Source organism: Halichoerus grypus, chromosome 8 (genome assembly GCF_964656455.1).
Source record: "Halichoerus grypus chromosome 8, mHalGry1.hap1.1, whole genome shotgun sequence".
NCBI classification, from domain to species: domain Eukaryota; kingdom Metazoa; phylum Chordata; class Mammalia; order Carnivora; family Phocidae; genus Halichoerus; species Halichoerus grypus.
This window is the reverse complement of record NC_135719.1, coordinates 14,778,266-14,922,444: the sequence shown is the minus strand read 5'-3', so window position 1 is coordinate 14,922,444 and position 144,179 is coordinate 14,778,266.

Here is a 144,179-nt window from a genome sequence, read left to right as displayed (position 1 = left end):
AGCTCACGCCACATTATGACCATGTCCTACTGCGCCCGGCACCTGGAGAACAGGTGTAGTGGGGGAGAACAAGGTTTGGAGAGTACAGGGCCAGAAATCAATGTGTGGAAAGCCTTCCAATGATCGAATATATACAATTGATGATAGAAGATGGAATTCTCATTGGTATTTAGTCAAAATGGAAGTTCTCCCCTCTCAAGAATCAACTCGAGAATGCAGTGTTATACCAATACAAAGGCATCATGGATTTTTTCTTTTTGGGAATTGAGTGAAGTGTTGTTTTTCAGATTTCCTATTTGAAAGGTTTTAAAATGAATGTGTTGGTGTCTGAATTCGTATGTGTGATACATCCCAATTATCAAGAACAAAACAATTTTTGATCAACTCTACTAAAGGAAAGGATAACTTTTCTTGTTATTTTCTCTATGGAAAATATACAATTGCAATTATGTAGTGAGGTGATCAAAGAATATGAAGCCAAAAAATGTAGGAAAATAAAAACACTACTACAGACATGTATTAAGCGGTCATTTCATAAAAAATATTATGCCATCTTTCTGGATTAGGGGGATAGTTGAGATATTTGTCAACATATTAAATTTTTTTTCTGTTGTGATTTCTTTTCACACTTTGGACAAATACTCACTTTTGTACCAAATTTTGTGTTTATGTTTGCATTTTTCATAAAAGGTCTTTTAATAAATAAAATTACATGAATTTATTCCTCAGCCCTGGATCTTTCTCTGAAAGAAATGTATAAAAATCCTACAAGAACAGATAGGAGTCTATATGCATTTAAAGTGGTGGGGTCCTTAGGCAATGTGGAATCCTATAAAGCATAAAAAAAAAGATAAGCAAATTTCACTCTATAAATAGCATGGTAAAAGATGACTTCAGTAAAGTCAATAGAAAATTATAAATTTTGAAAAATACGTTTGCAACCCAGATAGCACAGAGTGTTAATATCGAAACTGTATAAGGAGATCTTAAAACCAATAAGAAGAGAATGCACAAACCATTTGAGAAAAAATAACATAAGATGTGAAGAGGCAGCATTTCTTTTAAGCACATGTATTAGGCCAGAAAGCACATTGTAGCAGTTAATTTAGGTTTAATATTACACAGACCCAGAAGTCTGATAACAATTAAGTCAGAGAATGGGAGCATAATAACCAGAAGAACCCATTCACATGGGAACATGAAACACATCTAAATAACTCATGGGCCAAAGAATCCATCATGGAAATTAAGCAATTCTTGAGAATTGGACAATAGTAAGAATACCTCATATCAAAATTTGTGGGCGGGGCGGGGGGGGCTCCTGGGTGGTTCAGTTGGTTAACCCTCTGACTCTTGGTTTTGGCTCGGGTCATGATCTCAGGATCCTGGGAAAAGTTGTGGGAATGTCCCTAAAGCTAGAGCCTTAAATCTTTATGTTGGGAAAGAAGGTTAAATGAGCTAAGTGTCCACCTCCAAGAAAATTCTTAATAAGGATACGGTACCCGAAGAGGTCAGAAGGAAGAAAAAATACAGAAGCACAAGTTAATAAAATAGAACACAAAGAAAATCACTCAAAAAAAAAAAAAGGAAAATGCTTCCTTTGCTTTAATTAATAAAATGGAAAATTCTGATGTGGTTGAGCAAGAAAAGAAAGAAAAGGCTTTAATAAATATTAGGAACTAAAAGGATCACGATTGGAGATACAGTGTAGATAATGGTAAAAGAAAATCATGAATGAATTTACACCAACTAATTAAAAACTGAGATATATGGATCATTTTCTAGAAATTATTTAGTTCTGATTATATTTATCTAATTTTCTAATTGCACAAGTAACTTAACAAAAATTGTATTTCAAGAAGAACCAGAAACCAGAATTGATGTTTAACCATTACAATATTTTTTAAAATCAGTAAATGACAGTCTATTTCCTGAATTGACTCTGGGTCAGATGTTTTAGGAGCTAATTTTTGCAAAAATGAAGAAATACATTATCTGCATTTATACATAATATTTCAGAAAGTAGAAGAAATGAAGTGAGCCTCCTTAACTCCCTTTCTGAAGTTAATAATGACTTTGACACCAGACTGAAAAAGAACAGCACAAAATGTATTATGCAATCTCTCTCATGAAAGTAAACTCAAAAATCCTGAATAAATAGTAGCAAACAGAAGTTACCACTTGATTATTTTTAAAACCATTATGATCAAGGTTGATTTATCATGAGACTTCCTGGATGATTTAAGACGAGAAAAAACGATAAATGCAATTCATCACACAAACTAATTTAAAGGATAAGAACTTTCTAAAGTACCCAAATGGACATAAAACAAGAATTTATTAAAATCCAGTATCCATCTAAGATTTGCATATACACATATGCACACACAAAGCATAGAAAGCTAAACCTTAACTTATAAATATTATCTCATTCAACACTACAAACTACTTTATGTTTAATAGTGAAATGTAGAGCCATTATTTTGCAAGTCAGGAACAATCAAAGATGAGTCCAGTGCAGTAGGAAAAGGTAGAAACAGCTCTAAAAAAGGATGAGCTAGCTTCTATGGAGGGAAAACAGATTTTATTGAATGATGCAGAGTAAAGAAATTAAGCAAGCTCTTGGATTGGAAGACATGCTTTCATAAAGATGCCAATTATTTTCAAATTAGTATATAAATTTCATGCAATTCTAATCAAAATCCAATGGGTTTTTGGTAGAACTAAAATGCTCATTCTACAATCTGTATGGGAAACATAAGGCAAAAAAAAACCCCTGGGAACAAACAAACAAAAAAACCCCACATAATTCTGAATTAGAACAAGGTAAAGAGACTCACCCTACCAGATATTCATATTTATTATAAAGTAATACCAATTAAGAGAGTGTGTATCAGTGCATGGTAGAAAAAAAGCAAGTTCAGGAAAGATAATGTACCTGACACTATTTATGTCAAGCGCCAAACATACAAAAATAATATGATTTATGCACATGGAAGAAAATGTGCAATGAAAACATAAAAATATTAATAAAAGTGTAAGTTATCAGAGGCACCTGGGTGGCTCAGTCAGTTAAGCTTCTGACTTCAGTTCAAATAATGATCTCAGGATCCTGGGATCAATGGAGCCCTGTGTTGGGCTCCCTGCTCAGCGGCGAGTCTGCTTCTCTCTCTCCCTCTGCCTCTCCCCCCGCTTGTGTGTGCTCGCACTCTCTCTCTCTCTCAAATGGATAAATAAAATCTTTTTAAAAAAAGAAAGTGTCAATTTTCAAATTTCAGATTTGTAGTTCCTTTAAATGGGAAGAGAGAGGTACAAACCCACAGAGGCTATAGGTACAATTGTAATGTTTTATTTAAAAAAAAAAATTTCTAAAGCAGAGATTCCCAATTTTCTTGGTTCATAGCACCTTTATTATCTCCATTCTTTTGTGATGCTACCCAAGCTGAAAGAAACATCTAAAGGTTCCCTTTATTAAGTATTTAGAGTCCAAAAATTTTGATAGTAATGGTTGTGAGGTGTCCAATGTCCCCATGTGTCCCTTGAAAACTAAAAACATACGATGGCATTCCTACGAGTTCCCTGTGGCACACAGTTTGGGAACCACAGATTTTTAAAACAGATCTTGAAAATAATCTAAATTCAACCAAGCTAGTTGATAGATCCATGAAAGTTTGTTGTATTTTCTCTCTACTTTGATGAATTGGGCTGAGTGCTTTGCACAAGTCATTCCATTTTGTCCTCACAAAGGATCCTGTGTTCTCTTCCTGTGTGAGAAGAAACAGAGGTTTAATAAGTTGGAGAGAATTCGCTGTCACACACTTGTAAGTGCTGAGGCCTAGACTGAAGCCAGTCCTCTCAGATTGAAGGCCACCGAGTCATGCGTTAATGGGACAGACCACTACTGAACATATGTTTCAGGTACTAAACCCTGTCAGCCAAGGGAGAGTGGACATAGCCATTGTCCTTGCACATGTGGTGGGAGACAAACAGGGAAGGAGTGTAAGCACCGGGGAAAACGTGTGCTCAACCCAGTAGTGAGCAGTCAGAAGTCAGGAGGGGCTTGGGGTTGAGTTTGTGCTGAGGCTTGCAAGATAAATACACATTTGTTTATGGGGATCCACCAAAGTACAAAGACAGAGAGATAAGGAACCCTGTGGTCATTTTAAAAAGCAATGGGTTATGCCCCAATGACCAGGGCAAATATTAAATTATTTGTAAGGACTGCACCGTGATCTTACCCCCCTCCCTTGGCCCCCAAATTGTTAGTGACTTTGACTACTCAGAGTCCAATTCCATTTTATTTCTATCACATCTTCCCATTCCTCCCAAACAACATAAAAGCTTTACACTAAAGATACATCTTTTACATGTCGAGTGTCAGCTTACTCATTTCTGTATTTCCTAAGACCTCAGCCTATGTCCTGAATATGTTCTAAAGGAAATAGCAATTTTGAATATTTTTTGAAATCTGGATTGTTTGGGCTCACAAGTATTAAGCTGAAGGAAAAAGGAAAGGCTCAGTGGGTTTTCATATATGCTCTAGCTGTCCTATGAATCCCCTGGGTCTTAGGAATTTACAGAAAGTTACAAGAGTCCCTGCCATCTTGATGTCAACTTCTAATGTTCCAATTGCAAAAGCAAGTGAATGTTCTGAGCAGTCCTGGCTTCAGAGGTCCCTGGGAAATAGAATTCCATTTACACAGCAAGGCTCTGGGTCAAAAATCTGCCTGGGTTAAGTGGTGACTTTCTCTCCTTTGAAATTCATTTGAGTTCTGTTTCCTGCCTGTGTACTCCTCCCCTTCTTGTGATGACAAACCTTGGCTTACCTTTAGTCTGGGTTTTCTAGGTCTCAACACCAAACTTTAAACTGCTTGTGTTGGGGTGCCTGGGTGACTCAGTCGTTAAGCGTCTGCCTTCTGCTCAGGTCATGATCCCAGGGTCCTGGGATCGAGCCCCGCATCGGGCTCCCTGCTCGGCGGGAAGCCTGCTTCTCCTCTCCCTCTCCCCCTCCTTGTGTTCCCTCCCTCGCTGTGTCTCTCTCTGTCAAATAAATAAATAAAATCTTTAAAAAATGATAGAGATTATTCCATCTAAAGAACATTTCTCAGGTAGGTCTTCTATCTCTCGATGTAGCTAGTGATCAAACCCAGTTGTATCACTCTCCTCCCAGAATCTTGAAACACTTCCCCTGATTCTAGACAACTTCTCCCACCTCCTTGCATACCACCTAACCAGGCTCCAGCTCCCTGAGAACACCTGTGAACACATCCTGTGTCCACTCCCAGTCCCAGACCTCTCGCCAAAATCTTCTTCCCCTCAGTCTCTGCCCATAAAAAAGGCTCATTCTTCAAAACTAAGTTCAGAGTTCCTTAATGAAGTCTTTGCTCACTTAAACCTCATTGCCCTCCACCTATAGCTTTTTTTTTTTTTTTAAGATTTTATTTATTTATTTGACAGAGAGAGAAAGAACACAGGCAGAAGGAGAAGCCCCAACATGGGGCTTGATCCCAAGGCCCCGGGATCATGATGGGAGCCGCAGGCAGTTGCTTAACCAACTGAGCCACCCAGGTGCCCCCACTTACAGCTCTTAACAGCTCTCTGTAAATATGTTCATTGGTATGCCAGTCACCTCATGAGTTATCAATGTGGCAGTCTTCCTCTGTCCGTCCGATTTCTATCCATATCCCTAGCACCTCGAACAGAGCCCAGGTTATAGTAGATACTCGACTGATATTTATTGAATGAATGAATAATTGAATGATTCTTTTCTAAAATATACCAGAACGGACAGGGAAATTATTTTTAACTTTTGCACATTAAAAGCTTTTAAAACTCCTGACGTCCAGACTCCACCCAGAACCAGTGAAATCAGAACTTCTCAACTGATGTTTGGGTTGAGCCCAGGCATGGGTATTTTGTAAAGCTCCCCAGGTGATCTCAAGGTACAACCAAGGTTGAGAATCACCTCCATGGCAATGGTTCTCAAAGTGTGGTCCCAGGACCAGCATTAGAATATTACTATCCTCTTATTTGAAATGAAAATTCCTAGGACCCACCCTATACTGTAGAATCAGAAATGGCAGGGCTGGGGGGATGGAGGGAGTTGACAACAATCTGTGTTTTAACAAGGCCTCCCATGATACAAAGTCAAGTTTGAGAAGGACTGTCTTAGTGGTTTACTTTAAATAAGTTATAGAGACTGTGTGTGAAGGAATCCCTCCCACCTTTTTCTTCTAATTTGATTCTGGCCCCTATTTCTTGCATATGGCTGTGCTTGCAGACAAACAACAAGCCCCTTTTAGTTGAAGATTTTTTTTTTCCAATCTAGTTTTGTCTTACGATCAACATCAACTTATGTTAAAATAGCTTACCTATTTTATGTGGTTTTTTTTTTTTTTCAATCCTTAAAAAAACCAGAGAAGTATTCTCATGGCTATTTTTTTAAATCCTGGAACAGAAATGAACAAAACCCAACATACATGGAACTTGTCCCATATGCCAGGCATGGTGCTGAAGTGCCCCATCATCTTACAATAAATCTAAGACATCCATCCCACAGAGGCGGAAAGAAAGGCTGGAAAAAATAGGATGAGTCCACAGGGACACAGCAGAGATGTGAACGCAGATCTGTCCTACCATCCAGTCGTTCTCAGGATTCTGATGACCCCCATTTTGTTATTTTGCCCATAATCCCATAGTTTTCTTTCTTTTTTTTTTTTTAAAGATTTTATTTATTTTTGACAGAGAGAGAGAGTGTACAAGCAGGGGAAGAAACAGGCAGAGGGAGAGGGAGAAGCAGGCTCTCCGCCGAGCAGGGAGCCCGATGCGGGGCTCGATCCCAGGACTCTGGGATCACGACCTGAGCCGAAGACAGACGCTTAACCATCTGAGCCACCCAGGTGCCCCAATCCCATAGTTTTCATGAGGAAAATCGGCTGCTCTCAAGAATCCCTGGCTAGCTCTCAAACAGAGGTGGTCACTTTGAGCACATTAAGTACTCACGCTGTTTCCTGCTCATTTGCAGTGGAATACACTCAGGGCTTTCTTTTTCTCTAAGACCTTGGAAAGAAACATGGTTTCACAATGCATCTAGGGTTAAAAGGACAGTTTTCTTCTAAAATGTCTACTTCTCTGAAACTCATACGCTTTGTTCCAAATCTGTGGTCTGAATTCTTGGATTCATTATTCACATGGTTCCTTTTTGAATCGTGAACCTTAGTACAGTTGTACAGGCTCTGTGCTAGGCTCTGTGGGGGACCAGCAGTGAAAAAGACAGACAAACCCCACTTGCTCACCTTCAAGAAGAACCGCATACATAAAACTAACCAATGAAGACACTAAGTCTAGATGTTATGACTGTATTATCCAGGGCAATAAGATAAGAGGACCTCTATGAGTTCAATTCTATAGTGCCTTGTGTGTACGTCTGAAGAGGTCTTTTGAACAGAAAGATCTTTGAACCTATGCTTCTCTATTTTAGTTTTTTGGGGAACCGGTATGGATGGTGTTTATTTTGGGAAATAGAGTAAATATTCCCAAGTTTGGAAGAGTCAGCCTATCAGAAGATGCAAACCCAACATTCCATTTCTAAAACAGGACACCTCAATCATCAGACCTCTTTCTCTGGGGAATGGCCAGCCAGCGTCTTCAGCAATTATACCAGTCAGAGGAGAAATTTCCGTGACTTCCGTGAGCCATAAAAATCTGATACCGTCAGCAAACTGGAAGGCATTTCCAGTGAAGGTGGCTTCATATACAAAAGCAGCAGAACTGAGTACCACAAGCTCATGGCAAACCGCCAGGCCTGTTCCAGGACCCAGCCCTGCTCAGTGATGCTTATTCATCTGGGAGACTAATCCTAAATCTCAAATCCAAGCTGTGGGGCAAATAAGGCACCCAGGGGAGACTTTCTGTGCACCTGAGCACTCAGAGACACGCTCCACTTGCAAACACGTGAAAGAACCTGAAAAAGTAATCTTTTTTTAAGTCTTTAAAACATGAGAGAGTTGACCAAGACAGGGAGGAATTGCTAAGCCAATATGACAGAGAAACTGCTTACGTGGATAGGTACATCAACTGGGAAGAAAGGTTTGCCCTAAGGGTACTTGTCAAGCCCAGAAATTTTTAGATTTCCTACTGACAGCCTAAGGGGGCAAAGAGGATAGAAATGACAGGTTTGGCAAGGTCTTTTTTTTTACAGTAATGGAACTGTTCTAAAATAAGCTTATTGTGATGGTTATATAATTCTTTATATATGCTAAAAATTCGTGGACTTGTACACTTAAAATGGATGAATTGTATGATATGTGAATTGTATCTCAATAAAGGTTGGGGGGGAACTCAGTGAAGTGAGATCACTTTCTATTTGAGGGCAAAGTTAGGGGGAAACTGTCTTCTAGAAGCTGGCTGGCCTCCCCCTTCCCCACCCCAACTGATCTGCTCTGTTGCCAGGCACATGTTTACCTTAGAGACAGAGCACCCCCCCCCAAGGGTTCTGAGCCTCAGTTGAGACCCATAGAACACTGGCCCTTGGAGGCAGAGCTGTGGAGCCCTACACAGCCATGGAGGGCCTGCTGCCTGCCATCAGATCCACTTTCCAGTTGGTCCTAGAGCCCCTGTGGGGTGCCCTGCTGGTGATTTCTGAAAGCTGGAGACATGTTGCAGTTCTCCATGAGTTTCCCTGGGACATGCTGGCATATAATGTAATACTGGTTTTGACAGCGAAGAAACGACACATTTGGAGAAGTGTGAAGGTGCTAGGCAAAAGGTGTTTGGCCCACGCTAAAGTCTGTGGAAAAGGTAGTGGGAATATGGGACCAATGACACAAGCTGATGATGCCCTAGGGCTGCCCGGGGTGGAGGCCAGTCTTCCCACATTACAAACCTTATGCTTCTCAGCAGTAAGTACTAACCGCTGTAGGCTGGCACTTCAGAACACCATCGACTTTCTGAAAATGGCGCAGAAGACCCAGCCTCCTAAACTTTCCCAAGTGACTGGTGATAGACCCATCTTAAGAATGTCAGAGAAGAATGGAAAACAACTTTGGAAGAAAATAATGGATGATTTGAATGGAAACACTCACGTTCTAGAGAGTCCAGAACTGCTCGCCCAAGAAATCGCGAGATGGAAGCAGAGACTCCAGGAAACGGAGCAGGAGAAAGAAAGGCTAGAGCAGTCGAACGCAGGAATGCAGCGGGCTCTGAAAGATAAAGTCAGCCAGTTAATACCACTGGGTGAAAACCTTCTGAAGGCCATCCCCTGGCCTTGTCTCCTTGGAGATCTCTTGGGTCACGTCAACTGGGAAGTCAAGCAAAAGAGGGAAGCAGAAAATGACAATCAGCCGATCCATCGGTCAGAGGGTGATCTGAAGGGTGTCACTGACGATGCTGATTCCAATGTGTCCCTTCAAAGTGCTGAAGAGAAAAATGAGGAACTAGCCAGACAACTGTGGGAAGAAAAGCGAATCAATGATGAGCTTATGGGACAAATAACAGATCTTCGAGCCAAGGAAGCCTCTTTGCAGACGGAAAATTCACAGCTTCAAAGTGAGATTCAGCAGTTGAAACGGAAGCTTCAACTTCTGCCTCAATTATATCAAGAATACACCAGGGAACTTGAGAGAAAATCATTGGAGAAGGAAGCGCAGTGCTCAGACATTGAGAAGAGTCTTTCCTACACGTGTGGAAACATCGAGTCCGCAACTCAGATTCGCAACTTCTACAAGAAGATGGCCGAAGACACCCGCAGAGAACTGGAGGAGAACACCTCGCACTGTCTAAAGGACATCCTCTTCTATGCAAATAAAGTCCAGGAGAGCTGGATGGCAGCTGTGCTCACCGAGCGAAAAGTCAAGGAGCTAAGGAAAGAAAATGATCCCATCAGGCAAATGTTGGCCAAAGCGGAGTTCAACTTCCCGCCTTTCCCAAGTGGCCGTTTTGCTCCTGCTCCCCCACAGGCAGCCCACGGAGGCCCAGAAGTGTCAGGGGACCCCCTGGATCCTCAGCACCCCCAGGAAGGAGAAGAGCCATGCCGCGAGGGCTCACGCATCCAGGGACACCCGCAGGTTTGACTGAGCTCACTGCAACCCGGTCCTGAACGCCCACAACCACGGCATAACATCTGCATGTGTTTTCTGTCTTTGAAGTAGTTTTCACTTATCTCTTTTTGGTTTAGATACTGCTATTTAATTGATATTACAATTGCTTTTATTTAAGTAGATTTAGCATTATAGTTTTCAGATAGTATTTCTCCAGTAAAGTGTCATTTCCTGTAATTCTTACAAATATATTGTTTTCACATCATCAGACCCTCTAGAATTAGATAATATTAAGTATTGTATTTTGATTTAAATTAAAGATCCACAATTATTTTAACAACTATTGAAATTTGGCATGGATACAAACATTTAAAATAACATTTTTCTATGGCATGAGCATTTTTGTAGGCCATTTTGAAACTCACGAGCATGTATTAGAAGTCTGTACAAGTAATTTAATATATATCTGAATAAATTTTGATTTAAAAAAATTGGAAAAAAAAATCCACTATTCCAACTTCATAATATTTTGATTAGACTAGCTTTAAATTCATAAATTAACTTATCGTAGTTTAAGGTTTACAATTTTTTTCTCCTCTTGTTAACTTTTTTAAACGTTTTTCTTTTGTTTAAGATATTGTTTGCTCTTTAGACATTTCTAAATTTTATGCAGTGAAAATGAAGGTTTTCCCTTGATGGCAAGCAAACACACACACACACAGCCCACCATGCCGATTCCAAGGCACCCTGAGTCGGTATGGCAGGAACCGAGGATAATAGAACAGTAAAGAAAGCTGCAAAATTGTAAAAAAATTTTAAAGAGAGAAAGAAAGAAACCATGCTCCCACAATTTGTATAATATACCTAACTCATATACACACAAAAGGAGAGTTGCCCAGAAAGTGAGGAAAAAGCAGGGGGAGACTCCCAGATGCTAACAACAGGGGAAGCTCTTCCCAGCCCTGGGACTGCCTGGAGGGAGAAGGGGGGTGCAAGTGGGGGGCTGTCCTCAAGGAAGACAAAGATTTGCTGCAGGTACACATGACAGCCACCAGAGGGCATGGGAGCGCAGGCCAGGGGAGTGCACAGCAATAACTTGGAGAAGGACCAGCACACTTGGGTCTATACAATCTAAAGTGTGTGTGTGTGTGTGTTACTGCATTAATTCATATCCGTTTATTTAGTACAGGCAGATCTCAGAGATCGTGCAGATTTAGTTCCAGGCCACCACAATAATGCAAATGCCACCATAAAGGAAATAATTCAATAATTAATATTTTTCTGGAAGTCATTTTTTTTCTGGTTTCCCAGTGCACACAAAAGTTATGTTTATTACACTACACTGTCATCTAGTAAGTGCACAATAGCATTATCTCTAAAAAAATAAAAATTAAACCATGTTGAATTAAAAAATATTTTCTTGCTAATAAATGCTAACCGTCGTCTGAGCTTTTAGCACGTTGTAATCTTTTAGCTGATGGAAGGGTCTTGCTTCAGTATTTGCTGACTGATCAGGGTGGTGGTTGATAGAAAGCTGTGGCAATTTCTTAAAAGAAGACAACTACGAAGGTTGCCGCCTCAGCTGACCCTTCTTGTCACAAAAGACTTCGCTGTATCGGGCAGCGCTGTGGAGGGATGTGAAGAAATTGGAGCGCTGTTGGGTGGGAATGTGAAACACCATAGCTGCTGTGGAAAACAGAGTGGAGGCTCCTCCAAAAATTAAAAAGAGAGATACCATATGATCCGGTAATCCCACTTCTGAATATGTATCGCCCAAAACTGAAATCAGGATCTGAAAGGGGTACCTGCACTTCTAGTTTCATAGAGCACTATTCTTCGTAGCCCACGAGAGAAAGCCATCCAAATGTCCACCAACGGATGGATGGATGGGCTCAGAGAATATGGTATGAATGAGTAAAGAAAACGTAACATTATTCTTAAAAGAGAAGGAAATTCGGTCACACGCTACAATATGGATGAACCTTAAGGATAGTATCCTACGTAAAATAAGCCAGTCTTACACACACACACACACACACACACACACACACACACACACACCAGATATTGTCTGATACCTCTTATAGGAGATCTCTAAAGTTGGTGAAAAATAAAATAAAAAATAAAGCAGTCCAACTCCTACAAACAGAAAGTGGACCCGTGGCTGCCACGGGCTGAGGAGTGAAAGGAATGGGTGGTTATTGCCTGGGTATAGAGTTTCAGATTTGCAAGATTAAAATTTCTAGCAATCTCCTGCTCAACTTTGTGAATTTAGATAATAATACAAAACTACCAAACTTAAAAAGAATTAAAAGGGTAGATTTCATGTCATGTGTTTTTTACCACAATTTGAAAAAAAAAAAAGAAAAGGAAATGTGAGATTTGGGATTTGAGTGGTGGGGAATTAGACTTGAGCTCTGTCTCCAACCAATGACTTCACCTCTCTACGTTTCGGTTGAAGGAGTTGATCTAAATAATTTTTAAAGGTTCTACCCAGTTCTAAAATCTAATTGCTTTATAATTATAAAGAGAATATCTTAGCCATTGACTCTAAGACAAAGACCTCTATAGTACAAAATGTTGACCTCCTTATCTTCCAAAAAATCCCTCCACTACACCTTGTCAGTCGTATCAGACAATCAATTCACATTGGATGCTCAGTGATCAGCATCTCACTAAAGTAATTCATGCTGAAAACAACATGATGATAACTTGAAAAAGGACGTTTACCTCAAGCCGAAGGAGGACCAAATTTTAAATATTCATATTATGCTCATTATATTTTTGATCACTAATCTTTACTGGATGGGTATGAGAAAGATGAGAGCAAAGGTCATTAGAAGAAAGAAAACTATCTCTGAAATGACCCTGATATCAGGTGAAGATCATCTGAATGCAGGAAGTACTAGAGGGATGGAAAGGAAGGAGCAGAATTACGACAGGTTGAGGATGGAACTTGGTGGGTATTAGACAGCAAAGGATCAGAGGATTTTCTAAGGTTTCAGTCTGGAGGGATGGGGGTAACAATGAAACAAGCAATGTTTGTAGAAAGGAAGGTGCCTATGTCGAAACACACAGGAGAGAGATTGGGTCCTGGGATGAAGAGGCATCCTGGGGAGACTGCATGGGTACTTCTACATAGTGTTTGAAGAGAGACAAGAGCAGCAAGGCCTGGACCGATCCTTGGGGCACAGCGGCAGTTAAGCCAAAATCCTCAAACTTGCAGCAAGTGTCTTAGGTGTTACAGAGTGTAATGAATAAGAAAGCTTATGAACGAGGAAGAAGAGGCCCTGGCAGGGGTGTAAACAGGGAGAAGGAAGAAACCAAGACAGAGAAATGAAGCCAAAGGGGCCAAGGGTGAGACAAAAGAGCGCCCTGCAGCAGAAGTCAGAGGAAGGGGCTGGTGGGGAGGTGTTGGTTAGTGTATCTTTGCTGCCAGAAACGTATGGGAAGGAGGACATCCAAAGTGAGAAAATTCCTGAAAAGGCAGGAAGGGAAAGATTTCCAGGCTCAGACAAGAGAATCAAGTTTGGAAATCAAGGAGGGAACGGTGGAAGGATGCGTGTAGAAAGAAAGGTTATTTGTTGGAATGTATGGCCACAAGCCACAGCAAAAGAACTTTGCTAGCTCAAGGAGAAAGGAATTTATTTGGAAGGCTTTGGGGCAACTCCCAAAATGCATGGGAAGACCAGATAACCAGACTCGGCAAGAGGGCTGAACCAAGGGAGACTGGGCCTAAAAAAGACAGGTGAGCTCCAAGCACAGCATGAGCTTGGGTTAGGCCCCATCACTGGTACTAGACACATACCAAGAACACAGGTGTCATCTGGTCTCCTCTACGGTCACCTCAAAGCTCTGAAATCCCCAACTGTCCTCCCAAGATTCAAAAGCCCGGTGCCAAGTGTCTTCTTAGCTAACCCTCCATTATCTGCCCACTCTCCCCCCGCCATGACTTCTAAGAGCACCTGACTATTCCGCTTTCTGAGACATACTTGATGTCCCACCAGATACCCAGGGCAGACATTCTTTACAAAAATAAGGCTCTTACAAAAACAAAATAAAACAAATGAACCAAAAGCCTCAAAGAGTCAAAAGTAGTCAAAACAAGAGACACTTGTCTACCACTTCCCACCTCGCCAATTCCCAGACCTGCATTTCAAAACCAAAAGCAAAACAACGTATATGATGCAAAAGTCTTCTGCCTCACGTAAAAACAGTCTGCCTTCGTACCGCCGAAAACACTCTACTTCCCAGAGCAAGCCATTAAAATCTCTCCACTCTATCCAAGCTCCAGCCCCAAGACCCCCGACTGACACCCTTTCCTTTGGTTTGCATTCTCTAGCAAGCTTGTTCTGGTATTTTGCAAACCACAAAGCAGTGACAAAGTCAGACAACACTAATGCATGTGTAAACTTGGTGGAAAGAGATTGAAAAGGAAGTTAAAACACTGAGATGATACAATAAGGCACGAAACTCTGGGTAATGGCTTTAGTTCTCTTCTCTGTGGCAGGTCTCCGCTGTGGGTAACATCAACGGCTTCCCTACGCCAGAGCCCCCTCCACGTCTACTTTGCCTTCAGCCAGCACTTTTGCAGCTGGGGACACTTAATCCTCGGGGTGAGCCTGTGACCCTCAATGTCACACATGAAGATGTCGGCTCTGGGTCATCCTGGGTGTATAGGATTACAACAGCCTTTCAGAACTGCCTTTCACTAACTTTTTCTTTCTTTTTAAAACATCCTTTGGTTTTATATTGGGCAAGAGCAAAAATAAGATTACTTGATAGTAAATCGCCCCTACCGTACAATTACAAAATGCTGCTCTTTACCACATTGTAAGATTTCAATACGCAGCCAGCCTATTTCTGATTTCTTCATGGGGACTAATGTGATATAATAACAAAGATGGCTGTATCCTCACCAGGTAATTCAAATCCCCACTTAAATCCTCCACAAGTGGCCCCAACTTTTCTCTTGTCAAAATAAAGACTAAGACGCAAGATGGTTTAGGAACAAATGAAAACTCCATCGCCTTCAACCGAACTCTAGCTCTATCTGTGCAAATAGTAAGCAGTATTTCCCTCTGATTAAACCATCTTTCATTTAAAGAACTATTTCACACTTGAAATTCTCACGCCATATGCAACTGTTATGGGATAAACTGCGTTCCTCCAAAATTGATGTTGATGTCCTAACCCCAGGTAACTCAGAATGTGAATGTATTTGAAGATAGGGCCTTTTAAAGAGTGATTAAGCTAAAAGGAGACAATTAGGGTGAGCCTAATCCAATCTGACTGATGTCCCAATACGAAAAGGAAATTTGGACACACAAAGGGACACCAGGAACATATACACAGAGAAAGAAGGCAGCCATTTGTAAGCCAAGGAGCAAAGCCCCAGAAGAAACCAAAGCTACCTCTACCTTGATCTTGGATTTCCAGGCTCCAGACTGTAGGAAAATACGTTTCTGTTGTTTAGCCCCCAGTCTGTGGTACTTTGTTATGGCAGTCCTAGGAAACTCATACAGCAACCCGTACAAAGAGACCAACTGAATTATTAGTAAAGAAAACAATGTATGAATTGCCATCTACTTTCATTGGTGTTTTAAATATTTTTCCCATGTCATGAGTGGATGGATTTTGTAATTCCCAGTAGGAAAACATACCTGAAAAGCCTAATGGCAAATCAGTTGTAAAATGTTTTTGCTGTGTCGGGGCAGGCAGTAAGGACTGTCTTCGAAGTCCCCCGACTTACTTTATTAGAAGGCCAGATACATGCTGGCTGCTTGCATGACTGTGTCCCTCGTTAAGTGATCTGTGTTGTTTTTCTTTCAGCAAAGGCTTTATTTGTTTAAAAGACATGAGTCTTGACTTCCAAATTCAAGTGACCATTTGCAGATAAGATTCGTAAGTGTCCTAGGTCCACTGCCCCCACCTCAGACTCTCAGACAGGGAGTGTTGTACAGGTGACTTATGAATGAAGTAATCCCAAAGGCAAATTAAGTCAGAAGATCAGGAAAATAAAAAGGAGGAAGCCAAATAAGGACATGTCTTCAAGCAACGTTTTACAGATAATCACTTCAGGTTTATCCCACGATGAGGATCACTGGATCATGAGAGTGTAATTTGCACCTCAGCCCTGTCCTGACCCAAGGCAACAGCCATGGAACTTTCCAACTCCCAAATCCATCAGTCACTGGCTTAGGGGAGAGGAAATTGCCAGACTCTACCAGGCCAATCCTTTGGGGGGAAAAAAAAGAGCTTCAGAGGCTGTCTATTGGGACCAAAAGTGCCTCAAAGTCCTGGGGCCCCAAAAATAAAATAAAAGGGACTTGAGGAGGTCTGGTGGGAATACCAGCATTATACATCACAGTAAACACTGAATCATTCTTTTTCTTCAGCTCATCTGGAAGATTATGGGTCATATTCTGGAAAGTCACCTAGACTTTTGGGGTCTGCATTGCTTTAAGAACTTCAGCATCACTCAGATTTTTATTAGGTCCAGATATTCCTATCATTTCTACCATGCCCCGCCTCCTATTCCAGGCCTTCCTTCCTCAGGGAAACCAGCTGAAATGAGCTACCTGAGCTATAGAGTCTCTGTGTTCCCTCTTCCTCTGCCCCGCGCCCCACCTTCTTCTCAAACCTTCTTCACCCGGCCCATCCTCTTTCTGAGGGTCTCTCTCTCTCTCTCTCTCATCACATCCTTCACTCCTACTCTCTGATGTTCTACATTTTTCTGGACTCTTGGTTGGATTTCTTTCAGCACTGTGCTGGCATCCTTATTGTAATCTGGTTGACAAACAAGAACAGTATCATGGGCTGACTTTCCGCAGGGTCTTAGAAGACTGCGTGCTTTCTCCCGCCACCCCGGGCTGGGTTGAATTAGGACTTACATTCAGGTCTCTGTCATGGCCTCCAGTGGGAGCATACACGTTTTGCAGTCTGAAAAGTCCCTTGATTTCTTGGCCTTTATATTGACTAATTGAGAATTTGGCTTAATAGGATACAGCAAAAGTAGGCATAAGAGAAATGTGAGTCATATGCTGATACAATTTATCTGTGCCTGTGGAGCCTGCTCAGGCCTAATCTTTACATAGTGCTTGGATAGGGTGACGCTTTGCTGAATGGAATAGATACACAGGTCATAATGGGTAACTCGGGGCCTAGGGTCACCTGGTTTTCCATAACCAGGAGTTCAGTTTTTATCAAGGCCCAATATCAACCCCAAAGCTCTTTCTGTAGAAGAGAAGAAATTCCTGCTAAAAAGTAACCTGACTAAATCCTCAGTGGTCTGAGATTCTCCTCTTGGGGTTTGTCATTGTCTCCTCCAGTATCTTGATATACTTCCAAAACTTTAAGTGCCATTTATTGGATCTGCTTAGACTGCAATCTGGACCGTCTAGGGAAAATTGTTCTGGATCCCATTCCAATTGGGACACTGTATTAATTTTCTAGGGCTGTTCTGTTGTAACAAATTACCACAAACTCAGTGGCTTCAAACAGCAGGAATTTATTCTCGCACTGTTCTGGAGGCCAAAAGTTAAGCATCAAAGAGTTGGCAAGGTTGGTTTCTGCTAGAGGCTCTGACGAGAATCTGCTCCATGCTCCTCTCCTAGATGTTGGTGCCTGTGGCAATCTTTGGCGTTCTTGGCTTCTAGGTGAATCACTCCAATCTCTGCCTCTGTCTTCCCATTGGCCTCCCCTCTGGGTCTGTTTGTATCTTTCCCTTTTCTTATAAAGATATTTATCATTGGATTTAGGGTACATGTGTTTATAAGGGTGATCTAAATCTAGGATGGTTTCCTCTAAGATCCTTGACTTAATTATGTCTGCAAAGACTCCTTTTCCAAATAAGATAACATTTACGGGTCTTGGGATTTAGGACGTGGATATATATTTCAACACACCATAGAATTATTTCTGATTACTCAGTTATTAGCTTTAAATATCCATCCAAATCTAACATATATTCTTACTAGTCCACAATACAAGGTGGAGGAAACAAAGGAAACCTGTCTTTTACTTTGGAAAAAAATACCCCAACATCTCTAAGACTATGAGGTAGTAGGGTTTTCACAGAATTTATGTCCCTTTCCATGACATACATAAGTTTTACTAAGGCCAAAGAATTTTCTTGTATTCATATTCTAGCAGCTCATGTCACCAGTATATTTGGCCCATGTAATATGTTATGAATGAGTGAGACAGTCATGCCTCTGTAGACTAAATTGTGGCATGGAGCCGAACAGTTGAAATAATTCTGAGGTAAGATGGTTATGACATGCTGTTAGATATCTACCTACGTAAAATAAACTATCCCAGTGGATCAACAGGAGCACTTTTATTGCTTTGCTCCTCGAAAGAGATCACCTCCAAATAATAAATGCAATTGGAGTTGCCACCTGCTAAGCTTTAACAATTCATTTTCATTCTCCAAGACCAATCCAAGATCAGTTGACCTGGCCAAACCTGAGAGTTAAGTAAAAACAAAATAGAAATCACCATCCTCACATCTTGAGCCTTACTTAATGCCCATCACCCAGTGTGATGAGCACTGGGTCTTACACACAACCGATAAATTATTGAACACTATGTCTGAAACTAATGATGTACTATATATGTTGGCTAATTGAATTTAAATAAAAATTAAAAAAAAAACATCATCCTCATATTTTCCCAGGAAAAAATTTTTTGGGGGTAGCATTAAATTTAGACATTTCTCCATAGAAATTGTAGTATCTTTGCTTTATTAGTTTGATAGCTAAAGGGAGCTCCATAGGCTTCAACTTGGCTCTTCTTACCTTAATAGCTCTTGTATCAAAATCTGGAAAGCCAGTTCTTCCAGGATAGAGGGTATACATAGCAACTACATGCTCACCAACCAGATAATTGATTTTGTATCAGATAAAAGGGTTTGTGATCTACTAAAAGTATGAGAAGCATTTGTGAATCAAAACTCCATTTGTTTCTTGACCCTTGTAAGACTCTATTATGACCAGTGCAAAGCAATGGTACACTGAGATCCCAAGAACTGATGTTACATATAGCCAGTGTCCAGTGACCCTCGGAAGATTTGAGTAGCTCATTCTCTTTAGGGGGAAAAACAAAAAAACCTGCTACATAGCTGAAGGGAAGTTAAATAAAAGATTTAATCTGTGTATTTCTGACTTTTTTTTTTCAAAACCTCAAAGGTACTCAGTTTGAGAATCAGGCAGTGAGGTATGACATTTTGATCCAAATTCTATTCTCTCCAGACCAGGAGCTACTTTTCAATTATAAGAACCACGAGAAAGGGGATTTCCACTTTGGAGAAGATGGACTCTTCCCAATATTTTTCAATATGGACTCTTCTCAGTATTTTTCTCTGTTCCTCTTACTAAGTACAATTAAAAATCCTGGATGTCTTCTCTATTTAAAGGAGAAACAGAAAAATCCACAAATACAGTTGGAGACTTCAACACCCCTGTCAACACTTGATGAAACAACTCAACAGAAAATCAGCAAGTATAGAGAATACAAGATACCCTCAACCAATAGGATCTAAATGACATTTATACAATATTCCACCCAGCAACTGCAGAACACACATTATTTAATTGCCTGTGAGACACATACCAAGATAGACCATGTTCTGGGCCATAAAACAAACCTCAACAAGTTTAGAAGAACTGCAGTGATACAGAGTGTGTTGTCTGACCACAGCAGCATGCAACTAGACATCACTCATGGAAAGAAAACAGGAAAATCTTCAAACACTGAGAAACTAAAAACACACTTCTAAATAATACATGGATCAAAGAGGATGTCTCAAGGGGGAAAAAAAAAATTAACCTGCATGAAATTATGTAAACCCCTCATTCCTTCTTTTCAGCTCTCTGGGGTATGAGGGCAGCTGTCTCATTCTATCTTTCTGGAAGATTCCATGCCCAGTGAGCCTTCTAATGATAGAGACACCATGGCCCCAATACTGACTCTCAGTGGGCACTTTTTTCCATATTACCACATGCAATAATTACATCAGTTATTTAAATATTTAAATGTGGCTTTCAGAATCCTGTTTCTTAAGAGAAAAGAAATTTTATTACCTTCAGCCACACCTCAGCCAGATAGACAACCCCAGATAGCCACTGCTGTTCTATCCCCTTAGATTATACTGCCTTCAAGACACTCCTGGATCCCACACTGTAGATCACTGGGTGTAAGGACACTTGGTTTCATACAGTGGAGCCCAACTCTGCCTATGGAGACTTGGTAACTTCCAGAACTGATGGGAAGCTGGGTAACCAGGCTTTGAAACTCAGCTGGGATGAGGAGAGACCAGACAACAGTGAGTATAAGCATCTTCTTCCACAGAACTATCCTTTTAGGACATCTCCACCAGCGACACTATCACTAGACCTCAACATCATCATTGCAGGACTCCTGATGCTTCCATAGCGCCCCCCCACCCCCGAATAATGTTCCAACTCTCTCTACAGGACACGACCACTCATTTAGGAATAAACGTCCCAGACAAGAACATCCATCTGGCCCCCATGCCACCAAGTCAGGATTCACAACTGCATTTCCTTGCTTTCACCCTAATAATTATGCTGTCTTGTTTCCCAAGGATGGCCTTTAAGATCTCGGTAAATTAGAAGTGTGGAGGTAAATGATGGGTGGATAGAGGAGATGAAATTGATGGGCTAAAGAAGGTGGATTAAAAATAATCTATTATTAAATTCTTTATTTGCCTCTACCCATTGATTGGCAGAAGGGATGGAATGCCCAGGCCAAATTTTATGGTGAAATTTACTGTATTACCTTACTGAAAAGACCAGGAGTAGATCTGACTTTAATTGATAATTAATCCAGAGTTCAACGGTCCAGACCTTGGTTTTTGTCTGCTTCTCAGAATCCATCCCCTCACCTACGCCTCAAACTCAGTCTTCTACTCCACATGGTGACAAGAAACCTGCTGCTTCCCTGGGGTCCTGGTCCTCTCAGCTTTAAGCCAAGTAATAATAAGAAGAAGGGTCTCAAGGGTCTCTTTCATTTGAGTTCAGCAAACCCTCAGTGTTTCTCACTATGTTAGCCCCGAACACATTCCCTAAACCCTAACCTGTCACCACAGTCAATATGATGTTCTGCATTGATTGGCCAGGCTGGTCCAATTCCTAACTTTTGGAGGGGTCTAGAGCAAGATTATAAGTAGAGGCCCCTATAATATATGTCAAATTATTTTAAAATTATAAATCAAATGACATGTTAAATAAAATATATTCTACCCTCTTAACAATATACTTTAACAATAACCTGGGAGGAAGGTCTGCATTTAGAATTCTTAGACTCCTTAGAGGCCTGCTCTGGAATATGGGCATCATGGAAAAGGGTAGCCCAAAGCCTGATGAATTCTCTTTCCTTTCTTGCCTCTGGCCTATGGCCTGATGAATTATCTTTCTTTTCTTGGCTCTAGCCTGTAGCCATATGTACACATGTGGTCACTCTGGCATGCACATCCATACTTGGTCCACAATGCCACAAACAGCTAGCTATTAACCACCCCGGTGAGCACATACCAGCTGCCTTGTCTGCTCTCAGGAGAGGGAAGAGGCCACCATGTGACTTGGAAGCAGGTAGAGATGTTTAGGCAGGTCATTCTGGGATCCTGGTTACTTAGATCTAGAACATGGACAAAAATGGGAAGTGGGGGGTCCTGTTGGGCATATCAACTGGGCTCAGTGTATTCTCCACAGTGCAGAAGAATATGATGCAGGAAGGCTGAAGCAGGACCCAAGATAGGGTCCTACTTGCACAGATCTGGGGGCAGTGCTGAGCAGAGGGTCAGCTTCTTGTCCTTCCTTATAGCCAGGAGTGAAATCAACACCATAGGAAGCACAGGGCCATTGAATGAAGATCTAGGAGTGGTCCTCCAGAAAGAAATTAGAGATCGCCCTCAGACTTTGGATAAATGGATATCGGGTGGCCAGGAAATAGCAAACGCCAACTGCACGCGTGACTTTAAATATGCTTTAAAATTGGACAGGTGTTTTTGGCTCCCACTTTGTTGCTCTTCTGGGTCCACTGTGGGTCAGTTTGGTTTCCTTCCAATTTAAATTTCACTGCTTGCCTCCATTAGCCCCGTGCCTTTCTCTGCTGCGCTAGTGATCCCGGGCTCTGACCCAGGCAGAGATTCCACTGGACTCTCTCATGGAACATCACCCCAGCCACAGCCCATTGCCTCTCATCCAGACGATCGTAACTGCCTCCTTGTGGGTCCGGTTCTCTGAATCCTGTTTTTTCCCTCACCCTTACAGCCGACACTCTACCCCTCACTGCTGCTGCCTTCTATCAACAGACATTTTCCGTTCTGTAGTCAGAGCAAGAATCTTTTAAAAATAATTTGTAAAAACCTAAATGTTGCACCTGCTATGAAGACCCCTAGCCCTCAGGACAATGCTGCCCCTCAGTGTGGTTGGCAAAGCCTGCATGGTCTGGTCCAGGTTACCCCTCCTCAAACACCTCTCTCCGCTCTGCCCCACGGGCCCTCCCTCCCCAGTTGTGGGGGATTTCTTTCACTTCTTTGGATCTCTCTCTCTCTCTGTCTGTCTCTCTCCCTCCTTGTCTTGACTCTCTTATCTCCATAGTTTCACAAAGTATTTTCCCTCTCCTAAATCCATTTACATCTCCTTCTTTTTACTTTATTTTTTTTAAATTTTTTTATTGTTATGTTAATCCCCATACATTACCTCATTAGTTTTAGATATAGTGTTCCATGATTCATTGTTTGTGCATAACACCCAGTGCTCCATGCAGAACGTGCCCTCCTCAATACCCATCACCCGGCTAACCCATCCTCCCACCCCCCTCTCCTCTAGAACCCTCAGTTTGATTTTCAGAGTCCATCGTCTCTCATGGTTCTTCTCCCACTCCGATTTCCCCCCCTTCATTCTTCCCCTCCTGCTACATTCTTCTTCTTCTTTTTTTCTTTCTTAACATATATTGCATTATTTGTTTCAGAGGTACAGATCTGAGATTCAACAGTCTTGCACAATTCACAGCACTTACCAGAACACATACCCTCCCCAGTGTCCATCTCCCAGTCACCCCATCCCTCCCATCCCACCCCCCACTCCAGCAAGCCTCAGTTTGTTTCCTGAGATTAAGAATTCCTCATATCAGTGAGGTCATATGATACATGTCTTTCTCTGTTTGACTTATTTCGCTCAGCATAATACCCTCCAGTTCCATCCACGTCGTTGCAAATGGCAAGATCTCATTCCTTTTGATGGCTGCATAATATTCCATTGTATATATATACCACATCTTCTTTATCCATTCATCTGTTGATGGACATCTTGGCTCTTTCCACAGTTTGGCTATTGTGGACATTGCTGCTATAAACATCGGGGTGCACGTACCCTTTCGGGTCCCTACTTTTCTATCTTTGGGGTAAATACCCAGGAGTGCAATTGCTGGATCATATGGTAGCTCTATTTTCAACTTTTTGAGGAACCTCCATACTGTTTTCCAGAGTGGCTGCACCAGCTTGCATTCCCACCAACAGTGTAGGAGGGTTCCCCTTTCTCCGCATCCCCGCCAACATCTGTCATTTCCTGACTTGTTAATTTTAGCCATTCTGACTGGTGTGAGGTGGTATCTCATTGAGGTTTTGATTTGGATTTCCCTGATGCCGAGTGATGTTAAGCACCTTTTCATGTGTCTGTTGGCCATTTGGATGTCTTCTTTGGAAAAATGTCTGTTCATATCTTCTGCCCATTTCTTGATTGGATTCTTTGTTCTTTTGGTGTTGAGTTTGATGAGTTCTTTATAGATTTTGGATACGAGCCCTTTATCTGATATGTCATTTGCAAATATCTTCTCCCATTCTGTCAGTTGTCTTTTGGTTTTGTTGACTGTTTCCTTTGCTTTGCAAAAGCTTTTTATCTTGATGAAGTCCCAATAGTTCATTTTTGCCCTTGCTTCCCTTGCCTTTGGCAATGTTTCTAGGAAGAAGTTGCTGCGGCTGAGGTCGAAGAGGTTGCTGCCTGTGTTCTCCTTTAGGATTTTGATGAACTCCTGTCTCACATTGAGGTCTTTCAACCATTTGGAGTCTATTTTTGTGTGTGGTGTAAGGAAATGGTCCAGTTTCACTCTTCTGCATGTGGTTGTCCAATTTTCCCAACACCATTTGTTGAAGAGACTGTCTTTTTTCCATTGGACATTCTTTCCTGCTTTGTCAAAGATGAGTTGACCATAGAGTTGAGGGTCCATTTCTGGGCTCTCTATTCTGTTCCATTGATCTATGTGTCTGTTTTTGTGCCAGTACCATACTGTCTTGATGATGACAGCTTTGTAGTAGAGCTGGAAGTCCGGAATTGTGATGCCGCCAGCTTTGCTTTTCTTTTTCAACATTCCTCTGGCTATGCGGGGTCTTTTCTGGTTCCATACAAATTTTAGGATTATTTGTTCCATTTCTGTGAAAAAAGTGGATGGTATTTTGATGGGGATTGCATTGAATGTGTAGATTGCTTTAGGTAGGATTGACATCTTCACAATATTTGTTCTTCCAATCCATGAGCATGGAACGTTTTTCCATTTCTTTGTGTCTTCCTCAATTTCTTTCATGAGTATTTTATAGTTTTCTGAGTACAGATCCTTTGTCTCTTTGGTTAGATTTATTCCTAGGTATCTTATGGTTTTGGGTGCAATTGTAAATGGGATCGACTCCTTAATTTCTCTTTCTTCTGACTTGTTGTTGGTGTATAGGAATGCCACTGACTTCTGTGCATTGATTTTATATCCTGCCACTTGACTGAATTCCTGTATGAGTTCTAGCAGTTTTGGGGTGGAGTCTTTGGGATTTTCCACATAAAGTATCATATCATCTGCAAAGAGTGAGAGTTTGACTTCTTCTTTGCCAATTTGGATGCCTTTGATTTCTTTTTGTTGTCTGATTGCTGTGGCTAGGACTTCCAATACTATGTTGAATAGCAGTGGTGATAGTGGACATCCCTGCCGCGTTCCTGACCTTAGGGGGAAAGCTCTCAGTTTTTCCCCATTGAGAATGATATTCGCTGTAGGTTTTTCATAGATGGCTTTTATGATATTGAGGTATGTACCCTCTATCCCTATACTCTGAAGAGTTTTGATCAAGAAAGGATGCTGTACTTTGTCAAATGCTTTTTCTGCATCTATTGAGAGGATCATATGATTCTTGTTGTTTCTTTCGTTAATGTATTGTATCACGTTGATTGATTTGCGGATGTTGAACCAACCTTGCAACCCAGGGATAAATCCCACTTGGTCGTGGTGAATAATCCTTTTAATGTACTGTTGGATCCTATTGGCTAGTATTTTGGTGAGAATTTTTGCATCCATGTTCATCAGGGATATTGGTCTGTAATTCTCCTTTTTGATGGGGTCTTTGTCTGGTTTGGGGATCAAGGTAATGCTGGCCTCATAAAATGAGTTTGGAAGTTTTCCTTCCATTTCTATTTTTTGGTACAGTTTCAGAAGGATAGGTATTAATTCTTCTTGAAATGTTTGGTAGAATTCCCCTGGGAAGCCATCTGGCCCTGGGCTTTTGTGTTTTGGGAGATTTTTGATGACTGCTTCTATTTCCTTAGTGGTTATAGGTCTGTTCAGGTGTTCTATTTCTTCCTGGTTCAGTTTTGGTAGTTGATACATCTCTAGGAATGCATCCATTACTTCCAGGTTATCTAATTTGCTGGCATAGAGTTGCTCATAATATGTTCTTATAATTGTTTGTATTTCTTTGGTGTTGGTTGTGATTTCTCCTCTTTCATTCATGATTTTGTTGATTTGGGTCATTTCTCTTTTCTTTTTGATAAGTCTGGCCAGGGGCTTATCAGTCTTGTTAACTCTTTCAAAGAACCAGCTCCTAGTTTCGTTGATCTGTTCTACTGTTCTTTTGGTTTCTATTTCATTGATTTCTGCTCTGATCTTGATTATTTCTCTTCTCCTGCTGGGTTTAGGCTTTATTTGCTGTTCTTTCTCCAGCTCCTTTAGGTGTAGGGTTAGGTTGTGTACTTGAGACCTTTCTTGTTTCTTGAGAAAGGCTTGTATTGCTATATACTTTCCTCTTAGGACTGCCTTTGCTGTATCCCAAAGATTTTGAATAGTTGTGTTTTCATTTTCATTGGTTTCCATGAATTTTTTTAATTCTTCTTTAATTTCCTGGTTGACCCGTTCATTCTTCAGTAGGATGCTCTTTAGAGTCCATGTATTTGAGTTCTTTCCGACTTTCCTCTTGTGATTGAGTTCTAGTTTCAAAGCATTGTGGTCTGAAAATATGCAGGGGATGATCCCAATCTTCTGGTACCGGTTGAGACCTGATTTATGACCTAGGATGTGATCTATTCTGGAGAATGTTCCATGGGCACTAGAGAAGAATGTGTATTCCGTTGCTTTGGGATGGAATGTTCTGAATATGTCTGTGAAGTCCATTTGGTCCAGTGTGTCATTTAAAGTCTTTATTTCCTTGTTGAGCTTTTGCTTAGACGATCTGTCCATTTCAGTGAGGGGGGTGTTAAGGTCCCCCACTATTATTGTATTGTTGTTGATGTGTTTCTTTGCTTTTGTTATTAATTGCCTTATATAATTGGCTGCTCCCATGTTAGGGGCATAGATATTTACAATTGTAGATCTTCTTGTTGGATAGACCCTTTAAGTATGATATAGTGTCCTTCCTCATCTCTTATTACAGTCTTTGGTTTAAAATCTAATTTGTCTGATATAAGGATTGCCACCCCAGCTTTCTTTTGGTGTCCATTAGCATGGTAAATGGTTTTCCACCCCCTCACTTTCAATCTGGGGGTGTCTTTGGGTCTAAAATGAGTCTCTTGCAGACAGCATATCGATGGGTCTTGTTTTTTAATCCAATCTGATAGCCTGTGTCTTTTGATTGGGGCATTTAGCCCATTTACATTCAGGGTAACTATTGAAAGATAGGAATTTAGTGCCATTGTATTGCCTGTAAAGTGACTGTTACTGTATATTGTTTGTGTTCCTTTCTGGTCTATGTTGCTTTTAGGCTCTCTCTTTGCTTAGAGCACCCCTTTCAATATTTTTTTTGTAGGGCTGGTTTTTTATTTGCAAATTCCTTTAGTTTTTGTTTGTCCTGGAAGCTTTTTATCTCTCCTTCAATTTTCAATGACAGCCTAGCTGGATATAGTATTCTTGGCTGCATATTTTTCTCATTTAGTGCTCTGAATATGTCCTGCCAGTCCTTTCTGGCCTGCCAGGTCTCTGTGGATAAGTCTGTTGCCAATCTAATGTTTCTACCATTGTAGGTTACATATCTCTTCTCCCGAGCTGCTTTCAGGATTTTCTCTTTGTCTCTGAGACTTGTAAGTTTTACTATTAGATGTCAGGGTGTTGACCTATTTTTAGTGATTTTGAGAGGGGTTCTCTGTGCTTCCTGGATTTTGATGCCTGTTTCCTTCCCCAAATTAGGGAAGTTCTCTGCTATAATTTGCTCTATTATACCTTCTGCCCCTCTCTCTCTTTCTTCTTCTTCTGGGATCCCAATTATTCTAATGTTGTTTCGTCTTATGGTATCGTTTATCTCTCGAATTCTGCCCTCGTGATCCAGTAGTTGTTTATCTCTCTTTTTCTCAGCTTCTTTATTTTCCATCATCTGGTCTTCTATCTCACTGATTCTTTCTTCTGCCTCATTTATCCTAGCAGTTAGTGCCCCCATATTTGATTGCACCTCATTAATAGCCTTTTTGATTTCTACTTGGTTCGATTTTAGTTCTTTTACTTCTCCAGAAAGGGTTTGTCTAATAACTTCCATGCTTTTTTCAAGCCCAGCTAGTATCTTTAAAGTGATGGTTCTGAACTCTAGATCTGACATCGTACTAATGTCCGTATTGAGTAGGTCCCTGGCAGTCGGTACTACCTCTTGTTCTTTTTGTTGAGGTGATTTTTTCCGTCTTGTCATTTTGTGCAGAGGAGAATAGATTAATGAGAGAACAAAATGCTAGCAGGGTAACAACGTCCCCAGAAAATATACTCTAAACAACTCAGAAAAGACCTGAAGTAGTGGGAAAAGAAAGGGAAAGAGAGAAAAAAGAAAAAGAAAGAAAAAAAGAAAAAAGAAAAAGATAAAGATAATAACAAACAAAAGCAGAACAAAACAAAACAAAACAAAAACAGAATGTGATCAAATATGATCAGGCTGGTTTATAGATCAGTGCCACACACTAGATTTTGGGTGTATTTTGGTCTGTTAAAAGAAAGTGCCTCCCAAAATTTTAAAGAAAGAAAAACTTATATATGTACAATAATAAGGGTTGATATGATGAAGGGATGGAATATGACTGTAAGATGGAAATTATAAAAAATTTTAAAAAAGGATTTGATAAGTTGTTTGAAAAAAGAAAGAAGAGGATTAAAAAAAAAAGAAAGAAAGAAAAAAGGGAGAGAATGTGATCAGCCAGGGGAGTAGAAAAAAACCATACACTAGAGATTTAGAGTATATTTTGATCTGTTAGAAGAAACTATCTCAAGATTTTAAAGAGAGAACAACTTATATATATATGCCAAAAATACGGGTAACTACTATGAAGGGATAGAATATGACTTTAAAAATGAAAAATAAAAATGTTTTTTTTTTTTTTTAAAGGGATTGATAAGATGTTGGTTGAAAAAGGGAAAAAGAAAAATTCAAAAAAAAAAAGAAAAAAAGAAAAAAGAAAAAAAGACAGTTAAAAAAAATAATTAACTTTGAAAGACTGAAGAATCATGGTAAAAAAGCCATGAATTCTACGTGCAGTATTCCCCTAGCGCTGGAGTTCTGCCGTTCTCATTGATCGGTAAACTTGGTCTTGGCTGGCTGTTCTCCCTGATCTTCTGGGGGGGGGGGCTGTTGCCGTGGTTCCCAAATGTCTTTGCCGGAGGCAAAATTGCCCCGCCCTTGCCGGTCCGGGCTAAGTAATCTGCTCAGGTTTGCTCTCCGGAGCTTTTGTTCCCTGCAAGCTTTCCGTACAGCTTTGGAGGCGGAGAGTGAAAATGGCGGCCTCCCAGTCTCCGCCCCGGAGGAGCCGAGAACTCGGGGTCCCGCTTCTCAGCAAGCCCCCAGGAAAAGCAGTCAGTTACTCCCATCTCCCCGATCTCCGGCCACACTCCACGCTCACCCGGCCTGTGACCGCGCCTTTCTATCTGGCACCCGACCCGGCGTGGAGTCTCCAAACCCAGCAGATCCCCGCGGTGCGCTCCCGCACCTCTCCTCCCGGGGGAAGAAGGTGAGTCTCCCCGGATCTGCCGCTTGTTGGGTCCCTGCTGGAGGAGCAGTGGCCCGACTGTGCCGCGGATCACGGTTTATAGCAACCCCGAGCTGAGAGCCCGCGCCTGGGCTCTGTCTCTGCAGCTGGCTTCCCTGCTCCGATACCTGGGAGCTCTGCCGCACTCAGGCACCCCCGGTCTTTCTGTGACCCCGAGGGTCCTGAGACCACACTGTCCCGCGAGGGTTCCACCCCCCACTTCACCACCAGAGTGACGTCCCTCAGCGGAGCAGACTTCTAAAAGTTCCGATTTTGTGCTCCGTGGCTCTATCACTTGCCAGAAGCGGCCGACGGAGGCCCCTCCCCCACCGTCTATCCTCCCGAATAACGCCTCGGATTCACTTCTCCGCACGTCCTACCTTCCAGAAAGTGGTCGCTTTTCTGTTCAGAGAGTTGTTGCTATTCTTTTCTTCGATCTCCTGTTGAGTTTGTAGGTGTTCAGAATGGTTTGATCCCTATCCAGCTGAATTCCTGAGAGGAGACGAAATGCAGGTCTCCTACTCCTCCGCCATCTTGCTCCGCCCATCTCCTTCCTTTTACTTTAATTAAATAAATACTCATCATCCTTTAGCTTTTAACATAAAAGTAATAACTTCTGGGATACCATCCCTGACTCACCAATACAGGGTGTGTTCCCCAAATACAGAACCCCACAGAGGATGCAGCCTCATGGCAAGTCAGACCATATGTATAAAGACACATTCCTAAATTAGGCAAATTCATGAGGAATGTCACCTTCAGTTCTCAACAGAACTCTATGGGGTGCTTGGTTTTATTACTGCGTGAAAGATGGGGACTCTGAAGCCTAAGGACTTAGGGACTTCTCCAAGGCCAAGGCTACATAGGTAGCAATGGGAGGTGCCAATTTTCTCTCCAAATACCATGAACATCAACCTATTATTTGCATCCCTGGTGTGTCCCAGCCTTCCCGACAGTAGAGAGATCATGGTTTCCGTAATTCCTAACACATCCTCCTTAAAAGCCCAGGCTGGAGCTGGCTGAAGCTGCCAAGAAAACAGCCAATTAGTGCTCTGTTTGGGGTTCCTTTTCCTCTGTATTACTGCACTCCTTGAAGACTCCTTCCTTTGTTTATCCACTGAAGTTCAGCAGACCCCCTGGGGCTTGCTCTAACATGGAATCATCATAATTATCCAAAACGACAATTCTATTATACTTTCACTTTTATCTCCGGAGATGCCCAGACACCTTGCCAACACTCAGTCTGTACTTTTGTCTGAAGATGGGACCAACTGTGGGAGGAACTGGGAAGTCCCCTTATGGAAGCAAATGTTGTAAAAGAAAATTGGTATCTGGTTCCTGTCCCTTCTGCATGTGTAATATGTGGGGGTTAACAGAATGCACTTGTAATTTATAACTCTATGCTGACAGATATAAGCTCGGCAAAGGCAATTTTAGGGTGGGGAGAGGGATGACTGTTATATCTGGAGTGCTCTATGTCTCAGAATTTGACTGTAAGTCAACTTATTCATGGCAATCAACTTGGAATGAAGGGTTTCATGGGATGTAGGACTTCCGGTGATAAAGCTGGGACAGTGCAGAGCAAAATAAGATGCGCTGGTTGCTTTCCCTAACACAGATACCAGCTACGTACCAAGGTTTGGCAAATGACCTGCCACCTATTTTTGTAAATGAAGTTTTATTGGGATACAGCCATGCCCATCTACTTATGAATGGTCTATGGGTGATGTCCCACTATGCTAGCAGAGCCCAATAGGTGTTTAGAGGGAGACCATATGGGCCACAGCGCTGAGCATACTTACTACCTAGCACTGCACAGAAAAAGTTTGTCACATCCTGATCTATATTTCACTTAGAAAAGATCTTGAAGACGATGTATGCAATGATGTCTAAAGATTTTGGGGCACCTGGGTGGCTCAGTCAGTTAAGGGTCTTACTCTTGATTTCGGCTCAGGTCATGATCTTAGGGTGGTGAGATCAAGCCCCGGGTCAGACTCCACGGTCAGTGGGGAGTCTGCTTCTCTCCTTCTCCCTCTCTCTCTGCCACTTCCCCCACTTGTGTGTTCTCTCTCTCTCAGATAAATCAATCACTCAATCAATCACTCAATCAATCTTAAAAAAAAAAAGATGTCTAAAGTATTCATCAGAGATAACCAAACCCACATTCTTTCACTTTATGATCAACCACCATAAAATGGCTTTATATAGTGAAGTTCTGATACAGACATCCAATTACTCCTTAATAAGAAGGAATGCTAACCTTTCACCAGAAAGACCAAGAGAACAGTTGCTATTTTATCTAAAATGTTCTTTTTTGTCTAGATTCTCTTTTTCCTGGGATTTAGCTTCCTGCTGTTCAGGTTAGTTTGTAGATCTATAAATCTCTCAATGCTCAAAGTTGGGTTTTTTTTCCTTAATTTTATTAAGTTTTTAAATTTTAATTCCAGTAAAATCATCATACAGTGTTTATTAGTTTCAGGTGTACAATACAATGCTTCAAATATTCTATACATTACTCAGAGCTCAACATGATAAGTGCACTCCTTAATCCCCATCACCTGTATCTCCCAACCCCCACCCACCTCCCCTCTGGTAACCATCAGTTTGTTCTCTATAGTTAAGAGGCTGTTTCTTGGTTTGTCTCTCTCTCTCTCTCTTTTTTCTTTGTTCATTTTTTTCCTTAAATTCCACGTATGAGTGAAATCATATGGTATTTGTCTTTATTTCGCATAGCATAATACCCTTCAGCTTCATCCGTGTCATTGCAAATGGCAAGATTTCATTTTTTTAAAGATTTTATTTATTTATTTGTCAGTGAGAGAGAGCACAAGCGGGGGTGTGGCAGGCAGAGGGAGAAGCAGGCTCCCCACTGAGCAAGGAGCCCAATGGGGGACTCGATCCCAGGACCCAGGGATCATGACCTGAGCCCAAGGCAGATGCTTAATCGACTGAGCTACCCAGGCATCCCAAGATTTCAATCTTTTTATGGCTGAATAATTTTCCATTGTATATGTATACCACATCTGCTTTATCCATTCATCTCTTGATAGGCAATTGGGCTATTGTAGATAATGCTGCAATAAACACAGGGGTGCATCTATCCTTTCGAATTAGTGTTTTTGTATTTTTGGGGTAAATACCCAGTAGTGTCATCACTGGATCATAGGATAGTTAGAGTTTTAAATTTTTGAGTAAATTTCATACTGCTTTTTACAGTGGCTACACCAGTTTTCATTCCCACCAACAGAGCACGAGAGTTCCTTTTTCTCTACATCCTTGTCAACATTTGTTGTTTCTTGTGTTTTTAATTTCTCAATGCTCAAAATTTTAGGATTTTTTTTTTAAGTAGTCTCCACGCCCAGCCTGGAGCTCAATGTGCGGCTCCAACTCATGAGATCAAGACCTGGGCTGAGATCAAATCAGATGCTTAAACAACTGAGCAACCCAGGTGCCCCAAAGTTCTAAATATCAAGTTTTTTTTTTTTTTTAAAGATTTTATTTTTTTATTTGAGAGAGAGAGAATGAGAGAGAGCACATGAGAGGGGGGAGCGTGAGAGGGAGAAGCAGATTCCCCGCCGAGCAGGGAGCCTGATGCGGGACTCGATCCAGGGACTCCAGGATCATGACCTGAGCCGAAGGCAGTCGCCCAACCAACTGAGCCACCCAGGCGCCCTAAATATCAAGTTTTTAATGTATAAATTTCTATAGATGATTGTCTCCCAAAGCTATTCCTGCTATGATGTTGACTGCTTGCTTTGTATATAAAAATGGACTCTAGAGGGCACCTGGGTGGCTCAGTTGGTTAAGCGACTGCCTTCAGCTCAGGTCATGATCCTGGAGTCCTGGGATGGAGTCCCACATCGGGCTCCCAGCTCAGCGGCGAGCCTGCTTCTCCCTCTGACCTTCTCCCCTCTCATGGTGTTTCTCTCTCTCTCGCTCTATAATACATAAATAAATAAAATCTTAAAAAAAAAAATGGACTCTAGAATTGGACTCTGGTTCAAAGTATAGCTTAGCCACTCACTGGTGAGTGGTCTTGAGTAGGTTCAACTCCTTGGGACCTCAATTTTCTCATCTGCTTAGTACAAATACTATTATGGTATGTTCAAAGAATTAATGTAGCCAGAGTACTAAGCACCAAAGTATACACTCTAAGCATTCAATACATTTAACCTACTGTTTATTAATATCACCATTATTAACAACTCCTTAAATCATTACTTGGTCTATTATTCTGAAGTTATAAACTTTAACTTCCTTCTTGGTGCCTGTATTAGTCAAGGTTCTCCAGAGAAACAAAACCAATAGGAGATAGATAGATAGATAGAAAGAAAGATAGATAGATAGATAGATAATGATTTATTGTAAGGAATTGGCTCATGGAATAGTTCAAAGGCCTGAGTGTTGGTGGTATAGATTCTGGGTCAGGTGTGAAGGTCTGAGAACCAGGAGCACTGAGGGCAGGAAGATATCTCAGCTTCAACTGTCAGACAGAGAGAGATTCAGACATTTAAGAGTTTGGGTTGAATGATGCCTACCCACACTGCACAGGGCCATTTGCTTTAGTCAGTTCACCTTTTCAAATGTTAATCTCTTCTGGAAACATCTTCACAGGCACACCCAGAAATAATGTTTAATCAAACATCAAACACACCCAGAAATAATGTTGAATCCTGTGGCCCGTCAAGGTCACTCATAAACTTAACCATCACAGCGTCCAAACTAGAACACATCCCCTTCTGGACAAACAACTGAACACAGTGGTAATACCTTCTCGCACAGATCTTCCCGAGTAGCACTTGCTCAGAGACATTTGTGTTGAACGTCTCGGGACCCACTCTGCGGGCTGCATGTACACATGGGCCCCTTGATGCATGCCATTTCCTTCATCTCTACAGCTCAGTGAGAAGCAGAACCGTCCCTTCTCCTGACCTCAACTGAGCACGTCCATGTCACACAGTTAGGGAGCAGTGATCTAGATCCCAAGGCCTGTCCTTTTCCTCCAAGTCCAGCGCTTTTTTTTATTGTCTCCGGTGTCTTTTGAGATAATCCCTAGCGCCACCGTTAAACAAAAAGCAGTGGGCAGTCTTAAACATTGAAATGTTGCTCAAAACCTCCTTAGTAGGGACAAAATAATCTATTCCTGAAGGAAGAAAGTTGAAATTCAATGTATTCAGGTTGAACTTGCTGCATCCTAGAACATTAAGCCTGGATGGTTCAGGTGATTAAGCATCCGACTCTTGATTTTCAGGTCATGATCTCAGGGTCATGAGATTGAGCCCCTGCATGGGGAGTCTTCCCTCAGCGTGGAGTCGGCTTGTCCCTCTACCTGTGTCCCTCCCCCCACTTGTGTGCTGGCTCTCTCTCTCTCTCTCAAAAAAATAAATAAATAAAATCTTAAAAAAAAAAAAAAGAACATTAAGTCTCTGGCATTGTTCTCTCAGACCTTCTGAAACCTCAGAGAGATTAGAGGGCATTTTGAGATTAAGCATACGGGTCAGAGAATGAGGATAGGAAGGCCTCTTGAAACTCCACTACAGATATTGACTTTAAGCATAATAGTCCTTTAAGGAGAATGTTTAACTGACAACATAGACTTTTTTTTTTTTTTTCTTTCTTCAGATACCTCTTGTGAAACCTATTTTGACCCAGAATGTTTATTTGGTGATGATGATCAGTGAATTTTTACGTTGAAGGGGACTTCAGGGGTGACGCTGAACAATGCATTTTGTGGCCAGCGACAACTGAGGCTCAGGAAAGCTGAGTGACATGCCCAACGTCACACCCCAAGGAAGGAGAAGCACCACTGATAGGACCTAGATCTCTTGATTCTTAGTTAAGGGTCTCTTCAGCTGTGAGCCTTTCCCTGTAGATCCCTTGTTACATTTTTCTACCAGCTACAAATGTCCTCCCAAGTGTAGCTTTCTCGGAGAGCCATGAGCCTGGAGCGTTAAGGATATGCCATGTGGAAGTCAGCCAAATCTTAAACCTTTCTCTCTGGCCTGTCTGGTCTTAGCCTTGTTTGTGACCTGGGTTCTAGCTTCCATTCGGACTCCCTATTTTTCCTCCTCTCCTCTGTGCATTTTTTTTTTTTTTTTGGATTTTAGTAGGATTGATAAAGTTTGCTTTTGTCTGCACTCAGGATATTACTTAATAAAATACAAGGTCACTTGTGTGAATGAGAGTCAACATATGGTAGTGATTACGTGGTAAAGGAACAAAAGCCCAGCGAGGGAACACAAAAGCACATTTTCTGCTGCCAACTAGCAGCACTCACTGAGGGAAGCAAATAGTCTGCCTGTAATTCTGTCAACAAGCCTGAGGCACAGACTCTTGAAAATCCCAGAAGTGAATCTGTGAGTGAGGGGAAAAGCCCTAATGAAAGAAAATAGAGAAATGAGCTCTGTGCTGAGCAGAGTCACTCCCTGTGGCATTGTGATTGGGGCGCAGGCATCCATCCACATACACTTGGGCTGAAGTCCCTGTCTCCCACCCTTGTGAACTTTACGTTGTTGGTCACATGGCACAACCTCTTTGAGACATAGTTTATTTTCAACAACAACAAAAAGGGGAATACTAATAATACATATTTTGCTGAGTTATTGTACAGGTTGCAAATAGTGTCTGATACTAGGCATGAGAACTCAAGACTGTTAGCTATTATTATTATTATTATTATTATTATTATTATTACTAGCACCTTCCGTCATTATCATCTTAGTCTAAGGCATCATGATTGATCTTACCTGGCAAAGATCAGTAGTTCATAAGAACTTCCCGACGAGTTATACATACAAACTATTTATATTTAATATATGTGTGTTTGTGGATACAGTTACACAATCTTTTATCCAAAATCACAGGTCATACACACTTTAGAGAAAAAAAAAAGAAATCAGAACTTTGGAAATATTAGATAAGTTATACAGGACACATAGCGTATGCTATGTAACAATCCCAGTGAATTCCTGAGTAGTGCCCTACAATCAGTCACATTCACTTCATTGTCAGGGGTTCCCAAGACCATCCCCAGACCTGATGATTTGCTAGAAGGACTCGCAGAAGTCAGTATATAGTCATGCTCATAGCTATGAGTTATTATAACAAAAGGACACAAAGCAGAATCAGCAAAGATAAAAAACTCAAGGGACAAAGTCCAGAGGAAACCAGGCATAAGCTTCCAGAGCCTTCTCCCAGGGGGATCACACAGGATGCACTTGATCTCTCCAGCTACATATGTGACAACACATGTGACATGGCATCTACCACGGAAGCTCATTGGACATTCAGCGCCCAGGGTTTTTATTGGGGACTCGACACATAAACACCCTTCACCTTGCACAGACCAAAATTCAAGACTCCCATAAGGAGAAATAGGTTTTCAACATAAGCCACATTGTTTCTATGAACAGCTGAGCATAGTAAGCCGCTCTTATGAGTCAGGGATGGTGGCAACCCTCCCAAAATGCAAGTTTCCAGATGCCAGTCAGGAGCCAATCATGCAGAGGCCTTTTTAAGGGGGAGCAGTCTCAGGCCTGCTGCGCTCACTCTTCCCACGCAGCTTTCTGTAGCAAAATCTGTGAATAATTACACGAAGAGTCATGAAGACTCCAAGCAGCCTCATGCCACTTTGGGTCAGGCTTTGCCACCAAATCAATTCAGATTAGGTCAGGTATTGCTGTAAAACATGTCATGAAAGCCTCTGGTTTTCAGAACTTCTTGGGTTTTGGAATTGCCATGAAGAGATTAAAGCTGTTTTGTTCTCTCTCTCTCTTTCTGCCTTTTCTTTCTTCCTTCCGTTTTTCCTTTATTCCCTTCTCTTCTCCCTTTCTCTCTCTCTCTCTCTTTCTTTCTTCTTAACTTTGCCTTTGCTCAATCTAATTATTAAGGAAAATGTATACAGTTGCACAAAAGTCAGGAGGTGAGAAATGCAAGCGTTTCATACCATTACAGGCTTTATACCCTACATGGTGGTATGATGTCCCTTGAAGGGAGATTGTGATAAATGTAGGGCAAACCCTAAAGCAATGACTAAAATAACCAAACAAGTGGTTCAGCTAATGAGCCAAAAAGGAGATAAAATGGAATCCCAAAATTATATTTAATTAATTCCAAACAAGATAGAACAACAGAAAAAGGGAACAAAAAACAAATGAGACAAATAGGGAACAAACAACAAGAAAACAGAGTTAAACCTAATGATATCATTGATTACATTAAAAGTAAAGAGCCCAAACATTCCAATTAAGAAGCAAAATGTCAGATTGGATAAAAAAGCAATACCGATATTCTTGTTGCCTAGCAGAAATGATCTCTATAACAATGCAAATAGATTAAAAATAAGGATGAAAAAATATGCTATGTTAACACTAAAACACAAAACAAAACAAAAAAACAGAAAAACCAAGCAGAGTGGGTATATCAGTATCCCACAAAGTAAATTTCCAAGAATATTAGAAGAGATAAATAAGGTAATTTTATGGTGGTAAAAATGTCCTTTAAGAAGACAAAACAACCAAAAATGTTCATGACCTAAGAGAGTTTTAAAATTCACAAAGCTAAAATCCACTGAAAGTGCAAAAACAAACAAATTCACAAAGAGAATCAGAGATTTGTATCCCCCTCCCTCAATAATTGATAGAGTGAGCAGACATAAAATTCAGGCAGGATATAGAAAAATTGAACAAAATTATCAACAAACCTGACTTATGTTACATATATAGAACAATCCACTCCAAAACATCAGACTACACGTTCTTCTCAACCACACATGGAACATTTTTATAAAGTTATAATTTGGACCAGAAAACAAATCTCAATAAATTTTGAAAGATTCAATTCATGCAAAATATGTTCTAGGATAAAGTTAGAATTTAATTACAATTTAAAACCAGAAAGATTGCTTGAAAACTTATGAAGTACAGAAACTAAGTAACATATATTTAGGCAATCCATTTATCAAAGAAGCAATCAAAAAGGAGAATTAGGAAATATGTTGAATGGAAAAAGAAAATAAAAACACAGCATGTTAAAATTGGTTGAATACTGTAAAATAACACCAGGGTGATACTTGTACCACGAAACAATTCTATTAAACAGAACACATGTTTTACGTTAATGGCCTATGTTTCTACCTTAAGAATCTAGAAAATAAAAGGAAAGGCACATTTGATCCAAAGAAGAAGAAAGCAAATAGAAATGGAAATCAATGAAACAGAAAACCAAAAAAAAATATTACTAGAGATAATAAATGAAACTAAAATTATTTGAGAAGACTGATAATATGTAATATTGACAAACTAGCCAGGCTTGATGTGAAGGAAAGAAAAGAAGACCCAAATTGCTAATGGGACAGATTACATTAAAGCTGATTCTATAGCTATTAGTGAACCTCAAGGGAATTTTGTGGACTTTTTTCTTTTTCTTTTTTTTAGATTTGATTTATTTGAAAGAGAGAGAAAGAGAGAGAGTGGGGGGAGGGGCAGAGGGCGAGAGAAAATCCCAAGCAAACTCCGCACTGAGCACGGAGCCTGACGTGGGGCTCAATCTCGTGACCCTGATATCATGACCCGAGCCAAAATCAACATCCATCTCTTAACAGACTGACCAATTGAGGCACCCCCAAGGTAATTTTCTAAATAACTTCATGTCAATAGATTTAACAATGTAAACTTTGAATTAGGCAAAAAAAAAATTGTTTTAGATCCAACTTCAAAGCATAGTTATAATCAAATATTTTTTTAAAATATACTTCAACACTTTTTAAATGTCTGCTCTTCAAACAACACTGTTGGGTGGATAAAAATATAATCCATAGACTAGGAGAATATTTGCAAAGTTTAGCTCCGATAAAGGATTGGAATCTAGGATAGGTAAAGAATACTCAAAACTCAACAAGAAACAGCACAATTTTAAAAATGAGCAGAAAGTCTGATCAAATATTTTACCATAGCAGATATATTGATGGCAAATTAGTACATACAAACATGCTAGATTTTGACAAGTCATTTAAAAATGCCAGTTAAAACCACAAGGAGATATCACTACATACCTTTTAGAATGGCTAAAATTAAAAACCATACAAAGTACTGGCAAGTGGGTGGAGAAATTGGAACCCTCATATACTGCTATTGGAAATGTAAAATGGTACATCCACTTTGGAAAATCATTGGAAGTGACTTTAAAAATTAAACATCCATGTACCATATGATCCATTCTACTCCTAGCTATTTACTCAAGAGAAAAGAAAGCCTATGTTCTTTCAAATACTTGTATACAAATATTCACAGCAGCCTTATTTATAATTGCTATAAATTGGAAAGAATCCAATTGTTCATCACCAAGTGAATATATAAACACATTATGGTATATCCACACAATGGAAACAACTCAGCAATATAACTGAATGAGCTGTTGGTATACACTACAACATAGCGTATGAATTGAGAACTAATTATCCTGAGTGAAAGAAGCCAGATAAACATAGAATATCTTCTGTAGACTTCATTTATATAAACTCTAGAAAATGTGAGTTAATCTACAGTCATAGAAAGCAAGGAAGGGATTGCCAAGGGGCACATGGAAACTTTGGAAGATGGATATGTTCACTGTCTTGATTGTGGTGATGGTTTCGTGGATGTATAAATAATTCAAAACTTTAATAACAGTATACGTTAACACGTACATTTTATTATAGGTCAACAATTAAATAAGAACATTGTACAAATATGTCAAAAATTATTAAATTGCATAATTTAATATGTAAATGTTATTAAAGGTCACCTATACCTCGATATTTAACCCCAGATGAGAGATTGTGCCATATCCACCCAACAAAGCTTAAAAACAACCCTCAAGAGAATCAAACTATTTCCAAGCAAACTTAATCCGCATTCCAGAAAAAAAAAAAAAAAGCCCCCAGATACTTAAAGGAATATTCATTTAAAAAATTCAGCACTAAGCAACATAAAATTCACACTGCATGGCATTTAATCGAGATTGACAAGGCAGGCAGGGAAACAGGAAAAAAGACCCATGGCAAGTAGAAAAAATTCATAAATAGAAAAAAACCCGGAAGCAAAACAAATGATAAAAATTAGTAGACAAGAAAGATAAACAGTATTATCAATATACTCTCTACTTTTAACAAAGTGGAAGAGAGAATGAGCAGATAGGAAAAATAAAAGATATACAAAGAACCAAAATCAAAATTTTAAAATGAAAAATAAAATGTCTGTTGAAAAACACATTGGATAGGATTAAGAGCAGGTAAGATATTGCAGGGAAAAATTAATTAACCTAGCCATATAGAATGAAACACACAGAAAATGGAAGCCTAAAGATGGAGAAAAAATGAGCAGAGCATTTGTGAGCTCTGGGACAACATTAAGTGGCCTCACATATATATGTGTGTGTATTATTATATACGTGTATTATATATGAGTATATTAAGTGTATATACATACAGTTGTCAAAATGAAAAAAATGGGGTCATAAAATATTTGAAGAAAGGATGTTTGAAATTTTTTTTTATCATAACCAAATTCAATGAGAACCATAAACTCACAGGTTCAAGAATCCTAAACAGATTATTCATCACACACTTATTGTGTGTGGTAATTAGGCATGGTAAGAGGTCTCTAAGTTTATAATCCTGGCCTCCTGGTGTTCATGTTCTTGTGTCATACCCTCTCCCTGCATATGTGATGAATTTATTGGTTTGCATCCAATAAAAGAGAATATGGCAGAAGTGATCAGATGTCATTGCCAAGATGAAGTCACAAAAAGATGGTGGCTCCATCTTGGTCTCTTTCTTTCTCTCTTTGATCACCAGTGGCCATGACATGGGGACCCATAGGCCACCTATGGAATAGCCCATATGGTGAGGAATGATGGTCTGCCAACAACTGTTTGAGTGAGTTTTGAAGCAGATTCTCCAGCCCCATTTGAGCCTTGAGATGACTGCAACGTCATGAGAGATGTTAAGCCAGAAACATCCATCCTAGCCACACCAGGATTCCTGCCCCATAGAATCTCTGAGATCGTAAATGCTTGTTGCTTTGAGCCATTCAGTTTTTAAGTAATTTGTCACCTATCAATAGGTAATTAACATGTTGAGTATGCATGAATCTAAAATCAAAAATCTTACATTCTAGAGTCTATCCTTGAATGGAGAAGGTTTTCCAGAAACATTTGCAAAACAAATGAATGTATGAAAGATAAGACAGGTACCCCAAATAACTGTTACCATAAAGATGAAAGCAATTGTTCTTCATTAAAGCTTTATAAGATTGGCAAGGATATTGCTATGAGAGTTCTTGGGAGGAGGCATTGTTTCTGGTTGAGAAAAGAGGGGCTTCTTTCAGGAGGAGACAGTATTTTGGGCCTTGAAGGGATAGAATTTGACTACATTTTGCTGACAATGAATCTAGGCACTTGGAGTGAAAGAATTAGTCAGAAGACTGATGGGAAACTAAAGGGCACGTATAGGAAACCGTGAGCAGAATGTAGCATGAGAAAACAAGAGAAAAGATAATGATGGAATAAATACTACTCTTCTAGGCAGATCACCATAACTTCTGTTTTGGACTCATGTTATAGAGATACTGCATATTAACACAAAACATTAGTTCTTACAAATAACTCTTTTTTCATTATAATTTCCTTAGTCACATTGAGCATGTGGTATCTACCTGCGTTAAATTTAAAGGCATGAGATAATTAGCTTTCTTATTCTCAGAGAATAATAGTCAGATAGAGCGCAATGGTAGACTCTTCATTAGGCAGAGTACTTCTGTATTTCAAAAAGCTGCAATGACAGGTACACCTCGAGAGAGGTGTGATCACAAAGAAGAAAAATCCATTTTCTCATCTGACTTACATTACACCTACACATAGTATGAACTTTGATTATATTGCGCCCCTTTGACTTATTGTCTATATTATTTATCTTCACACTTTGATTTTCTTTCCCTGATGGTTTCTAGTAGTTTTTCCTTGCCAGTTTAAATTCTAGCTTGCTTCTCCATACTGTTCATTGATCACTCGCTTTCTCATTTTTAATTTCCGCCCTTTAGAGTCCAATAACACTTTTCATGGTGCTGCTAATTCCGTCCTTTTTTCCGCTGCCATGTTTCATCATTAAGTGACCGTGGAAGTTTCCAGCTTGTTGGGGACACAAGCCTCCTTGAGCACACCTTGCTCAAATGTGCACTTCAGAGCTGTACAAAACATGAGCAGGAAACAGCACAATGACCCTACATGAATTTTAAAGATTTTATTTATTTATTTTACTTGAGAGAGAGAGCGTGCACACAAGTGGGGGGGAGGCGCAGAGGGCGAGGGAGAGAGAGAATCTCAAGCAGACTGCGTTGAGCAGGGACCCCGACTTGGGCTCGATCTCCCAATCCTGAGATCATGACCTGAGCCAAAACCAAGAGTCAGATGCTTAACCCACCCAGCCACCCAGGCCCCGCATTTTAAATGCTGGTCCTCTGAGCCTACTCCTTCTGACTCAATTTGCAATTCTCTTTCATTTAACAAAATTGACATTTATGCCATATACTAAAATACAGTTTCTTCAGGTGAAATAACATGATGTTAGGCTTTGCTTGGTTCTTAAGAGAAGTGATTAGTTTTTATTGCTGGGGAAGAAAGAGCCTGTATGAAATGAGACATTATGGACACAAAACTTAACCAAGGCCCAGAATGTTTTCATCTACTGTGTGGGCATATAGCTTGGATTCCTGCCTTAGTTTTACGGAATTCCTGAACATATTTTACCCCTGAATGTGTGTGGTAAAGCATACTCAGTTCGATATCTAAGGCTGGGATTTTCAAATGAGAGTTACTAAAGCGAAATTCCATTTTGCAAATTCATCAAGTCGGGTCCAGTTTCACCAAAATCCATCAAGAATAAGGAGATAGGTCACAAACTCATTTGGAGGGTGGGTGCAAAGGTCATTATAAAAGTTCAAAACTACAACCAAATTTGTCTGACATTGAGAGAATCAGCTGTGAAACTCTCTTTCCTTTATGATCTAAAATACATTTTGCATTTCACTGAATTGGTTTTTATCCTTCCCATTCTTCATTTTAAAATAAGCCTAATAGGAAGTTCAAACTACCAAGCCAACTTATTTTTTTAAAGAATAAGCCCTTAACAGAATGTATAAAATTTTAAACATAGAAAAAAAAAAGAGCACATTTATACTGGAAATTAAGGAATTCATTTAGTATTAATGTGAAATTTATTATTATTCTTTAAAAAGATTTTATTTATTTATTTCCACAGAGATAAGAGCACAAGCAGGGGGAGTGGCAGGCAGAGGGAGAAGCAGACTCCCCACTGAGCAAGGAGCCCAATGTGGAACTTGATCTCAGGTCCCCAGGGTCATGACCTGAGCCAAAGGAAGACGCTCAACCGACTGAGCCACCCAGGCATCCCAGATTTCTTACTATTTTATTCTCTATTTTGGGCCCAGAGTCTCTCAGGAAGATACAACAATAGTCATTATAAATATGAACCTAAAAAATCAGTAATGCAGGTCATCGTTTACCAAGTCAGCTTGAAAATATTATTATGCACTTAATAAAGCCCCATGTATTTCCTGACTACTTTTCAATCCATTAAGTAGTGATTCTGTATTTTCTTTGTAGGTCATCATTCCAGCCAGTAATTGGAGGCTCGATGAGTGAAAACTTATTCAAATTATATGTCCCAGCACTCACAAATATAGGCTGGAGACGTCAAGTCCAAAACTGGTTAATGTCCTCGAGTAAGTGTTATTTCTTTCCATGTATCTATATTTTAATTTTCTGATTACTCGAGTAAACAATCACGGAAATATTGCTAGACGGGTCTGGCTTCATTTTCTGAATTGATCTCCTGCTGGTTGAGTGTGTGTTCCTTGCAGTGGTGTGCGCTAAGACTCAATCCTGAGGATCTCCTCTCTCAGCAGTTGGGGTTGCACGGAGTCATTGTGTTTGCTAATTCCCTTGTATATTTTCTACCTGGAATCCTGCACCTGACTCTGTACTTTACTTGCTGGACCCTGCAGGTGCTCCTACTACTTCTGACATGCTATTGTGCTCATTTGTTTCCATGTTTTCCCCCTTCAACAAACTGTGAAGCCCCTGGGGGGCAGGAGCCTCATATCTTATTTATGTATAGCCATAGTGTATACTTTAGGGCTTGACACATTGTTGGCCAGGGGGTAGGAATAGCCACCTGACTTCTAGCCACCTGCCTTATCCGGCCAGCACAGAGTTAATAAATGAATTCCTTTAGGTGGGCAGTTTGTGGGAGTCTCTGTTTCTTTGTTTGTGGCCAGTCACACATTTATTTTACCAGCCTGGCCCCTATAGGCATGCTAGTCTGTGGCCCTCATCGTAGCTACTCAATATATGTTGTAGTTATGTGGGTGAATGTGTCAATGAATGCCCGTCTAATTGCACAGAAAATTATTATTCCAATATTCCAGTCCTGAAAATTCTTTCAGTGTCATCTCAGATTTACAACAGTAAAGGTAGAAAAATATAACTTTGTTATACAATGTACAAAAAAGCACTGCAGAGGTAGACCTCTCTGAGCATTCTAGTAGTCAAATTAGGAAAACCAGTTCACTTGTGCTCTCTATAGAATTCAGGGGATGCCAACAAACCAATCATGTGGAAAAGCCTAGGTTTGCATACCCGTCATGACCGACAACTTCTACCTTGGATCATCTTAAAACAAGCGCGAGGATTTTAAGAACAATAACCCTGGCCAACATTCCAAGTGCAATTTCAACAACACATTTCTCAAGACTGATTCCAAGATGCTCCAAACTAGGGCCAATGGCAGCACGCAAGAGAACAATGCAACGAAGTGATTCCGTGTGGGGCCACGGCAGTGCTGTACCGTATGGAATGCTCTCTTGGTCTGGTTTAATCTGGGGGGGAAGCTTAAGCAACAAGCTCATTGGATGGAATTCACATCAGCAGACATCAAAATACCGATGATGACGAAGTATTCTTGAGAAAGGTAAAGCTTCACCTAAAAAAGTAAATTTGGGTCTGCTTTAATTAACTGATAAATGGGGGACTGAGGCTCTAAGATTTACCCTACCATTTCTCCAACAATTTTAACTTTTTAAAAGCAACTCTTACCAGATGTTCATTTTGTCCATAAAAATTCTCACCCTTGAAAACTATAATATTTATGAAAATGTAACTATGAGCAACTTACTACCTGGGAACATATCCAGCTAATTAGCTTGTGTTAAATACATGTGTGGGTATTTGAAATAATGTTACATAGGCTTATTATTAATAAGACAGTTAAATGTTGGTTTTGGTTTCCAAAGAAAGATTTTATAATAGGTCTTCCTTCTGAGCTATTAGAATGTAGACTCCTTTTCTGTTGGGGCCACTCCCTTGTTCAAGGAACTGAAACCCCACCAACCACTGTCTTTTTTTTCTTTGTTTTTTTTTTCTTTTCTTACCAACTGCAGGAAAACATGTAGTTAGTTAAGTGGCAGGGCTAGGAGTAGGTCACTAAGTGTGGTCTCTCTACACAAGCCACTATAAAAAGGGGATATGTTTTCTGTAAACTATCATGACAATTATATGATAGGAAGAAACCGAACTGAGCAAATTAATAACAAAGATGATTTGCACGAACAGTAAAAGGAATGCCATTTTCTCAAGGCCATGCAGCAAAGTGCATATGCTTCCTTATGGCACACACTAAACATCGGCCACTTGGATGGTGGATTAAATTTTACCTTAACCATGATGTGGATTTCACCTCCTGGAAGGTCTAGATCTATATATTTACATCTCAATTGTTTTCCCACTTCAGTTTTTTTTTTTTGGCCCAGAAATTAAAAGAAGCACCAATGAAGGAAAATGTGAGGGATGCTCATTGTCAAGTTTTTATGTCACCGTTAGCAGATCTCACAAACTTTTCCTTGGGCATTCAAGGGGTTCGTACCCCCAGGATGAGCTTTGAGTCCTCCAAACAGAGCTGGACTGGACTGACCACGTGACCAGCTCTGGAGGGAGGGCACAAGGAGTCCTGTTGTGATTCCCTAGGAGCAGAGAAGAGTTGGAGCTTTTGATCCTCTGCATTTACAGACAGCGAAAACTCCTTTAACTCCATGGGCCGAGATCCCAGGTGACTGTAGCCACTGAACTTGTCCTATTTAAATTACTCTTGCTCGTTCAGACAGACACAGCGACATTGCTAACATACCTCCACCGCAGTGCTTCTGAAATACGCCATTCAACATGGAAAAGAACCGGTGAAATTATTACATCGCCCTGCAACCCAGCATATGCTGTCCAGCATCTAAGAGCGATTGTATCTGGTAGGACTCTAATCTAAATGTGGGCAGTGAGAAATCCCCACCTCGAAGATCATATTCACAACGGAGTTGTTTCTTCAGAGGCTACACATTTTGATGTTCATGTGGATTAAGAAGGCAAGACCGAGAAGAGCGGAGATTTTCAAGTATGTTTTCCTACTGGGAATTACAAAATCCATCCCCTCATGACATGGGAAAAGTATTTAAAACACCGATGAAAGTAGATGGCAATTCATACATTGTTTTCTTTACTAATAATCCAGTTGGTCTCTTTGAACGGGTTGCTGTATGAGTTTGCTAGGACTGCCATAACAAAGTACCACAGACTGGGGGCTAAACAACAGAAATGTATTTTCCTACAGTTCTGGAGCCTGGAAATCCAAGATCAAGGTAGAGGTAGCTTTGGTTTCTTCTGGGGCTTTGCTCCTTGGCGTACAAATGGCTGCCTTCTTTCTCTGTGTATATGTCCCTGGTGTCCCTTTGTGGTCCAAATTTCCTTTTCGTATTGGGACATCAGTCAGATTGGATTAGGCTCACCCTAATTGTCTCCTTTTAGCTTAATCACTCTTTAAAAGGCCCTATCTTCAAATACATTCACATTCTGAGTTACCTGGGGTTAGCACATCAACATAAATTTTGGAGGAACGCAGTTTATCCCATAACAGTTGCATATGGCCTAAGAATTTCAAGTGTGAAATAGTTCTTTAAATGAAAGATGGTTTAATCAGAGGGAAATACTGCTTACTATTTACACAGATAGAGCTAGAGTTCAGTTGAAGGCGATGGAGTTTTCATTTGTTCTTAAACCATCTTGCGTCTTAGTCTTTATTTGGACAAGAGAAAAGTTGGGGCCACTTGTGGAGGATTTAAGTGGGGATTTGAATTACCTGGTGGGGATACAGCCATCTTTATTATTATATCACATTAGTCCCCATGAAGAAATCAGAAATAGGCTGGCTGCGTATTGAAATCTTACAATGTGGTAAAGAGCAGCATTTTGTAATTGTACGGTAGGGGCGATTTACTATCAAGTAATCTTATTTTTGCTCTTGCCCAGTATAAAACCAAAGGATGTTTTAAAAAGAAAGAAAAAGTTAGTGAAAGGCAGTTCTGAAAGGCTGTTGTAACCCTATACACGCAGGATGACCCAGAGCCGACATCTCCATGTGTGACATTGAGGGTCACAGGCTCACCCCAAGGATTAAGTGTCCCCAGCTGCAAAAGTGCTGGCTGAAGGCAAAGTAGACGTGGAGGGGGCTCTGGCGTAGGGAAGCCGTTGATGTTACCCACAGCGGAGACCTGCCACAGAGAAGAGAACTAAAGCCATTACCCAGAGTTTCCTTCCTTATTGTATCATGTCAGTGTTTTAACATCCTTTTAAATCTCTTTCCACCAAGTTTACACATGCATTAGTGTTGTCTGACTTTGTCACTGCTTTGTGGTTTGCAAAATACCAGAACAAGCTTGCTAGAGAATGCAAACCAAAGGAAAGGGTGTCAGTCGGGGGTCTTGGGGCTGGAGCTTGGATAGAGTGGAGAGATTTTAATGGCTTGCTCTGGGAAGTAGAGTGTTTTCGGCAGTACGAAGGCAGACTGTTTTTATGTGAGGCAGAAGACTTTTGCATCATATATGTTGTTTTGCTTTTGGATTTGAAATGCAGGTCTGGGAATTGGCGAGGTGGGAAGTGGTAGACAAGTGTCTCTTGTTTTGGCTGCTTTTGACTGTATGAGGCTTTTGGTTCATTTGTTTAATTTTGTTTTTGTAAGAGCCTTATTTTTGGAAAGAATGTCTGCCCTGGGTATCTGGTGGGACATCAATTATGTCTCAGAAAGCGGAATAGTCAGGTGCTCTTAGAAGTCATGGCGGGGGGAGAGTGGGCAGATAATGGAGGGTTAGCTAAGAAGACACTTGGCACCGGACTTTTGAATCTTGGGAGGACAGTTGGGGATTTCAGAGCTTTGAGGTGACAGTAGAGGAGACCAGATGACACCTGTGTCCTTGGTACGTGTCTAGTACCAGTGATGGGGCCTAACCCAAGCTCATGCTGTGCTTGGAGCTCACCTGTCTTTTTTACGCCCAGTCTCCCTTGGTTCAGCCCTGCCGAGTCTGGTTATCTGGCCTTCGTATGCAGTTTGGGAGTTGCCCCAAAGCCTTCCAAATGAATTCCTTTCTACTTGAGCTAGCAAAGTTCTTTTGCTGTGGCTTGTGGCCATACATTCCAGCAAATAACCTTTCTTTCTACACTCATCCTTCCACCGTTCCCGCCTCAATTTCCAAACTTGATTCTTTCATCTGAGCCTGGAAATCTTTCCCTTCCTGCCTTTTCAGGAATTTTCTCACTTTGGATGTCCTCCTTCCCATACGTTTCTGGCAGCAAAGATACACTAACCAACACCTCCCCACCAGCCCCTTCCTCTGACTTCTGCTGCAGGGCGCTCTTTTGACTCACCCTTGGCCCCTTTGGCTTCATTTCTCTGTCTTGGTTACTTCCTCCTCCCTGTTTACACCCCTGCCAGGGCCTCTTCTTCCTCGTTCATAAGCTTTCTTATTCATTAATCTCTGTAACACCTAAGACACCTGCTGCAAGTGTGAGGATTTTGGCTTAACTGCCGCTGTGCCCCAAGGATCGGTCCAGGCCTTGCTGCTCTTGTCTCTCTTCAAACACTATGTAAAAGTACCCATGCAGTCTCCCCAGGATGCCTCTTCATCCCAGGACCCAATCTCTCTCCTGTGTGTTTCGACATAGGTACCTTCCTTTCTACAAACATTGCTTGTTTCATTGTTACCCCCATCCCTCCAGACTGAAACCTTAGAAAATCCTCTGATCCTTTGCTGTCTAATACCCACCAAGTTCCATCCTCAACCTGTCGTAATTCTGCTCCTTCCTTTCCATCCCTCTAGTACTTCCTGCATTCAGATGATCTTCACCTGATATCAGGGTCATTTCAGAGATAATTTTCTTTCTTCTAATGACCTTTGCTCTCATCTTTCTCATACACATCCAGTAAAGATTAGTGATCAAAAATATAATGAGCATAATATGAATATTTAAAATTTGGTCCTCCTTCGGCTTGAGGTAAACATTGTCCTTTTTCAAGTTATCATCATGTTGTTTTCAGCATGAATTACTTTAGTGAGATGCTGATCACTGAGCATCCAATGTGAATTGATTGTCTGTCTGATACGACTGACAAGGTGTAGTGGAGGGATTTTTTGGAAGATAAGGAGGTCAACATTTTGTACTATAGAGGACTTTGTCTTAGAGTCAATGGCTAAGATATTCTCTTTATAATTATAAAGCAATTAGATTTTAGAACTGGGTAGAACCTTTAAAAATTATTTAGATCAACTCCTTCAACCGAAACGTAGACAGGTGAAGTCATTGGTTGGAGACAGAGCTCAAGTCTAATTCCCCACCACTCAAATCCCAAATCTCACATTTCCTTTTCTTTTTTTTTTTTTCAAATTGTGGTAAAAAACACATGACATGAAATCTACCCTTTCAATTCTTTTTAAGTTTGGTAGTTTTGTATTATTAACTAAATTCACAAAGTTGAGCAGGAGATTGCTAGAAATTTTAATCTTGCAAATCTGAAACTCTATACCCAGGCAATAACCACCCATTCCTTTCACTCCTCAGCCCGTGGCAGCCACAGGTCCACTTTCTGTTTGTAGGAGTTGGACTGCTTTATTTTTTATTTTATTTTTCACCAACTTTAGAGATCTCATATAAGAGGTATCAGACAATATCTGGTGTGTGTGTGTGTGTGTGTGTGTGTGTGTGTGTGTGTGTATGACTGGCTTATTTTACATAGGATACTATCCTTAAGGTTCATCCATATTGTAGCGTGTGACCGAATTTCCTTCTCTTTTAAGAATAATGTTACGTTTTCTTTACTCATTCATACCATATTCTCTGAGCCCATCCATCCATCCGTTGGTGGACATTTGGATGGCTTTCTCTCGTGGGCTACTAAGAATAGTGCTCTATGAAACTAGAAGTGCAGGTACCCCCTTCAGATCCTGATTTCAGTTTTGGGCAACACATATTCAGAAGTGGGATTACCGGATCATATGGTATCTCTCTTTTTAATTTTTGGAGGAGCCTCCACTCTGTTTTCCACAGCAGCTATGGTGTTTCACATTCCCACCCAACAGCGCTCCAATTTCTTCACATCCCTCCACAGCGCTGCCCGATACAGCGAAGTCTTTTGTGACAAGAAGGGTCAGCTGAGGCGGCAACCTTCGTAGTTGTCTTCTTTGAAGAAATTGCCACAGCTTTCTATCAACCACCACCCTGATCAGTCAGCAAATACTGAAGCAAGACCCTTCCATCAGCTAAAAGATTACAACGTGCTAAAAGCTCAGACGACGGTTAGCATTTATTAGCAAGAAAATATTTTTTAATTCAACATGGTTTAATTTTTATTTTTTTTGAGATAATGCTATTGTACACTTACTAGATGACAGTGTAGTGTAATAAACATAACTTTTGTGTGCACTGGGAAACCAGAAAAAAAATGACTTCCAGAAAAATTTTAATTATTGAATTGTTTGCTTTATGGTGGCATTTGCATTATTGTGGTGGCCTGGAACTAAATCTGCACGATCTCTGAGATCTGCCTGTACTAAATAAACGGATATGAATTAATGCAGTAACACACACACACACACTTTAGATTGTATAGACCCAAGTGTGCTGGTCCTTCTCCAAGTTATTGCCGTGCACTCCCCTGGCCTGCGCTCCCTCGCCCTCTGGTGGCTGTCATGTGTACCTGCAGCAAATCTTTGTCTTCCTTGAGGACAGCCCCCCACTTGCACCCCCCTTCTCCCTCCAGGCAGCCCCAGGGCTGGGAAGAGCTTCCCCTGTTGTTAGCATCTGGGAGTCTCCCCCTGCTTTTTCCTCACTTTCTGGGCAACTCTCCTTTTGTGTGTATATGAGTTAGGTATATTATACAAATTGTGTGAGCATGGTTTCTTTCTTTCTTTCTTTAAAATTTTTTTACAATTTTGCAGCTTTCTTTCCTGTTATATTATCCTCTGTTCCTGACATACCTACTCAGGGAGCCTTGGAATCGGCATGGTGGGCTGTGTGTGTGTGTGTTTGCTTGCCATCAAGGGAAAACCTTCATTTTCACTGCATAAAATTTAGAAACGTCTAAAGAGCAAACAATATCTTAAACAAAAGAAAAACGTTTAAAAAAGTTAACAAGAGGAGAAAAAAATTGTAAACCTTAAACTACGATAAGTTAATTTATGAATTTAAAGCTAGTCTAATCAAAATATTATGAAGTTGGAATAGTGGATTTTTTTTTCCAATTTTTTTAAATCAAAATTTATTCAGATATATATTAAATTACTTGTACAGACTTCTAATACATGCTCGTGAGTATCAAAATGGCATACAAAAATGATCATGCCATAGAAAAATGTTATTTTAAATGTTTGTATCCATGCCAAATTTCAATAGTTGTTAAAGTAATTGTGGATCTTTAATTTAAATCAAAATACAATACTTAATATTATCTAATTCTAGAGGGTCTGATGATGTGAAAACAATATATTTGTAAGAATTATAGGAAATGACACTTTACTGGAGAAATACTATCTGAAAACTATAATGCTAAATCTACTTAAATAAAAGCAATTGTAATATCAATTAAATAGCAGTATCTAAACCAAAAAGAGATAAGTGAAAACTACTTCAAAGACAGAAAACACATGCAGATGTTATGCCGTGGTTGTGGGCGTTCAGGACCGGGTTGCAGTGAGCTCAGTCAAACCTGCGGGTGTCCCTGGATGCGTGAGCCCTCGCGGCCTGGCTCTTCTCCTTCCTGGGGGTGCTGAGGATCCAGGGGGTCCCCTGACACTTCTGGGCCTCCGTGGGCTGCCTGTGGGGGAGCAGGAGCAAAACGGCCACTCGGGAAAGGCGGGAAGTTGAACTCCGCTTTGGCCAACATTTGCCTGATGTGATCATTTTCTTTCCTTAGCTCCTTGACTTTTCGCTCTGTGAGCACAGCTGCCATCCAGCTCTCCTGGACTTTATTCGCATAGAAGAGGATGTCCTTTAGATAGTGCGAGGTGCTCTCCTCCAGTTCTCTGCGGGTGTCTTCGGCCATCTTCTTGTAGAAGTTGCGAATCTGAGTTGCGGACTCGATGTTTCCACACGTGTAGGAAAGACTCTTCTCAATGTCTGAGCACTGCGCTTCCTTCTCCAATGATTTTCTCTCAAGTTCCCTGGTGTATTCTTGATATAATTGAGGCAGAAGTTGAAGCTTCCGTTTCAACTGCTGAATCTCACTTTGAAGCTGTGAATTTTCCGTCTGCAAAGAGGCTTCCTTGGCTCGAAGATCTGTTATTTGTCCCATAAGCTCATCATTGATTCGCTTTTCTTCCCACAGTTGTCTGGCTAGTTCCTCATTTTTCTCTTCAGCACTTTGAAGGGACACATTGGAATCAGCATCGTCAGTGACACCCTTCAGATCACCCTCTGACCGATGGATGGGCTGATTGTCCTTTTCTGCTTCCCTCTTTTGCTTAACTTCCCAGTTGACGTGACCCAAGAGATCTCCAAGGAGACAAGGCCAGGGGATGGCCTTCAGAAGGTTTTCACCCAGTGGTATTAACTGGCTGACTTTCTCTTTCAGAGCCCGCTGCATTCCTGCGTTCGACTGCTCTAGCCTTTCTTTCTCCTGCTCCGTTTCCTGGAGTCTCTGCTTCCATCTCGCGATTTCTTGGGCGAGCAGTTCTGGACTCTCTAGAACGTCAGTGTTTCCATTCAAATCGTCCATTATTTTCTTCCAAAGTTGTTTTCCATTCTTCTCTGACATTCTTAAGATGGGTCTATCACCAGTCACTTGGGAAAGTTTAGGAGGCTGGGTCTTCTGCGCCATTTTCAGAAAGTCGATGGTGTTCTGAAGTGCCAGCCTACAGCGGTTAGTACTTACTGCTGAGAAGCATAAGGTTTGTAATGTGGGAAGACTGGCCTCCACCCCGGGCAGCCCTAGGGCATCATCAGCTTGTGTCATTGGTCCCATATTCCCACTACCTTTTCCACAGACTTTAGCGTGGGCCAAACACCTTTTGCCTAGCACCTTCACACTTCTCCAAATGTGTCGTTTCTTCGCTGTCAAAACCAGTATTACAATATATGCCAGCATGTCCCAGGGAAACTCATGGAGAACTGAAACATGTCTCCAGCTTTCAGAAATCACCAGCAGGGCACCCCACAGGGGCTCTAGGACCAACTGGAAAGTGGATCTGATGGCAGGCAGCAGGCCCTCCATGGCTGTGTAGGGCTCCACAGCTCTGCCTCCAAGGGCCAGTGTTCTATGGGTCTCAACTGAGGCTCAGAACCCGGGGCGGGGGTGTGCTCTGTCTCTAAGGTAAACATGTGCCTGGCAACAGAGCAGATCAGTTGGGGTGGGGAAGGGGGAGGCCAGCCAGCTTCTAGAAGACAGTTTCCCCCTAACTTTGCCCTTAAATAGAAAGTGATCTCACTTCACTGAGTTCCCCCCCCAACCTTTATTGAGATACAATTCACATATCATACAAATCATCCATTTTAAGTGTACAAGTCCACGAATTTTTAGCATATATAAAGAATTATATAACCATCACAATAAGCTTATTTTAGAACAGTTCCATTACTGTAAAAAAAAGACCTTGCCAAACCTGTCATTTCTATCCTCTTTGCCCCCTTAGGCTGTCAGTAGGAAATCTAAAAATTTCTGGGCTTGACAAGTACCCTTAGGGCAAACCTTTCTTCCCAGTTGATGTACCTATCCACGTAAGCAGTTTCTCTGTCATATTGGCTTAGCAATTCCTCCCTGTCTTGATAAGCTCTCTCATGTTTTAAAGACTTAAAAAAAGATTACTTTTTCAGGTTCTTTCACGTGTTTGCAAGTGGAGCGTGTCTCTGAGTGCTCAGGTGCACAGAAAGTCTCCCCTGGGTGCCTTATTTGCCCCATAGCTTGGATTTGAGATTTAGGATTAGTCTCCCAGATGAATAAGCATCACTGAGCAGGGCTGGGTCCTGGAACAGGCCTGGCGGTTTGCCATGAGCTTGTGGTACTCAGTTCTGCTGCTTTTGTATATGAAGCCACCTTCACTGGAAATGCCTTCCAGTTTGCTGACGGTATCAGATTTTTATGGCCCACGGAAGTCACGGAAATTTCTCCTCTGACTGGTATAATTGCTGAAGACGCTGGCTGGCCATTCCCCAGAGAAAGAGGTCTGATGATTGAGGTGTCCTGTTTTAGAAATGGAATGTTGGGTTTGCATCTTCTGATAGGCTGACTCTTCCAAACTTGGGAATATTTACTCTATTTCCCAAAATAAACACCATCCATACCGGTTCCCCAAAAAACTAAAATAGAGAAGCATAGGTTCAAAGATCTTTCTGTTCAAAAGACCTCTTAAGACGTACACACAAGACACTATAGAATTGAACTCATAGAGGTCCTGTTATCTTATTGCCCTGGATAATACAGTCATAACATCTAGACTTAGTGTCTTCATTGGTTAGTTTTATGTATGCGGTTCTTCTTGAAGGTAAGTAAGTGGGGTTTGTCTGTCTTTTTCACTGCTGGTCCCCCACAGAGCCTAGCACAGAGCCCGTACAACTTTACTAAGGTTCACGATTCAAAAAGGAACCATGTGAATAATGAATCCAAGAATTCAGACCACAGATTTGGAACAAAGCGTATGAGTTTCAGAGAAGTAGACATTTTAGAAGAAAACTGTCCTTTTAACCCTAGATGCATTGTGAAACCATGTTTCTTTCCAAGGTCTTAGAGAAAAAGAAAGCCCTGAGTGTATTCCACTGCAAATGAGCAGGAAACAGCGTGAGTACTTAATGTGCTCAAAGTGACCACCTCTGTTTGAGAGCTAGCCAGGGATTCTTGAGAGCAGCCGATTTTCCTCATGAAAACTATGGGATTGGGGCACCTGGGTGGCTCAGATGGTTAAGCGTCTGTCTTCGGCTCGGGTCGTGATCCCAGAGTCCTGGGATCGAGCCCCGCATCGGGCTCCCTGCTCGGCGGAGAGCCTGCTTCTCCCTCTCCCTCTGCCTGCTTCTTCCCCTGCTTGTACACTCTCTCTCTCTGTCAAAAATAAATAAAATCTTTAAAAAAAAAAAAGAAAGAAAACTATGGGATTATGGGCAAAATAACAAAATGGGGGTCATCAGAATCCTGAGAACGACTGGATGGTAGGACAGATCTGCGTTCACATCTCTGCTGTGTCCCTGTGGACTCATCCTATTTTTTCCAGCCTTTCTTTCCGCCTCTGTGGGATGGATGTCTTAGATTTATTGTAAGATGATGGGGCACTTCAGCACCATGCCTGGCATATGGGACAAGTTCCATGTATGTTGGGTTTTGTTCATTTCTGTTCCAGGATTTGAAAAAATAGCCATGAGAATACTTCTCTGGTTTTTTTAAGGATTGAAAAAAAAAAAAAAAACCACATAAAATAGGTAAGCTATTTTACCATAAGTTGATGTTGATCGTAAGACAAAACTAGATTGGAAAAAAAAAATCTTCAACTAAAAGGGGCTTGTTGTTTGTCTGCAAGCACAGCCATATGCAAGAAATAGGGGCCAGAATCAAATTAGAAGAAAAAGGTGGGAGGGATTCCTTCACACACAGTCTCTATAACTTATTTAAAGTAAACCACTAAGACAGTCCTTCTCAAACTTGACTTTGTATCATGGGAGGCCTTGTTAAAACACAGATTGTTGTCAACTCCCTCCATCCCCCCAGCCCTGCCATTTCTGATTCTACAGTATAGGGTGGGTCCTAGGAATTTTCATTTCAAAAAGAGGATAGTAATATTCTAATGCTGGTCCTGGGACCACACTTTGAGAACCATTGCCATGGAGGTGATTCTCAACCTTGGTTGTACCTTGAGATCACCTGGGGAGCTTTACAAAATACCTATGCCTGGGCTCAACCCAAACATCAGTTGAGAAGTTCTGATTTCACTGGTTCTGGGTGGAGTCTGGACATCAGGAGTTTTAAAAGCTTTTAATGTGCAAAAGTTAAAAATAATTTCCCTGTCCGTTCTGGTATATTTTAGAAAAGAATCATTCAATTATTCATTCATTCAATAAATATCAGTCGAGTATCTACTATAACCTGGGCTCTGTTCGAGGTGCTAGGGATATGGATAGAAATCGGACGGACAGAGGAAGACTGCCACATTGATAACTCATGAGGTGACTGGCATACAATGAACATATTTACAGAGAGCTGTTAAGAGCTGTAAGTGGGGGCACCTGGGTGGCTCAGTTGGTTAAGCAACTGCCTGCGGCTCCCATCATGATCCCGGGGTCTTGGGATCAAGCCCCATGTTGGGGCTTCTCCCTCTGCCTGTGTTCTTTCTCTCTCTGTCAAATAAATAAATAAAATCTTAAAAAAAAAAAAAAAGCTATAGGTGGAGGGCAATGAGGTTTAAGTGAGCAAAGACTTCATTAAGGAACTCTGAACTTAGTTTTGAAGAATGAGCCTTTTTTATGGGCAGAGACTGAGGGGAAGAAGATTCTGGGGAGAGGTCTGGGACTCGGAGTGGACACAGGATGTGTTCACAGGTGTTCTCAGGGAGCTGGAGCCTGGTTAGGTGGTATGCAAGGAGCTGGGAGAAGTTGTCTAGATTCAGGGGAAGTGTTTCAAGATTCTGGGAGGAGAGTGATACAACTGGGTTTGATCACTAGCTACATCGAGAGATAGAAGACCTACCTGAGAAATGTTCTTTAGATGGAATAATCTCTATCATTTTTTAAAGATTTTATTTATTTATTTGACAGAGAGAGACACAGCGAGGGAGGGAACACAAGGAGGGGGAGAGGGAGAGGGAGAAGCAGGCTTCCCGCCGAGCAGGGAGCCCGATGCGGGGCTCGATCCCAGGACCCTGGGATCATGACCTGAGCAGAAGGCAGACGCTTAACGACTGAGTCACCCAGGCACCCCAACACAAGCAGTTTAAAGTTTGGTGTTGAGACCTAGAAAACCCAGACTAAAGGTAAGCCAAGGTTTGTCGTCACAAGAAGGGGAGGACTACACAGGCAGGAAACAGAACTCAAATGAATTTCAAAGGAGAGAAAGTCACCACTTAACCCAGGCAGATTTTTGACCCAGAGCCTTGCTGTGTAAATGGAATTCTATTTCCCAGGGACCTCTGAAGCCAGGACTGCTGAGAACATTCACTTGCTTTTGCAATTGGAACATTAGAAGTTGACATCAAGATGGCAGGGACTCTTGTAACTTTCTGTAAATTCCTAAGACCCAGGGGATTCATAGGACAGCTAGAGCATATATGAAAACCCACTGAGCCTTTCCTTTTTCCTTCAGCTTAATACTTGTGAGCCCAAACAATCCAGATTTCAAAAAATATTCAAAATTGCTATTTCCTTTAGAACATATTCAGGACATAGGCTGAGGTCTTAGGAAATACAGAAATGAGTAAGCTGACACTCGACATGTAAAAGATGTATCTTTAGTGTAAAGCTTTTATGTTGTTTGGGAGGAATGGGAAGATGTGATAGAAATAAAATGGAATTGGACTCTGAGTAGTCAAAGTCACTAACAATTTGGGGGCCAAGGGAGGGGGGTAAGAGCACGGTGCAGTCCTTACAAATAATTTAATATTTGCCCTGGCCATTGGGGCATAACCCATTGCTTTTCAAAAGGACCACAGGGTTCCTTATCTCTCTGTCTTTGTACTTTGGTGGATCCCCATAAACAAATGTGTATTTATCTTGCAAGCCTCAGCACAAACTCAACCCCAAGCCCCTCCTGACTTCTGACTGCTCACTACTGGGTTGAGCACACGTTTTCCCCGGTGCTTACACTCCTTCCCTGTTTGTCTCCCACCACATGTGCAAGGACAATGGCTATGTCCACTCTCCCTTGGCTGACAGGGTTTAGTACCTGAAACATATGTTCAGTAGTGGTCTGTCCCATTAACGCATGACCCGGTGGCCTTCAATCAGAGAGGACTGGCTTCAGTCTAGGCCTCAGCACTTACAAGTGTGTGACAGCGAATTCCCTCCAACTTATTAAACCTCTGTTTCTTCTCACACAGGAAGAGAACACAGGATCCTTTGTGAGGACAAAATGGAATGACTTGTGCAAAGCACTCAGCCCAATTCATCAAAGTAGAGAGAAAATACAACAAACTTTCATGGATCTATCAACTAGCTTGGTTGAATTTAGATTATTTTCAAGATCTGTTTTAAAAATCTGTGGTTCCCAAACTGTGTGCCACAGGGAACTCGTAGGAATGCCATCGTATGTTTTTAGTTTTCAAGGGACACATGGGGACATTGGACACCTCACAACCATTACTATCAAAATTTTTGGACTCTAAATACTTAATAAAGGGAACCTTTAGATGTTTCTTTCAGCTTGGGTAGCATCACAAAAGAATGGAGATAATAAAGGTGCTATGAACCAAGAAAATTGGGAATCTCTGCTTTAGAAATTTTTTTTTTTTAAATAAAACATTACAATTGTACCTATAGCCTCTGTGGGTTTGTACCTCTCTCTTCCCATTTAAAGGAACTACAAATCTGAAATTTGAAAATTGACACTTTCTTTTTTTAAAAAGATTTTATTTATCCATTTGAGAGAGAGAGAGAGTGCGAGCACACACAAGCGGGGGGAGAGGCAGAGGGAGAGAGAGAAGCAGACTCGCCGCTGAGCAGGGAGCCCAACACAGGGCTCCATTGATCCCAGGATCCTGAGATCATTATTTGAACTGAAGTCAGAAGCTTAACTGACTGAGCCACCCAGGTGCCTCTGATAACTTACACTTTTATTAATATTTTTATGTTTTCATTGCACATTTTCTTCCATGTGCATAAATCATATTATTTTTGTATGTTTGACGCTTGACATAAATAGTGTCAGGTACATTATCTTTCCTGAACTTGCTTTTTTTCTACCATGCACTGATACACACTCTCTTAATTGGTATTACTTTATAATAAATATGAATATCTGGTAGGGTGAGTCTCTTTACCTTGTTCTAATTCAGAATTATGTGGGGTTTTTTTGTTTGTTTGTTTCCAGGGGTTTTTTTTTGCCTTATGTTTCCCATCTAGATTGTAGAATGAGCATTTTAGTTCTACCAAAAACCCATTGGATTTTGATTAGAATTGCATGAAATTTATATACTAATTTGAAAATAATTGGCATCTTTATGAAAGCATGTCTTCCAATCCAAGAGCTTGCTTAATTTCTTTACTCTGCATCATTCAATAAAATCTGTTTTCCCTCCATAGAAGCTAGCTCATCCTTTTTTAGAGCTGTTTCTACCTTTTCCTACTGCACTGGACTCGTCTTTGATTGTTCCTGACTTGCAAAATAATGGCTCTACATTTCACTATTAAACATAAAGTAGTTTGTAGTGTTGAATGAGATAATATTTATAAGTTAAGGTTTAGCTTTCTATGCTTTGTGTGTGCATATGTGTATATGCAAATCTTAGATGGATACTGGATTTTAATAAATTCTTGTTTTATGTCCATTTGGGTACTTTAGAAAGTTCTTATCCTTTAAATTAGTTTGTGTGATGAATTGCATTTATGGTTTTTTCTCGTCTTAAATCATCCAGGAAGTCTCATGATAAATCAACCTTGATCATAATGGTTTTAAAAATAATCAAGTGGTAACTTCTGTTTGCTACTATTTATTCAGGATTTTTGAGTTTACTTTCATGAGAGAGATTGCATAATACATTTTGTGCTGTTCTTTTTCAGTCTGGTGTCAAAGTCATTATTAAGTTCAGAAAGGGAGTTAAGGAGGCTCACTTCATTTCTTCTACTTTCTGAAATATTATGTATAAATGCAGATAATGTATTTCTTCATTTTTGCAAAAATTAGCTCCTAAAACATCTGACCCAGAGTCAATTCAGGAAATAGACTGTCATTTACTGATTTTAAAAAATATTGTAATGGTTAAACATCAATTCTGGTTTCTGGTTCTTCTTGAAATACAATTTTTGTTAAGTTACTTGTGCAATTAGAAAATTAGATAAATATAATCAGAACTAAATAATTTCTAGAAAATGATCCATATATCTCAGTTTTTAATTAGTTGGTGTATATTCATTCATGATTTTCTTTTACCATTATCTACACTGTATCTCCAATCGTGATCCCTTTAGTTCCTAATATTTATTAAAGCCTTTTCTTTCTTTTCTTGCTCAACCACATCAGAATTTTCCATTTTATTAATTAAAGCAAAGGAAGCATTTTCCTTTTTTTTTTTTGAGTGATTTTCTTTGTGTTCTATTTTATTAACTTGTGCTTATGTATTTTTTCTTCCTTCTGACCTCTTCGGGTACCGTATCCTTATTAAGAATTTTCTTGGAGGTGGACACTTAGCTCATTTAACCTTCTTTCCCAACATAAAGATTTAAGGCTCTAGCTTTAGGGACATTCCCACAACTTTTCCCAGGATCCTGAGATCATGACCCGAGCCAAAACCAAGAGTCAGAGGGTTAACCAACTGAACCACCCAGGAGCCCCCCTGCCCCGCCCACAAATTTTGATATGAGGTATTCTTACTATTGTCCAATTCTCAAGAATTGCTTAATTTCCATGATGGATTCTTTGGCCCATGAGTTATTTAGATGTGTTTCATGTTCCCATGTGAATGGGTTCTTCTGGTTATTATGCTCCCATTCTCTGACTTAATTGTTATCAGACTTCTGGGTCTGTGTAATATTAAACCTAAATTAACTGCTACAATGTGCTTTCTGGCCTAATACATGTGCTTAAAAGAAATGCTGCCTCTTCACATCTTATGTTATTTTTTCTCAAATGGTTTGTGCATTCTCTTCTTATTGGTTTTAAGATCTCCTTATACAGTTTCGATATTAACACTCTGTGCTATCTGGGTTGCAAACATATTTTTCAAAATTTATAATTTTCTATTGACTTTACTGAAGTCATCTTTTACCATGCTATTTATACAGTGAAATTTGCTTATCTTTTTTTTAATGCTTTATAGGATTCCACATTGCCTAAGGACCCCACCACTTTAAATGCATATAGACTCCTATCTGTTCTTGTAGGATTTTTATACATTTCTTTCAGAGAAAGATCCAGGGCTGAGGAATAAATTCATGTAATTTTATTTATTAAAAGACCTTTTATGAAAAATGCAAACATAAACACAAAATTTGGTACAAAAGTGAGTATTTGTCCAAAGTGTGAAAAGAAATCACAACAGAAAAAAAATTTAATATGTTGACAAATATCTCAACTATCCCCCTAATCCAGAAAGATGGCATAATATTTTTTTATGAAATGACCGCTTAATACATGTCTGTAGTAGTGTTTTTATTTTCCTACATTTTTTGGCTTCATATTCTTTGATCACCCCACTACATAATTGCAATTGTATATTTTCCATAGAGAAAATAACAAGAAAAGTTATCCTTTCCTTTAGTAGAGTTGATCAAAAATTGTTTTGTTCTTGATAATTGGGATGTATCACACATACGAATTCAGACACCAACACATTCATTTTAAAACCTTTCAAATAGGAAATCTGAAAAACAACACTTCACTCAATTCCCAAAAAGAAAAAATCCATGATGCCTTTGTATTGGTATAACACTGCATTCTCGAGTTGATTCTTGAGAGGGGAGAACTTCCATTTTGACTAAATACCAATGAGAATTCCATCTTCTATCATCAATTGTATATATTCGATCATTGGAAGGCTTTCCACACATTGATTTCTGGCCCTGTACTCTCCAAACCTTGTTCTCCCCCACTACACCTGTTCTCCAGGTGCCGGGCGCAGTAGGACATGGTCATAATGTGGCGTGAGCTGAGGTTCTGTGTCTTGGTGAGAGAATGCTGAGTGGGGCGCTGTGATGGGTCAGAGAATGCTGAGTGGGTCAGTGCTAGCACCCTGGACGCTGATCTTACACTGCAACACTTATCCATAACTTAACGCAGAATGATCGCCAACCACAGGCATCTACCCCACCAGGCCAAAACTAAATGCATCCCTTATTCAATCTCCCCTCTGCCAGATCTCATAGACTCTGTATTTTTTCCAGTGCCATCTGATGACAGAGATGTAGGAAGGGAAGAATGGAAAGTGGGATAACCGACTCATCCCAGTTTGCCCGGGACTTGGCCGATTTTAGCACTGAAAGTCCCATGTCCCGGGATCTCTCAGTCCTGGGCCCACAAGGAAAGCCTATTGTTCTAGGGGAGAAGAGACAGCGGTCTTACTGTTGGTGCTTAAAATAATTTTGTTTTGGGGCACCTGGGTGGCTCAGTCCTTTGGTCATCTGCCTTCGCTCAAGTCATGATCCCAGGGTCCTGGGATCGAGCCCCACCTCTGGCTCTCTGCTCAGTGGGGAGTCTGCTTCTCCCTCTCCTTCTGCCTGCTACTCTTTCTCTGTCTCTGTCAGATAAGTAAGTGAAATCTTAAAAATAAATAAATTAAATAAATTAACTTTGTTTTGCAAATTTTTGAGAACTTTGAGCCCACGGACACGGGGCTCGTCACTTCCTGGGGCATCAGAAGCGACCCATGCCAGTGAGAGGCTTTAGTTCAAGTCAGGGGCTAGAGATGAAGTTCTGGTAGCTTTCCAGTAAATTTGCTGAGTAGATCATTTAAGTCCTGAATCTATCTTTAATTTAAGTCTTTATCTGAAATTCATTGTCTACTTGCGTTCTTGACGTTTTCCCTAGTCTTCCTCCCTCTGGCCATAGTGCTCCTCGAGTGCTTTGTTATGTTTCTATGCCAACGTTCTGTGACTCAGGTACCACTTTTGGAGTCCCCATTTGTCAAAGAGGGGATGACGCAGTCTCCCCCTGGGGCTAGGAGAGTAGAAGCGGAGCGGTGTCCACCTCCCGCTGGGGCTCCCGGAGTGAGCTATGCCTCTGCTCCTGGAAGTTCCAGCCTTGGAAGCACAGAGCCACTGCCCCACTCAGCACGGCCGGGCATCTCCATATCGGGGAGCCTCGTGCATCTCCATATCAGGGAGCACCGGGCATCTCCGTATCTGGAAGCATTGAGCATCTCCATATCTGGGAGCACCGGGCATCTCCATATCGGGGAGTACCGGGCATCTCCATATCGGGGAGCACCGGGCATCTCCGTATCTGGGAGCACTAAGCATCTCCGTATCTGGGAGCATCGAGCATCTCCATATGTGGGAGTGCCAGGCATCTCCATATCAGGGACCACCGGGCATCTCTGTATCTGGGAGCATTGAGCATCTACATATCTGGGAGCACCAGGCATCTCCATATCTGGTAGCACCAGGCATCTCCATATCAGGAAGCACCGGGCATCTCCACATCTGGGAGCACCGGGCATCTCCGTATCTGGGAGCATCAGGCATCTCCGTATCCGGGATCATCGGGCATCTCCATATCAGGGAGCACCGGGCATCTCCGTATCTGGGAGCATCGGGCATCTCCGTATCAGGGAGCACTGGGCATCTCCATATCTGGGAGCACCGGGCATCTCCGTATCTGGGAGCATCGGGCATCTCCATATCAGGGAGCACCGGGGATCTCCGTATCTGGGAGCACTGGGCATCTCCGTATCCGGGAGCATCAGGCATCTCCATATCCAGGAGCACAGCCCCTCCGGTCCCCCACCCATGCTGCGCAAGCGGCCCCAGATCTCAGCACATCTTATTCCAAAGATCTGCCACTCTGCTCATCTTTACTACAGAAATCTCTGAGGCTCCTTTCCAGGATCTTACAGAGTCCGTGAAAAAAGAAGGCTCAGAGCAATTTGGTTTGGGTCTGATTTTCTGCTGTAAGTCCGGTAAAAAGCCTCAGCTGTGCCTAACTGTGGCCTTTTGCCCTGGTCGTGTGTGTGTATGTGTGTCCACAGACTTCTATACGTACGTGTGTACATATACAGTTGGCCCTTGAATAACACAGGATTTAGGGGTGCTGACACCTGCACAAAAATCCCCGTACAGGGGCGCCTTGGGGGGAAGGGTAGAGTTGGTCGAGCAATGGACTCTTGGTTTGGCTCAGATCATGAGCTCATGGTCCTGGGATTGAGCCCCACGATGGGATCCACGTTCAGCGCAGAGTCTGCTTGGGATTTTTCCATCTCCCTCTGCCCCTCCCCCACCTCACACTACGTCTCTCTCTCTTTCAAATAAATAAATACATTTTAAAGAAAATCCGTGAATAACGTTTGACTCCCCAGAAACTTAACTGCAAATACCCTACTGTTGATCAGAAGACTTACCAATAGTATAAACAGTCGATTCAAGCATATTGTATATATGCAGTATATAATATTGCAGATATTATATACTGTATTCTTACAATGAAATTAGCTAAAGAGAATGTTATTTCAAACTTATAAGGAAGGGAAAATATATTTGTAGTATATTTACAGTCCTATAGTTATCGAAAAAGATCCACATGGAAGTGGACCCTCACAATTCAAACCTGTGTTGTTCAATTGTTAACTGTATATAAAACATTATGATACTATACAAACATATATAAAATACATGTGTACCCATCATTGGATCAATAAATAACATGATGCTGGACAACAGAAATCATTACCTAAATATATTTACATTATTTATGTATATTACCCTGCCTTCTTCAACAAAGAATTTGCATAGCTTGCCTTAATTTTAGCTCAGACTTAAGAAGATTCATCTATTCTTTTTTTAAAGGATTTTATTTATTTATTTGACAGAGAGAGAAAGAGGGAGATAGAGCACAAGCAGGGGGAGTGGCAGGCAGAGGGAGAGGGAGAAGGAGGCTCCCCGCTGAGCAAGGAGGCCGATGCGGGGCTCGATCCCAGGACCCTGGGATCATGTCCTGAGCTGAAGGCAGACGCTTAACCGACTGAGCCACCCACATGTCCTGAAGATTCATCTATTGTAATGCAAACAAAAGGATATTTCTCAAACAAAAAGAAACAGCCATCTCCTGCCGTCGTCTCTAACTCATTTCTGTCTATTAAATGCCGGTGGGATAACTGTGGATGCACGAAGTGCTGTTGTCATTTCTGACACCTGAAACGTACAGGGTGTGGGTCCCCTCAGAAGAGCCTTCCGTGTTTTGGTTCAAGCATAGGAGACTATAAGCCTTACTGGAGACGCAGAGGCTGGAGATGTCTTTCACACTTGGCCGTTCTCAAGAGAGGCTGAAAATGTAAACTCAAAAGCCAACATACTCACTTGCAATGGACATTATACCTGGGGATGTGACCATTAAAGGCCACTTGCCACATCCCAAGGAAGAAGTCTGCTCAGAAAACCTCGTTGTGAGTCAGAATGTTCCAGGAAAGAGGGACCTGGGTGGCTCAGTCGGTTAAGCATCCGACTCTTGATTTCAGCTCATATCAGGATCTCAGGGTCGTGAGATCGAGCCCAGCCTCGGGCTTCATGCTCAGTGTGGAGTTTGCTTGGGATTCTCTCTCTCCCTCTGCCTCTCCCCCTCCTGCTCGCTGGCATGCATGCTCTTTAAACGACTGAATGAATGAATGAATGCAACCTTAGAAAAAAAAAAGAATGTTCCAGGAGAGGAAAGAACATCAAATGATTGCTGGGGTATGTCAAACAGGAATGGAACGGGGAAAGCATATGAACATTAGCTCATCCACATCCAGGTTCGAATTTTGGCTCCAATCGTCAGAGGTTGTGTGGCCTCCTGCAGGGACCTCTCCTTCTCTCTGGGCCTCTATTTCTTCTTCTCCGTAGTAGGGATGACACTTGGGATTGTGCTGAAGAATATCTGCTCTAGCTTGCTCCAGTATTAACTCACTTCACCCTCAGGACCGACCTGCAAGGTTGGAACCATGAGCCTGGTTTCACCCACGAGCGGAAAGAGGCACAGAAGGCGGCATATCCAACGTCCTGATCCCGGTGAGAGGCAGCCCTGGAGTTCCATGTCAGGTCTCTGACCGCTAAGTCTCCTTCCAGCCCCTCCATGGCACTGTGCGCCTCTCCCCTGAAGCACGTGGTAGTAGGAGGTCATCTATGCAATCTCACTCTGCACATGTCCGCATTTTCGGCAGTGTGAGCATGTGACTTGCCCCGGTCATAAACACCTCCAGCCACACTGCCCTGACCTGCCTCCCTTCCCTCTTCTGATGACATGGCAGCCTGGCCAGGGTAGTATATTGCATACATTTCCTGCTGTTCCTACGATTTCATTATCATAGCAGGTGGGACAATAGAGTTACACAAGACCACAGAGAGCTATCAGATGTCCCCTCGAAAGCTCACCGAGTGCTTAATTAAAGTTTTTATAACTTTTTATACAGGTGAAGGAAACTGTTGGAGAGATGTAATTAAATCGCTAACATACATGAAAGTAGGTGAAAAGAGACTCTAACGTTCAATACATACTTGTCACCATCTGTCCCCACTCACCACACCATCCTTGTTTATTATGGAACTTAAGGAAGACTCGAAACATGGGCCATTTTGGTCACCAAAATAGGCTATTCCTAGAAAATATACGTTTTCATCTTTTTTAAGTATAAAAATTAGGATTTTGTGCCTTATTGGCAACACATGTGGCTTGTCATTGTCAAATCTGGGCTCGGATGTGAGCTTCCCTGTGTAGAGTCTGTCTCTAACCTGGGACCAGTGACTTCCCTTCTTTGGGGTCTAGTTTCTCATTTTTAAATGGGCCCAATGGTTTTCTCTCTATAAGCTGTTCTGGGGCATAAACAAATGAGCAGATGTTAACAGACTTAATATATGAGTAATATAAACACTCTCTCTGCAAAAATGCCTACTGGGAAGGTGGGTATGGATGCAGGTGTGGTTTCTACTTGGGGTAGGGAATGTGGTGAGGCAGGGCGCTCTCCAGGAAAAAACAAAACAAAACCCACAGGTGGATGTCACATCAACCTGCATTCAAACTTTATCACATACCTGCAAGATTCTTAATCCATCAGGGACCCCAAGGTATCAACTGAGCTTACAACCTATGTAGGAGAGCTGTGAAGATAAAATTGAACAATGGCTAGGAATAGGGACAGAGGGACAGCGGGAGGGGGACCCAGGCAGGAGGAGTATTTCAAGATTCCCATCTAGGGGTTCCTGGGTGGTTCAGTCAGTTAAGTGTTTGGCTCTTGGTTTCAGCTCATGACCCTGGAATCAAGCCCCATGTCAGGCTCTGAGCTCAGCAGGGAGTCTACTTGAGGTTCTCTCCCTCTGCCTCTCTCCCTGCTTGTTCTCTCTTGCACTCTCTCTCTCTGTCTCTCTAAAACAAACAAATCAACCTTTAAAAAAAATCTCCATTTCTCCCCCTTCAGCTCCTCCTCCCAACGCAACCCCCAGAAATGCAATGGTTTTACCAAGAAGAGAGAGCACAGGGCGGGCACCATGAAAAGCTTTGATTTCTTCCCCTTTTCTTGCTGCTTCCCTCTCCTTGGGACTTGTGCTAAGAACTTGGACTGTACAATTTCATATCATTTAAGAAAGAAGGGATATTAGGGGGCTGAAGGGTTAGCCACTTGGCAAACATGAAAGCCTGCTCCAAGACATCTTCATAAGCTCTATGCCCATCGGGGTGCTCCTCAGAGCTGCCTCCCTGCAGAGCTAACTGAGGCTTCAAGACCCAGCTGCTTACGCCCTGCCCTTCAACACGGGGCTTTCTTTTATCCTGTGATTGCTAGGGAGAGCTACAAATGGAATCCAGCGGGCAGCGATAGATAGCATTATCTGTTTTCCTTGTCATTTTTCGGTTTCATTTAGGTTCGACTGCCTTAAGCACTGGAAAAGCTTTACTTAGAAGGCTGGGCTCTGCACTTCCAGGTTGATCAAAATAAAGCAGAAGCCGAGCTGCCTAGTTTTAAGGGCACAAAGGAAAACACAGTTTGGTGACAGGAGGTTTTGAATTACAGTGGGCAAAGATAGTGGCTTCTGCTTAAGACTTAATTACTGAGTGCTTTAATAGGCTAGGTGGGAGCCATTCAAGGACTTTATATAGAGTATCACTTAACTCTGACAAAACCATAGAAGATACATAGGATGAAGATACACAGGATGAAGAAATCGAGACTCAGATAATTCACTTGCCAAAAATCAAGTAACTAGTAAATAATGGAGATCCAGAATATAAGAAAGAAGCGGTATTAGAGATTCAAGGTGACAGTAGATCTTTCACGTTCCAAAAGTCATGCCTTGTCCATCAGGCCGCACGTCTGATGTACGCAAAATAAATATTGCCATATTTCTCCAAGTATAAGATGATATCAATTGTAAGATGCTCCTTTGTGTATCACAGTGGGGAAAACAGTCTGTGGATTAAACTGACGATTAATTCCAAGACATGCTTGGACTTCAGAGATGTAAAAACAGAGAAGAAAAAAGTACCTTTTAATATTCATGAAGAATGATCCTTTAAAAGTCAGCCAGTCTGAAATGTAAGGAACAGAATAGTTACCTGCTGGCCCAGCTTTTGGGCAGCCTGATGGTAGCCCAGGGGTATTCTGGTGACATCTTGCTTTCTCCAAAGCTCAGCATGAAATACCGGCGGTGATTCAGGACTTTACCTGCAGGTGGCAGTGCAGGCCACCGGATATGGCCTTTGGCCTCCTAGGCGGGGTTTCAGGGGAGGAGCAGAAGGGGGCAGGTGAGAAACCTGTTTCCACAGCTTCCATTTTTATTCCCCCTTCTGTGCTGTTCCAAACCTCGGAGTCTTTTCCGTTCCCTTTTTCTCCTGTCTGGTCTCTTCTTTCTCCGCATTAACTCTTTTTCTACCTATATTTCCAAAGTCCAAAAGAGGTAGGCTTGCAATGAAAACGAATGCATCCTTCTTTTCCCCCCGCAAAATCATCAGAAATGTGGGAGTTAGCTAACGAGAAGGAAGCTGGTGTCTTAGTTTCCTGTTATTCTGTGATGTTTGGGTGTCTTGATTGTATATGTGTGGAGCATATCCTAGATATAACCTCAAGATAGAGATTATTCCAGGGGCGCCTGGGTGGCTCGGTGGGTTCAGCATCCGACTCTTGGTTTCGGCTCAGATCATGATCTCAGTCTGGGATCGAGCCCTGCATCTGAGCTTGTCCCTCTCCCTCCTCCTCCCCCACGTGCTCTCTCTCTCAATCTAAAATAAATAAATAAATAAATAAATAAATAATAAATAAATAAATAAAATCTTTAAAAAATGATAGAGATTATTCTATCTAAAGAACATTTCTCAGGTAGGTCTTCTATCTCTCGATGTAGCTAGTGATCAAACCCAGTTGTATCACTCTCCTCCCAGAATCTTGAAACACTTCCCCTGATTCTAGAAAACTTCTCCCACCTCCTTGCATACCACCTAACCAGGCTCCAGCTCCCTGAGAACCTGTGAACACATCCTGTGTCCACTCCCAGTCCCAGACCTCTCGCCAAAATCTTCTTCCCCTCAGTCTCTGCCCATAAAAAAGGCTCATTCTTCAAAACTAAGTTCAGAGTTCTTTAATGAAGTCTTTGCTCACTTAAACCTCATTGCCCTCCACCTATAGCTTTTTTTTTTTTTTTTAAGATTTTATTTATTTATTTGACAGAGAGAGAAAGAACACAGGCAGAGGGAGAAGCCCCAACATGGGGCTTGATCCCAAGGCCCCGGGATCATGATGGGAGCCAAAGGCAGTTGCTTAACCACCTGAGCCACCCAGGTGCCCCCGCTTACAGCTCTTAACAGCTCTCTGTAAATATGTTCATTGGTATGCCAGTCACCTCATGAGTTATCAATGTGGCAGTCTTCCTCTGTCCGTCCGATTTCTATCCATATCCCTAGCACCTCGAACAGAGCCCAGGTTATAGTAGATACTCGACTGATATTTATTGAATGAATGAATAATTGAATGATTCTTTTCTAAAATATACCAGAACGGACAGGGAAATTATTTTTAACGTTTGCACATTAAAAGCTTTTAAAACTCCTGACGTCCAGACTCCACCCAGAACCAGTGAAATCAGAACTTCTCAACTGATGTTTGGGTTGAGCCCAGGCATGGGTATTTTGTAAAGCTCCCCAGGTGATCTCAAGGTCCAACCAAGGTTGAGAATCACCTCCATGGCAATGGTTCTCAAAGTGTGGTCCCAGGACCAGCATTAGAATATTACTCTCATCTTATTAGAAATGAAAATTCCTAGGACCCCCCTTTACTGTAGAATCAGAAATGGCAGGGCTGGGGGGATGGAGGGAGTTGACAACAATCTGTGTTTTAACAAGGCCTCCCATGATACAAAGTCAAGTTTGAGAAGCACTGTCTTAGAGGTTTACTTTAAATAAGTTATAGAGATTGTGTGTGAATGAATCCCTCCCACCTTTTTCTTCTAATTTGATTCTGGCCCCTATTTCTTGCATATGGCTGTGCTTGCAGACAAACAACAAGCCCCTTTTAGTTGAAGATTTTTTTTTTCCAATCTAGTTTTGTCTTATGATCAACATCAACTTATGGTAAAATAGCTTACCTATTTTATGTGGTTTTTTTTTTTTTTTTCAATCCTTAAAAAAACCAGAGAAGTATTCTCATGGCTATTTTTTCAAATCCTGGAACAGAAATGAACAAAACCCAACATACATGGAACTTGTCCCATATGCCAGGCATGGTGCTGAAGTGCCCCATCATCTTACAATAAATCTAAGACATCCATCCCGCAGAGGAGGAAAGAAAGGCTGGAAAAAATAGGATGAGTCCACAGGGACACAGCAGAGATGTGAACGCAGATCTGTCCTACCATCCGGTCGTTCTCAGGATTCTGATGACCCCCATTTTGTTATTTTGCCCATAATCCCATAGTTTTCTTTCTTTTTTTTTTTTTAAAGATTTTATTTATTTTTGACAGAGAGAGAGAGTGTACAAGCAGGGGAAGAAGCAGGCAGAGGGAGAGGGAGAAGCAGGCTCTCCGCCGAGCAGGGAGCCCGATGCGGGGCTCGATCCCAGGACTCTGGGATCACAACCCGAGCCGAAGACAGACGCTTAACCATCTAGCCACCCAGGTGCCCCAATCCCATAGTTTTCATGAGGAAAATCGGCTGCTCTCAAGAATCCCTGGCTAGCTCTCAAACAGAGGTGGTCACTTTGAGCACATGAAGTACTCATGCTGTTTCCTGCTCATTTGCAGTGGAATACACTCAGGGCTTTCTTTTTCTCTAAGACCTTGGAAAGAAACATGGTTTCACAATGCATCTAGGGTTAAAAGGACAGTTTTCTTCTAAAATGTCTACTTCTCTGAGACTCATACGCTTTGTTCCAAATCTGTGGTCTGAGTTCTTGGATTCATTATTCACATGGTTCCTTTTTGAATCGTGAACCTTAGTACAGTTGTACAGGCTCTGTGCTAGGCTCTGTGGGGGACCAGCAGTGAGAAAGACAGACAAACCCCACTTGCTTACCTTCAAGAAGAACCGTATACATAAAACTAACCAATGAAGACACTAAGTCTAGATGTTATGACTGTCTTATCCAGGGCAATAAGATAAGAAGAGGACCTCTATGAGTTCAATTCTATAGTGTCTTGTGTGTACGTCTGAAGAGGTCTTTTGAACAGAAAGATCTTTGAACCTATGCTTCTCTATTTTAGTTTTTTAGGGAACCGGTATGGATGGTGTTTATTGTGGGAAATAGAGTAAATATTCCCAAGTTTGGAAGAGTCAGCCTATCAGAAGATGCAAACCCAACATTCCATTTCTAAAACAGGACACCTCAATCATCAGACCTCTTTCTCTGGGGAATGGCCAGCCAGCGTCTTCAGCAATTATACCAGTCAGAGGAGAAATTTCCGTGACTTCCGTGGGCCATAAAAATCTGATACCGTCAGCAAACTGGAAGGCATTTCCAGTGAAGGTGGCTTCATATACAAAAGCAGCAGAACTGAGTACCACAAGCTCATGGCAAACCGCCAGGCCTGTTCCAGGACCCAGCCCTGCTCAGTGATGCTTATTCATCTGGGAGACTAATCCTAAATCTCAAATCCAAGCTGTGGGGCAAATAAGGCACCCAGGGGAGACTTTCTGTGCACCTGAGCACTCAGAGACACGCTCCACTTGCAAACACGTGAAAGAACGTGAAAAAGTAATCTTTTTTTAAGTCTTTAAAACATGAGAGAGCTTATCAAGACAGGGAGGAATTGCTAAGCCAATATGACAGAGAAACTGCTTACGTGGATAGGTACATCAACTGGGAAGAAAGGTTTGCCCTAAGGGTACTTGTCAAGCCCAGAAATTTTTAGATTTCCTACTGACAGCCTAAGGGGGCAAAGAGGATAGAAATGACAGGTTTGGCAAGGTCTTTTTTTTACAGTAATGGAACTGTTCTAAAATAAGCTTATTGTGATGGTTATATAATTCTTTATATATGCTAAAAATTCGTGGACTTGTACACTTAAAATGGATGATTTGTATGATATGTGAATTGTATCTCAATAAAGGTTGGGGGGGGAACTCAGTGAAGTGAGATCACTTTCTATTTGAGGGCAAAGTTAGGGGGAAACTGTCTTCTAGAAGCTGGCTGGCCTCCCTCTTCCCCACCCCAACTGATCTGCTCTGTTGCCAGGCACATGTTTACCTTAGAGACAGAGCACCCCCCCCCCAGGGTTCTGAGCCTCAGTTGAGACCCATAGAACACTGGCCCTTGGAGGCAGAGCTGTGGAGCCCTACACAGCCATGGAGGGCCTGCTGCCTGCCATCAGATCCACTTTCCAGTTGGTCCTAGAGCCCCTGTGGGGTGCCCTGCTGGTGATTTCTGAAAGCTGGAGACATGTTTCAGTTCTCCATGAGTTTCCCTGGGACATGCTGGCATATATTGTAATACTGGTTTTAACAGCGAAGAAACGACACATTTGGAGAAGTGTGAAGGTGCTAGGCAAAAGGTGTTTGGCCCACGCTAAAGTCTGTGGAAAAGGTAGTGGGAATATGGGACCAATGACACAAGCTGATGATGCCCTAGGGCTGCCCGGGGTGGAGGCCAGTCTTCCCACATTACAAACCTTATGCTTCTCAGCAGTAAGTACTAACCGCTGTAGGCTGGCACTTCAGAACACCATTGACTTTCTGAAAATGGCGCAGAAGACCCAGCCTCCTAAACTTTCCCAAGTGACTGGTGATAGACCCATCTTAAGAATGTCAGAGAAGAATGGAAAACAACTTTGGAAGAAAATAATGGACGATTTGAATGGAAACACTGACGTTCTAGAGAGTCCAGAACTGCTCGCCCAAGAAATCGCGAGATGGAAGCAGAGGCTCCAGGAAACAGAGCAGGAGAAAGAAAGGCTAGAGCAGACGAACGCAGGAATGCAGCGGGCTCTGAAAGATAAAGTCAGCCAGTTAATACCACTGGGTGAAATCCTTCTGAAGGCCATCCCCTGGCCTTGTCTCCTTGGAGATCTCTTGGGTCACGTCAACTGGGAAGTCAAGCAAAAGAGGGAAGCAGAAAAGGACAATCAGCCCATCCATCGGTCAGAGGGTGATCTGAAGGGTGTCACTGACGATGCTGATTCCAATGTGTCCCTTCAAAGTGCTGAAGAGAAAAATGAGGAACTAGCCAGACAACTGTGGGAAGAAAAGCGAATCAATGATGAGCTTATGGGACAAATAACAGATCTTCGAGCCAAGGAAGCCTCTTTGCGGACCGAAAATTCACAGCTTCAAAGTGAGATTCAGCAGTTGAAACGGAAGCTTCAACTTCTGCCTCAATTATATCAAGAATACACCAGGGAACTTGAGAGAAAATCATTGGAGAAGGAAGCGCAGTGCTCAGACATTGAGAAGAGTCTTTCCTACACGTGTGGAAACATCGAGTCCGCAACTCAGATTCGCAACTTATACAAGAAGATGGCCGAAGACACCCGCAGAGAACTGGAGGAGAGCACCTCGCACTATCTAAAGGAGATCCTCTTCTATGCGAATAAAGTCCAGGAGAGCTGGATGGCAGCTGTGCTCACAGAGCGAAAAGTCAAGGAGCTAAGGAAAGAAAATGATCACATCAGGCAAATGTTGGCCAAAGCGGAGTTCAACTTCCCGCCTTTCCCAAGTGGCCGTTTTGCTCCTGCTCCCCCACAGGCAGCCCACGGAGGCCCAGAAGTGTCAGGGGACCCCCTGGATCATCAGCACCCCCAGGAAGGAGAAGATCCAGGCCGCGAGGTCTCACGCATCCAGGGACACCCGCAGATTTGACTGAGCTCACCGCAACCCGGTCCTGAACGCCCACAACCACGGCATAACATCTGCATGTGTTTTCTGTCTTTGAAGTAGTTTTCACTTATCTCTTTTTGGTTTAGATACTGCTATTTAATTGATATTACAATTGCTTTTATTCAAGTAGATTTAGCATTATAGTTTTCAGATAGTATTTCTCCAGTAAAGTGTCATTTCCTATAATTCTTACCAATATATTGTTTTCACATCATCAGACCCTCTAGAATTAGATAATATTAAGTATTGTATTTTGATTTAAATTAAAAATCCACAATTACTTTAACAACTATTGAAATTTGGCATGGATACAAACATTTAAAATAACATTTTCTATGGCATGAGCATTTTTGTATGCCATTTTGATACTCACGAGCATGTATTAGAAGTCTGTACAAGTAATTTAATATATATCTGAATAAATTTTGATTTAAAAAAATTGGAAAAAAAAATCCCCTATTCCAACTTCATAATATTTTGATTAGACTAGCTTTAAATTCATAAATTAACTTATCGTAGTTTAAGGTTTACAATTTTTTCTCCTCTTGTTAACTTTTTTAAACGTTTTTCTTTTGTTTAAGATATTGTTTGCTCTTTAGACGTTTCTAAATTTTATGCAGTGAAAATGAAGGTTTTCCCTTGATGGCAAGCAAACACACACACATACAGCCCACCATGCCGATTCCAAGGCACCCTGAGTCGGTATGTCAGGAACAGAGGATAATATAACAGGAAAGAAAGCTGCAAAATTGTAAAAAAATTTTAAAGAAAGAAAGAAAGAAACCATGCTCACACAATTTGTATAATATACCTAACTCATATACACACAAAAGGAGAGTTGCCCAGAAAGTGAGGAAAAAGCAGGGGGAGACTCCCAGATGCTAACAACAGGGGAAGCTCTTCCCAGCCCTGGGGCTGCCTGGAGGGAGAAGGGGGGTGCAAGTGGGGGGCTGTCCTCAAGGAAGACAAAGATTTGCTGCAGGTACACATGACAGCCACCAGAGGGCGAGGGAGCGCAGGCCAGGGGAGTGCACGGCAATAACTTGGAGAAGGACCAGCACACTTGGGTCTATACAATCTAAAGTGTGTGTGTGTGTGTTACTGCATTAATTCATATCCGTTTATTTAGTACAGGCAGATCTCAGAGATCGTGCAGATTTAGTTCCAGGCCACCACAATATGCAAATGCCACCATAAAGCAAACAATTCAATAATGAATATTTTTCTGGAAGTCATTTTTTTCTGGTTTCCCAGTGCACACAAAAGTTATGTTTATTACACTACACTGTCATCTAGTAAGTGTACAATAGCATTATCTCTAAAAAAATAAAAATTAAACCATGTTGAATTAAAAAATATCTTCTTGCTAATAAATGCTAACCGTCGTCTGAGCTTTTAGCACGTTGTAATCTTTTAGCTGATGGAAGGGTCTTGCTTCAGTATTTGCTGACTGATCAGGGTGGTGGTTGATAGAAAGCTGTGGCAATTTCTTAAAAGAAGACAACTACGAAGGTTGCCGCCTCAGCTGACCCTTCTTGTCACAAAAGACTTCGCTGTATCGGGCAGCGCTGTGGAGGGATGTGAAGAAATTGGAGCGCTGTTGGGTGGGAATGTGAAACACCATAGCTGCTGTGGAAAACAGAGTGGAGGCTCCTCCAAAAATTAAAAAGAGAGATACCATATGATCCGGTAATCCCACTTCTGAATATGTGTTGCCCAAAACTGAAATCAGGATCTGAAAGGGGTACCTGCACTTCTAGTTTCATAGAGCCCTATTCTTAGTAGCCCACGAGAGAAAGCCATCCAAATGTCCACCAACGGATGGATGGATGGGCTCAGAGAATATGGTATGAATGAGTAAAGAAAACGTAACATTATTATTAAAAGAGAAGGAAATTCGGTCACACGCTACAATATGGATGAACCTTAAGGATAGTATCCTATGTAAAATAAGCCAGTCATACACACACACACACACACACACACACACACACACACCAGATATTGTCTGATACCTCTTATATGAGATCTCTAAAGTTGGTGAAAAATAAAATAAAAAATAAAGCAGTCCAACTCCTACAAACAGAAAGTGGACCCGTGGCTGCCACGGGCTGAGGAGTGAAAGGAATGGGTTGTTATTGCCTGGGTATAGAGTTTCAGATTTGCAAGATTAAAATTTCTAGCAATCTCCTGCTCAACTTTGTGAATTTAGTTAATAATACAAAACTACCAAACTTAAAAAGAATTAAAAGGGTAGATTTCATGTCATGTGTTTTTTACCACAATTAAAAAAAAAAAAAAGGAAAGGAAATGTGAGTTTTGGGATTTGAGTGGTGGGGAATTAGACTTGAGCTCTGTCTCCGATCAATGACTTCACCTCTCTACATTTCGGTTGAAGGAGTTGATCTAAATAATTTTTAAAGGTTCTACCCAGTTCTAAAATCTAATTGCTTTATAAATATAAAGAGAATATCTTAGCCATTGACTCTAAGACAAAGACCTTTATAGTACAAAATGTTGACCTCCTTATCTTCCAAAAAATCCCTCCACTACACCTTGTCAGTCGTATCAGACAGACAATCAATTCACTTTGGATGCTCAGTGATCAGCATCTCACTAAAGTAATTCATGCTGAAAACAACACGATAATAACTTGAAAAAGGACAATGTTTACCTCAAGCCGAAGGAGGACCAAATTTTAAATATTCATATTATGCTCATTATATTTTTGATCACTAATCTTTACTGGATGTGTGTGAGAAAGATGAGAGCAAAGGTCATTAGAAGAAAGAAAATTATCTCTGAAATGACCCTGATATCAGGTGAAGATCATCTGAATGCAGGAAGTACTAGAGGGATGGAAAGGAAGGAGCAGAATTACGACAGGTTGAGGATGGAACTCGGTGGGTATTAGACAGCAAAGGATCAGAGGATTTTCTAAGGTTTCAGTCTGGAGGGATGGGGGTAACAATGAAACAAGCAATGTTTGTAGAAAGGAAGGTGCCTATGTCGAAAGACACAGGAGAGAGATTGGGTCCTGGGATGAAGAGCATCCTGGGGAGACTGCATGGGTACTTTTACATAGTGTTTGAAGAAAGACAAGAGCAGCAAGGCCTGGACCGATCCTTGGGGCACAGCGGCAGTTAAGCCAAAATCCTCACACTTGCAGCAAGTGTCTTATGTGTTACAGAGTGTAATGAATAAGGAAGCTTATGAACGAGGAAGAAGAGGCCCTGGCAGGGGTGTAAACAGGGAGGAGGAAGTAACCAAGACAGAGAAATGAAGCCAAAGGGGCCAAGGGTGAGACAAAAGACCGCCCTGCAGCAGAAGTCAGAGGAAGGGGCTGGTGGGGAGGTGTTGGTTAGTGTATCTTTGCTGCCAGAAAGGTATGGGAAGGAGGACATCCAAAGTGAGAAAATTCCTGAAAAGGCAGGAAGGGAAAGATTTCCAGGTTCAGACGAGAGAATCAAGTTTGGAAATCGAGGAGGGAACGGTGGAAGGATGAGTGTAGAAAAAAAGGTTATTTGTTGGAATGTATGGCCACAAGCCACAGCAAAAGAACTTTGCTAGCTCAAGTAGAAAGGAATTTATTTGGAAGGCTTTGGGGCAACTCCCAAAATGCATAGGAAGACCAGATAACCAGACTCGGCAAGAGGGCTGAACCAAGGGAGACTGGGCCTAAAAAAGACAGGTGAGCTCCAAGCACAGCATGAGCTTGGGTTAGGCCCCATCACTGGTACTAGACACGTACCAAGGACACAGGTGTCATCTGGTCTCCTCTACTGTCACCTCAAAGCTCTGAAATCCCCAAGTGTCCTCCCAAGATTCAAAAGCCCGGTGCCAAGTGTCTTCTTAGCTAACCCTCCATTATCTGCCCACTCTCCCCCCGCCATGACTTCTAAGAGCACCTGACTATTCCGCTTTCTGAGACATACTTGATGTCCCACCAGATACCCAGGGCAGACGTTCTTTCCAAAAATAAGGCTCTTACAAAAACAAAATTAAACAAATGAACCAAAAGCCTCATACAGTCAAAAGTAGCCAAAACAAGAGACACTTGTCTACCACTTCCCACCTCGCCAATTCCCAGACCTGCATTTCAAAACCAAAAGCTAAACAACGTATATGATGCAAAAGTCTTCTGCCTCACATAAAAACAGTCTGCCTTCGTACCGCCGAAAACACTCTACTTCCCAGAGCAAGCCATTAAAATCTCTCCACTCTATCCAAGGTCCAGCCCCAAGACCCCCGACTGAAACACTTTCCTTTGGTTTTCATTCTCTAGCAAGCTTGTTCTGGTATTTTGCAAACCGCAAAGCAGTGACAAAGTCCGACAACACTAATGCATGTGTAAACTTGGTGGAAAGAGATTGAAAAGGAAGTTAAAACACTGACATGATACAATAAGGAAGGAAACTCTGGGTAATGGCTTTAGTTCTCTTCTCTGTGGCAGGTCTCCGCTGTGGGTAACATCAACGACTTCCCTACGCCAGAGCCCCCTCCATGTCTACTTTCCCTTCAGCCAGCACTTTTGCAGCTGGGGACACTTAATCCTCGGGGTGAGCCTGTGACCCTCAATGTCACACATGAAGATGTCGGCTCTGGGTCATCCTGCGTGTATAGGGTTACAACAGCCTTTCAGAACTGCCTTTCACTAACTTTTTCTTTCTTTTTAAAACATCCTTTGGTTTTATATTGGGCAAGAGCAAAAATAATATTACTTGATGGTAAATCGCCCCTACCGTACAATTACAAAATGCTGCTCTTTACCACATTGTAAGATTTCAATACGCAGCCAGCCTATTTCTGATTTCTTCACGGGGACTAATGTGATATAATAATAAAGGTGGCTGTATCCCCACCAGGTAATTCAAATCCCCACTTAAATCCTCCACAAGTGGCCCCAACTTTTCTCTTGTCCAAATGAAGACTAAGATGCAAGATGGTTTAAGAACAAATGAAAACTCCATCGCCGTCAACCGAACTCTACCTCTATCTGTGTAAATAGTAAGCAGTATTTCCCTCCGATTAAACCATCTTTCATTTAAAGAACTATTTCACACTTGAAATTCTTACGCCATATGCGACTATTATGGGATAAACTGCGTTCCTCCAAAATTTATGTTGATGTCCTAACCCCAGGTAAGTCAGAATGTGAATGTATTTGAAGATAGGGCCTTTTAAAGAGTGATTAAGCTCAAATGAGACAATTAGGGTGAGCCTAATCCAATCTGACTGATGTCCCAATACGAAAAGGAAATTTGGACACACAAACGGACACCAGGGACATATACACAGAGAAAGAAGGCAGCCATTTGTAAGCCAAGGAGCAAAGCCCCAGAAGAAACCAAAGCTACCTCTACCTTGATCTTGGATTTCCAGGCTCCAGAACTGTAGGAAAATACATTTCTGTTGTTTAGCCCCCAGTCTGTGGTACTTTGTTATGGCAGTCCTAGCAAACTCATACAGCAACCCGTTCAAAGAGACCAACTGAATTATTAGTAAAGAAAACAATGTATGAATTGCCACCTACTTTCATTGGTGTTTTAAATATTTTTCCCATGTCATGAGTGGATGGATTTTGTAATTCCCAGTAGGAAAACATACTTGAAAAGCCTAATGGCAAATCAGTTGTAAAATGTTTTTGCTGTGTCGGGGCAGGCAGTAAGGACTGTCTTCGAAGTCCCCCGACTTACTTTATTAGAAGGCCAGATAGATGCTGGCTGCTTGCATGACTGTGTCCCTCGTTAAGTGATCTGTGTTGTTTTTCTTTCAGCAAAGGCTTTATTTGTTTAAAAGACATGAATCTTGACTTCCAAATTCAAGTGACCATTTGCAGATAAGATTCGTATGTGTCCTAAGTCCACTGCCCCCACCTCAGACTCTCAGACAGGGAGTGTTGTACAGGTGACTTATGAATGAAGTAATCCCAAAGGCAAATTAAGTCAGAAGATCAGGAAAATAAAAAGGAGGAAGCCAAATAAGGACATGTCTTCAAGCAAAATTTTACAGATAATCACTTCAGGTTTATCCCACGATGAGGATCACTGGATCATGAGAGTATAATTTGCACCTCAGCCCTGTCCTGACCCAAGGCAACAGCCATGGAACTTTCAAACTCCCAAATCCATCAGTCACTGCCTTAGGGGAGAGGAAATTGCCAGTCTGTACCAGGCCAATCCTTTGGGGGGAAAAAAGAGCTTCAAGGCTGTCTATTGGGAGCAAAAGCGCCTCAAAGTCCTGGGGCCCCAAAAATAAAATAAAAGGGATTTGAGGAGATCTGGTGGGAATACCAGCATTATACATCACAGAAAACACTGAATCATTCTGTTTCTTCAGCTCATCTGGAAGATTACGGGTCGTATTCTGGAAGGTCACCTAGACTTTTGGGGTCTGCATTGCTTTCAGAACTTCAGCATCACTCAGATTTTTATTAGGCCCAGATATTCCTATCATTGCTACCATGCCCCGCCTCCTATTCCAGGCATTCCTTCCTCAGGGAAACCAGCTGAAATGAGCTACCTGAGCTATAGAGTCTCTGTGTTCCCTCTTCCTCTGCCCCGCGCCCCACCTTCTTCTCAAACCTTCTTCACCCGGCCCATCCTCTTTCTGAGGGTCTCTCTCTCTCTCATCACATCCTTCACTCCTACTCTCTGATGTTCTACATTTTTCTGGACTCTTTGATGGATTTATTTCAGCACTGTGCTGCCATCCTTATTGTAATCTGGTTGACAAACAAGAACAGTATCATGGGCTGACTTTCCCCAGGGTCTCAGAAGACTGCGTGCTTTTTCCTGCCACCCCGGGCTGGATTGAATTAGGACTTACATTCATGTCTCTGTCACGGCCTCCAGTGGGAGCATTCACGGTTTTGCAGTCTGAAAATTCCCTTGATTTCTTGGCCTTTATATTGACTAATTGAGAATTTGGCTTAATAGGATACAGCAAAAGTAGGCATAAGAGAAATGTGAGTCATATGCTGATACAATTTCTCTGTGCCTGTGGGGCCTGCTCAGGCCTAATCTTTACATACTGCTTGGATACGGTGATGCTTTGCTGAATGGAATAAATACACAGGTCATAATGAGTAACTCAGGGCCTAGGGTCACCTGGTTTTCCATAACCAAGAGTTCAGTTTTTATCAAGGCCCAATATCAACCCCAAAGCTCTTTCTGTAGAAGAGAAGAAATTCCTGCTAAAAAGTAACTTGACTAAATCCTCAGTGGTCTGAGATTCTCCTCTTGGGGTTTGTCATTGTCTCCTCCAGTATCTTGATATACTTCCAAAACTTTAAGTGCCATTTATTGGATCTCCTTAGACTGCAACCTGGACCATCTAGGGAAAATTGTTCTGGATCCCATTCCAATTGGGACACTGTATTAATTTTCTAGGGCTGTTCTGTTGTAACAAATTACCACAAACTCAGTGGCTTCAAACAGCAGGAATTTATTCTCGCACTGTTCTGGAGGCCAAAAGTTAAGCATCAAAGAGTTGGCAAGGTTGGTTTCTGCTAGAGGCTCTGACGAGAATCTGCTCCATGCTCCTCTCCTAGATGTTGGTGCCTGTGGCAATCTTTGGCGTTCTTCGCTTGTAGATGAATCATTCCCTTCTCTGCCTCTGTCTTCCCATTGGCCTCCCCTCTGGGTCTGTTTGTATCTTTCCCTTTTCTTATAAAGATATTTATCATTGCATTTAGGGTACATGTGTTTATAAGGATGATCTAAATCTAGGACGGTTTCCTCTAAGATCCTTGACTTAATTATGTCTGCAAAGACTCCTTTTCCAAATCAGATAACATTTACGGGTCTTGGGATTTAGGACGTGGACATATATTTCAACCCACCACAGAATTATTTCTGATTACTCAGTTATTAGCTTTAAATATCCATCCAAATCGAACATATATTCTTACTAGTATTCAATACAAGGTGGAGGAAACAAAGGAAACCTGTCTTTTACTTTGGAAAAAAATACCCCAACATCTCTAAGACTATGAGGTAGTAGGGTTTTCACAGAATTTATGTCCCTTTCCATGACATATATAAGTTTTACTAAGGCCAAAGAATTTTCTTGTATTCATATTCTAGCAGCTCATGTCACCAGGATATTTGGCCCATGTAATATGTTATGAATGAGTGAGACAGTCATGCCTCTGTAGACTAAATTGTGGCATGGAGCCGAACAGTTGAAATAAATCTGAGGTAAGATGGTTATGACATGCTGTTAGATATCTACCTACGTAAAATAAACTATCCCAGTGGATCAACAGGAGGACTTTTATTGCTTTGCTCCTCGAAAGAGATCACCTCCAAATAATAAATGCAATTGGAGTTGCCACCTGCTAAGCTTTAACAATTCATTTTCATTCTCCAAGACCAATCCAAGATCAGTTGACCTGGCCAAACCTGAGAGTTAAGTAAAAACAAAATAGAAATCACCATCCTCACATCTTGAGCCCTACTTAATACCCATCACCCAATGTGATGAGCACTGGGTCTTACACACAACCGATAAATTATTGAACACTATGTCTGAAACTAATGATGTACTATGTATGTTGGCTAATTGAATTTAAATAAAAATTAAAAAAAAAAACATCATCCTCATATTTTCCCAGGAAAAAAATTTTGGGGGGTAGCATTAAATTTAGACATTTCTCCATAGAAATTGTAGTATCTTTGCATTATTAGTTTGATAGCTAAAGGGAGCTCCATAGGCTTCAACTTGGCTCTTCTTACCTTAATAGCTCTTGTATCAAAATCTGGAAGGCCAGTTCTTCCAGGATAGAGGGTATACATACCGACTACATGCTCACCAACCAGATAATTGATTTTGTATCAGATAAAAGGGTTTGTGATCTACTAAAACTATGAGAAGCATTTGTGAATTAAAACTCCATTTGTTTCTTGACCCTTGTAAGACTCTATTATGACCAGTGCAAAGCAATGGTACACTGAGATCCCAAGAACTGATGTTACATATAGCCAGTGTCCAGTGACCCTCGGAAGATTGGAGTAGCTCGTTCTCTTTAGGGGGAAAAACAAAAAAACCTGCTACATAGCTGAAGGGAAGTTAAATAAAAGATTTAATCTGTGTATTTCTGACTTTTTTTTTCAAAACCTCAAAGGTACTCAGTCTGAGAATCAGGTAGTGAGGTATGACATTTTGATCCAAATTCTATTCTCTCCAGACCAGGAGCTACTTTTCAATTATAAGAACCACGAGAAAGGGGATTTCCACTTTGGAGAAGATGGACTCTTCCCAATATTTTTCAATATGGACTCTTCGCAATATTTTTCTCTGTTCCTCTTACTAAGTACAACTAAAAATCCTGGATGTCTTCTCTATTTAAAGGAGAAACAGAAAGATCCACAAATACAGTTGGAGACTTCAACACCCCTGTCAACACTTGATGAAACAACTCAACAGAAAATCAGCCAGTATAGAGAATACAAGATACCCTCAACCAATAGGATCTAATTGACATTTATAGAATACTCCACCCAGCAACTGCAGAACACACATTATTTAATTGCCTGTGAGACACATACCAAGATAGACCATGTTCTGGGCCATAAAACAAACCTCAACAAGTTTAGAAGAACTGCAGTGATACAGAGTCTGTTGTCTGACCACAGCAGCATGAAACTAGACATCACTCATGGAAAGAAAACAGGAAAATCTTCAAACACTGAGAAACTAAAAACACACTTCTAAATAATACATGGATCAAAGAGGATGTCTCAAGGGGGAAAAAAACAACAAAACATTAACCTGCATGAAATTATGTAAACCCCTCATTCCTTCTTTTCAGCTCTCTGGGGTATGAAGGCAGCTGTCTCATTCTATCTTTCTGGAAGATTCCATGCCCAATGAGCCTTCTAATGGTAGAGACACCATGGCCCCAATACTGACTCTCAGTGGGCACTTTTTTCCATATTACCACATGCAATAATTACATCAGTTATTTAAATATTTAAATGTGGCTTTCAGAATCCTGTTTCTTAAGAGAAAAGAAATTTGATTATCTTCAGCCACACCTCAGCCAGATAGACAACCCCAGATAGCCACTGCTGTTCTATCCCCTTAGATTATACTGCCTTCAAGACACTCCTGGATCCCACAGTGTAGATCACTGGGTGTAAGGACACTTGGTTTCATACAGTGGAGTCCAACTCTGCCTATGGAGACTTGGTAACTTCCAGAACTGATGGGAAGCTGGGTAACCAGGCTTTGAAACTCAGCTGGGACGAGGAGAGACCAGACAACAGTAAGTATAAGCATCTCCTTCCACAGAACTATCCTTTTAGGACATCTCCACCAGCAGCACTATCACTAGACCTCAACATCATCATTGCAGGACTCCTGATGCGGCCATAGCGCCACCCCCACCCCCGAATAATGTTCCAACTCTCTCTACAGGACACGACCACTCATTTAGGAATAAACGTCCCAGACAAGAACATCCGTCTGGCCCCCATGCCACCAAGTCAGGATTCACAACTGCATTTACTTGCTTTCACCCTAATAATTATGCTGTCTTGTTTCCCAAGGATGGCCTTTAAGATCTCGGTAAATTAGAAGTGTGGAGGTAAATGATGGGTGGATAGAGGAGATGAAATTGATGGGCTAAAGAAGGTGGATTAAAAATAATCTATTATTAAATTCTTTATTTGCCTCTACCCATTGATTGGCAGAAGGGATGGAATGCCCAGGCCAAATTTTATGGTGAAATTTACTGTATTACTTTACTGAAAAGACCAGGAGTAGATCTGACTTTAATTGATAATTAATCAAGAGTTCAACGGTCCAGACCTTGGTTTTTGTCTGCTTCTCAGAATCCATCCCCTCACCTACGCCTCAGACTCAGTCTTCTACTCCACATGGTGACAAGAAACCTGCTGCTTCCCTGGGGTCCTGGTCCTCTCAGCTTTAAGCCAATTAATAAGAGGAAGAAGGGTCTCAAGGGTGTCTTTCATTTGAGTTCAGCAAACCCTCAGTGTTTCTCACTATGTTAGTCCCGGACACATTCCCTAAATCCTAACCTGTCACCACAGTCAATATGATGTTCTGCATTGATTGGCCAGGCTGGTCCAATTCCTAACTTTTGGAGGGGTCTAGAGCAAGATTGTAAGTAGAGGCCCATATAATATATGTCAAATTATTTTAAAATTATAAATCAAATTACATGTTAAATACAATATATTCTACCCTCTTAACAATATACTTTAACAATAACCTGGGAGGAAGGTCTGCATTTAGAATTCTCAGACTCCTTAGAGGCCTGCTCTGGAATATGGGCATCATGGAAAAGGGTAGGCCAAAGCCTGATGAATTCTCTTTCCTTTCTGGCCTCTGGCCTACGGCCTGATGAATTATCTTTCTTTTCTTGGCTCTAGCCTGTAGCCATATGTACACATGTGGTCACTCTGGCATGCACATCCATACTTGGTCCGCAATGCCACAAACAGCTAGCTATTAACCACTCAGGTGAGCACGTACCAGCTGCCTTGTCTGCTCTCAGGAGAGGGAAGAGGCCACCATGTGACTTGGAAGCAGATAGAGATGTTTAGGCAGGTCATTTTGGGATACTTAGATCTAGAACATGGACAAAAATGGGAAGTGGGGGGTCCTGTTGGGCATATCAACTGGGCTCAGTGTATTCTCCACAGTGCAGATGAATATGATGCAGGAAGGCTGAAGCAGGACCCAAGATAGGGTCCTACTCGCACAGATCTGGGGGCGGTGCTGAGCAGAGGGTCAGCTTCTTATCTTTCCTTATAGCCAGGAGTGAAATCAACACCACAGGAAGCACAGGGCCATTGAATGAAGATCTAGGAGTGGTCCTCCAGAAAGAAATTAGAGATCGCCCTCAGACTTTGGATAAATGGATATCGGGTGGCCAGGAAATAGCAAACGCCAACTGCACGCATGACTTTAAATAGGCTTTAAAATTGGACAGGTGTTTTTGGCTCCCACTTTGTTGCTCTTCTGGGTCCACTGTGGGTCAGTTTGGTTTCCTTCCAATTTAAATTTCACTGCTTGCCTCCATTAGCCCCGTGCCTTTCTCTGCTGCGCTAGTGATCCCGGGCTCTGACCCAGGCAGAGATTCCACTGGACTCTCTCATGGAACATCACCCTAGCCACAGACCATTGCCTCTCATCCGGACGATCGTAAGTGCCTCCTTATGGGTCCGGTTCTCTGAATCCTGTTTTTTCCCTCACCCTTACAGCCGACACTCTACCCCTCACTGCTGCTGCCTTCTATCAACAGACATTTTCCGTTCTGTAGTCAGAGCAAAAATCTTTTAAAAATAATTTTTAAAAACCTAAATGTTGCACCTGCTATGAAGACCCCTAGCCCTCAGGACAACGCTGCCCCTCAGTGTGGTTGGCAAAGCCTACATGGTCTGGTCCAGGTTAACCCCTCCTCAAACACCTCTCTCCGCTCTGCCCCACGGGCCCTCCCTCCCCAGTTGTGGGGGATTTCTTTCACTTCTTTGCATCTCTCTCTGTCTGTCTGTCTCTCTCCCTCCTTTTCTTGACTCTCTTATCTCCATAGTTTCACAAAGTATTTTCCCTCTCCCAAATCCATTCACATCTCATTCCTTTTACTTTAATTAAATAAATACTCATCATCCTTTAGCTTTTAACATAAAAGTAATAACCTCTGGGATACCATCCCTGACTCACCAATACAGGGTGTGTTCCCCAAATGCAGAACCCCACAGAGGATGCAGCCTCATGGCAAGTCAGATCATGTGTATAATGACACATTGCTAAATTAGGCAAATTCATGAGGAATGTCACCTTCAGTTCTCAACAGAACTCTATGGGGTGCTTGGTTTTATTACTGCTTGGAAGATGGGGACTCTGAAGCCTAAGGACTCAGGGACTTCTCCAAGGCCAAGGCTACCTAGGTGGCAACGGGAGGTGCCAATTTTCTCTCCAAATACCATGAACATCAGCCTATTATTTGCATCCCTGGTGTGTCCCAGCCTTCCCGACAGTAGAGAGATCATGATTTCCGTAATTCCTAACACATCCTCCTTAAAAGCCCAGGCTGGAGCTGGCTGAAGCTGCCAAGAAAACAGCCAATTAGTGCTGTGTTTGGTTATCTCTGATGAATACTTTAGACATCTTTTTTTTTTTTTTTTAAGATTGATTGAGGGATTGATTGAGTGACTGATTTATCTGAGAGAGAGAGAGCACACAAGTGGGGGAAGGGGCAGAGAGAGAGGGAGAAGGAGAGAAGCAGACTCCCCACTGACCATGGAGTCTGACCCGGGGCTTGATCTCACCACCCTAAGATCCCACCAATTTTCTTTTACCACATTTGCTTCCATAAAGGGACTTCCCACTTCCTCCCACAGTTGGTCCCATCTTCCTTTTCCTTGGGGTTCCTTTTCCTCTGTATTACTGCACTCCTTGAAGACTCCTTCCTTTGTTTATCCACTGAAGTTCAGCACACCCCCTGGGGCTTGCTCTAACATGGAATCATAATAATTAGTCCAAAATGACAATTCTATTATAATTTCACTTTTATTTCCGGAGATGCCCAGACACCTTGTCAACACTCAATCTGTACTTTTGTCTGAAGATGGGACCAACTGTGGGAGGAAGTGGGAAGTCCCTTTATGGAAGCAAATGTGGTAAAAGAAAATTGGTATCTGGTTCCTGTCCCTTGTGCATGCATAATATGTGGGGGTTAACAGAATGCACTTGTAATTTATAACTCTATGCTGACAGATATAAGCTTGGCAAAGGCAATTTTAGGACGGGGAGAGGGATGATTGTTATATCTGGAGTGCTCTATGTCTCAGAATTTGTAAGTCAACTTATTCATGGCAATCCACTTGGAATGAAGGGTTTCATGGGATGTAGGACTTCTGGTGATAAAGCTGGGACAGTCCAGAGCAAAATAAGATGCGCTGGTTGCTTTACCTAACACAGATACCAGCTACGTACCAAGGTTTGGCAAATGACCTGCCACCTATTTTTGTAAATGAAGTTTTATTGGGATACAGCCATGCCCATCTAATTATGAATGGTCTATGGGTGATGTCCCACTACACTAGCAGAGCCCAATAGCTGTTTAGAGGGAGAGCATATGGGCCACAGCGCTGAGCATACTTGCTACCTAGCACTGCACAGAAAAAGTTTGTCACATCCTGATCTATATTTCACTTAGAAAAGATCTTGAAGACGATGTATGTAAAGATGTCTAAAGATTTTGGGATGCCTGGGCGGCTCAGTCAGTTAAGGGTCCTACTCTTGATTTCGGCTCAGGTCATGATCTTAGGGTGGTGAGATCAAGCCCCGGGTCAGACTCCATGGTCAGTGGGGAGTCTGCTTCTCTCCTTCTCCCTCTCTCTCTGCCCCTTCCCCCACTTGTGTGCTCTCTCTCTCTCAGATAAATCAGTCACTCAATCAATCCCTCAATCAATCTTAAAAAAAAAAAAAGATGTCTAAAGTATTCATCAGAGATAACCAAACCCACATTCTTTCACTTTATGATCAACCACCATAAAATGGCTTTATATAGTGAAGTTCTGATACAGACATCCAATTACTCCTTAATAAGAGGGAATGCTAACCTTTCACTAGAAAGACCAAGAGAACAGTTGCTATTTTATCTAAAATGTTCTTTTCTGTCTAGGTTCTCTTTGTCCTGGGATTTAGCTTCCTGCTGTTCAGGATAGTTTGTAGATCTATAAATCTCTCAATGCTCAAAGTTGGGTTTTTTTTCCTTAATTTTATTAAGTTTTTAAATTTTAATTCCAGTAAAATCATCATGCAGTGTTTATTAGTTTCAGGTGTACAATATAAGGCTTCAAATATTCTATACATTACTCAGTGCTCAACATGATAAGTGCACTCCTTAATCCCCATCACCTGTATCTCCCAACCCCCACCCACCTCCCCTCTGGTAACCATCAGTTTTTTCTCTATAGTTAAGAGTCTGTTTCTTGGTTTGTCTCTCTCTCTCTCTCTCTCTCTCTCTCTCTCTCTCTTTTTTTTCTTTCTTCATTTTTTTTCCTTAAATTCCACGTATGAGTGAAATCATATGGTGTTTGTCTTTATTTCGCTTAGCATAATACTGTTTAGCTTCAGCCGTTTCATGGCAAATGGCAAGATTTCATTCTTTTAAAGATTTTATTTATTTATTTGTCAGTGAGAGAGAGCACAAGCGGGGGCAGTGGCAGGCAGAGGGAGAAGCAGGCTCCCCACTGAGCAAGGAGCCCAATGGGGGACTCGATCCCAGGACCCAGGGATCATGACCTGAGCCAAAGGCAGATGCTTAATCGACTGAGCCACCCAGGCATCCCAAGATTTCAATCTTTTTATGGCTGAATAATTTTCCATTGTGTATGTATACCACATCTGCTTTATCCATTCATCTCTTGATAGGCAATTGGGCTATTGTAGATAATGCTGCAATAAACACAGGGGTGCATCTATCCTTTCGAATTAGTGTTTTTGTATTTTTGGGGTAAATACCCAGTAGTGTCATCACTGGATCATAGGATAGTTAGAGTTTTAAATTTTTGAGTAAATTTCATACTGCTTTTTACAGTGGCTACGCCAGTTTTCATTCCCACCAACAGAGCACGAGAGTTCCTTTTTCTCTACATCCTTGTCAACATTTGTTGTTTCTTGTGTTTTTGATTTCTCAATGCTCAAAATTTTAGGATTTTTTTTTTAAGTAGTGTCCACGCCCAGCCTGGAGCTCAATGTGGGGCTCCAACTCATGAGATCAAGACCTGAGCTGAGATCAAATCAGATGCTTAAACAACTGAGCAACCCAGGTGCCCCAAAGTTCTAAATATCAAGTTTTTAATGTATAAATTTCTATAGATGATTGTCTCCCAAAGCTATTCCTGCTATGATGTTGACTGCTTGCTTTGTATATAAAAAATGGACTCTAGAATTGGACTCTGGTTCAAAATATAGCTTAGAAGGCGGAGCAAGATGGCGGAGGAGTAGGAGACCTGGATTTCGTCTCCTCTCAGGAATTCAGCTGGATAGGGATCAAACCATTCTGAACACCTACAAACTCAACAGGAGATCGAAGAAAAGAATAGCAACAACTCTCTGAACAGAAAAGCGACCACTTTCTGGAAGGTAGGACGGGCGGAGAAGTGAATCCGAGGCGATATTCGGGAGGATAGACGGCGGGGGAGGGGCCTCCGTCGGTCGCTTCTGGCAAGTGATAGAAGCACAAAATCGGAACTTTTAGAAGTCGGCTCCGCTGAGGGACGTCACTCCGGTGGCTAAGCGGGGGGTGGAACCCTCGTGGGACAGTGTGGTCTCAGGACCCTCAGGGTCACAGAAAGACCGAGGGTGCCTGAGTGCAGCAGAGCTCCCAGGTATCGGAGCGGGGAAGCCGGCTGCAGAGACGGAGCCAAGGAGCGGGCTCTCAGCTCGGGGTGGCCATAAACCGTGATCCGCGGCACAGTCGGGCCACCGCTCCTCCAGCAGGGACCCAACAAGCGGCAGATCCGGGGAGACTCCCCTTCCTCCCCGGGAGGAGCGGCGCGGGAGCGCACCGCGAGGATCTGCTGGGTTTGGAGACTCCACCCAGGGTCGGGTGCCAGAGATAGAAATGCTGGGTCACAGGCCGGGTGAGCACGGAGTGCAGCCAGAGATGGGGAGAGGGGAGTGACTGACTGCTTTTCTCTGAGGGCACACTGAGGAGCAGGACCCCAAGTTCGCGGCTCCTCCAGGGTGGAGACTGGGAGGCCACCATTTTCACTCTCCGCCTCCAAGGCTGTACGGAAAGCTTGCAGGGAACAAAAGCTCCCGAGAGCAAACCTGAGCAGATTACTTAGCCCGGACCGGGCAAGGGCGGGGCAATTCCGCCTCTGGCAAAGACATTTGGGAACCACGGCAACAGGCCCCTCCCCCAGAAGATCAGCGAGAACAGCCAGCCAAGACCAAGTTTACTGATCAATGAGAACGACAGAACTCCAGCGCTAGGGGAATACTGCACATAGAATCCATGGCTTTTTTACCATGATTCTTTAGTCTTTCAAAGTTAATTTTTTTTAACTCTTTTTTTTTAATTTTTCTTTTTCCCTTTTTCAACCAACATCTTATCAATCCCTTTTTTAAAAAACATTTTTATTTTTCATTTTTAGAGTCATATTCTATCCCTTCACAGTAGTTACCCTTATTTTTGGCGCATATATATATATATATATATATATATATATATATATATGTTGTTCTCTCTTTAAAATTTTGAGATACAGTTTCTTCTAACAGATCAAAATATACCCTAAATCTCTAGTACATGGCTTTGCTCTAGTCTCCTGCCTGACATTCTCTCCCTTGTTTTTTCTTTTTTTTTTTAAACTTCTTCTTTCTTTTTTCAAACAACTTCTTAGCTTATCAATTCCTTTTATATAATTTTTTATAATTTTCATCTTTACAGTCATATTCCATCCCTTCATTGTATCAACCCTTATTTTTGTACATATATAAGTTTTTCTTTCTTTAAAATTTTGGGAAGCACATTCTTCTAACAGACCAAAATACACCCAAAATCTAATGTGTGGCACTGATCTATGCACCAGCCTGGTCATATTTGATCATATTCTGTTTTTTTTGTTTTGATCTGTTTTTGTTTGTTTTTATCTTTTTCTTTTTTCTTTTTTCTTTCTTTCCCTTTCTTCTCCCCTGGTTTCAGGTCTTTTCTCATTTGTTTAGAGTATATTTTCTGGGGATGTTGTTACCCTGTTAGCATTTTGTTCTCTCATTCATCTATTCTCCTCTGGACAAAATGACAAGGCAGAAAAAATCACCTCAACAAAAAGAACAAGAGGTAGTACCGACTGCCAGGGACCTACTTAATATGGACATTAGTATGATGTTGGACCTAGAGTTCAGAGTCGTGATTTTAAAGATACTAGCTGGGCTTGAAAAAAGCATGCAAGTTATTAGAGAAACCCTTTCTGGAGAAATAAAAGAACTAAAATCTAACCAAGTTGAAATCAAAAAGGCTACTAATGAGGTGCAATGAAAAATGGGGGCACTAACTGCTAGGATAAATGAGGCAGAAGAAAGAATCAGTGAGATAGAAGACCAAATGATGGAAAATAAAGAAGCTGAGAAAAAGAGAGATGAACAACTACTGGATCATGAGGGCAGAATTCGAGAGATAAGCGATACCATAAGACGAAACAACATTAGAATAATTGGGATCCCAGAAGAAGAAGAAAGAGAGAGGGGGGCAAAAGGTATAATGGAGCAAATTATAGCAGAGAACTTCCCTAATCTGGGGAAGGAAACAGGCATCAAAATCCAGGAGGCACAGAGAACCCCTCTCAAAATCAATAAAAATAGGTCAACACCCCGAAATCTAATAGTAAAACTTACGAGTCTCAGAGACAAAGAGAAAATCCTGAAAGCAGCTCGGGAGAAGAGATATGTAACCTACAATGGTAGAAACATTAGATTGGCAACAGACCTATCCACAGAGACCTGGCAGGCCGGAAAGGACTGGCAGGATATATTCAGAGCACTAAATGAGAAAAATATGCAGCCAAGAATACTATATCCAGCTAGGCTGTCATTGAAAATTGAAGGAGAGATAAAAAGCTTCCAGGACAAACGAAAACTAAAGGAATTTGCAAACATGAAACCAGCCCTACAAGAAATATTGATAGGGGTCCTCTAAGCAAAGAGAGAACCTAAAAGTAACATAGACCGGAAAGGAACACAGACAATATACAGTAACAGTCACCTTATAGGCAATACAATGGCACTAAATTCCTATCTTTCAATAGTTACCCTGAATGTAAATGGGCTAAATGTCCCAATCAAAAGACACAGGCTATCAGACTGGAATAAAAAACAAGACCCATCAATATGCTGTCTGCAAGAGACTCATTTTAGACCCAAAGACACCCGCAGATTGAAAGTGAGGGGGTGGAAAACCATTTACCATGCTAATGGACACCAAAAGAAAGGTGGGGTGGCAATCCTTATATCAGACAAATTAGATTTCAAACCAAAGACTGTAATAAGAGATGAGGAGGGACACTATATCCTACTTAAAGGGTCTATCCAACAAGAAGATCTAACAATTGTAAAGATCTATGCCCCTAACGTGGGAGCAGCCAATTATATAAGGCAATTAATAACAAAAGCAAAGAAACACATCGAAAACAATACAATAATAGTGGGGGACTTTAACACCCCCGTCACTGAAATGGACAGATCATCTAAGCAAAAGATCAACAAGGAAATAAAAACTTCAAATGACACACTGGACCAAATGGACTTCACAGACATATTCAGAACATTCCATCCCAAAGCAACGGAATACACATTTTTCTCTAGTGCCCATGGAACATTCTCCAGAATAGATCCCAACCTAGGTCACAAATCAGGTCTCAACCAGTACCAAAAGATTAGGATCATTCCCTGCCTATTTTCAGACCACAGTGCTTTGAAACTCGAACTCAATCACAAGAGGAAAGTCAGAAAGAACTCAAATACATGGAGGCTAAAGAGCATCCTACTGAAGAATGAATGGGTCAACCAGGAAATTAAAAAAGAATTTAAAAAATTCATGGAAACCAATGAAAATGAAAACACAACTATTCAAAATCTTTGGGATGCAGCAAAGGCAGTCCTAAGAGGAAAGTATATAGCAATACAAGCCTTTCTCAAGAAACAAGAAAGGTCTCAAATACACAACCTAACCCTACACCTAAAGGAGCTGGAGAAAAAACAGCACATAGAGCCTAAATCCAGCAGGAGAAGAGAAATAATAAAGATCAGAGCAGAAATCAATGAAATAGAAACCAAAAAACAGTAGAACAGATCAACGAAACTAGAAGCTGGTTCTTTGAAAGAATTAACAAGATTGATAAACCCCTGGCCAGACTTATCAAAAAGAAAAGAGAAAGGAACCCAAATCAACAAAATCATGAATGAAAGAGGAGAGATCACAACGAACACCAAAGAAATACAAACAATTATAAGAACATATTCTGAGCAACTCTATGCCAGCAAATTACATAACCTGGAAGTAATGGATGCATTCCTAGAGATGTATCAACTACCAAAACTGAACCAGGAAGAAATAGAAAACCTGAACAGACCTATAACCACTAAGGAAATTGAAGCAGTCATCAAAAATCTCCCAAAACACAAAAGCCCAGGGCCAGATGGCTTCCCAGGGGAATTCTACCAAACATTGAAAGAAGAATTAATACCTATTCTTCTGAAACTGTTCCAAAAAATAGAAATGGAAGTAAAACTTCCAAACTCGTTTTATGAGGCCACCATTACCTTGATCCCAAAACCAGACAAAGACCCCATCATAAAAGAGAATTACAGACCAATATCCCTGATGAACATGGATGCAAAAATTCTCACCAAAATACTAGCCAATAGGATCCAACAGTACATTAAAAGGATTATTCACCACGACCAAGTGGGATTTATCCCTGGGCTGCAAGGTTGGTTCAACATCCGCAAATCAATCAACATGATACAATACATTAACAAAAGAAAGAACAAGAATCACATGATCCTCTCAATAGATGCAGAAAAAGCACTTGACAAAGTACAGCATCCTTTCTTGATCAAAACTCTTCAGAGTATAGGGATAGAGGGTACATACCTCAATATCATAAAAGCCATCTATGAAAAACCTACAGCGAATATCATTCTCAATGGGGAAAAACTGAGAGCTTTCCCCCTAAGGTCAGGAACGCGGCAGGGATGTCCACTATCACCAATGCTATTCAACATAGTACTAGAAGTCCTAGCCACAGCAATCAGACAACAAAAAAAAAAAATCAAAGGCATCCAAATCGGCAAAGAAGAAGTCAAACTCTCACTCTTTGCAGATGATATGATACTTTATGTGGAAAACCCAAAAGTCTCCACCCCAAAACTGCTAGAACTCATACAGGAATTCAGTAAAGTGGCAGGATATAAAATCAATGCACAGAAATCAGTGGCATTCCTATACACCAACAACAAGACAGAAGAAAGAGAAATTAAGGAGTCAATCCCATTTACAGTTGCACCCAAAACCATAAGATACGTAGGAATAAATCTAACCAAAGAGGCAAAGGATCTGTACTCAGGAAACTATAAAATATTCATGAAAGAAATTGAGGAAGACACAAAGAAATGGAAAAACGTTCCATGCTCATGGATTGGAAGAACAAATATTGTGAAGATGTCAATCCTACCTAGAGCAATCTACACATTCAAAGCAATCCCCATCCAAATACCATCCACTTTTTTCAAAGAAATGGAACAAATAATCTTAAAATTTGTATGGAACCAGAAAAGACCCCGCATAGCCAGAGGAATGTTGAAAAAGAAAAGCAAAGCTGGCGGCATCACAATTCCGGACTTCCAGCTCTATTACAAAGCTGTCATCATCAAGACAGTATGGTACTGGCACAAAAACAGACACATAGATCAATGGAACAGAATAGAGAGCCCAGAAATGGACCCTCAACTCTATGGTCAACTCATCTTTGACAAAGCAGGAAAGAATGTCCAATGGAAGAAAGACAGTCTCTTCAACAAATGGTGTTGGGAAAATTGGACAGCCACATGCAGAGGAATGAAACTGGACCATTTCCTTACACCACACACAAAAATAGACTCCAAATAGTTGAAAGACCTAAATGTGAGATAGGAGTCCATTAAAATCCTAAAGGAGAACACAGGCAGCAACCTCTTCGACCTCAGCCATAGCAACTTCTTCCTAGAAACATCGCCAAAGGCAAGGTATGAGGGCAAAAATGAACTATCGGGCCTTCATCAAGATCAAAAGCTTTTGCACAGCAAAAGAAACAGTCAACAAAACCAAAAGACAACCGACAGAATGGGAGAAGACATTTGCAAATGACATATTAGGTAAAGGGCTAGTATCCAAAATCTATAAAGAACTTCTTAAACTGAACACCCAAAGAACAAATAATCCAATCAAGAAATGGGCAGAAGACATGAACAGACATTTTTCCAAAGAAGACATCCAAATGGCCAACAGACACATGAAAAAGTGCTCAACATCACTCAGCATCAGGGAAATCCAAATCAAAACCTCAATGAGATACCACCTCACACCAGTCAGAATGGCTAAAATTAACAAGTCAGGAAATGACAGATGTTGGCGGGGATGTGGAGAAAGGGGAACCCTCCTACACTGTTGGTGGGAATGCAAGCTGGTGCAACCACTCTGGAAAACAGCATGGAGGTTCCTCAAAAAGTTGAAAATAGAGCTACCATACGATCCAGCAATTGCACTACTGGGTATATACCCCAAAGATACAAATGTAGGGATACGAAGGGGTACGTGCACCCCGATGTTTATAGCAGCAATGTCCACAATAGCCAAACTGTGGAAAGAGCCAAGATGTCCATGGACAGATGAATGGATAAAGAAGAGGTGGTATATATATACAATGGAATATTATGCAGCAATCAAAAGGAGAGATCTTGCCATTTTCAATGACGTGGATGGAACTGGAGGGTGTAATCTGAGCAAAATAAGTCAATCAGAGGAAGACATGTATCATATGACCTCACTGATATGAAGAATTGTTAATCTCAGGAAACAAACTGAGGGTTGCTGGAGTGGGGGGGTGGGGTGGGAGGGATGGGGTGGCTGGGTGATAGGCATTGGGGAGGGTATGCACTATGGTGAGCATTGTGAATTGTGCAGGACTGTTGAATCACAGATCTGTACCTCGGAAACAAAAAATGCAATATATGTTAAAAAAAAAAAAAAGAAGAAGAAGAAGATAGCAGGAGGGGAAGAATGAAGGGGGGGAATCAGAGCGAGAGATGAACCATGAGAGACGATGGACTCTGAAAAACAAACTGAGGGTTCTAGAGGGGAGGGGGGTGGGAGGATGGGTTAACCTGGTGATGGGTATTAAAGAGGGCATGTTCTGCATGGAGCACTGGGTGTTATGCACAAAGAATGAATCATGGAACACTACATCAAAAACTAATGATGTAATGTATGGTGATTAACATAACAATAAAAAAATTAAACAAAAAAAAGGTTTTATTCATTTCTTTTATTTGAGAGATAGAGAGAGAGAATAAGTAAAAGGAGAGGGACAAGCAGACTCCACGTTAAGCACAGAGCCTAACCCAGGGCTCCATCCTAGGACCCCGAGATCATGACTTGAGCGAAAACCAAGAGTCCAACGCTCAACTGACTGAGCCACTGAGGCCCCCCTATACTTTACTTTTTAAAAAAGCAAAGAAAGCATTCAAGTGAGACATGGTGAGTGCACGGCCCAGAACCCAGGCTGTGGTGCATTGCAGCAACACTAAAGTCAAAAACACCCCCATGCTCAGTTCTCCACTTGGAGCAAACATCAGGGTGAGTGGCCAGGTGGGGTCCTTGTCTCCAAGTCTCCCTAAAGACATCCTCAGCCAAGCAGGCAGGCAGGCAGCCGCAGAGGGGTACTTCCCCTCTAGGAAGGTAGGAGTCCTTCTCATGCCCTTGACCCGATGATCTTAATCATTTTGAAACTGAGAAATCAGCAAGTTCTATCACTTGGAGATTTAATCATCTTTTCTCTACTCAAATCTGATAATGACTGATATCAGGTTATTAATTTTTCATTCCAGAATGAGCACATGAAGGCTACCTAGTATGGAGTTCTATTGCCTTTGAAAAATTCCATTCATGCCTTGGGTCTGTGTTGTGAATGGACTATACATTCTCCTGATCAACACACTGAATTGCACTGAATCTTACTGACAAGGGTTTAAGGTGAGGTCATACTAGTATGCACCTAAATCTGTTCACTGCAGTATTGCCAAGGCTATCCTGGCTTCAACCAGAGGCGAAGAGCGTGGGGCACTACAGAGCCTTTCTAACCAGAACCTGCTGCAAGTCCCTCATATCTAACATCTGTCCATCTGCCACTACTGTGGCATTTCCCCCTGCCTCTGCCTCAATTCAGGATTTGTCCTCTTTCACTTGGATGATACCATTAGCCTTCATCTTCCTCTCCCAGCTCATCTATGTGCATTTGACCACACCAAAATACCTGCACTTCTTTGGATGTACCTCCGTAGAGCTCTGTTTATTGTTTGCCCTTGGCCAGGATTGCACTCCTGTATTTGCTCCACTAGTCTGACTTCTACTCTTCCTTCAAGAAGCAGTCCAGGGGTGCCTGGGTTGCTCAGTCTGTTGAGCGACTGACTCTTGATTTTGGCTCAGGTCATGATCTCAGAGTCGTAGGATTGAACCCCATGTTGGGCTCCATGCTTACCCTGGAGTCTATTTGTCCCTTTCCTTCTGCTCCTCCCCCTGCTCTCTCTCTCTCTTTCTCTCTATCTCTCTTACTCACTCTCTCAAATAAATAAAATTAAAAAAAAAAAAAAAAAGAAACAGTCAAGGGTCATGTTCCCTGAGAAACCATCCTACCTTCCCACAGGTATCACTGCCTCTTTTGGACTGGACTATTCCTTATACAGAATGATTCAAAAAAGAATTGGACACTTCTAAAAACATATTACTCAATAATTAGGCTATATATAAGAATATACAGTATACATGAACACCTGGATGGCTCAGCCAATTAAGCATCTGCCTTCGGCTCAGGTCATGATTCCAAAGTCCTGGGATCAAGTCCTGCATTGGGATACCTGCTCAGCAGGGAGTCTGCTTCTCCCTCTGCCCTTCACCCTGCTCATTCGCTCTCTCTCTCTCTCTCTCTCTTGCTCTCTCTGTCTCTCTCTCAAATAAATAAATAAAATCTTTTTAAAAAAGAACATACAGTACACACCAAATTTTGATTACCCTGATATTTGTCAATTTTCTTAATGATGATAGCACTCAATTGCCTCAGGAGTGGTGTTAGATCAGACAAGAGGGTCCCCTGTTGTGTGGTCTGTTCCTTAGAGGGATCCACATATTACAAATACATCAAAAAAAGTATTTATTAAAAAATACATATGCATGTCTGTCACTTTGGATCTGGTGTATAGTATTTGCATAGAAAGACTCACAACCCTAATTAGCTTGCTTATATGCCTATCACCATTTGGGCCCAGAAGAATGCTTTTCCACATCGCTTGCCCTGTGCCCAGACAAGAAGAACTGCATTCAAATTCTGTAGAGTTTTTGGGTTATGTCACTTCTCAAGTTAGAGATGGGCTGCTTTGGAGTGTAGAGAAGATTTGACAAGCAAGAAGCCTGGGTAAGAGGAAAGACAAAACAAAAACAACTTGTCTCATCTGTCTCCCCAGATAGAAATACAATGGGACCTGCGGTGCCTGAGTGGCTCAGTTGGTTAAACGTCTGACTCTTGATTTTGGTTTGGGTCATGATCTCAGGGTCATGAGATCGAGGACAACATTGGGCTCCACACTCAGTGGGGAGTCTGCTTGAGATTCTCTCTCCCTCTCCCTCTGTCCCTCCCCCCACAATCTATTTATCTCTTCCTCTCTCTCTCAAAATAAATAAATAAAATATTTTTTAAAAAGAAACACAATGAACCCTAATGAAATGAATGAAATGCATTCTCTTTTGCCAATAGTGTTGAGCATCCAATTTCTTGCTTCTTTTTGGTTTTAATTTTTTATTTCAGAGATTTTTATGAATTAGTGCAGCATACACAATAACTGTGTAAATTTGCAGAGGAACATTTTGCACAATAAAACAGTTGTTTATGTAAACATCACTGGCTCTTCAAAACAACACTCAAACATACGACAATGAAGTTCAGTTGTTTGATACTTCGTTGACTTTGAGTCAAATAAAAACATACCTGTACACGTATTTTATCACAGTGAAGGCATGTTTGTCAAATTTGTTAGTGTGATATACAACTTTCCCATAAGTTGATACATGGATTGTGGGATTTCACTTATTCTCTTGCCCTAAGTGTTTAGAGAAGACTCTACCTTGATTCACAGATACCCTGCACCACCAACTTCTTGTGGAGAAAGATCAGGATTCTCAAGTCTGGACCATTTGCTCTTCACCGCCCTGAGGACATGAACAAACACTTCATGATGCTGTTGATTATGGTATGCTATAAAAGACCTCTGATACGCTAGGAAAGACAAATTAGCCTTCCATATTGATGTGCATAATTTCATTATGAGCAGTGTGCAATGAGCGTTTATAATACTATACATAGGCAAGATTGCTTCCTTGGTTGTGACAACATGTTCACATAAAACCCGCTTCCAGAGTGGTAATCTTTGAGAGCGTTCAATTCTTCCCGAATCTCCTGTGTGTGGCTCTCACTAGTTCTTCTTGCAATTATGCATTTACATAGCTGGATTCACTCCTAGAAGACAGGAACCAGATCATACTCTTCTTGGACATGCAAAACCGATTGTGTGTGCCTGTTTTTAAAGGAATTTCTGACTATTTTCAACCCCACCCAACCAAAGAATGGAAACATTTGTCAAAGGAAGGTTCCTGAAGCTAATCAAGGCCTCTTCGGCAATCCAAAACTGCTCCCTATTTGTTTTCATGTTATGGTTGGTGCTCCATAAATGCACATGAAATGAAGAAAGCATGACTTAGGAGGAGCTCCCTACTCTTGCAGACACAATGTTGCTACGAGTGATGTGTTTCCCACCTCGGCCTCGGTTACTCTTGATCATATCAAGGTCTTCTTTTTAAATAGCATCTTATCATTTCCATTTCTTTAGTTAAGTGTTTACTTCTTTACTGTTTTTCTTTTTCATTAGAATCTAAACTCCTCAGAAGTTGAGACCTATGCTCTTACTCGCTATAGTATCTTCAGCATCTGGAAGACAGTAGGTGCTAAATATATGTGTGCTGCATAGTTGAATATGTAAACGTGCATCTGTATTATCAACAACTGAGATTCTTAGATGTTTTTTTTTCCCTCCCCCTAGTGCTTTCTCCTTTATTCACACAACAGCAAAGTAGTATATACTTGTTCTCAAACAATCCAAAAGGATAGTTGAGAAGGGCTCCTCAGTTAACCAATTCTTGATGGTGATTGAGGGACTGACATTTTTGGTTTTTTCACTTTTATTTCGGTCCTGAATCCCTCTGGATTCTAATGCACACTGTACACTTACAGGTGCTTCTGAAGCAGGTGCTGGAACAGCTCTTGGTGTGATACCATAAAGCCTCCTTTCCACCAAGATTACAAGGTTTTTTTTCACTCAGATTTCACTTGCTTGGGATAAATCTTGTAAACAATGAAATCTGACTTTCTGATCCTGGTGCCCAGAGCATTTGAAGAGCTATCAAAGGGACACGGCCAGTGTCTTGGGTACTACAGTAAGCCCTTGATAGCAGCCATTAATGGGTTGTATGATGGAGAAAGTCATCTAAAGATAAAAATAGGTAGGCTGGCAGGAATCAACTCAATCGACTTAATTTCACACATGTACAGCCATTGATGCATCCGCAATGAGATTAGGCAATGCCTTTGTTGTTGACAAACTTATTAAAACTTTTCTAAAATAACGAATCTCTGGAGTTTGTGCCACTAAGTAGAAGAAGGAAGAACAAATATTAGTTGATTGTAAAGGAGCCCTCTTGTTTAAAGAAGCTCACCTATGGAGAAGACAAATGGCAGATAGAAGTGTGTCCAGAAGAAGGATTTACTGTTTTAAAATAGTTGGAGGTATAGATAAGCAAAACAGTCTGAAAGCTGTTGTCAGACCCTTTCTCTTTTCTGCCTTCACAGCTGTCTTATATTTGTCACAGACTCTCTATTAAACCGTAATACATTTTTCCTGAACAATGTTTAGGCTTTAGCAGATCACTTGGAGCATTTCTTTGAAATGAGCAAGGCCCACTTAGGCAGGAAGCACGGTATAAAAATAGCCCTGTTAGATACCACCTGTGATTCCAATGATATGTCAAAGCCAAGATGCAGAGAGACCAAGGTCAAAAACACCCTGTGACCACAAGCAGAATATACTCCTGCTTCTAGGCAAAACAAAAGGTCGGGGGAGCCCATGGTGGGTGAATCCGTCAGATTTCTGGGAACTGATGTCTTATCACAAGTTTGGTTGTACAGGAGATGGAAACAAAAGACAGGACCTATTGGGCGTATTTAAGATGCATCCCAAATGCAGTTCTCAGAATTCTGTTCAAGGAGAGAATGATTATATGGAACCAGGATGCATGGGGGATGGGAAAAGACAAGGGTTGAGGCTGAGAGCACTTCCATCTTGTCACAAGTGGGCAGGTGCACATCTAAGAGTTCACAGCCATTTCTGCACTGATACTGTGAAATGTGTGCTTTTCTCTGATATAGTAGAAGAAAAAGTAGGTCCTGAAAAGTATAGTAATTTTAGTGTTTTAATACTGGAATGCTTGAATAGGGTGTATTTGTGAATTTAATCCTAAGTGTTTGTTACATGCCCCTCATTAAGCCAAAGGAAATTGCAAGCAGATACAGCAGGGGTGTAGGGAAAGTTCTCCCATTTGTGACAGGCCTGCTTTTACCAATGCCTGAATTCCGAGTTAGCTGAGATTATCTCTGTGTCCAATGGGAAAGGTACTGTGAATTCTGAATGTTGCATTATCTTGCTTTATAACTGTGTTGCCTGATAACAGAAAGAGGGCTTTGGGCCATAATTAATAGCCATTCTTACAGATCTTTTAACTCTGCAATCTGCAAGGAGCTTACTTTCCATTAACATTTCCAGAAATAGCTTACTTTACATTATTAAAATGCTGCAAGAGATAGTTTCCAAATCATTCTTAAGCTAATTATTAAAAAGATGATTACTCAAAAAGCTTTCCCCACTTTAAATTGTATCTTTAGCTTCCTTGTAGTAAATATGAAGATAGAACCATAGCCATTGGAAGAATCTCTGCTTGTGATATAGCCAATTCCATTAACTCAATCTCTAGTGCGCTTTAAAATGTGTTTTCATTACAAGTTATGGTGCTAAATACCAGGGGAAAAGATATGCAAATCAGCAATATTAACTATGCCAGTTAAGACGAGCCAAACTAACCTAATGAAGGGGGTATAGCTACTATAAAGCTATGTTTTGCTTTTTTTTAAAGGTTAATTAAGCTGCCTAATTATCCCAGACTGAGCATATTATTCTCCTGGAAAAGCAAGCATAATTAACTTAGAGAGTCTTCCCCCACAAGCAAACACAAGTAAATAGAAAAACTCCAATCCAAAGTGCTTTGCTTCCACTTAGTTTGAAATCCAAAAGGTGGCTCGATGTGCACGTAAATAGGAGCAGATGTACATGCACAAACACACACACACTCACACGCACCCATCTATCGTGATATGGAAGAGCTAACGGTAAATAAGTATCTATAACTTATTACCTGTATAAAATATGCTTCTCAAGAAGATGAAATGGAAAGTATTCTTAAGGAAGATTGTTATTAGTTATTTGCTGCTTTGGGCTGCCTAGCAGTAATCCCCTTTTCTGTTGGTAATGTTGAATTTTCCTTCTGGAAAAGTTGAATTACCTGTTGCACCTACAGTGCAATTCAACCTCTCTCTTGCCCAATTCTTATATCCCTTACTCCCTCACAGGTAATATTCCTTAGCAAACTATCCAATAAACCATCTGCACATAGATGTTCATTTCAAAGTCTCTGAGAAGACTTTCCCAGGGGAGCCGATATATGACATTGTTGCCAGGATGGGTCCTAGGAAGCAGAAACTAAAATGGGGTTTTTGGAGTTATAGAGCTTGCCTGCTGGCTGGTAATAAGGGTAACATCGCTGGGGGTTGGGCTGGAACTAGTAGTCTCTCTGTTTGTTGTCACGAGATGACTCTTAAAACCTGCATTGCAGGGGCGCCTGGGTGGCTCAGTCGTTAAGCGTCTGCCTTCGGCTCAGGTCATGATCCCAGGGTCCTGGGATCGAGCCCCGCATTGGGCTCCCCGCTCTGCGGGAAGTCTGCTTCTCCCTCTCCCACTCCCCCTGCTTGTGTTCCCTCTCTCGCTATGTCTTTCTCTCTGTCAAATAAATAAATAAAATCTTTAAAAAAAAAAAAAAAAAAAAAAAAAAAAAACCTGCATTGCGGGTGAGCCAGGATAGAATGCAGGCAGAAGCAAATGTACTGGTGTCCATGGTAAATGTAAGGTTGGTACAGTATCACAGGTGCTTGAGGATTTCTGAGAGATAGCAATTATAAACACAATGAAATTTGATGATTGTTGCTGGGGCTCTTGATGAACCTGAGAAAGACAAGGAAAAGCTGATGGTGATTACTAATTTAAGACAAAGAATGGAAGATAGAAGACCTCCTTGGCAGCATATAAAAAAATGCACCACTCCTGTAGCCAGGTGGCAGAAAAGGCTGAGGATCAGGCTCAAGAATTAACTATAATTACAGTGGAGCTCCAATGAGGGTTGAAATTCCTTTCATTCATAGTAACTGAAATTGACACATTCTGAGTATAGGTTTACCCTTCTGACTGCAGGGTCTAGTAGCTCCAATACATGATGATTTAAAAAAATTTTTGATCTACTGATTCAGGATCCTCCTCAACATTTCATGAGACCAAAGGTCCGACTTTACAGCAAAGAAGGTGAGGCAGGGATGCCTGGGTGGCTCAGTCAGTTAAGCGTTTGCCTTCGGCTCAGGTCATGATCCTAGGGTCCTGAGATCTAGTCCTGCATCAGGCTCCCTGCTCAGTGGGGAGCCTGCTTCTCCCTCTACCTGCCGCTCCTTCTGCTTGCTCTCTCTCTCTCTCTCTCTCTGACAAATAAATAAAATTTTTAAAAAAGGGGGGGGGGTGAAACAGTTGACATGAAATCATAGGATCCGTCCAACTTATACCACACCACCGAGAAACTGCAGGCATAATAGAGCCATGGGACAACCCTCTGAAGACACAACTGAGATGCTGGCTTGAAGATGATACACTCAAAGATGGGTACCACCCTCCAAGACCTCGTATACGCCCTACATCCATGGTATGGTTCTGTGCTCCAATAGGCAGAATATATAAGTCTGAGAACTAAGGAGTAAAAGTAGGAGCAAATCCACTTCCTTTCATTGCCAGTGAGCCACTTGAGGAGTTTTTCTTTCTCATCCACACAAATATAGCTCTTGAGTCTAGAAGATCTGATTCCCACAGGGAGGATGCTTCTACCAGGAGATACAGTGAGAGTCCCTTTCAACAGTAAGCTCTGGCTGCTGCCCTATCACTTCAGGTTCCTTGTGCTGAGAGACCAGATTGCAAGGAAAGTTCATTATGCTAAAGGAATAATTGACCCTGATCTTCAGGAGGATGTTGGACTATTGTTACACAATGGAGGGAGGAGGAAGTATGCTGGAAACCTAGTTGATCCACTGGAGTTTTTAATGATCTCCTGTCCAACTGTAATGCTAAATGGGCAAGAGAAGCATTCATGGCCTGTGAAGAACATAGTGATCATGGCTCAGAACCCTCAGGGATGAGTGTCTGGGTCACCTCATCAGGGAGGCCATGATAGAGGAGGTTCTAGAAGAGAACAAGGGGGTCACAATGGACCATGCAGGAGGAAGATGAGGAGCATTAGTTGTAGCCCCAAACACCATCGTAGCCATGGGGGCTGTAATTTGTGCCATTAATGTTACTCTCAGAAATTTCCCCACAAAAGGAGATCAACCAGAATCCTAGAGAAGCTGTTCCCAGATAAGCTGAACATACAGCAAATGGATCCAAGCAGTGGAGGTGGACTGTAGTTGTTGCTGGGGTGTAGCCCCAGGATACCCTCATTAAGACTGAGTTACACTTTCTCCCAGCTGCCAAGGTACATTTCCTAATGTCAGCTGAAGTGTGAATTCTCCAGGAATTACTCTCAGCCAATGAGAGCTTGCTCATTCAAGATTATGCCCCATCTCAAGTATAGACTTCACCCAACAACTACTTACTGTTGGGGTATAATATACAACTAGTTATTGTAGGGATCACTCCGGCTTCAGAGTGCCATCAACAATCACAAGACCATGCGAAGCAAGAACACCTTTCTGACATTTACACATTTCATTCAACATGGTACTCTCCAAGTGAGGACTCCCTCTAAAGTATAAATTTGATTTTCCCATATTTAATGAAATGATCTGCCACAGGATACATACCTTTAAGTGAGCTTCCATGTTCTATGAAGAAATATTTATAAGCTATGCCAATATAAGGCTAGAGCAATCTATTTCCCTGGAAGGGGGTTTTATAGAGGCTTTATCTTCATCTGTTTGTATCCATGCAAAGCTTTGGCAATTAAAGAAAAAAGAGGAGGAGAAGGGAGAAGAGGGAGAAGTGAGGGATAAAAGAGGAGGAGAAGAAGGAAAATTTCAAGATCCTAAATTTAGCAGTATATAAGAAGGCTATTCAAAATGACCTGTTCTCATTTGCTATTAATATATCCCTTTCAACAATCTGTCATGCAATCCCTCACACTCCACCCCTACAGTCCTTGGCTTCCTAATAAGTTACAAGGAGTAGATAAACACTGAAGTTAATTCTAATGCCCCAGGTTCTCCATTATCTACCTCTAATCAGGAGAACTGTGTGACTCTCGCCCCTGCCTGTTAGGAGCCTGAAATAGTCTTATTGGTTAAGGGTCACTGCTTTCTAATTGTAAACACGACATTGGCTTTGGGTCCCGGGATGTTTGCAAAGATACAAATGTTAACACAGCTCAACAAGCCTAGAAAAGGATTTGAGGGAAGTCAGAGCAGTGGGGTGAACTCTGAGACTTGGTTTCTTCACCTGACAGAAGAGTTGATTCTACTGGGCTTTCTATCTGTTCCTTTCCAGAAGGACTTCATTCACCAAGGTGACATGGATCATCCCAGAGAGAGGTGTTCATTCCTCCTAGCCAGGGTGCAAAAGCTCTGTTCCTTTCTAGTCTCTACCTTGAGCCAGCAAGGTGCCATTCTCAGCATCTTTGCCACCTCTCACATGGACCTGGAAGTATTAACAATTTTCGAAGGTCAACACTCAGCCCCTCTTCTTTCCTCGGCAGAGTGCCATTTTCAATTTGGGAGAATTTTCTCCTTCATGTGGAGCAGCTTGCTCTCTGCTTCTTGTCTCCTTCGAGACCACCTCCCTGGCCCTAATTCTTTGCCTCAGTAAACTAGGAACTACATCAGAAATTAAACAAATTGCAATGGCCATTTCCACTGCCAGAGGTCGGAAACTGCTCAAGGCCAAAGGTTACAGGGGCGTTTGAGGCCAAGAAAAAGCAATTTACTTTTCACAACATTTTATCAAGGAGACAAGTAGAGTCACCCCATTAAAACAAGTCACCTCTTACATTTCCCCTTGTCGAGTAGATTCCCTGAGTGGGGAGAGTGAACAATGCCCTCCTGCTCAAATGAAGTGGATGCAGCCTTACTTTATACCAGCGGTTCCCACACAAATTAAAACACAAATCATGGCCCTACCCCCTGAGGTTCTGATGCACTCGCTTGGGGTGGGGTTTAAAGATTTGTGTTTCTAACAGGCTCCAGGTGATGCTGCCCCTGCTGGCCCAGGGCCCCCACTTTGGGGACTGCTATTCCCTACCATACTGAGTCCCTGCCATGGGGGTTGGGACGGCAGGTGACCCCAACCCAATGGCTCATCAGTAAGTCTGCATGGGATAGAGATTTTGATTTAAATAGACCACAGAGGCGAAAATCAATGAGCCAATTTCAAAAGGAGGCGCTGGTGGCAAAGAAAACCTTCAATTAGCACATCTGCAACAGAGATCTTTGTCTGAATATTCCTTTTTCCTTTTGGCTTCAATAATCTTATCAGCCAGGCACCGGAAGTCCAGCCAGTGAAAGGCTTGAAATTGTTTTTATTCACCCTGAAAACTAAATGCCGGTTCAGAGGAGAATTCAATTGATTTGCAAACAGTGTTTGCTCCTTTCCCTGTCACCCCACAGACAGCCAATTAATGACATTAAAGATTAATTAACGGGAAAGCTTGGCCCTACATGCCAAAGAGATGATTAAACTGGGACTTCTATGTTTCTTCCCAGAGAGGAAAATAACCCTCAATAATGAAAGGTTCAGCGGCAGCTTTTGTCCTGGGTACGGAGTCCATCCAGGGCTGGGTGAGAAAGGTTGCTTAAAGAGCCAAGTGGGTGGGCTCCAGCTGCAGCTTAACCCCCCCGGGGGGCACCAACCTGTGTGCATCAGCATGTGAGCCAGCAAGTAACTCCACCTTACCAGGTGAGCAGGAGTCATAACATGGCCCCCCGTGTGCCTTCCCTCCAGATGGAGCAGCCGCAACCCCCACCTGGCTCTCCATTCCTGCCCCTTCCCAGCCCTCAGGATCACATCCATTTCCCTAGAACATCCTCTGAATCTAAAACCATCTTTTCTCACATGACCGTGCAGAGGCTGTTCATCCTTCTCTCAAAGAAGCAGGTAGCAAAGGTCAGGTTTGATCATTCTAAAAATGTGTAACTAAACAGAAATGATGCTGAGATCCGGAGAAGGGCACGAACTCACCAGAACACTCTGGAGCTCTACCAGTAGCCCACACTGGAGAGCATTTCCCTGTTCATAGTGTGTCTTTCATTTGCATTTTATCTCATTAAATACTCCCCACAGCGTTGAGAGGTGGCCTTTATTGTGTTTTTTCACACCTGAGGAAACTGAGCCAATGTGGTGTGCAGTGTCTAGAGCAAGGGGGTGTCAAAGGTCTCCCCCCCACCAAGGATGCTGATGTATCCATAGCTGTGGGCTTCTCTCACCGACAAGGCTAAATAAGGGGCTTGGCTCTACCACCTAGAATGACTAAAGCAGTTAGTCGTGAAAATCTGACACCAAGAGAAAATATGAAATGACATAACCTCTAACTTTAAGCTGCCAACCAATTAAACAATACACATTATGCAAAGGCTCTTGCATTAGTAATGACACCATATGGTACAGCTCCAATCTAGGACACTTTTGAGAATGACAGGGGACAAACAGAACACTGGTCACCTCATGACTAGTAAACTGCTTTAAAAATGAATTCCTATGATTATCGACTTTCAGGTAGTAGTCGTGAGCATAGCTACTGTGGCTACCCTTGAGACACATAATGTAATAGTTAAAATGTATGATGCGTTTAGCCAAGATGGATTCCCAATATATTCTTGCCTAGAAAGGATTCTTCAATGAAAAGCCTTTTTTTTTTCTACATTAGGCCTATCAGCTTAAAGTAAACCAGTGGGTTTGACTATTATTAGGTAAATCCAAGCAAAGACGAGTGCTTTCCTGACCGAGGTCAGTAAATTAGGCATGAATTGCAGTATGCAGCCCATGAAGCCAGAAAAAAAAAAGCAGGCCCACCCCCAAGAGTTCACACAGAGAGTAGCCAACACATCACATCTGGACTGAGAGGCACGAGCCAAGCTGAGGGGGTGACCTGAGTTCAGTGGTCACAGAAAGGCACTGACCAATGACGTGCAGCATTCCAAGGTCAGAGGCAAGCTCAACCTTCACTTGGAGAGAGGTTTGAAGAGTTGCGGTGGAGACCTCCAACTCGTTCATCCTGCTAGATGGAGTTCTGCCATCTTGGGCTAGTTTAAAAGACCATCGGGATGTGCCAAACATCTCTCAGATGTCCTTCTGTTTCACCAGGACTTAGCCACTTAGCTGCTGGCCACAACAAAAGTGCACATTTTCGTTAATATCACAGCCCCAGAGAGGAGGTGTCAAGGGAATAGTAACAATGCTCCTGAATCTCTCAGGCACTCAACAGGGCAACACACACCCTGGGGGAAGGTGTGCTGTTCCCATCTATTATGATAGCAAATAAAAGATAAAAAGCGAGACTGAACCTACTAGTCTAAATATCTTTGCTGAACCCTCAAAGATTGCTCAGAAGATACTTGAAGACATCACAAAAGGCTCTTCTTCCAAAATACTAAAGTTTCATAAAAAACTTTAGGAATGAATTGTGTGACAGTGAATTACAAGTCAATAAAGCCGCGACATTAGCAAAAAGAACTAAGTTGTAACGATGCTGTCATTATCATACAATTATCTTTAAGAACTAAACAATTCAAACAACTCTTTACATAATAGGACTACAATTTGGCAAGGAAATATTTAAAAAAATAACTTCAGTTTGACCACCTCAGCAATTTTTTTATATTTTCCACTGAGGGGGTGCCTGGCTGGTTCAGTTGGTGGAGCATGTGACTCTTGATCTTGGGGTTGTAAGTCTGAGCCCCACGTTGGGTGTAGAGACTACTTAAAAATAAAATCTTTAAAAATAATAATAATTGGGGCACGTGGGTGGCTCAGTTGTTAAGCGTCTGCCTTCGGCTCAGGTCATGATCCCAGGGTCCTGGGATCGAGCCCCGCATCGGGCTCCCGGCTCCGCGGGAAGCCTGCTTCTCCCTCTCCCGCTCCCCCCTGCTTGTGTTCCCTCTCTCGCTGTGTCTCTCTCTGTCAAATAAATAAATAAAATCTTTTTTAAAATAAATAAATAAAATAATAATAATAAAAATAAAATTTCCCACTGAAATGAAGAATAAATTTTTGATCTGTACATGGAGGTAACACTATATTGTATTATTGCTATAATTTTATTCAGCCAGGCCTACCTGCTTATTATAATCTGAGTGAAAAACATGACCCTTTTTGTTAATCAGGTCAGTATCTGCCTGTGAGGCCCAGGATAGTGAAGGAACAGTCAGCACCCTTCTTCCGGGGTAAAGGAGTCATTGCATGTGGTGTATATGTCCCTGCAAGACCTGTAACATGATTTTTAACTGCTACAGCAGATCTGTTATATGTCAGGTGGGACTTTAAATTGGTCCAACCGTTTGCAAAAGAGAAATAGCAATAGGTATAAAAAAAAATCCTAAAAGATATCCATAGGCTTGACCCTGTTGTCACATGTGTAGAGATCTATCCCAATGAAATAATGCAAAGAACAATGACCAAAAATGTGCATCCAGCATCACTTCTAGTAATAGACTTTAGAAAACAACCTAAGAAGGTATGTATATATGTAGAAGTATATATTGGGGAAAATTATGAAAATCCACTTTATGGTGTAGTATGCAGCTATGAAAAAGTTTTTTATTATGTTAAAAGAAAAAAAGATAAAAAGTAACTGTATATGCACTACAACAGTACATATTTTAAAGATACAACGCGCTGGTTTTCAAGGTATAGCCACACCTTTGCTACTCCTTCCTTTTAAGGAAGGGAACGTAATGCCTCTTTCCTGGAGTGTGAGTAGCGCTCAGTGACTTGCTTCTCATGAGCACAACGTGGTAAAGGTGGTGGAATGTAACGCTAAGTCTAACTGCGGTTTCCATGTGGAGTTCAGTCCCCACACTTTCTGCCTCTTATCACTCACTCTGGAGGAAGCCATGCCAAAAGGCTGCCCTGCAGAAATAGAAGGCTCCTGCTCTGTGGGGACACTGAGGCAGCCTACAGAGAGGCCCACATGGTGAGACAGAGGCCAGCCAACAGCCACATGCATGAGCTCAGAAGCAGATCCTTCCCCCATTTGAGCCTTGAAAAGATCGCAGCCCCGTCCAACAGCTTGGCGGTGGCATCGGGAGAGAGGCCGCCCAAACCCCACCCCCTGCCCCCACTAAATCACTCTGGGAGGCTCCCCCAGCAGAAACTCTGTGAAAAATTCTTCTGCTGACTTGCACCTAGAGCTCATTTGTCTCTCATGGGAAATGGTTACATGAACTCAAAACCTGTGTCCATCTCCATCTGCCTCGATAGGATTTTATTTTTTCAAAAAATCCTCAAGTTATGGCAGGTGTTGTGGCTGTTATTTTAAGCCACTAAATTTAGGACAATCTGTTATGGAGCAATAGATAACTAGTACATATAATAGAGGAAAGAATTACAGGAAAATATACTAAAGTGCAAACAGGGGTATTTTAGTCAGATGACAAAACATTTCCCCTCCTTTTGTCTCTGCTTTCAAGTAATCTGTAATTGAAAGTTTTCAGTCCAGCCTGGTTGAAAAATATTTTAGTTTCTTTATGATACAAACAGCAATTTAACTCCTCCCCAAGCCCTGTGTATCTAAAGGATGTAAACTTCATTATTTTGGAGAGGGGAGGGGGATGGCTGTCCCTTTAAGACGTAGCTGCTCCCAACACAGACATGGATGCATATGCTGTTCCATGCTGTTCCTTTCTAAAGATGCTACTGACTGAGCGAAAGCAGGGCAATCAGTGAACTGTTTTCCTTGCTCCTTCTGGAGTTTACACTGATGCAGCTATATTCTGTTATCCAGCACTTCTTTTGACAAATGTTATGGATTGGTAAGCTAGCCATTTACTAGCTTTGTAATCTTGGGCTTAACCTCTGTACCTCGGGTTCCCCATGTGTAAAATGGTAATAACCATACTTTTCTCATAGAGTGATTGCGTGAATTAAATGAAATAAAACACGCCAACAACAGACACATGAAAAAGTGCTCAACGTCGCTTGGCATCAGGGAAATCCAAATCAAAATCTCAATGAGATACCACCTCATACCAGTCAGAATGGATAAAATTAACAAGTCAGGAAACGACAGATGTTGCCGGGAATGCAGAGAAAGGGGAACCCTCCTATACTGTTGGTGGGAATGCAAGCAAGCTGGTGCAACCACTCTGGAAAACAGTATGGAGGTTCCTCAAAAAGTTGAAAATAGAGCTACCATATGATCCAGCAATTGCACTACTGGGTATTTACCCCAAAGATACAAATGTAGGGATCCGAAGGGGTACGTGCACCCCAATGTTTATAGCAGCAATGTCCACAATAGCCAAACTGTGGAAAGAGCCAAGATGTCCATCTACAGATGAATGGATAAAGAAGATGTGGTATATACATACGATGGAATATTATGCAGCCATCCAAAGGAATGAGATTTTGCCATTTGCAACGACGTGGATGGAACTGGAGGGTGTTATGCTGAGCGAAATAAGTCAATCAGAGAAAGACAGATATCATATGACCTCACTGATATGAGGAATTCTTAATCTCAGGAAACAAACTGAGGGTTGCTGGAGTGGGGCGGATGGGAGGGATGGGGTGGCTGAGTGATAGACACTGGGGAGGGTATGTGCTATGGTGAGCGCTGTGAATTGTGCAAGACTGTTGAATCTCAGATCTGTACCTCTGAAACAAATAATGCAATATATGTTAAGAAAAAAAAAAGAAGAAGAAGAAGAAGATAGCAGGAGGGGAAGAAGGAAGAGGGGAAATCCGAGGGGGAGACGAACCATGAGAGACTATGGACTCTGAAAAACAAACTGAGGGTTCTAGAGGGGAGGGGGGTGGGAGGATGGGTTAGCCTGGTGATGGGTATAAAGAGGGCACGTTCTGCATGGAGCACTGGGTATTATGCACAATGAATCATGGAACACTACATCTAAAACTAATGATGTAATGTATGGTGATTAACATAACAATAAAAAAATTAAAAAAAAAAAAAAAGAAAGAAAACACGCCAAACATCTGGTACAAGGCCTGACATGGAATGGCCCCTTGGATGGTGGAGACCGTGGGCTGAGGAATCAGAGCAGAGGGCAGGGGAGGGGGGCTGTTCTGTCCTGGCAGGTGCTACCAAAACAGGCTCACTGGGTTTGTAGACACCTCGATCCATAACACAATGCATGTTTCAGGAAGAAGTCTTCTGCTGACTTGCACCTAGAGCCCGTTTGTCACTGCTGGAAAATGATTACATGAACTCAAACTTGTGTCCATCTCCATCTGCCTTGATAGGATTTTATTTTTTAGAAAATCCTCAAATTATGGATATTTATTTTGATCCTATCTAAAAATCGATCTCTGTGCTTAGGAGGGTGCGATTCCAGCTCTCGCAAAGCCAGGAGGCGTGATGGATCAGGCACTCAGGATGCAGTGAAGAAGTAATTGGGTGAGAGGGCTCGTTGGCTAATAGGCCACTGAGGCTAATTATTCTTTAGCACCAAATTGCATTCAATCACAGCTTGGACTGTTTCCCTCCAAAGGTGGGTGTGTTCATAATAGGGCCTTTAGCCCAATTTGTCCTTCAGGGCAAAGGACATTTTTGGTGTTTAATTAAAGACGTACAAAAAGGTATAAGTGTGCAAACTTGGCTAAAACGGAGTATTTTTAAAGAATCAGAAAATGCTACTTTTACTTAGGAAATCACACATATTTGGGCTACACAGAGTGGTAATAATTATAATCATGATGACATTACCAGGAAGATGGGCTGCAGTGTCCACTAGGGCCTAACCAAGAAAGACAACCAACACACGAAGTAAGGAGAATCTCACCAACTGCATTTTGGAGAATTGTGCCTTCTGTCCCCCAGAAAATAGACCATCTGAGCCCTGTGAGTGCTGAATTCTGACTCTCCACAATCAGGAAAAATGAAGATAAATCTAAACTCCTAAACAAAGTAAGTATTATCTTTGGAGGTATAAGCATCAAGCTGCTCATTAAGACAGATAGTATTGATATCACTGGAGTTAATCAATTCATTTCATTGACCAGATAGACCTCGGTCTAAGCAAAGCAGAAGACAAGGGAACATACTAGAAAGAAAAACTGCTTCGGGATTCAGGTAACTCAGGTTCTAGTCCTATTTCTCACACTGACTAAATGTATGATGTTAGTTAATTCTCTTTACCAACTCTGCTGGAAAATGGTTAAATGATCCCAAAGCTTGGGACCATTACCATTTGCATTGATAGGATTTTATTATTTTAAAAATCCTCAAATTTCGAATGCTATTTTTGTCCCTAACTAAAATCGACCCCTGAATTTGGGAGGGTACAATTCCAACTCCCAGCTCTCTTCTGTCCAACATGTAGATGGTACACTAGTCCAGAAGGACTTAATTAAGTATAAGAATCAGAATCTCCTGAAAATATTGTCAAATTCTCAAGCCAAATGTTATTCTAGATACCTTGAGTCTAGCACTTCTGGGGCTGGGGCCTTGGCACCTGTTTCTGGAAAACTCTCTCCACAGGGTTCTGAGACATGTTAAGGACCAAAGGCAGGATGAACTCTGGATGTCATCCATTCCCATCATCCTAGGGGTCTAGACCGCCTTGCCCATTAAAGTTCTCGACAGCTCACTTCCCTTCCTCCAAGATTGGTCCTGGAGCCCTCCTATCAGGAAGAACTTCACAGGTATAGAGAAGGCCACTCTCTCACAGCAAGGTCAGGCAAATGTCTGGTGTTGCCCTGAAAATGTGCAGTCTGAATGAGAACCGGTAGCAGGGAGCATTCTGCCCACGTGTGTCCATACATACATACGCAGAGCTGCCAGGAAACATCACTCTGCTCCTCAACACTGTTCTGATGCTCAGTTCCTGGTCAGTTAGAAGATCCAATGTCCTGTTCCACTGTGAGTAGGGATCTAGGACCAGATGACAGGAGGGCAACATGTGAACAATTCCGGAACATCCAAACATGGCAGGAGTTATTTCTTTGCATCAGTGATACAAAGCCTGAGCTGCCCCTACTTATCATGCAAGGAAAATGACAAGAGAATGATGGTGCCATTTAACCAAGGTAAATCGCTCCCACTATGCAAACAAAGAAAAGACCTGAAATGTTGAACCAGGGCTCTCTTTGTTAATACTGAACATCTGCATACAGAAAGAAACATGAAGGACTGATCAGCAGAGAGAAGCCTGGGACTCTCAAACCTCCATCCGTAACACATCAATCTTACCTGTTGTTCCCTATTGAATGAATATTAGCCAAGCACCCATCTATGGGAAAGGGACCCACGCCTCCCAAGTAATCAAACTGGAAGAGGTTATTACATTTGAAAATAAAGCGACTCACAGTATTCAGGAACACAAAGAAGCATATGAGCTTGAAGTGCTCTAAAGTGGTCCCAGGCGCCCCAATACTTTTTTTTTTTTTAAGTAGGCTCCATGCCCAGTGTTGAGCCCAACATAGGGCTCGAACCCACGACCCTGAGATCAAGACCTGAGCTGAGATCAAGAGTCAGAGACTCAAGGCACCTGGGTGGCTAAGTCAGTTGAGTGTCTGCCTTGGCTCAGGTCACCATCTTGGGGTCCTGGGATCGAGTCTTATGTGGGGTTCTCTGCTCGGGGCGGGGGTCGGCTTCTCCCTTTCCCTCTGCCCCTCCCCCAACTAGTGCGCGTGCTCTCCCTCTTTCTCTCAAATAAATAAATAAATAAAATCTTTTAAAAACAAAAAAGAGTCGAGGCTCAACAAACTGAGCCACCCAGGCACCCTGAAATCATTAATACTTTTTTTAACACGGGGCCCATATTTTCATTCGCACTGGCCCCCAGAAATTACATAGCTGGTCCCAGTCATGGGAGTTGTTCAGAGGAATAAAACACTAAGGGTATTTTTCACTAGATGAGATCTTAGCTCTTAGAATATATAGTATAAGCTAGGTTGCCTGTGGAGGGGCTGCTTTCACCATTAGCAGTTTGCACGACTAAGATGTGGACTCCAGGCTGACCAATCCCAAAGCCTGCGACCCCAAGGCTGGGAGGTAATGTGACTTCCTGAGATGCAGAAGGACCAGCCACCCAGACTTAAGGTCTCAAGCTCTCTCCTAGTGGGAACTGGGTCTGCCAAGGCAGCAAACACCAGCCTTAGAAAATGACTCTGGCTGCCAGAGGGGAACCTGCTAACATTTCTACCCCACCTGGAACTGGGCAAAGAACCACACCGCAATCAGACAACAGTTATATTCTTCTCTGCCAGATTAACTCCAGTCCACAGCATTGGCCAGGATGGCTTTCTCCATAAAGCCCCACAGCCCTTGAGGGCTAACCATGGGAAAACCTGTGAGTGCAAAGGCAGTTTGGGTGAAGGGAGTGGAGAGCTGGATGGGAATGCAGAGGCCCAGGCTCAGAGTGGAGATGAAGGTGACCAAGTCCGGGCTGATTCCGTTCCTCCTCTCCCCTTAGGAAGCATCTAAATATGAAACACAAACCTTGAGTCAAATCTATAAGGTCCATTCTGGGGAGAGGGGCAAAAAGAACGTCTGATGAACACGAGAACCAGGGCTTCATGAGGAGACATGGCGGCAGATGCCACACAGCGTCACAAGAGCAAGAATGTGATGGTCACACGCTCAGGGGGAAGGAGGGTTGACATAACACCCTGAGTGGGCAATTCCCAGAAAGAAAGCTGCAGAATTCACAGCTCCTAGAAGGCGTTCCCCCTCACAGCTAGCCATTTTGGAGGGCTCCATGTCAGGGCTTGGCCCTGGAGCTACTTGCCCAAAAGAATGCCCCAGGGCTACTACTGGAAAATGCCCTTGAGGTAACCCAGAGGAGCAGCCCCTTTCAGTGCATTTGAGCAAGAAGACCCTGAAATGTCTGTGAGACTCCTCAATAAAGTTGCCAGAAAAAACACAGGACGCCCAGTCAAATTGTAATTTCAGACACACGACGAATGGTTTTTAGTAGGAGGGCGCAATATTTGGGACATACTTATAATAAAAAATTACTTGTTACCTATCTGAAATTCAAATCTGACCACATGCCCTACATTTTCATTCATTACATCTGGCAGTTCTACTCAGGGAAAGCATCCTACTGTGGCCCTTGACTCTCTTCTCCCTTGGCCCATCTCATCCCTCAAGTCAGAGAACAGACTTGGACTCTAGTATAGCAGGATATTAAAAGCCTCTTGGATCCAGGCAGGAGAGGAATACACACACTTCTCTCTCTATCCCCCATCAGTTATTGCCACACCTCCCCACCCAGTGTCTAGTGCATGCCTACCGCCGAACTGTGACACTACCCTCCTTGCTTCCCTCCCATGGAAGACTGAAACCAGCGCCCAAGGAGGGGCCACTCAACAGCCAAGGCATGACAAGCCACTGGCTACAGCATTCATGCTTCTCGTCGCTCATTTCTTCAACAATGACATTAGAGACAAATGGATGGAAAAGACAGACAAGATCCCAGCTCACACGGCTCAAAATCTAGTTGAGGGAAGAGTCAAATGAATAAACAAGACATTTCCTAAAGCAGTGAGAGATAGAGAAAATTAAACAGAGTGATGCAACAAAGTGAAGGGGGGTGTGGGGTTGGGTGAGAGTGGAGGCTACTTTAAGCCCTATCGTCAAGGAAGACACCCTGAGGAGGTGGCAGGCTGGAGCCTAATTAAAAGAGTCAAATATATACGTGGATCCAAGACAGACTGCTCCAGACAGAGAGGTTCATAAGTGCAAAGACACTGGAGCAAGAAGCTTAATACGTCCCAGAAAGACTGAAGACAAGCACATCTAGAGGAGGGAGAGAGGGAACATTTACGGATGCAAGCAGAGGCCAGATAAAATGGAGGCTTGGGTCCCCAAGACATCCGAAACAACTATCTTCCTACACCTGAAAGACCAGCTCCCGGAGAACCCTTTATCTACCCCTTTCACAGGAGCACATAAGTAACAACTGTAAGGTGCTGTGCCCATTGCCTCACGGGGAAGGGAAGGGCCAGGCAACATCAAGGCATCTGATTCCATCCTGAGCTGCCGTGATCCTCACTCACTGTAGCACAGCCTGCTTCCCACCAGGCACTCTCCCAGCCACCTACAGTCTCACCCCATTCCTCCAGCAGTCCTGACGATGGGTGCTACTTTCCCATTCTGCACATAAGAGCACTGAGGCTCAAAGAGGTCAAGCTACAGAGCAAAGCCACCCAGCCCTCAAGTAGCAGAGTCAAAGTTCTACAATCCATGCAAGTTTGTAGCTCCTAAGCTCATATTCTTTCTGCCAGGCTACACCCTGATCCTTCTGCCCAGCTGCAGGCTTTGACCCCACACCCTACAGGTCCCACTGTCCCTATTCACATTCACTGCTATCAGGTCCCACCACCTCCAGCAATCACCTCCTTCCCCTACCCCCATGCCTTTTCAGATCCAAGAACCTTAAAGCAATGGAAGAGTTGTTGGAGACAAAACAATGGTTTTCAATCAACTTTGAAACTTACTTTCCTCAACTCTTTCATGACCCAAGGTGGATCATTAATTTCATGCAATTTTAATGATGTGGTTTTTAGCTTTTACCACCTATCAAACGCACCGTTTATATGTGAGCCAATTTGCCTTGGTGAGGGATCTTATCTCTCTTACCAATGATGTCCCCAACCCGAGGATGCTTCCCGAGGGCTGATGGAAGAAACACTCCCAGCCTCCATACGAGCTGCTACCTGACCAGGTGCCGAGAATCTGGAATAAAGTAGGCTACTGGTGGTGATCCGCACATATAAGGGGTGGGGATGCAGAAACCTCATTCTACAATGTCATTGTGTTCTCATCACAATGGGCCCATTTGCTTGGCGCTTTTGTGTCCTAAAGTTTATCAGTTGCAGTCTGACAGAAAGAGCACAGTTCTCAAATCAGCACACACGGACGCGTGTCCCCACTCTGGCCCGGTGACAACCCTCGAGTCTGTTCCACGCACGGAGCCTTACTTCTCACTGGCCAATAATAATAGCAGCTTCCTTCCCTGGGCCAGTGCACTGAGCCATAGCAGCCTAGACTCGGTGTGCCTTATGCCTGAAACTTACGAAAACTCTCCCAGGTGTTATCTGCTATTTTGCCCCCGTTTTAAAGGTTAAGAAACTGAGTTTCCAGGAGATGAAGTAACTTGCTGAGGGTCTCTTACTGAAAAGGTAAATGAGCCAAGTTTCAAGTTAGGGTCAGTTGGCCAACCAAGTCCAACCCCTTCTCAAATTCATGACCTCCCTTACAGAGCCTTGCAGACGCCAGGTTTTGGAGAGAAACAGAGGCACACACAGGGAAGGGGGGAAGAGCTATAGTAAAGGAGCCAGAGGAGGCCTGCGTGGTCCTCCGAGGCCAGACCCTGAGTAGTGGATCCCCATGTATGGGCCTAACCTGCAAGCAGACCCTGCGTACGTAGGGCCCACCCTCTGCAGACGGCCTGAGCCGGCCATGCCAGCACCACCACCAGGCAGACTCCCAGGCCTTTCTATGGCCTTCTTCTGCGAGATCAGCAAACACGCTTCCCCGAACATGGCCGGACCCACAGAGGGTCCCAGGACTCCGTGCAAGGGAGACAGCAGTCAGAACTCCTAACGCGTCCACTTGGGCTGCAGAAGTCCTGCCAGACTGATAAACTACTCTGTTTCTTGTTGCTCTTCATTTAGAATTCATTATGTCTCTCTTTCCATGAAAGATAAACCAAGAGCTGCCCTTCACAGCTGTTTTCTCCGCGGTCATTCCTTCTCGCCGCCCAGCTACTCTTTCTTTGGGGATTTGAGCGATGTAATGTTAGTCCTATCAATTTCATTCAGTCCCTCCAAGGTAGTCTACCGGGACTGGGGAGGCAGCCTAGCCGAATGCCCTTAACCATTTGTGCACTGTGCAAGCCAGAGGGGGCAGGGAAGGAAGAACATAGAGAACAAGGTTCCAAAGAAGAAGAAGAAAAAAAAAATACCTTCTGGCACTGAATCTGTGGAAAGTAGACAAGGAAGAATGAGGATGGCAGCAACTAGGAGTGTGCAAATCAGCTTAGAGCAGACCGGGGTCAGTGGGCAGCTTACAGTGGCCCGCCTCCAATGGGACACTCAGCCTTAGAAACACAAACAGTAGATTCACCCAGCAAATTATTTGCCTGTCAAGAGGGAGTCCACCCTTTTGTATTTTACATAGCTCTATCTGGCCATTTCACTGTACATAGGCTTCGGAGGCCCTATATGCATGACGGAAAGCGTTCCTACACCATGGGTTGGGGGTGGGGAAGATAGACTTCGCGTTCCTGAGAACTGAGTGAAGTGGTCAGCATTTGACAAGCATTAACTCACAGCAACCCTGAAAGGCAGACACACTGATCACCAGTTTTCAAGAGGGTGAACTGGGGCTTCTTGGGGTTTTGGTAACTTGCCAAAGACCATGCAACTGAGAAGTAAAGTGGCTAGGTTTAGAATCTAGGTGAAACTAGTGGTTCTCAAACCGGGTGACTTTGTTCCCTGGGGAACACCGGCAATGTGTGGAGATACTTTTCATCATCACGGCTGGGGTGCTGCTACCAGTGGCTAGTGGGTAGAGGCCAGGGAGGCTGTTAAACATCCTACAATCCACAAGACAGCCCCTGCAACAAGGAATGATCCAGCCCGCATGCCAATCGGGTCATGGTGGAGAAAACTGGGTCCAACTGGCTCAAAGTCCATGTAGCCACAAGGATTGCGGGTGTCACCGAAGGAACAACACGAATCATTCAAAATAATTGTTAAAATTGCACATGATGTTTGATAATTTTCATTTCTGATCAGGGTGGCCTTGGTGCCTCCCCAGTTTAATGGGGCACATGGAGAAGAGAATTTCCAAGGCTCCACAGATGGTTTCCATACATAATTATAATGGTTTGTCTTGTAGAAACCATGCGGACAAATCCTTAGGCAAAGCCTAGAGATTTCATCTCCAAGCTCTTCCCGGCCTGAATTAAATTTTCTCAACATGTGGCATTTTTTAAATGGTGGGGGGGAAAAAAAAACAAACAACCCTCCCTGCATGGAAAATGAAACATTTTCAGGTGTGGCCAAGGAGACCTCACCCAGAACTCTTCAGAAGCCTCTGCGCTTTATCAGCCCTGCGGGCTCGAGTCAGCCTGACGGTTGCCCAGGCTCTCCTTCCTCAGCAGCCCATGCACCCCCGCGCAGGTGTGGAGCTACCAGGGCATGTCCTTCTCTCCTTGGAGGAAACTGCCAACTTAGAGACTAGGAAGAAAAATCACCTGGAAAGAGATTAAGGTTGGAGAAAGGAGTACTCACACAGGTGTCTGGAAATAGAAGGGCCCATCCAGTGAGGTAAGCCACACACACCTATGTGATCTAATCCCCTCCGCACCTAAAACCCCACAGAACACTTGTTAAAGTTGAACCCCCATCCTGGCAAAGGGGGGGACCCTTCTTGATAGGGCTCCATGCAGCCCACCCCAGATCCCCCCATACAGACTGCCTCCCGGCCCCCTGCAAGGCCTTTGGCCATGCTGTGGCTCTTTGGAAGGTTCCTTGAGCCACCCTGACTCATAGGCCTGGGCAGTCAACATTCTTTCCTCCGTGTTCCTATAGCACTGAGGTTTTCCGCGGTCGTAGTGCTGGGTTCAGCTCCCTGCCAGAAGCTTATGTTCCTCGGCAGAGCCTTCCCCTTACACATTTCCGTCCCCAGCACCGGCAGATGGTGGAGCTACTTTAGGAAGATGCCTGAATGAAGAAGAGGCCATGGGGACTTGTCACAACTGGTGACAGATACCAAATACTAACTCGATGACACTTTCATGTCAAGAGGCTTGGGAGTCAGAAAGCTTAGGTTCACACCTCAGCTACGCCACTTACCTTATGCCTGTGACTTAACCTCCCTAGCCCTCAGTTTCCTTATCTGCAAAACGGAAGATGAAAAGCAATGCTCATCTGGTAGGATTACGGTGAGGGTCAATGAGATCATGCATACAAAGCATTTAATCAGCACTAGGCCTGGAGAAAACACTCCATTTCAAAAAAAACAAAAAACAAAAAAGCCTGCTTTTTGGGGAAAGATGACCCCATGGACAGTAAGCGGCATTTTGCTTTAGTTCCACATCCATGAACAGAGAATTCAACAGACTCGCCCAGAACCCCAAAGCCCCCCTCTCCTTCGCCTCCCAGGGGAGAGGGGTTTGCAACAGGGTTCGGTGCGCTCTCTGTGGCCGGAGCTTGGCTCTCAGATGCCCTCAGTAACCAGCTGCTGACTGAAGGAAAGAGAAGGTCCCACACATTTTCTAGCAAGGGCAAGCCAAATGTGAGCAACGACTGGGGTAGCTGAGACATGGGGGGGGGAGCCACAAAAATGGGCATGATCTGTCCCAGAAGAAAGAGAACCTTCTGTCCTTCAAAGACATGGCTCATTCCTCGGGTGTCCCCAGTTTCCCGCGAAGCAAGCCATTCCATCTCTGTTCAAGGGAATGAGTTGAAGCAAAACTACCAAACGCTGTCTCTGGAGTCCTACTGTGCCCCTTCCCTCTTCCTCCCTCCCCTGTGTCCCGGCCAGCCCTGCCTGCCCCGCTCCCTGGGACCACCTTCTCTGGTATCCGCCGGCTTCTCAGAAGCGCTTAGGGGGAGGCAGGGGGATGTAAGCAGACCAGGCAGGCGATGCTATCCGCTGCCCCCGGTGACTGGCACTTTGACTAAAAGCCTCTTCCCTCCTCCTGCACTGTGATTGAGTTGCCCCCTCCCGGCCCCCACCCACCCCTCTCCTTAGAAGCAGTGTCTGTGCCAAAGCGCCGGGAGCTCACCACCCCCAGCCTCGCACCTGCAGATGTGAACCAGCCAGCTTGTCTGAATTAGGAAATCTCTCCCAGTTGGGCAGGCAGCCCTGTCAGCCCTGGGCGGCCTTGGGAGAGGGACCAGAGGGACCTGCCTGCGGGCAGGTCTATGTCCTGAGTCCCTGGGATTCTGGGGTTCAGATGCCCCGGGAGGAGAGAGAAGCCTTCACAGGGACCTCTCCGCTGATAGATATCGGGGCCGTGCTAAAGGCAGTCCTCAGTGCTGGGATCTGAAGGAAGCAGGAGGCCCAGCGAACACAGAGCAGCCCCAGAAAAATGGTGATGAGGGTGGGGAGGGAGACCAGTGCTCTCAGAGGAGCCGGGGCCCTAAAAGTCACCAAGAACCCCCTACTGCTGATAATCCGCAGGCAAAGGAAGCCTCAGGGAGAGAGAGGGTTGCCCAGGACAGAACCAAAGCCTCTGCTTTCAACCTTCCCCCAAAAGGCTAAAGAAGCTGCACCATCAGATACAATGTTTGCTTCTTACCATTTCCCCCAGTCTCCTCATGCCAATGGACTTGTCAGCCAGCCAGTGTGGCCACTTACAAAAATGGCTTAGCCCAAGCTGAATCACTGCTGAGGACGACTTCAGCACAGCCTTGCTTTTTTCGCCAAAGACAGCTCAGCAGCATTCCACCCAAATTTCAACAGAAAACCTCGCCATTTCATAAACCTGATGTCTTCATTTTATTTCCACACAATAATAAATTTAGAACTGATGCCTCCAAGGAGAAAATAAACCACCATTTGTTGAGATCCTGCCGTGTGCTGGCCCATCCCATACACCACCTCATAGAATCAGCACATTGCCTGGGACAGGGGAGGGGGGAGGGGGGTTTCTCTCTCTCCCCATTAACCCCCAAATTTCATGGCAACCTGGGAATTGCTTTCCTCTCTGTTGCTTCTACAACGTTTCAAAACACAGCGTAATCAACCCCTCCTCCAGGTGGCCCACAAAGAGGTAGCCTCAGTGTTCATGTCCAGTGTGAAGCCCGCATGATTCTTTTTTTCTTTTTAAAGATTTTATTTATTTATTTGAGAGAGAGAGAATGAGAGAGAGCACATGAGAGGGGGGAGGGTCAGAGGGAGAAGCAGACTCCCCGCCGAGCAGGGAGCCTGATGCGGGACTCGATCCAGGGACTCCAGGATCATGACCTGAGCCGAAGGCAGTCGCTTAACCGACTGAGCCACCCAGGCGCCCAAGCCCACATGATTCTTAACCTCCCCTTCCACAGGCTACTGGAAGGAGTCGGTGGTTCTGTGACCTCTGTGATAGAGAAATGTCCCCAAGGCTGCAAACTGCAACCTCAAACGACGGCACCACCAAGCGACTGTTAAACTGTATAAAACGACGGCACCACCAAGCGACTGTTAAACTGTATCCGATGGCAGGCGCCGTAATTCAGCAACAGCGTCAATTAAGAAAGTTTTCATAGGCTATCCTACAAAGGTAATCAACCTTGTTTCTGAATTGCAAGTGATTAAGTCATAGAATTTTAGCTCCCGAAATGTTCTCCGTGCTTGATGAACTTGACTTGAACAAGATTCGCTTGACTGATCTTCATAAAGATCCTATGCAGTGATATTATTACTATGCCCACTTTAGGGGTGAGGAAAGTGAAGCAAAGAGTAAGTGACTCATCCAAATTCACAGGATTTAAAGCCACAGAGTTTAGCTCCAAAGGTCCCTTAACCTCTATGCAAAATTTCACCTTCCTAAGATGTTAATATATTTTATTCAGAAGAAGCTTAGAAAATGTTCTCTGGAAAGGATCCAAGATAAAATCTAATATAGCTTCCACTATATTTGAATGAGAAAAAGCAGGCCCTCCTTCATAACTTATTTACTCTTAGTTTATACGTTAATTCTAACAAGTTGCCTTGCTTCCTGATCAACACACACAAAATGCAGGAAACTATAGAGAGTCAGGAAAGCTGTTATATAATAGCTAACAGCCTAATATAACAGGGAAAAAGAAAAATCAACATATAATGGCAGGCTGAAGATGCACAGCAATGGGGATATGTGTACAAGGACAAAAGCTCTAGAATCACTCAGCACAAAACCTGATTGACGTCCATCACCGTGACCTCCTGTTATCAAGAATATCGCAAGTTATGTTATATTCTATTTAAGAAGGCAGGCATGAATGTACAAAACACACTTGACAAAGATTTCCATCAACAAAGTTAAGATACAAAAGAGTTTTTTATTTTAAGGGAGTGAATTCGTGGATTATAATCATAGAATTCGATATATGCCATATAACATATGTTGAAAAGAATTAAATAAAAATAAAACTTACATGGATGATGATTTTCTAGACAAAAAAAAAAAGAAAGTATTTAGGGAAAATTACCTGAAGTCTTCAGCTGGGCTAAGATTTAATGAAGATTGCTAGGCTGAAAAGAAAGTTTCATCCAAAAGAAATGGTCTACATAGCTCACTGCATCTCTCAGCACCTATAAAAGTAGGCAAGGAAGGAAAAAGAACAGCTTGATCAGGCAGGGGATTTCAAGAAGCTTGTGAAGGGGCGCATCACAGCATAATGTCAAGGGGATTCCCACCCTTACTGGATGATTCTGGTCCTAGTGGTCAGTGGTATCTTAGTATGTTCATTTTTAGGTATTAAAATTTATGGAAATTTTGAAATAGAACTTATGATAAAAATACCTGGCAAATATGCATGAGGGAAACTATGGAAAAGGGAGTGAACCGGAGGGAAAGGATAAACAGCTGGATTGTGAAGCACTATGCCGGCTTTTGTGGGACAATTTGATCCTTACCCGTGTTTTTGCAGACTTAACCCTGAAGATAGATAAGGGTTTTTTAGGACCTCCATGTACTCATTTCTGATACAAGAATGTTCTGAGTTCAGTGTTCTTGGCTTTTACAATTGTCCACTGTACCACTTGTATTTTAGACTTTAGCTCCATTATAAGATGGAAACTAGTCACTGATTCTTACAGGGGTTTTATACCAAAATAGAATTTAATCTGAGAGGCCCCTCCTTGCCATCTCCTCACCTTCCTTCAGCCCTTCCTCCCCATCCCAGGGGCTTCTCCTGCACTGATCTGGCCTCTACTCACGTCATCTTTTCATCAACCTTAAACCACAGTGCACCCCATCTGGTAATTGGGGACATTGGAAACGACATCTGAATGTTCCAGATTCCCTGGTACTTTTAAATTAAAAATTGAGGGACACCTGGGTGGCTCAGTCAGTTAAGCGTCTGCCTTTGACTCAGGTCATGATCCCAGTGTCCTGGGATCGAGTCCCGTGTCTGGCTCCTTGCTCAGCGGGGAGCCTGCTTCTCCCTCTGCCTGCCTTTCTCTCTCTCTCCCCCTCTCTCTCCCTCTCTGACAAATAAATAAATAAAATTTTTAAAAATAACTAAATAAATACATTTGAAATTGATTAACAAAATAGGATATGTATATACCCAAAATACGGATAAGAGACAAAGAACCCTAAACTAAAGAACACCCATGGACTCACCTCCTACTTTCAGAAAATGAACAACAAAATGGTCTCTGAAATCCCTTTTGGTGCTTTTGAGATACTGTCCATTCCTCCCTCACCAATGTAGCCATTATGCTGAATTTTGCTGTTCTGAATCATTTTACCACATTGTCTATATGCATACTGGCAATTTCATTTTGCATGTTTTTAAATTTTAATGACGTGAATGATAACAGTATATATTCTTCTATCACTTGCTCTTTTTTTTTTTTTTTTTTTTTTTTGTACCTCAATATTACTTTCTTGGAGTTCAACCAGGGTGCTGCACTTAGCTATAATTCGTGCTGTAAAATATGCCATCATATGACTATACACACATCCATCCTATTATTGATGGAGTTAGAGTTATTTTCAACTTTTGTTATTACACATACTGCTGTCATGAACATTCTTGTTTATTCCTCTTGGCTCACACATGCAGGAATTTCTCACAAAACACTTCCTCTCCCATTACTGTAGAATGTTCTAGTTTTCTCCTTGTCTAGTCCCACGGGGTTTTATTATTTTCTTACATAGTCAAAGATTGCTTATATTAAGCCACATATTTTTATACCCTTAATTTGCTCTTATATCTCAAATCTTCCACCTGGGGTCATTTTCTATCTGCTTATGTTATGTTCTTGATAGTTTACTAATTTAGGATACGTCTATTAGGGGGAAAAAGTTTGTGTTTATGTTTGTATGAAACATCTTTCATTTGTCCGCCATTTTTATAAAAGATATTTTGCTGGGTATATAATTCTAGTTTGTCAATTGCTTTTCCATAGCCCACAAACTTATATTTTTTTCTGTTGTTATTAAGTAGAAGTCCGACTGTCATTCAAGATATTCAATACATTCTCTCATGCTTCTTAAAGATTCCTCTGTCTTAGGTAATATCTAATTTTTCTAAGATGTTTCTAGATGCTGGTTTGTTTTCTTTTGCTCAGAATTCATCTGGATTCTCACTGTGCATTGATGTCTTTCAAAGTTCTTGAAAATTGTTAACCATGTCAAATATTGATGCTCTCTGATTTTTCTCTTCTCCTTCTGAAACTTGAATGAGTAAGACCTATAGTGCAAGATCTCAGCCTATCCTGCATGTGTATATGTAATCAGCATTAGTGAGGTACAATTTATACACAGTAAGATTCACCTACTGCATGTGCATCTTTCAGTGAGTTTTGAAAAATGTACACAGTTGTGTGACCGCAATCATGAGAATTATGGAATATCCATCACCACCAAAAAATCTGTGGCCCTTTGCAGTTAATCCCCTACTCTGCCCTTTGATGCTTTGAAGCCCACTGATCTGCTTTCCGTCACTATCATTCTGGCTTTGATAGAGTTTCACAGAAAGGGACAATTTCACATACTATATATATTCTTTGTGTCCATGTTCTTTTCCTTACCATAATGCTTTTGAAATTCATCTATGTCATTGTGTATATCAGTGGTTCCTCTTAACCTTTTTATTTGAGAAGAATCCCTTTTCATTGTTATACTACAACACGTTTACCTATTCACGCATTGATGAACATGTGGGGGTTTGGTAGTTTTTAGCTATTATGAAAACAGCTGCTCTGAACATTCAAGTACAAATCTTTGTGTGAACACATGGTTCCATCTCCATTGGGTAAATAAACTGTTTTTCCAGAGTGCCTGTGCCATTTGGCATTCCCACGGTCATGTATGAGAATTCCTGTGGCTACATAGCCTTACCAACACTTGCTGTGGTCAGTCATTTTAATTTTAGCCATTCTAATAATGCATAGTGGTATTTCATTTCATTATGGGGTTTTTCTTAAGATTTTATGTTTAAGTAATCTCTACACCCTATGTGGGGCTCCAACTTACAACCTGAGATCAAGAGCCACGTGATCTACCTACTGAGCCAGCCAGGCACCCCATTTCATTATGGTTTGATTTTGCATTTCCCTAATACTAATAATGTTCAGCATCTTTTCATGGGTCTATTTTCCAACTGTACATCTTCTTTGGTGAAATGTGAATTCAAACTTTTGTCCATTTTTTAATCATGTTTTTCTTTTCTTGAGCTGTAAATGTTCTTAATTTATTCTGCATACAAGTAGTTCATTGTTTGGCATGTATTTTCTCCGGTTTATTGATTGCCTTTATGTTTTCTTAACAATGTCTATTTAGGAACCAAAGTTTTTAATTTTGATGAAATGTGACTTACCATTTTTTTCTTTTATGGTTTTATGTCCAAACTATGAGTTCTTTGACTACTCCAAGATCACAAAAAAATCTGCTGTTTTCTTCTAGATGTTTTGGGACCTTTGCTCTTATATCTAGATTTGTTTTCCACTTTGAGTTGATTTGGTGCACACTGTGACATAAGAGCCAGGGTTCACTTTTTTAATATGGATATCCAATGGTTCAAGTAAGCATTGCCAAAAAATTGGTCCTTTCCCTATTAAATTACCTTGGCAACTTTGTAAAAAATTAACCAAATGAGTAGGTCTATTTCTAAAATCTCTATTGTGTCTTATTTTTCTCTATGTTTATCCTTATGCCAATGGCACACTGTTGACTACTATAAATTTAGAATCAGTCTTTAAATCAGATTGTGACATTTTCTCCCCTTTGTTCTTTTTCAAAATTGTTCGACGTGATTTGCATTTTCCATATAAATTTTAGAATTTGTTTCTTGACTTTTATTTTTGAAAAAGCTTGCAGGGACTTTGAGGTTACCAAGAACATACGGATAGGTCAAATTATCTCTAAGTGCTTTATATATTGATAATATTTTAAATATTTTTTTAATTTCCATTTCTGATTGTGCATTGCTAGTATGTAGAAATACAATGGATTTTTTTGTTTCCAGGGACCCTGCTAAACTCACTTATTAATTCTAGTAATATCTCTACAAATTCCCTAGGTTTTTCTACATAAACAATTATGTTCTCTGTGAATAAGGACAGTCTTATTCCTTTGTTTTCAGTCTGTTTAACTTTTATTTCCTTGCTTTGCCTGGTCTACACTGGCTAGGACCTCCAGAATAATATTGAATAAAAGTGACGGTAAGAATGAATAGCCTTATCTAGTTACCAGTCTTAGAAAACATTCACTCTTTCACCATTAAGTATGATGTTAGCTGTAGGGATTTTATGATAGATATCCTTTATCATGTCGAGAAAGTTCTCTTCTATTACTAGTTTCCTACGAATTTTTATCATGAATCTATATTAAACTATATCAATTTTTTCAGTATCTATGGAGATGACCTTTCTTTGTGCTCTGTTAATAGGATGAATTACAATGTTTTTTTGAATGTTAAACCAAGCACGTATTCTTGGCACGAGGTCCACGTGGTAATGATGTCTTATTCTGTTTATATATTGCTAAATTTGATTTTCTAAAATTGGTTAAGGACATTTGCATCTATGTCCATGAGGGGAATCAATCTGTAGTTTACTTTTCTTGTGATGGATTGATATTGTTTGGTCTTGAGGTCATGCTGGCCTCATAAAGTGAGTGAGGGGCTGTACCCTCCTCTTCTATTTGCTTAACAGTTTGTGTAGAATTGTTCACTAAAGGAGACAGAGAAGCCCCTCTGGGCCAAGAATTTTCTGTGTAGGAAGGTTTTTCACCATAAATTCACAATTATTTAATAGATATAAAACTGTTCAGGTTACTTATTTCTTCTTCAGTGAGCTCTGGTAGATTGCATCTCTCTAAGAATTTGTCTATTTCATAGAAGTTGTTGAATATGTTGGCATAAAGTTGTTCATGGTATTATCTTATTATCCCTGTACTCTTTGCAGGATCTCGGTCAATGTTTTATCATTCCAGATATTGACTTGAGTTTTTAATTTTGCTCCTTGATCACCCTGGCTGGTGTTATATCAGTTTTATTTTTCTTTCCAAAGAACCAGCTCTGGTTTTATTGGTTTTTAGACTTATCAGTTTTATTTACCTTTTCAAAAAACCAGATTTGGGGTTTATTGATTTTTCCCTATTGTTTTTCTATTTTATAGATCTCTGCCTATAATATTTCTTTTTTTATTCTGCTTGCTTTGGGTTTCCTTTGTTCTTCTATTTCTATATTCTTAAGGTGGATAGTTAGATCTTTGATTTGGGAACCTTTCATTGTTTTCTAATAAAAGTATATTGGTTTTGCTAGAGCTGTCATAACAAAGGACCATAGAGTGGGTGGCATAAGCAACTGAAATTTATATTCTCACCATTCCGGAGGCTGGAAGATCAAGATCAAGCTGTAAGCAGGGTTGGTTCTGAGACCTCTCTCCTTGGCTTGCAGATGACTGTCTTCTCCCCATGTCCTCACATGGTCTCCCCCTGTGTGGCTGTGTCCTAATCTCCTCTTCTTACAAGGACACTGATCTATTGGATTAAGGCCCACTCTAATGGCCTCATTTTAGCTTAATTACCTCTTTACAGATACTATCTCCAAATATGGTCAAATTCTGAGGTATACAAGATTAGGACTTCAACCTATGAATTGGAATGGGCGGTGGGGAGGAGACACAATTCAGCCCATAGCAATAAGTATGCAATGCCACACATTTCTCTCCAAATGTTTTAGCTCCATACCTCAAATTTTGATATGTTGTATTTTTTTTTAATTCTGTTCAGAACAAATGCAAATTTCCCTTGTGACTTTGTCCTTGACCCATGGTTTATTTAGAACAATTTTGTTTACTTTCTAAATATTTGGAGAATTTTTTTCAGACATCTTTTCCTTTCTTATTTGTAGTTGCATGTTCTGTAGGCAGAAAATGCACTTTGTATGATTTCAATGCCTTAACTTTATTGAGAGGTGTTTTGTTCAGTATTATGGTACATCTTGGGGCATGTTCCTCGTACACTTGAAATTAATGTGTGTCTTTCTGGTTTTGATGATTTATAAGTGCCACTTGGAGCACATTGGTTGATGGGGTTGTTCAAGTCTTCATATCCTTATTGATACCCTGTCTACTTGTTCATTCAGTTCCTGAAATATTAGTATTGAAATCTCCAACAATAATCATGGATTTATCTATTTCTCCTTTCAGTTCTAATAGTTTTTGTATAATGTATTTTGAAGCTCTGTTCTTACGAGCATGCACATTTGGGATGTTATATTATCCTGATGAGATGACTGCTTAATCAATATGAAAATGGTCCTCTTTATCACTGGTGATATTCCTTGTTCTGAATTTTACTTTGTCTGATATTAATATACCAATCCCAGTAGTTTGATTAGTGTTTGCACAGGATATATTTTTCCATCCTTTTGCTTTTAAACTATCTGTATCATTATATTTGAACTGTGTTTCTCACAAACGGCATATAATCAGGCATTGTTTTTGTTAATCCATGACTATCTGTCTTTTGATTGGAGTGTTTACATCATTTACAGCTCATGTAATTATTAATATAGTTGACCTTAAATCTGTCATCTTGCTATTTGTTTCTTATTTATTCTGTCTGCATTTTGTTTCTATCTTTATTCTCTCCCTGCTTCTTTTGCTATTTTTATGCCATTTATCTCCACTTTTGGTTTCTCACCTTTGGCTCTTTGATTTTACTTTTTTTTTTTTTTTGGTTGCTGTAGGGTCCATCTCTAGCTTAGCACTGATCATCTTTAAATAATGTTATAACACATCACTTATCATGCAAGAACCCTACAACAGTATATTTTCTGCTCTCTTACCCTTATGCAATGGCTGTCACCTCTTTAAAGATATACTGTAAACCAGAGCACCTGGGTGGCTCAGTCAGTTAAGCATCTGCCTTCAGCTCAGGTCATGATCCCGGAGTCCCAGGATGGAGTCCCTCATCGAGCCCCTCATCAAGCCCCTCACTGGGCTCCTGCTCAGCAGGGAGTCTACTTCTCCCTCTCCTTCTGCTCCCCCCCGACTCGTGCTCTCTCTCTGACTCTCAAATAAATAAAATCTTTAAAAATTATATACTGTAAACCTAACAGTGCATTGTTACTTTTTAAAAAATATTCTTTTAAGTAATCAAAAATGGGAAATATCTTTTTACTTTTTTTTATAGTTTTCCCATCTTTTTCTGGGACTCTAGTTATACTTTAGACCAGTTGGCATTTTCCCACATACCATTCTCTGTTCCCTTTTTAGGAGGAAGGTGTCTTTTATTTGTTCTCTGTGTATTTCACTTTGAATAGTCTCTAACACCACGTATTCAGGTTCACTGTTCTTTTCTTCCACAGCATCTAATCTTCTATTAACCCCACCCAGTCTACAATTTTTCCTTTCAGAGATTTTTCATTTCTTAAAGTTTCATATGAGTCTTTTTTCTATCTTCCATTTCTCCCCTCAACATGCTCATGTTTTCCTCTACTTTCTTGAACACGTGGAGTGTCATCGCTGTTTTCATTGTCCTTCTTTGCTATTTCTATCATCTCTGTCATTTGGGGATGTGTTTCTACTCAATGACTTTTATCTGGGCTATGGTTCATATTTTCCAGCTTCTTACATGCCTGTTAAATTTGATAGGATGCCAGACATTATAAAATTTAAATTGTTGGTTGCCGAATTTTTTTTCCTGTAAATATTGTGGATTGTAGGGGGCACCTGGGTGGCTCAGTTGGTTAAACGACAAGACTCTTTTTTTTTTTTTTTAATTTTTATCCTGCTATGTTAGTCAACATGATAGGTATTAAGGAGGGCATGTACTACATGGTGTTATACAAAAACAATGAATCATGGATCACTACATCAAAAACGACCAGACTCTTGATACCAGCTCAGGTCATGATCTCAGTGTTGTGGGATCAAGCCCTGTATTGGGTTCCATGTGCTCAGTGCAGAGTCTGTTTGAGATTCTCTCTCTCCCTCTTCCTCTGCCACTCCCCCTCCTTCTCTCTCACTCGCTCTAAAATAAATAATTAATTAATTAAAAATAAATAAATTTCACAGGTTGTATTCTGGTTCACAGTTAGGTTTCTTGGAATCAGTTGCATCCTTTCAAAACTTGCTTTTAGGCTTTGTTAGGGAAAGTGCAGGGTAGCCTTTAGTCTAGCATTAATTTAGATCCATTATTAAGGTGATGCCCTTTTGAGGATTTATCTGATGTCTCATGTATCATAAGGGCTTTCCACTCTGCTTGATGGGAACCAAATTATTCCAATCCTTGTTGAGGCTGGGAGTCCTTTCTGCCTATTGCTCAATGCCTAAAAACTTGTTTCATGCGTTTTGCCTGGTCTTCTAGTTGGAAAAGTATAAAAATCTGGTACCTGTCACTCAATTTTGACTGAAAGCAGAAATATCTAACCCTTGAGTTTCAAATTTCAATTACTTTTAACTTCTATAATATCTGGTTCTTTTATAAACCTTTTTGTTCTGTATTCAGTTTCAGGTTGTTCTTTTATATTTTGAAATTAAACAGATTTTTTTTATCACATCTGATAATTTCAATATCTGAAATCTTCAAGAATCTGATGTTTCTCTGTGTCTGCTGGTTTTCACTCAAGGAGTTCATTTCTTTGTGCGTTTTGTAACTTTTTTTGTGAGTGGCTGATTTTTTTTCCAGAATTTAATCGAGAATGAGGATAAATTCTTCCAGATGGAATCAGTGTTTGCTTCTGCCAGGCATTTATGAAAATTGCCAGAATCACTTAAGCTAAAGTTTGAGAAAATTGAGATTTTTGTATACTTCTCAGGTGGCAGGTTTGGGAGGCAGTAAACAGGCAAAAGGTCTAGCTTGTTACAACTTTTCGGGGAATATTCCCATCTCCTCAATTTTATTCCAAGTTTTATCTCCCATGGTTATTTTTTGCACTCCCCTGCAGATGTGGGAGGTGGGTTTTTGCCCTTAAAATGATATATTTCTTTAGAATCCCAACTGTATGGAGAGTGTCTCCTATTCAGAACTCCAACTTGCATGGATGCTGAGCACTGAGTCCTACCCATGACATTTGAAACTATACAAGCAATGCCTAAGCCAACACCTAAATCAAAAGCCAGATAATAGAGGTGCCTGGGTGGCCCAGTCGGTTAAGCATCTGCCTTCGGCTCAGGTCATGATCCTAGGGTTCTGGGATCGAGCCCCACATTGGGAGGTGGGTGTCCTTGCTCAACAGGGAGCCTGATTCTCCCTCTCCCTTTGTTCCTCCCCCTGCTTGTACTCTCTCCCCAAATAAATAAAATCTTTAAAAATAAAAGCCAGATAATGAGTTCCACTTACTTTTCAAAGGTACCACTTTCATTTTATTTTTGCTTTACGTTCAATATTTTGTGTCATCATGTATGCATTTGGGAATTTAAAAAAATATATTTGGTCCAATATTTCTGTTTTCAGTGACGGAGACTGTCTAGGTGCCTCTTTCATCATACTGGCAGAAACCTAAGTATCACCATATTCTCAATTTTGACTGTAGTGTGTTTAACAAAAATATTTCAATGAAGTCAATTTTAGCATCCTTTTCCTTTATATCTGCTATAATTGCTTCATATTGAATGATCTGGAAAAAAATTCATCACTTGTTTGTCTAATATTTTATAGCTTCATTATTTATATTTAAGTATTTAATCATTTGGAGTTTATTTTCTGAAAGATCCAAATTTATGTTTTTCAAAATAGTTAACCATTCATCTTGGCACTTTACAGTGAGCAATTTGTTTCTAGTTTGTGCTATTATCTGTACATCCTTAATTGTCATATAAGCTGTTTTCTGTCCCTGCACTATCAGTATTTTTTCGCCAAACCACCCTTGGGTCCTTGCAGCAGTATTCAGTTTCTGTAAATATTTACGATGTTTACATACCCTCTGGCAGGTTAAGCTTCACCTATTTATTCTTTCCTGCAATTTTCCTTTCTTCTTCAATGAACTGTGCAATGGTATTTCTAAGCTCACAGAAAGATTTAGACTGAGAAGTCATCAAAATGTGTAAGTCCAAGATCTGATGTTGGACTCAATCACAAAGGAACTGTACTAAATTCTCACACTAGTCCTTTCATGAGGGGTCATTTTTCACTATCCCATCAAGAAAAGTCAGCCATCCCATGACTTTTGTGGTCACTCTTAAGTAACACAGAGTCATGTGCTCAGTTTGTCATAAAACAGTCTCATTCCAGAAGTTAAAATGTTGTTTCATAGAATACCTTACATTTCAGTCTTCATCCGTATTGACACCCGTCCCCCGTCACCCCTAGCCAGGGCCTGTAGTGAGGCAGAAACCCGTGGACAGGACAATGGTGTTCTGCTCCTTCCCTTTTCCTGGTTCACCCCTCCCTCTGCAAATACATGCAGTGCTGACCCCTCCAGAGTTGGCTGGATGAAACAGAGGGAGAAATAAGGAAAGTTCTTACTGACCTGGCATTGTGAGAAGGTGCCCTTGTGTTCTGGGCGTAGCTTATGTTTTTACCTGATTCATTCTCTGATGGGACATTTTCATGATCCCTTAGAATCCATCTCTGGACCATCAGGAGGGGTCTCTCACTTTCTTTCATGTGTTCAGATGCTTGGCTTTTTCAGGTGGCCCATCTACTCCTTCTGTGGTCCCCCAGAAGCTAGCACCCCCTTCATCCTCTCTCCACTGAGTTCTGGTTCCCTTCACAGTGAGGCCTTTCAAACGAGTCCGTAGATAACCTCACATCTTGTTTCACACAGGTCCCACCTCCAGTCCACAGAAATATTTTCTTTGCCCCAACACACTCTGGAAGTGTTCTGCATACAAAGCAGCCACCTTGCTTTGTGGATCAGCTCATCCACCCACCCCTGCCCGGCTCATTTCTCGCCCTTTACTCAAATAGAGGAGTGGTTCTTACTGAAAGTGACATGTATGAAGTTTTTTACGTTTTTGTTGACCTGAAGTGATCAACACCACACACACACACACACACACACACACACACACACACACACTCCTTGCTCTGTATGAGGAAGTAAAGTGTTCTCAGAAAAGTTTTCAAAAAAACTTCTCAAAAAAATTTCCTTCAAAATCCCTGTCTTGACTCATTTATACTCTTGAAAGGTTTAAGAATCATCTAACCAGTTGTCGATCAGCCACTTCGAAACTCTTTAAGGTGGTCTCTTTGGCATGTAGTACTTTTTTTTTTTTTTTTGGCTACTAGGTCTAGTACATTTATACTGCTCTACCTGTCCTCTTTTCCTTACCAATCTTGGTGTGTAGATGTCCTCTCCATTTGAAGTTGGGTTCTTGAAGTCTTCAAATATTATCATAAAACTGTTTCTCTTTCAATTCAGTCAATATTTACTCTTATATTTAGGGGATTTCTTTTCCTAATGTTTATTTATTTTTAAGTAGTCTCTACACCTAATCTGGTGTAGAGACCCCGAGATCAAGAGTCCCATGTTTCTCCCACTGAGCCAGCCAGGTGCCCCCCATTTAGGGAATATTTTCTATTATGTTTTCAAATTATATAAAAATGTGCTAAATTCACCTTTATTAATATATAATGCCCTTGTCTATTGTAAGGGTTTTTGACTTAAAGTCTAGTTTTTTTTTAAATATTATAGACTCCATGCCTCTCTTTTATTACTACTTATATACAACACCTTTTTCATACTTTCATTTTCATCCTTTTTCAATGTTACATCTGAAGCAAGTTTTATGTAGACAAGATAAGGTTGGATCTTGGTTTTTCCCTCCATTCCATCAGTCATTGCATTTTGGAGAGTTTAACCCATTACATGTAATTACTGATAAGGACTTCTGTCGTTTTTCTTTTTGATTTCTGTATGCCTTGTATTTGTCTACTTCAGTACCATATTCTTTGGAGTTTCCTTGAGTTTGTTGTTATGAACGGTTTTGATTCTCTTCTTCATTTTCTATATATTTTTGAATATACATATCTATATACTTATTTTAGATATTTAGTTATTTCTTAAATGTCATGCAGATTACAACTGATCTCCTGAGTTTATAACAATCTAGTTTGGATTGATAATATTTAGCTTCAAAACACACACACACAAAAACCTCTGCTCCAATGAAGTACCTATTGTCCTCATGCCTCAACCAGAAATAAGAAGAGTCCCCTTGGAAAATGGTGGTAGGCCAGGTCAGGAAGTGAGGTGAAGGGTGAACATGTCACACAGGCACTTTGAGAATGATGTGTTTGATCCTCAAACTGAGGATCATATCACTTAAAATTGTTAACTACACCTGCTCCAAGAAACCCTAGGCTCTTATCGATCTCAAACATCCCCCTCAGAAGCCTCCTGACCACAGTGCCTGCTGTCCTTCCATACTCCCCAACTTTATCCTGTTATATCCTTCCTATGCCCCCCGGCCACCAGCTCCCATTTTCACCCACTATTTCCCACTTACTGTCATATTTATAACACTGTCAGGTGACCCTGCCTCTGGAATTCCTGCATGCCTCATGAAAGAGGCTCCGAAGCATTTTATAAACCTCTCCTGACTGGGAAGGGGATACTCAGCTTCATCATCAAATGACTTTCCAATGGTGTTCTCCTTCCACATCACCAGGTAAGTATCCTCTTCCACAGAGGACACTCGTGACCACATCCCATCAAGTGTCACAGTTATCTGAATGGCTGCCTGGCTTCCTACAGACTTGTGACCTCACCTGTTACAGAACACAGTTCCGGAGACCCCGAGATGAACAGAAAATGTGGCTCGACCTCCAGGCCCAGGTAGGAGAATTCACCCACAGAGTAAATAAGAACTCTCCTTTATTTTTAACTTTTATCCAGTCCATATTTAAAAAAAAAAAAAATAGGATACTAAAGACCCAAAGAGTTCTGATCCTAGCCCCACATGTCCCTGGCCATCAAGAAAAGAAACGGTTGTCCTTTGCAACAACATGCGTTTCTGACACATTATCTGTAGACCAGTGTTGATCACTTAGAAGACACAGGTGTGTCATGGGGATAAATAGACCTCAGATTAGTCTGTGAAAAACAGGATATCAGTGGAATGTCTTCTCGGGTTCCTCCCCCATCTAAAGACCCAAACTTCTGATCACGATACTTTTTCCTTTTGTCTCTTCAGTTGGGCCATGAATGAGCATTGGCCTGGAGCTGAAAGAGAAGGACAGGGGGCATTTAAAGGAGAGGCAGTGAGTTGTAGATGCTCCAGAATCTCCTGGGGTCTCAAGTTCCATACCATGTCATTCATTTATCTCCATTCAAATCCAAAGACTTGGTGAAATTCTGAAGACGTATTTTGTCTTCAGATTCCTTTCACTTCTCTGATCACTTGCAGACGGTCTTCTGTGTTGGGAAAAAGTGAGCAAAACAACAGGACAGCAGCGCTGGAAAATCTCCTCCCCAGCTGTGCTTATCAGAGGCCTCTTTCCTTCCATAAACAGCACCAGATGGAGTTTAATTAGGATCTTAAAATGTAAATAACACAAAACCCAAGTTGGTGTTTTTCCTGTCACCCAATGGACAGGAGGCTGTGAGTAAAAAAATAAAGAACACTAAACAAGACTGCTTTCCCTGCGGCTGACAGAGAAGCTGAGGGTGTCCTGGCTGGGCAGAAGTGAAGCTCTAGAGTTAAGGCTGATTTCACACTGCAGGCCATCTGAGGCCCTGGAACAGAGTGGTCTCCACTGGCGACCAAAATCTCCTTTTTCAGAGCACACATTTGTAAACACATTTTTCTAAAGAAAAAAAATTATTTTTTAAATAGCCTGGGTTTCCTTCAAACCCTGTGGTCAGAGACCCAGCCGACCTGGGGCTATTTTCCCAGTATACTCATATTCGGTAACTCAAGGATCCGCCTAGAAGTTGAGGCAAGTTCTGTCCTCTCAGTTGGCTTATCCCAGATCATGCAACATTCAACTTCTAAGCAAGCAGACCCCTATATATAAAAATAGGATGTATAAACCCTTCATCTTAAAGCCAACAACAACTGGACATTATAGAAATAGAGCAATCACAGCATCCCCTAAGGGTACCCAGTTCAGTCATGTTCCAGGGAGAGGCCCTCCATTAAAGACATCGGCTACCGCCCCCTGTGAGCAAGCTGAGGAGTAATGTTCTCGGGAGCTATCGTCTCTGTTGCCTGCAAAGTCATGAAGACACATAAAGTCCCTCTTAACCTCACCCCTTCCAGCTTCTCCCCAGTGGAGGCACTCACATAAATTATGGTTCAAGAATGATTTGATTAGGCACCCAGGACTTGTTTAAAAATGGCAAAGGTACACTGTCCTGTTCGCCTACTAAATTCCCAAGCACATGCAGACACATATTACAATATGATGGAGAGGCAGATTTACTTTTCTTCATTTCCCCTTCATTTCTTCATTTCACCAGCCACCTATCCAGTTATATGTTGGTTGGTTCTTAGTCCATTGTGTCTCTCCTTCCCTAGAAACTCACTGCTCCCTGGGACAGCAAAGACGTTTTGTTCACATGCTGGTTTTCAGCACCCAGAACCTTGCCTGGCCTGCCCCCAAGAAGGCACTCGATAATTACTCATTGAAAAATAATAATAATTCGGTGATTTCTGGGTCGATTATTGCATGACTTACATTTTACTCACTGACTTGGAATGCCACGTTTATTCAGTAAAATCACTGACTCAAGATGCTCAAGGATAATCTAGAGGGTGGCCATGTTGGTGGTGGGCTAGAAAGAGATTGGATGGATTTCAGAAAACAGGAAAAGCATTTGCAGTAGCCACAAGTGATTCTGGAGACACTGCATTCGCTCCTCCAGCACTGTTGGATGTCAGAGGCTTCACACTGCCCTCCTTCGCCTTTGTCTTCACACCTTTAAAGAAAACCGAGAGCACCAGCAAGTCAGCATTCACAGAACTTGGACAGATCTCAGGCTTCCAGCTATAAAAAGCATTCAATACCAAAAGGAAGATGGCTAAGCAACTGGATACAATGTGAACTGACATGAAACAAAGGGGAACTTGGGACCGAAGAAAAATGGCACTCTTGGCTGGTGATACCCTCATCCCCGTCTTTGCACCACAATGGCAACGAATGGGACATTTTGCTTTGCTCCAAACTGTGATGCGTCTCTATTACTCAATGTCCTAAATGGAAATGCCACTCCTCTAAAAGCAGATAAGGCAAAAATAAACCCATATCTGGGCTTTCTATTCTTTGTCATTGACTTATTTGGCCACCAGCTTCATATTGTTCAAATGATTTTAGATTTAAAATATGCTTCAAAATCTAACAATGCAAGCTTCTACTTGCTACTTATTTTGTGTGCGTGCGAGTTTTACTTGTTCCTCCAGAATAAACTCTTCCAAATAAATATTAGAAATATCATTCTAAGTTCAAAAAACACTTATTGCAGTTTTGACTGGAATTGTGTCAAATGCCAGGATCCATTCCGGGAGAACTGACCACTTGGCAATGTGAGGGCTTCCTTCCACGAGATGCAATTAGTTCCCTCCATTCCTGCTGAGTCTGGAGCCTGCCCGTGAACTGCTGACAGGTGGCTGTTAATGGAAAAAAAGACACGAGGAAGATAAGAAATAGTCAAACCCTTTGCGTCTGGGCCCCTTGTCCCTGCATGTGCTCCCCTACAAAACCAAGCAGCTCTGAGCTGGCCTCCTGGCTTCTCCTTACCTCTGCAGGAAGCAGAGAGAAGCTCATGCCTGACCCTCCTCCTGATTATCATTGCCAGTCTGTCATTTCTGCTAACACTGAATAAGTTTGGCTTCCTTCTGTGAGATGTTAGGAATCTGCTCCTCAAAACTCTTGATCTATCTTGACCCAACTCTCCCCTCCCTCTTATTCAAAGCCCTTAGTTTCTCTTGGCCCCTTCTATACTTTTCTATTCCAAATGCCTTCCTTCGTCCCTCCTCTTTACCTATACAAGGCCATTCATAAAAATTAGCATTTACAGTTTCAAGAGTCAAAGTCTCTCTTAGCTTGAGAAGGTGTTTTCCATGGACCTCTTTGGAAGTGGCCTTGAACATGGGGTCCAAACTCAGCAGGGAATAGTCTCAAAAAGGCTATAGAAAACCTGAACCCCATGGCATCCCAAAAATCAGTACCTTTCTCCCTCTGACCTTCCCCTCCTGGATGAAACAGACTCTCCCTCTCCCTGCTGCCTCCTTCCCTCCCAGAGGGTTCTTATCTCACCCCCTCACCTGAAGGCCACCTGAGAGTTCCTCCACTAGAATGTTTGCTTCGCACTTCTGTTCTTTTGAGATGAACAGCGGGGCTGAGAAAATGTCTTTATCAGGATGTGACCTTGCTATGTCTTGCTATAGGCAACTTCAACTGATGTTTCTTTCTCCAAAACCACCAGTACAGTGACAGTCAGAAAATGCCACTCAGAAGGTGCAGACTCACTGGCTGGTTGGTCGCCCATGTCTACAGTGACACTGTGACATAATGAGCAACGTGGCATAGTCCATGGGTTGCAGATTGAAGGGGGAAACATGGCAATGGCTGATGCCCCACTGTCCAGCCTGGGGAGATGCTTCTCCCCAGGGCAGAACACTTCCTGGATTCATTCATTTGTAGCCCTTGTCCTGCTTCCCTGTGCATGTGAAAGTCTTGATCCTGATCCCATGGGATTCCCTTATAGCCCAGAAATTGCAGGGCAGCCTGGCAGTGCTCTCCTCGGATACTTCCCATTTTGGAGTATCCTTCAATGCATCAAACATTTGTTGATGATCTACTGGATGGAAGTCACATTTCTGAGCACCCAGGGAAAAGCAATGTCTGCCTCTCTGTTTCTGGAATTTAATGGCTGCTTGGCAAAGATTAAGTAACATTAACTATGACATTCCCCCAGGATGGGACCCAGAAGAGTTTGTGTTTCCTGAACACTGAAATACGTACCAACATCCCCCACTAAAATTTTCTCCAGATTTTCAGCTTTACAAAAACCTAGACTCTCCCCGCTCACCTCCTGCGGCTCAGCTCAGCCATCTTCTGTCCAGAGAATCACCCTTGTCTCCCTTCCACACCCTTCTCTCCTTGCACTGCTATTCATGACACCAAGGTCATGTCTTCTCAACATGACCTTCAGCCACTGCCCCTCCCAGAGAAACCTCTGTGTACTATAGTCATGTTATACACAGGAACCAAATTTAATGAATAGAAAAAGTGAAAGGAAATGATCAGTGAGATCTTTCCTCATGGATTCTTTGTCTGTGCATCTGTCTATAGTTAACAGAATTCTTTCACATCATTTCATTCTATCCTCACACCAACTCTGTTGTGGTCAGTTGGATAAGTAGGCTTATCCTCATTTTAAAAATGTAGAAATCAGTGCTCACAGAGTTCCCTGAGATTACCTAATTGGAAAAGGAACTCACTTTCCAATCCAGAATGCTCTCCTCACCTCCCAAACACCTCCATAACCAATTTTGAGTGGCTGATCATTGGCTTCATGTCAACTTATCAGAGATTTTCATGACCTAAAGTTAAGTACCCTCCATCCTCTTATTACCATTGGGGTTTTTCCCCTTCATAGCATTAATCATAATTTGTAATTATTTTTTAAACTTGTGTCTGTCTCCCCAACAGAGTCATCAGCTCTGCTAATGTAAGTACCATTTCTATCATGATATGGTCACTGAAGTCTAGCATATGGAAGATGCTAGAACAAACATTTGTGGTCTTCTGACACCTTACTCTTTACCCTTTCCACTCTAATAAGCATTCATGGACAATTTCTTCAAACGGATCCTAATATGTAATCTTAAATTTGAATCTTATCATCATTTATTTAATCATTAAATTGGAA